Source organism: Drosophila willistoni (genome assembly GCF_018902025.1).
Source record: "Drosophila willistoni isolate 14030-0811.24 chromosome XR unlocalized genomic scaffold, UCI_dwil_1.1 Seg143, whole genome shotgun sequence".
Taxonomy (NCBI): domain Eukaryota; kingdom Metazoa; phylum Arthropoda; class Insecta; order Diptera; family Drosophilidae; genus Drosophila; species Drosophila willistoni.
Genome location: NW_025814056.1, coordinates 1,732,972 through 1,877,150, shown reverse-complemented (window position 1 = coordinate 1,877,150; position 144,179 = coordinate 1,732,972). Strand labels below are relative to the sequence as shown.

At 36.6% G+C, this 144,179-nt stretch overlaps 5 protein-coding genes and 1 long non-coding RNA gene across 6 annotated transcripts; 2 read left to right on the top strand and 4 right to left on the bottom strand.

Moving 5' to 3' along the window:
* Positions 1-46,274: 46,274 nt before the first annotated feature.
* Positions 46,275-49,026, bottom strand: LOC6646521. Its single transcript, XM_002069058.4, has 3 exons — positions 48,770-49,026; positions 48,516-48,697; positions 46,275-47,514 (listed from the first exon to the last, which is right to left on the bottom strand). Exons 1-3 carry the CDS (start codon positions 48,861-48,863, stop codon positions 46,342-46,344), a joined length of 1,449 nt encoding a protein of 482 aa, XP_002069094.1. The 5' UTR covers positions 48,864-49,026; the 3' UTR covers positions 46,275-46,341.
* A 2,329-nt stretch (positions 49,027-51,355) lies between these two features.
* On the bottom strand, positions 51,356-53,633 carry LOC6646520. The gene is made up of 4 exons (XM_002069057.3): positions 53,548-53,633; positions 53,249-53,494; positions 52,830-53,005; positions 51,356-52,766 (listed from the first exon to the last, which is right to left on the bottom strand). Exons 2-4 carry the CDS (start codon positions 53,424-53,426, stop codon positions 51,585-51,587), a joined length of 1,536 nt encoding a protein of 511 aa, XP_002069093.2. The 5' UTR covers positions 53,427-53,494; positions 53,548-53,633; the 3' UTR covers positions 51,356-51,584.
* Positions 53,634-73,977: 20,344 nt separating this feature from the next.
* Positions 73,978-76,338, bottom strand: LOC6646519. Its single transcript, XM_002069056.4, has 3 exons — positions 75,968-76,338; positions 75,595-75,758; positions 73,978-75,168 (listed from the first exon to the last, which is right to left on the bottom strand). Exons 1-3 carry the CDS (start codon positions 76,290-76,292, stop codon positions 74,047-74,049), a joined length of 1,611 nt encoding a protein of 536 aa, XP_002069092.2. The 5' UTR covers positions 76,293-76,338; the 3' UTR covers positions 73,978-74,046.
* A 464-nt stretch (positions 76,339-76,802) lies between these two features.
* On the bottom strand, positions 76,803-81,313 carry LOC6646518. The gene is made up of 3 exons (XM_002069055.3): positions 81,143-81,313; positions 77,999-78,367; positions 76,803-77,934 (listed from the first exon to the last, which is right to left on the bottom strand). Exons 1-3 carry the CDS (start codon positions 81,311-81,313, stop codon positions 76,807-76,809), a joined length of 1,668 nt encoding a protein of 555 aa, XP_002069091.3. The 3' UTR covers positions 76,803-76,806.
* Positions 81,314-84,053: 2,740 nt separating this feature from the next.
* LOC124460645 lies at positions 84,054-84,667 on the top strand. The gene is made up of 2 exons (XR_006954660.1): positions 84,054-84,285; positions 84,342-84,667. It is a non-coding gene; the product is annotated as an uncharacterized LOC124460645 (long non-coding RNA).
* A 1,028-nt stretch (positions 84,668-85,695) lies between these two features.
* Positions 85,696-127,011, top strand: LOC26529044 (mucin-2). The gene is made up of 3 exons (XM_047011896.1): positions 85,696-85,866; positions 120,731-123,547; positions 123,706-127,011. The coding sequence occupies exons 1-3, from the start codon at positions 85,696-85,698 to the stop codon at positions 127,009-127,011; spliced, it is 6,294 nt and encodes a 2,097-aa protein (XP_046867852.1).
* Positions 127,012-144,179: the final 17,168 nt, after the last annotated feature.

Below are 144,179 nucleotides of genomic sequence, written 5' to 3'. Positions count from 1 at the left end.
AAACAAAAATAAAACAAAAAAAGGAAAAGGGGGAATTTGTCGTCTCGTCTCATCTCTTTTGTGCGCAAGTTGTATGCATTTGCCGTCAAACGAAAGTATTTAATTTCAGGTAAATTTGTAAGATAAATAATTGTCGCTTACCTGGCCCTTTTTTTTACTCCTCTTCTTGTCTCTCCCTCTCTTTCATCCCATGCATTGGTACCATCGTTTCGTTGTTCTCGTCCTCTCTTCGCGCTTCAAAGAACTTCATTGTGTTTTGCATATGTTGGCGGCGTGTGTGTTCGACTTCATGGTAGGAACTTTGGCCAAAAGGACCTTCAAACGATACCGCCACGACAGAGAAAGAGAGAGTAGTAGTAGATTATGGGACAACAAGAATTTCTGCTGCTGCTGCTGAGATGCTGCGGCATTTCTATACCATCCTGGCACTACACTGAGGCTAGCTCACATGCTGTGAGCGGATCACAACAGCGGGACACGAACGATCAATAATGCTTACAGTGCCATCAGTTTTACTACTTTAACCCAGCCGCATCGTTTCTTTTTGTTGAAGTTTTAGGTGGAAATTGGTAACTGAAATCTGTAACTGCATCGCTGTCAAAACACTAGCCACACACAGCGCGCAAAAACAGAAACAGAAACCGAAACAGAAAAAAAAAGAAAAACCCATCATAATTCGTCGTCCCCGAAACAACGATACGATTGAAATCTCACCACTCAGCTGGGGGTATGTACATATACATATATGATGACGAATCGGAAATTGACTCTCCTCGGACGCATCGATGATAATCAATAAGCCGATAAATGTGTATGACCAACTTACTTATAAGTGCTGCCTGACATAAGCGACAGTGGGACAAACATCCAAAAAATAAATGTCACGATTGTTATATATAAATGCCATCTCAGCGTCAAACGCTTCTATTTTCGGTGTCAAAAATATTTGACAGAAGAATCTTAAAACGTATATACTGGTTTTCACCTTGTGCCAAGTTAAGAAACAAAACAATGTAGATGTTTCCTTAGTTATATTAATTCTTTAACTACCCTTTCTTTTGATCCATTAATTTATTTTTTCATTATTCCCTTGCAAAAAGGGTATATTAATTTTGGTCAGAAGTGTGCAACGCATAGAAGGAAGCATCTCCGACCATATAAAGTATATATATTCTTGATCAGCACGACGAGACGAGTTCATTTAGCCATGTCCGTCCGTCCGTCCGTCCGTCTGTTCGTCTGTCCGTCCGTCTGGATCAACGCAAACTCCTCTTAGACCGTTAGAGCTACAGAGTTGAAATTGCATGTAGGCTTGTATATACTGCAGGGGTTGTATTTCTCGGATTCAGCCGGATCGGACCACTATATCATATAGCTCCCATACAAATGGCAAAGTCACGAACAGTGACTTTTCTCAATATCTTCGTTATTTTCTGAGCTATTGTCAGAAATTGAATATTGGTAAGTTTATTACACATATAAATGACTATGCCAAATTTGATCAAGATCGGTTGACTATATCATATAGCTCCCATAGGAACGATCGGTCGAAAACAGTGACTTTTGTCAATAACTTCGTTACTTTTAACGCGATTGCTTTCAAATTAAACATTTGTTAGTTTAATATAACTGTTAATGACTGTGCCGAATTTGATCAAGATCGGGTAACTATATCATATAGCTCCCATAGGAACAATCGGCGGAAAACAGTGACTTTGTTCAAAAACTTCGTTATTTTCTATGCTAAAAATGTGGGCCATTCTTTTGCAAACTTTAGACTTACTTTTTTTCGATAAAACGTTTTTCCACGTTGATGGCTTTAGGTAAGGAAAGAGTTACCAAAAAAGTTGCAAGGGTATATAAACTTTGACGCGATCAAAGTTAACCCCGGCCCTCTGGTGTTGATATATTTCACACGTTTCACAGTTGGGAAGTTCTCTTGCTATTTTCTCTATTAAGTATTCAATAACTTTTTTTTTTGTTTTTTTTTTCAAATAGCTTTAATAAAAGTTTGATTACGCTTAGAAATTACTTCAACTATGAATGTTAAAAATGTATTTCTTGAAGGATTTAAGTGATTTTGTTGCCCAACGTAATAAATTAATATTTGTAATATTTCTAGATTTTATCCCAGATAAAAGGAAGACTAAAAGACTCAAGTCTACGACTTAAGCAAATTTCGTGATGATTCAAAGCTAATTTTACCATCGTTTTCATACCACAGTGCAATCAGAAAAGGCAAGAGTGGGAGTAAAAGTCAGATGGAAAAGAGATAGAAAGAGAGAGGAAGAGAGTGAGATAGATACTGAGGTAAAAGAGTCTGTCAGTCTTTGTTCGTATCCCACTGTGCGCTCATCAAATTGTGCCAAGATTTACGAGGCCCTTGATTGAGTTTTCTTGTGCTTTGAATACGGCAAACTTCACACACAAACACACAACACAGAAGACCACCACCGACCATCCCGGCTGACCCCGGGCCATGGACCCCTTCGACCACTATATCACCAAATGCCTTCAGAGTGCCGAACAGATCCGAATCGAGATGCAAGATTTCGGAAAACGGTTTCCTGGTAGTGGTAACCATTGTGAGATGAGTTGCTATTGCGGTGCCGTGGTTGTTGTTGTCGTCGTCGTCGTCGTCGTCATTGCCATCGCCATCGTCGTGTTGCAACAGCCTCCAAGTTTCGGCTCCAGGGAAAAGAGAACACGCGCTGTTGTTTATAAGATGACAAATTGCGCTCTGATATCGCAACATGTTGATTGAGCACACGCGGCAACATTGTTAACTAAGGCTAAGGGCATCTCGTATTGGGCATGGGGGCATGGGTAAACTTTATATAGTCTCCATCTTCCTTTCCCTCTTCCTCTCTCTCTCTCTCTCTCTCACTCTCTCTCTTTCTTGCCTTGACTTTTTGGAGCCTCGTTCTGTGCGCGTGCTCACTCGTTAAGCTTGATTCTTGGCTTCAGAAGGTTTCGGGCGCGTATTTTACACAATGCTGCATCGGGTCTCGCAGCATGAAAACCTAAAGAAATGAAGAAATAAATAAAACAGGCAAAAGCATAAAAAAAAGAATGAAACAAAAAACAAAACAACAACACAGAGAGTGAGTATGAGAGAGACAGAGAGAGAGAGAGAGAGAGCGAGTGAGAGAGAGAGAGAGAGGGAGTAAAAAGAAACCAACACAACACAAAGAAGACTCGAGAGATGCCGACAAAGTAATAAACCAATTAGGACATCAAAGTGTTCAACCGACAGCAGCAGCAGCAGCAACAACAACAACAGCAACAGCAACAGCAACAGTGCGGCACTAGTGGCAGCAGGCAGCCGCCAGAGATCACAGAGATTCGCCTTGATCCGACTGTGATTCTAAGCTACAACCAAACGCAACCTACATACATATGTCGCCAGTTTCGCCTCTCTATAGTCGATTGTAGAATCGTCGTCGTCGTCGGCTTTCTTCTATCCCCATTTTGCCTGTGCTAACCAATCCTAGCCCCAACTCCAACTCCTTCTCACTCCATCTCCATCTCTTTTATACGGAAGTACTTACTAAACTAACTGGCCCCAAAGACTTGAGCTCCAGCTACGCATGTCCCCCCACCTTTAACATTGCAAAACGAAAAGATCCCTTGTTCTAGTTGAAGTTTCTAGAGCCTTTAAAGTTTTTTGTGTTTTTTTTTTAACAACTAACAATAAGTTTTTAAGTGTTGACACATTTAAATTTTGCATATTATTTTCATATATAAACAATTTACATTAACATTTTGCTAAAAATATAAATCAAAGTTGGTTTATGTTATCTCAATAGTTAAGATTTTGAAAAGAAAATAAAGACATCTAAAAATATCATTAAACATCATCCATTAAATTGATTAAGTTAGAGTTGCCTCTCAAAATTTCTTTAACTTCTTAACTATTTTGAAAGATTTAGATATGGATATACATACATACATATGTATCTACATAGGTACATATGTATATTTATACATATTAACCAATTTTTATATTATATTTTTAATTTATAATTTCATTTCAAGAAAGCTGTGTGTGTTTTTTTTTTGTTAAATTTTTTGTAAACTCATTATAGAAAATTTCCAGTGCGTTTGGTCAATAAAGCTTACTCTAAACTTAAATATGAAATGAAAACCAAAAAGTGTTTTTATTGTTTAAGAATTTCTTGGCCCTGAAAATTTGATATTTGAAATTGTTTTTTTTTCCCAAACTAGATATTTATCAAAGACAATTCGTTAAAAATAAATTCATCTTCTTCAATAGAAAATTTGGTTTGACGAAATTAAAACGTCTACTATATCTCTTTTTGGTGAACTCCAAAATTGGCTACTATGGAGGATAATGGAATAGAAATTCATGATTTCATATTGGCAGATCGATGATTATAGGTGCGGGAGATAGCTGAATCAGTAGACAACTTTAAAATACCGCTTAGAAAATAAAGATACGTTGAAGGAGTTTCTAAATCCTTTTGAGACCGATGTCAACGTATCTTTGTTCCACTGATATACAGCAAACCCCAAGAAATAATCGGAATAGAGGACTTTAACCAACTTTCACTCGTTGCAGAGGACGGACGTGTTTTTTTTTGCGCTTATCAACTTTTATTTTTTCTCGCGAATTAATACTTTTATGAAACTCTTAAATTATCGGTTTAATTAATAACAATTACTACATCCGAATTTTATTTTCATTTCGCGAATTCTTGCTGTCGTTTTTGTTTAAATTTAAATAAAATCAAAACTTACAACAATACTTGCATTAGCGGTGTTGTTGTTTTGTTTATCTCTTTTGCTTTTGTGTCTTTACCGTTTTAACTAACTCTCGCGCTCTTGCGTACAAATTGTTGTTGCATGTGTTCAATTTGACGCGCTCTCCCGCTCTTTCCTATTCTTGATTGATTTGCGCTCTCGTCTTTTGCCTACCCGCGACTCTGTGATACGTGTTTTTGTTTTTGTGTTTTTAATTTCTTTTTATTCTTTAGTTGTGAAGGCTTACTCTGCACATTAACCCTTGTGTCAGAACTGGTCAGTATATTCTTATACACAGATTTTTAACCTTTAGAATTTTTATTTTTTTTGTATTTCCTTTTTCAATTAAATTAAACTTTTTGATAAAATGGTTGTCTGCTCAAAAAATAATTGCATAGTTGCCACTAATGCGGTTGATTCCCATGATTATATTCTTTGTTGGTTGTGTGACAATGCTGTTCACGTCAAGTGTGCAGGTTACACAGGCAGAATCAAGGAGTCTATTGCTAAAGGTGGTGGCTTAAAATATGGATGTGATGCTTGCCGGGAGGTCGAGAATGAGATGCGCTCTTTCATGAGGCGGACTAGAGATAGTTTTGACACTTTAAGGGCAGGTTTTAATAAACTCCAAGCGGAGTTTACTGCGGTGGAGACTCAGTTCAGAAGTTTATCGCTTATGAATGAGTCTCCGAAACGTAAAAGGACCAGTCCTTGGGGTGTTTCTGTATCTGTAGATCCGCCAGCGTCTCTTATCGTCCCCGACCGGTCTCATGCACCGTCCACTCCTAATGTACAGCAATTGATATCGTTTAAGAGCCCGGTTGTGAATGCTATTAGTAATGAATTACCGGTATCACCTGGGAATGATCTCTTAAAAACGATGCCTATTGTAGTGTCCGATGTGTCTGGGCAATTACCCATTCCAATGGAAATTGCCGATAGTTCTAAAACTATCGAGGGCCCCGTGAACAAGTTGACTGCTGCAGTGGGTGACTTGTCCAACGTTACTGCTGCGGCTGACGCTTCGGGACCGCGGCCTCTCGTTGGCATACCACCAAAGAAACATATATTTGTTTCTAGGCTAGACCCTGTTGTCACATCTGATGATGTAATAGCCTATATTCGGAAGAAAGTTAACGTCTCGAATATTGCGGTGGAAAAGTTTAAATTTTCTTATTCTCGGGACATTTCGTCCTTTAAAATTAGTGTTTCTGCCAATATCTTCGACACTATATGTCGAGAAGATTTTTGGCCTAAACATATAATAGTTAAGGAATATACTGTAAAAAAGAAAAATCGGCAACCGATTCGCTTGCCTACAACAACAACTAATACTATTCCTGCCACATCAGCATCTGCTGGTGTGTCAAAAAACTAGCTTCGTCCCTTAACCTGGGTTACCAGAACGTTAGAGGACTGAAATCTAAACTTCCTAATCTCTATGTAGATAGTCTTTCTTTTGAGCATAACATTCTAGCTTTCACAGAGACGTGGCTAAAACCTGATATTGCTGATGCATCGGTTTTTTCCACAAACTTTTCTATTTTCAGACGTGACCGGATTTCTCGCATAGGTGGTGGCGTTCTGATAGCTGTGGATGCTGCTTTATCATCTGAAATGATTCAATTTTCTAGTACCCAGGAGATTGAGTTTGTCGGTGTTAAAGTAAATTTTAAATCTTTCAATGCTTTCATTACTTGTTCCTATATTCCACCATTGTCAGACATGGTGGTATATTTAAATCATTTAGAGGCAATTCAGTTTGTCTCCTCTTTAGTTTCGAGCCAAGACATGCTCATAGTTGTAGGTGATTTTAATTTACCCGCTTTAGCATGGTCACTAACAGATGAATCTACCACGTTGCTGCCCTCTTTGTCACATGACTTTATTGATGGCCTTCTAGGCTTATCTTTATCCCAAGTCAATCCTGTCTTAAATTCTAATGGAAAATCGTTAGACCTTATTTTTGTATTGGATTCTTCTTATTGTGAGGTTTCTAGGATCGAACCATTTGTTCTTCCAGAAGACAAATTTCATCCTACATTAAATTTAAAAATTGATTTGCCCTTGCTTTCACCATTACTTGGTTCAAATGAGTCACCACTAACTAGGTGCTTTCGTAAGACTGACTTTGCCAGCCTTAATGAAAACATTGCTACTACCGATTGGTCTTATCTGTACAATTGTAGTGATATGAACTCGGCTGTTCGTTTTTTCTATGATACTCTGAATTCACTCTTTGATATTTGTGTGCCTCTTGGTAGGCTGGAGCGGCTTAACAAACCTCCCTGGTTCTCTCGCGAGCTATCCAATTTGAAAAATGTGAAGACACGATATTATAAGAAATTCCAAAAAACACGTCGTTCATCAGATTATGCTCTGTATACAGTCGCTCGTTCAAAATTCATGATGCTTAATACACAATGCTATAAGAATTATCTTCAGCGGTGTAAGCTTCAGTTTTCTTCTGACCCTAAACAATTTTATAATTTTGTTAATTCTAAACGTAAGACCTCTGTGCACCCATCTTTTTTGTCTTTTCAAAATAAAAAAGCGAGCACTGATCAGGCAATTGCCGATATGTTTGCGAGTTTTTTCAAAACAACTTATTCCTCAACGGAATATCGAGCAAGTCCGTATCCTTATCATTTAAAAAAGGCTAATTGCATTTTCAATCCAGTGATTGATGAAAGTTCTATTCTTACCGAACTTAAATTAGTTAAACCTGTTTATTCTCCGGGGCCAGACGGTATTCCTGGATGTATACTCAGGTTCTGTGCAAACGCATTATGTAAACCCATTTTAAAATTGTTTCTATTGTCTGTAGAATCTTCCTCTTTTCCATCTATTTGGAAGGAGTCATATATTATTCCTCTGCATAAAAATGGCAAAAAGTCCGAAGCCTCTAACTATAGGGGTATCTCAAAATTGTCCGCTATTCCGAAAGCTTTTGAGAAAATTATAACTTCTCAATTGCAACATTTTTGCAGCTCTATTATTTCGCCATCCCAACATGGGTTTGTGAAACGTAGATCTACAACCACTAACCTTTTAGAATTTACATCAATAATTATCAAGGGGTTCAAAAATGGTAAACAAACTGATGTCATATACACTGACTTCAGCAAAGCCTTTGATTCCGTTAATCATACCCTATTACTTTCTAAGCTGAGCGACATTGGGTTTCCACCCCTTTTCCTTTCTTGGGTTCAAGAATATTTAACAAATAGAAAACAGAAGGTACTTTTTAAGTCTTCTTTTTCCGTTTCCATTTCTGTGACTTCTGGTGTACCTCAAGGTAGTCATCTTGGCCCTCTGCTCTTCACACTATTTATTAACGATCTTCCATCAGTCATTGTTCATTCGCGTGTGCTTATGTATGCTGACGATGTCAAGCTTTGTCTTACTTATAAAGATACAGATTCATTTTGTCGGCTACAAGCTGATCTTAAAAACTTTCAATCCTGGTGCCAGTTTAATCTACTAAATCTTAACACTACCAAATGTAAGGTAATGACTTTTTTTCGTAACTCTCCTCAACTGGTCACTTATATTCTAAACAACAGCCATTTAGAACGTCTAAATAATATGAATGATTTGGGCGTACTTATGGACCATAAGTTAAATTTTAACACCCATATTTCCACCACGGTCGCAAAGGCCATGAGTGTCCTGGGTTTCATTAAAAGATGGTCAAAAGAATTTGATGACCCCTATACAACTAAAGTTCTTTTTACTTCGCTTGTCCGTCCTATTTTAGAGTATGGATCTTGCATTTGGTCACCTCAATACGAGTCGCACCAGATTAGACTAGAATCCGTTCAAAAGCAGTTCTTGCTATTTGCTCTTCGTGGCTTAAGCTGGGATCGCAATGTCAATTTGCCTTCGTATTCTAGTAGACTTCTCTTGATTAACCTTCCGTCCCTAACTAACCGTAGAATTATGCTTGGTGTCATTTTTATGCACAAGCTCCTAATTGGTGATATCGACTCGCCTGAGTTATTAGCTCAGGTGAATCTGTCGGTACCATGTAGACGGAGTAGACATCCTTTAATACCTTTATCCCTTAGTCGTTGTTCTTCTAACTATGCTATGCATGAACCTTTTAGGGTCCTCTGCTCTGATTACAATCTTCTATCCCCTGTAATCGGCTCAGAGTTTTCTATTAATATGCTTAAAACATCTATCCTATCCCATTTAGTTAATAGATAGCTATAGTATTATGTGTTTGTCTGTCTTTTCTATTGTGTATTTTGTCCACGCGATTCGTGCCGTGCGTTATACGGCTGCACCCCTCGGTCGGTCGGGTGGGAGGTGGGCAGTTATCTGCTTGGGCTCGCGCGTAACAGGCTTTGTCCTGGTGTCGTAGGGGCCACTTGAACGTACTGCGCATAGTATCGTCAACGTCCGCTAACCGATAAACATTCTTAAAAAACAGAAAAAACTGTCTTATCGTCCACCGTTTTCCAGGATCCATTTCTATTATAGAGAGAAAGGCAAAACTGACAAAGAACTCTTGCACATCAAACAGAAATCAGAAATCAGCGTGCATTCATTATGTCAATGCAACGGCTAATACTGATTGTCAAATTGCACGTCGTCCCAGTATCATTTAGATTTGAAAAGGGAATTTGCTAAAAAGTGAAATAATTATACAATTTTCAAATGTTATTTATTTTTCAATCTTCTTGCAAATTATTATTTTATTCAATTGTGTAAAAAGGTGAAAGAAAAAAGTGGGAATATAATAATGTCAATGTCAAATATTTTGCTGGATCCTCTTATCAAGTTATATGTAGATATGGAGAATACTATTCGTCAGACTGGCGCCTTTGATGCCAAATATAGTAGAATTATTTTCAGATGAGGCTAATTATGCAGATTATTGGGACAGATTCGTTATCATTTAAATCATTGGCACATGTGCGCCTACACGGATAGTCAGCAGGAGGGGGAGGACGGGGAGGTGGAGATGGAGTAGACACCACCCCCGCCCTAGCCAGAGACCACATGTATGTGAAGATGTGATGGTCAGTTCCAAATGCGGCATTCATTAAGAATTTAAATCGCACATAATTAAGGCTCAATAAATAGCTATGACAACTTCAATATGGGGCATATATTAATAACTGAACAAATATCAATATATATAAAAGACGATAAGCAGCAACAACTGCTATATTTAAATTAAAACAAAAACAAAAAGAAAAAAAAAACGGCATAATTAAATCATAAAACGTTGAGCACATCATTAAAATCGTTAAAATTGCTACTCGACTTGAAAGCGACAATAATAACAACAACAAAAGCAACAAGAAATATGCACAAACAGACCGCCGAATCATTTTTTTTTTGTTTCAACAATAACAAAAATATATATATAAACATAGATAAAATATGTATATAAAATATTTATTTATAAACAAATTTTGTTTATTAATTCAAACGGGGCTTTATCGCTGATTTTTGATTTGATTCAATATTCGATATATTGCAGGTAGACGAGGTGTGTTCAAAAAGTAAATCCCCTAATAACTCTTCTTATGAAAGATAAGGAAAAAGTAAGTAATATTGCCTAGTTTTCTTTTTAAAAGCAAGAACTAGTTGTGAATTATAACAAACTCACTTCGCTAAGCTAAGCTAACATTCAAAAGTTTTAAAGAACACAACATCTCAAATATTTTCTTTGTCTGCCTTTAATTGACTATTTTTGCAACCAATTCTTGGTAAATCTTTGAGGCATTTGTAAACCATATGGCTGACGAGTTGGACGGAGAAGTCTCCGAATCTTATCTGGAATTGTAGTCAATATTACTATTTCTGAATGGGTCAAGAATGCTCTATTATTGCCCAATAGCAATGAATGTCTCTCCTTGTTTCACCACAAATACTGGACTTGCTGGCAAAGTCCAGAAGGGACATTATAGGAAATAAAATGTTAACAAAAGGCCTAATGGGACTCCCGCATAACATAAAATTCCTTTGAGGACACCAACTAAAAGATACATTTGTAAGTATAAGGCGGCCATTCTTAACATCTCAAGACAACTTTGCGATTTAGTGTTGTTTTGATTTTTTGTAATTTATTGAATAAAAACGGACCTTAGCTAAACTACACTGTCATTTCGATTGGAATTGTAATAATAAATAAAAATAAACTTATACAAACAGGTAACCTGCCACACAGGTTTCTGCAAAATGATGCATTTTTAGGATTATTTACTATCGACTTACAAGTATCGAAAAAAAATGGCTAACTAGTTAATGCAAATGAAAAATTGTGTGCCTGATTCAATTGTTTCTCCTGCCGAAACCTAATGAAACCTTAATACTTTTGAAGTACACCTCGGTTTTAGAGATATTTAGCGCTGTTGTTTTGTTTTGTAACAAAAAACGCGATTTCATTTCCATATCCATTTCCATTCATTGATCTGTATTTTCAATACTATTTCCATGTTCATCTCTCTCCGGATAAGCTACAGTTTGGAGGTCTGACGTAAAAGTGAGTCTCCAATAGAGGTAAAAAAAAAAAACAATACAACCAAACAAGAAGAAAAGTAAATCCGAGTGAAGCCGCCAAAGATCCACAGGGGCCCGCAGGTTTTTTTTGTGTTTTTTTTTTTTTGTAGTTTTCGAACGGCTTTGGCTTTTGGATTTTAGTTTTTGGCTTAGCACGGCACGGTAAGGCAAGCCACGGCACGGCACGTGGTAAACGAGATGCATCAAAGGCGCCGGCCACGGCCCACCTAAACGTAAAATTGAATACGAAACCAGCGATTGGGGACTGGCGGCGGCATCGGCATCAACAATATATAATCAGTTTGGCCAGTGAGCCGAGCCGAGTCAGACCAGAGCAGAGCAGAGCAGAGCAGGCCAGGCCTCAGTTGGGAGCCGCAGCCGGCGGAGGCGATGTCCATAAAACTGGTTGCAAACGCACATAAACCATTTAAGCCGAAAAGAAATCGGCGCGCAGGCAACTCTAACGATAGCCACTTTGAATGGTATTTTGTATTAAGTTTTGTATATATATTTCTCTTATTTTTTTCTTGTTTTTCTTTCGTTTGCTTCTCGGTTGATGTTGTTGTTGTTTTTTTCCGTTTGTAAGAAATCGATTTGGTTTTTGTGTTTTTGTTTTTTTTCGGAATCGAAGTTGGAATTTCAAAGAGGCCGCATTTCATTTCACAAAGTCAAAACAGTTAATTTATATCATGTCGCGACTACTGGTCTTACTGATTTTGCATTTTCGACAGACCTCTAGCTACCCGTCTTTCGAAATTGAAATATGAAAATGAAATTAATTGTGCGGGGCTCCCCGCTCCCACCAAGCACCCCGGATCCGACCAATTGGATCCGATCATCAAATCCACAAATTAATCCCCCCACCACCTAAACCTGATTAGCTTGGAGAGGAGTGAGTGGTGGTGGTGGTGGTGGTGGAGTGGAGTCGAGTGGTTTAGTTTGCTTTGATTTGATTTGTTTTTTGTTGTTTTTTTTTTTCTTCTTTGAAATGGAATGGATATGGTCATCAAAAAGGCTAAAATCAAGCTCAAGCATTCGCAAATTAGTCACATTATAAATGTACATACAGATACATATGTGCGGCCATAAATTTAGCTTTTGATTGTGCGCTTTTGAATCGGTAACGAATTCATTTACTGAATGAAGTTGAAATCGAAATCATCGTATATACATACATACTTAGATATGTAAATCTATATAACATTGAGGATTATCCGCAAAGAAACCAAAAACAAAAAATCATAAACATTTTCAGTACAGTTGAACTGAAATTTGGAAGTTTTTTTTTATCGGCGTATAATAAGAAACTCTTTGTCCTTAAAAAGACAAAATTGGGTCTTGAGTCCAGTAAATTAACTTTTAGGATTGAAGAAAAGTTACTAATTTCACTTGAATTTAAAGCTATTATTTTGAAGCTTATTTAAAATCTCATCTATCAAGATGTTAATTCACCGAGTCGATGTAAATAAATTTCAGTCTTAATGTTTAACAAATTGTTAGATCTTACTAACACTAATGTTTAATTTCTTCTCAACTGATCACTTAACTTTTTAATAATTGATCTTTAGAACTCTCTAAATCAACTGACTGTAAATAATCTTTTAATTCCGCTATTTTAAGAACTACCAAGTTCAGCAGGCTTTGCTAACCACTCTAGAATTGTAGGACCATACCACTACTTTAACACTAAAACCAGTTGCGAATTGTAGCATGTGTTTTAATAGTCCTAGACGCGTCCACAGATTAGTGGAAGAAGCATCGTTCAAACCGACTAAGCATCCCGCTATAATATTACTTGTGTACAGGATATTGTATTGGAAACTAAACAATAGTAATTTTTTTTGGAAGTTTTAAACGTTTATTTTACAATTAATTTGTAAACGCCGTGCCTTGCAATTGGTATGTGACATTTATATTAGCCACCTATTTATATCAATCGTTCGAATGAGCAGGCTCAAGGTCATTAAAATTCGTCTACCTCATTTAGACCGATCTTTTTTAGGGAATAGATCTTCTATTTGGCAGTCTTAAAATGCTCTAGAATGCTGTAGGAAAGTTCCCTCCACCCCAAAAAGTACTCAGAAAAGAGAAGGGATTCTTTTTTTGTTCAAGGATTCTCGGTATGAGGATGAGGATCGCACGATCACTTCGAAGACTGTAGTTGGGGATATATAAAAAAAGAAAAATGTCAAACAATTATTCGAAATATTGACATTTTTTGGGGGTATCCAGACTCCCTCTGGAGCCGCCCATATTGACTTTGGTTAAAGCTGAGCTATGTAGGCCTATTAAAAGCCCTTATCGGCTACTCCATATACTACTGACTATACAGTTTCTTATTTATTTATACACTTTATTTATAAACTTCCTAATTAATGTGGTAGTCAGATTGACAATAGAGTATTCAGTTCCATTTGACTTAGCATTTTAAAGTCTGTTGGAAAGCTCATACAAGCTACAATACAATCTTTGTCACATGCTAAATTATTTATTCGACTTGAATTTTAAAATAGAATTTGTAAATTGCAATTCTTTTGTGTTTATTAAAGTTTATTATCTGTCTTCCCTTCCTTCTATTATAAACTTTCCATCTACCATCCAATTGAAAGGGCAAGGTTTTTGCGATCAATTGACATCAAAAAGAAACGAACTAAACAATTCGAAATATATTCTTTAGCGATGCGTGTGTAATTAAGTGAAATTATAAAATAAAGAAAGCATTGTTTTATTACAAGGTTTACTGACAAACAGGTCTGCAAACTTGAAATTTTACAATTTTATATGTATTTCATTCCCAAAAGCATATCATGGGCTTCTTTTATGTATTAACCCTGTCAGGACAATTTTTGGCCATGTTCAACATTTTGTGAACACTTTGAATGGACCCATTTTAATTCGGTCCTAAAAGGGTTAATAATATCACAGTATGGTCGGCACGGCCCATTCCCCGGACTAGGGCCTAGCTCTGCCGCAGCGCTGCCGTCTCACATACACTGTAAATGCTCGTGTAGGTTCGGCAACGGCACTTCGGAAACAGTTCGACTCGTGCTTGTCAGAAAACAAATGATTACCTCAAAAAAAAAAAAAAAAAAATTATTCCACATGTCAAAAGTACACTTTAAAAAATGTTTGTTGATAATGAAAAAATGTATATTTTCTTTATTGAAAATTTGGATTTGATGTTTAATTAAATAATAATTTTACATTACCTTTATGACCTAATTATATTGCCTTTACAACTTTTTCGAAACATTTCAATCTAATTATTTTAGCTAAACAGTTTTTTTAGTGCAGAGCAAGAAAACGTTTCGTACTTCGAGTTTGTTGTCGCACGCACAAATGGAAAGTCTCATTTAGTCTTACATAGAGCGATTTTTCTGGACTTTACTTTTCAGTATTGTTATTTTGTTGAGAGTATGGTAAGGGCCGGCCTTCTAAAACGCCTTTTGTCATATTTACAAATACATCTTAAGCTGTGCGTTTTATTACGTGGGTCAGATCGAGTGTGAAAATCTTTTGGACCGGACCACTTTATCATATAGTGACATACAAAAAGTAGGTGATAGCATTGGATATAAAATATCAGATCATTTCAATTCAATTAATTTTAATCTGATCGAATAAATAGAACACAAGTTACAGTCAATATAAATCGGCTCTGCTCAAGCGCTGCCTGTTGCCTACTACGTCATTGGTCGAAATGAATAGAGCAGCAGACCAGACACACACACACAGACGCAACGCTACGTAAACTATATGTGTATGCGTGTTTAGGGAATGAGGGAAGAAGAAGAAAAATTGTAGTAATACGAGTAATAATTTGAATGTTTTGTTTGTGTATTGATGAACATGTACAAGGTCAATGTCAAATCTGTTTTGACATTTGTGGACTAGACAGATACAGAATGCAAGTGAATAAGCCATGGAGCGATACACTCCCCAAGAACGCGGAATAATTCTGAAGGACGCGTTCCCGGGTCGCTTAATTTCGCTTTTTGACGATTTGCACTGGCCCGCCAGATCGCCCGATTTTACGGTCCCGGACTTCTTTTTATGGGGTTTTTTGAAGTCCCGTGTTTACATCAACAAGCCTGAGACCTTGGAAGCCCTCAAGGAAAATATCCGACAAGAATGCGAGAAACGCTCGCCGAAGTGATGGAAAATGCCATAAAACGAGCCTGTAGACTTCTTTTGCGCCACCATGTACAAATATAAGTATATAAACTTTGGCATAGCCGAAGGTAGCTTCTTTGATTGTTAGGCTCAACACAAAGTGTGAAAAACTTTCTAGAAATTTGCGGTTTTTTAAAAGAGATAACTATGATTAACTTATTAAATTGATAATATTAATAAAAACGAATTTTTAAATAAACTTTTGAATTCTGTAGCTTAAATTGAAATTCTTAGATAATACTCTCCAAAAGTACTAGATAGAAAATGATTAACCTACTTAAGCAAAACAAGTTCTATGTAAATGTAAATTAATAGAGCGAAGGAGGGGTGAAAGATAACGAAGGAGAGATGCTTAAGAAATTAGCTGGTGGAAATTTGTAAAACAGTGTCATATATTTATCGTCTGTCGAATGACCCAAATGCTTAAGCGTAACTGAGTAGCCGCCTGAGGACACACTGGACATTGTCAGCAGGTGTACACAGACAAAAGGTGCCGCTGAGCTGGGCTAATTTCAAATTACACACTTCATTCGTTGTTGTTTCGAGACAGGGATTCACTCACTTATTCATTGGCTGACTCGGCAAGGGATATAAAAGAGGATGAGGATGAAGATAACCGAACCGAACCGAACCCAACTGAACTGAACTAAATGCGTCGAAGCGAAGCAGGAGAACTGGCAGCGTAACTAAGCTGCTTTTGAAGCCAACCACAATTGACAAGCGCGCCCCGCTTTGGTCTCTTCCTCCTGATCCTGAAAGTGTACATATATGTATGTATGTATGTTCACATCAAAGTAAAATTGCCGAACGCCCGCACGCTTGTCTAACGGTCGATCGGTTACCAAACTGTCGATCGATGGTCTTTCTATGTATCTCTGTCTTGATCTACCGTTCTTCATTCGTAATGTGCGTGCATGATGATTTTTTTTTAATTTTTGGTTGGTTTTTTTTTTTTGGTACCGGCGTGGGTGTGGCTTATTTTAAAGCAATTAAACCCACAGTGAAGCGTGTCTTTTTAGCGAGACAGACAGACAGACAGATCTCTGGTTGATGTACGAGGACACTTTTGAGACTGCACCAAATGAGAGAGAGAGAGAGAGGAAGAAACAGAGAATGGTTTTGTTTTTTTCATCTATGCCGACAGGCAACAATCTAAGGATGGGCGTAACTAACAGTTCGTTCAGTTACCTATCAATTGGATTAGTTTCAGCCACAAAAAAACTCATAAAAAGGTATTTTTCAATTGTCCTTCAAATCAAGAGGAAATTAATGGTTAATCATCGAAAAGAGTTATTATCCTTCAAAAACGTTTCGTTTGAATTCTATTGAGTAGTTTAAGAAGGTGACGCAATATTTCAAAAGAATAATGGAGTAAGTATTATTGCTATGATCAATCGATTTACTAGAATTTTAACATTTTTATCATGTGAATAACATTTTTTTGAATTGTATGCTACAGAAATTCATTTATGCCATTGAACTTTGTATTTGAAATGTATTTTAAAAAGTTAATTCCAAACTATGAGTAAGCTGCCTTAATTTTTGAAATTACCACTCTTTGACTCCATTGACGCGATATTCGTTTGGCCAAAAGAATACTCAAGAAGCGAGCCCATTTGACGAATTAACGATTCGTTCACATTTGGGAAAGTATCTCACTTTTCTCAATTCCCAACATTACATTGGGCAAAGTTAAAGTAGAGATGATTTTTGTTTGGTTTAACTTCCAAATTTAAGATCTAAGACAATCATTGACTTGCGTGACTAGATTGACGGGATCTAATGGGTGAAAACGCTTCACGCGCCGTGTCTCTGCAGTATCGTGCAGTGGACATCCAACCGTCCATCGAGTGTTGGCAATCTTGAAGGCTCTGAAAGTCTTCAGAAACCGTGGGTATGCTCAAACCTTCGTGAAAGCAAGATTCTCGAATTTCAAATGGTACCTTGGCGATGAGGCGAGGTATGTGTATGAGTACAATATTAGACTGGCTTGCGGAACACCAAAGCTAATAAAGCGAGTATTCGGCTCGCTATTCTGAGACCCAGATATTTGTTAATGGAGATGATGCAGTGCAAGCCTTGTTGGTCACACAGTCTCAGCTTTTAGACCTTGAGCCCTGGCCTTACACATAAATCCCTTAGGATTGGAATATTTCCATAAGTCTGGACAAGAATGTTCACACAACGTTTGATTTCAAAACGGCGATGCAGCCATTATAAATGATTCAATACTCCCACAAAGTAGCGATGATTTTAATATTTATTAATTTAAAAAAAGTTTAATTTAAAACATGCTATCGATTTCCCCATGAAACAAATGAAATTTATTAACCAACGATATTTCTGGCAATTGTAATTAACTTTTCCCAATACTCTGTCTAAATGGATTTGCTGGGATAAATAAAAACATTGGCCAAACAACTTTTCCTACGTTGTAATATATCAATTGATATTTCAAAAATAATTTAGTGTTGCACAATTTATTTTTGTTGATTTTAAAAGCTATAGGAATAACATAACAAAATAGACTGTTAGCTAAAAACACAAATACACAAACCTGAGGTTTTAGAATTGACTAAAATGAAAGAGTTTCCATACACAAAAGTCTCAGAAATTCCTTATTGGCTCGAGGTTCTTGGCACGACTAAAATTTTAAGATAAACAGTTTCTTTTTTATGCCAATGTTGTGGTCAAACTATGTTTCTCACATAGGATATACAAATAAATGAATAGAAAGAAGTGAAGTAGCTTTTGGTATAAGGATAGGTATAATAATTCATTATGAATTTTGGCCGCATAATGAATTTGTAATATAACAGAATTCGAATGGGTATTTAAGTCCTTAGGATATTTTTGTCTAGGTCTTCTGATAAAGCTCAAACAACTTAAATGTAGGTCAAAAATATAGGTATGTTTATGGGCATAAAAATTAACTTTGCTATGCTCCTTACAATAGGATAGTATGAAGTACATACAAGTGGTTAAGGATAGGTATAAGACTTTAATGATGATTAAAGTTTAATCATATAATAAATTTCTTGATAAAATACACTTGGAATAGCCAGAGCATTACGACTTTTTCCTAGTGTCACAGGTTGTCAATCAGGGAACGGTGTCACCAACAAACTACAACGTCATCCATGACAACATGGGACTCAACGCTGACAAGATTCAGATGCTGGCATATAAAATGACCCACATGTACTACAATTGGTCTGGTTCCTGTCGTGTCCCTGCCGTCTGCCAATATGCACACGAATTGGCTTTCCTTCTGGCCGAAAGCATTAATCGAGCCCCATCAGCAGCTTTGGAAAACCAGCTCTACTTCCTATAATGCGTAAAACTCTTGTAATATTTAAAGTTACAAAGATTATGAAAATTTGTATTATTTTATGTCTCCTCATGACACCAAAACAAATATTTGTGAAATCATTCCATGACTACTATTTAAGCAATGACCATCCCTCATTATATATAAATTATTCTCCAAAAGTGCAAGCAGCTCTGCACAATCTGTGTGAAACTTTGCATCTCTTGTACACCTTGAAGTTATCCTTTACGTTTAGTAAAGAAATTTAATTTTTGTATTTTTAAAACTCTAAAAACATAACAAATAAAGTTGTTTACAAAAAAACAAAAAAATAAATAAAAATAAAAATAAAAAAAAAATAGGTAGGTTTGGGTAGGTAAGGTTTTTTGATAAAACAGAAATATATATAATGTGAGTAAAAAATATTTCCTTACGTATAGGTATAAAAATTACTTAACGTTGAACATTTTTAGGTTTCAGGATAAGTTTATTTACACTGAACAATACTAAAATTGTATTCAATTATCTTGGACAGAAAAATTCCTACCAAAATCGATAATAAAAAATCCTTAACATTCCTTAAAAATTCCTTTTAGGTTTCAGGATAAGTTTATTCTGACTGAACATGTTATGTTTGTCCTTTCTAAAAATGGTATAAAATTAACCATTTCAAAAACAAAATCAACATTAATACAAAATAGGCATAAAAGTACATTTGATTCGAAAATGTACCTAATTTTGTGTACTTTTGTAGCAAAAGCAAAAACCAAGGTGTAAATCTTGACTAACATTAAATGTTTTGGTATAAAGAAGGAAATATATTTTTAATTTTTTTAGAAGTTTGGATTTGATTTTTATTGATTAAATTGAAACTAAACATCAATCATCAACCACAGAAACTTAATTGACTTTGAAGCAGTTAAAAATTGTTGCTATGCAGACTTTTTGGAATCTCGATTGTTGTCCATTCATCGTCCACTATGCAGGCCTTTTTTGTTGTTTGATAAGAAACTGAATATTTGATGCTGCCGGTCTGAGTGATTGGTGTCATGACATCATCAGCATGACTGACAACTTCTTGTTTTGCTTGAGAACCAAAAATAAAATGTCGATCAACTTAAGACATGTCCATGGCTATATTAAGCGGAAAGGGCATGGACAAAATCATAGAAACAACAACAACAGCAATGAGGAGCAAAAGGGATGAAAATTAAAATGCAAAACAGCTTCCAATCTGCAAGGCAAAACCTACGACCTTGCCATCACTTTACTTCAAACACTTTAGCCGTATCGGGGTGATGACCGCAAAAACGCATTTGGGCGTTGTAACAATATTATTAAATAACAAATTTTTTTCCCTTGGCCCAGCTCATCTAACTTTGCCTCCCAAGATGAAAAGCTTAAAGAGAATTGTGCAAAGCCAGAAAAATGGATTTTAGTATATACATATGTATATACATAGTTATATATCCATCTGTAACTATTGGCATATTGGAAATGAGCCAAGCAAAAAAAACTTTTGCTGTACCTTTGTTTGTGTTTCCTTTCAAATGAGTAGGAACATTAATATTGTTAGGAATTTCGTTCAATGCCTACTAGATTATTCATCAGAGTTAATCTAGCCGCATTGAACCTCTTGGTATATCGAACCAGCTACTCATAAGATGGTAAACTGTTGTGGTCAGTGTTGCCAGATTTTGGGAGACACCGAAAGCTAGATTGAGGAAAAAATAAGCTAGAATAAGCTAAAGATTAAGAAAAAAGCTCATAATTAAGCTAACCATAAAAACACCAAAATAATTGATTTGTTAATTTTATGAAAGGAACTAATTTCATCAACTTCATTTATTGATTCCGCATACTTAGCGGATGATTTAATTTCTTCTAGGTACTTTTGGCAGATTGTAATTACGACAATATTTGCCACGACGTCACAGTCCTCGGTGTATAGTAAATAATTTAACATTTCAAAAACAAACCACATTTTGTTGCGCAAATTAGTTTTGACGATATTCATTTGGCTGAATACTCTTTCAACCGCAGCATTTGACCATGGCAACGAAAGAATGTGCAGAGCAAATAACGCCACTTGCTCGAAAACTTTGTTTTGGCCAGCATTCTTATAAACTAATATTCTTATAAACTAATACGATGATTTTTGTCCGATTTATCGATAAATATTACCAAAACTTACAACACAATCAAAAACTAAAACATGTTTTGTTATAAATTTTTTTAAGCCGAATTAAGCTAAATGAAATTTATTATTTATTATTTATTTATAAGATTAGAAATAATATACAATATTAAGCAGGGACCGTAAATAATGATTATTATTTTTTTTTTAAATGAAAAAATCATTTACTTATAGAGGACTTAGAAAAGAATAGATTACACGAAAATATTTAATTCGATACCATCTATGCATTTTTGGAAAGATTTTTAAAAATTCAATTTTTTCAATTTTCTTCAAAAAAGATCATTAATTTTGAGTAATTTAATAAGAATTATCCATAAAAATCTTTTTTGATCAAAAAAAATAAAAATCAAAAATAATGATTAAAAATGATTTTTATTTATTTCGCTCAAAATAAAACTCACTTTTGAAAAACGGCTTCCATCTTAAATATTTTCAAAATATTTTTGCACATTCTTAAAAAGGAGTTCAAGGACTACCACTCCATAAATTTTTTTTTTTTTGCATTAGTATTAATACCAATTTTATCATTGTTTTCATTTTTCATACATTTGTCAAAAGCTAAAGCTGATGATTTTTATTTAGCGAAAAAATAAAAAAATAAATTTGTCAAAAGCTAAAGCTGATGATTTTTATTTAGCGAAAAAATAAAAAAATAAAAATCATCAGCTTTAGCTTTTGACAAATTTATTTTTTTATTTTTTCGCTAAATAAAAATCATCAGCTTTAGCTTTTGACAAATGTATGAAAAATGAAAACAATGATAAAATTGGTATTAATACTAATGCAAAAAAAAAAAAATTTATGGAGTGGTAGTCCTTGAACTCCTTTTTAAGAATGTGCAAAAATATTTTGAAAATATTTAAGATGGAAGCCGTTTTTCAAAAGTGAGTTTTATTTTGAGCGAAAAAAATAAAAATCATTTGTAATCATTATTTTTGATTTTTATTTTTTTTGATCAAAAAAGATTTTTATGGATAATTCTTATTAAATTACTCAAAATTAATGATCTTTTTTGAAGAAAATTGAAAAAAAATCGAAATGTAATGATTATCAAATAAGTTTTTTAATATAACTTATAATGATTACGGTCCCTGATATTAAGTCTAAGGGGGGTTTTGTTAGTGGCTGAGAGTGCTAGTGACTATGAAATTTAAAATAAGCCTTATTTCAAGCTATAAGCATTCTAATTATTTTCCAAGCTACTTGATTTTAAAATAAGCAAAATCTAGCTGAAAATAAGCCAATATGGCAACACTGGTTGTGGTTCATAAATTTCAACCAGAACATAGAACTAGTTCAGCCCAAACGGTATGAATTGTTGACGCGTTGCCAAAAAGCCTCATTCGTTTTTAAACGTTTTGTCGTAAACATATTTTTCCTTCCAATTTATATTTCTTCATTTATTAAACGCTTTAATACTTGAACAAGCGGTCATTGCCAAAGGCCCTTCAAAAGTCTGTATTTAAAGTTGGTTTCCTTTAATTATTACTCATGCATTTTTCTTACTGATTTATATTCCTTATTAATTTGAATAAGCGACCCAAGGTGATATCCTGGCCAAGTAGTCAATATCATTCACATGCTTTTTCCTTATTATTAGCTACCATCATATCATATTTAATGCTTTCATACTAATGTAGTGTGCCATATTATCCGTCTCACATACACAACCTTGTGAGAAAATTAAAATGCTAGTCAATGAAATTTTCTTATATAGTTTGTTCCATCTTGCTGAGGTTTCCTAGAGTATTCTGACCAAATAAAAAATTTTCGAGATTTGTTTTGAAAACCTCACCATGGTTTTACATTTTTAGAATTAAAGTTTGGTAACATCGTCATGGTTAAACTTTAGTGCTGTGATTCCAACATGGCACATTTCTGATCTTTTAACTTCCAATGGTGTGGACTATTGACCCCTCGACCCCTCTGTCGATGATGCTGCTCGAATAGCTCATGGTTAAGCTTTGAACCATCTTGGACCACTACATTAATGCTGTCTGTGATCCTAACATGGCAGATTTTTTATTTATAAATTTTGAGTTGTGGGGACTGTTTGGTCGCAGAACTTTACCCTCTCACGGTGAAGCAGCGCGAATAGCGCGTCATGGTTAAGCTTTTATCCATCTTCGACCACTAAATTAATGCTGTGATTCCAAAATAAAATATTTCTGATCTTTGGACTTTAAATGGTGTGAACTATTTGGTCGCGGAACTTAACCCTCTATCTTTTTAGCATAATTTTTATACCATACACCCATAGGGTGAAATGGTATATTAAAGTCGCCAAAATGTATGTAACAGGCAGAAGGAAGCATCTCCGACCCCACAAAGTATATATATTCTTGATCAGGATCAAAAACTGAGTCGATCTAGCCATGTCCGTCTGTCCGTCCGTCCGTCCGTCCGTCCGTCCGTCCGTCCGTCCGTCCGTCCGTATGAACACCTAGATCTCGGAGACTATAAGAGCTAGAGCCACCAAATTTGGTATGCAGTTTCGTGTAGTATGTACGCTTATCGAGTTTATTTCAAATTTTTGCCACGCCCCCTTCCGCCCTCAGAATTTACATAAAACTGTTTTTCTTAAAAAGTATAGCAGATAGAAACATCAAATTTTGTTATATATACTCGTTTAGTTAGCGCGCAGAAAATAATTGTTCCAACTTTTTGCCACGCCCCCTTTCGCCCCCGCAAATTAAATAAAAATGATTTTCTCGAAAACTATGACAGCTACCGACATTAAATTTGGTATGTAAGTTAGCTTAATAGACGCGCAGATATTGACTATTTAAAAATTATGCCACGCCCATTTCCGCCCCCGAAAATTAAACAAAACTGATTTTCTCGAAAACTAACAAAGCTAAAGTCACCAAATTTAGTATGTATATTGGCTTAGTATGCGCGCAGAACACATATATTTTAATATGTTGCCACGCCCACTTTCGCCTCCATAATTTAGAAAAAACCGATTAGCTTTTGCAATTTTTTGACCATCGCGATCAAATTTGGCAGACTAATAAATCTTATCTATTTCTATCAAACTACCAAATTTGATTGAAATCGGACTAGAAACATACAAAATATACGTATGAACGTATTTTGCTACGCGATCCATAAGGGCAGAATTGGCCGTTGGCTAGTGGCGGCGCTAGAGTGCTTGTGTGTTTGTAGAGTGAGCGAGATAGCAAATGGTATGAGGCATGTTAAAACAATTTAGTAGACATACATTTGGTTTTCGAAATTTTAAATATTTGTTTCACCTGGTGTATGGTATACCCAAGTCGGCGAGACGACTTACTTACTTCATTTGTTATCGATTTACGCTTGTCCTCGAAATGTGATATTATCACTAGCGACAAAGAAACCAGAAGAAATATTAATACATTAAAAAAGACTATAAAGAAGTTGTTCAATGAAAGACGTTAATATTTCTTAATTTAAGTTAATATTTACTTATTTTAAGTTAATATTTACTTGTTAATGTACAAGTGCCTATTTGTGGCACATAAACGAGTGACCGATAGTTGTCGCAACCAACACTTAAATCGAATGGACTTCGGAGCGAGAATGAAAGGGTAGAGAAGGAGTGCCGATGTAGCTACACTTGGTATCTGATCTTACTAAGAATTATGTAAAAGTGTTAAACAACAGATTAAGGTCTTTGTATTTTGGTAAATTTATCAATCGTATTTCGATGTCGCTTTTATATCGATACAATGTATTTTCTATACAGAACTTCAAAGAAAACAGTCAACCACTTTCAAAAGGTTTAAGACAGTGCCTACAACACGCTTAGTTTAGGTTATTAGTGTAACCACAATCTCCGTCACCTTTGTTATTGAATTCAAAAATTTGTGATAGTATATTTTTTAAAGCAACCATTCTCTGATGATTTCTGGTGATTTATTTATTTAATGACATATGAGTACTCAAAAAACTGTTCTTTAAATTTTGGATTATTTGATTTTACAGATTCTTTCTTTGGATTTGGTTCATTGAAGGTTTTATATTAAATATTTATTAAAATGAGTACTCGTTCAGATAGTATTTTATTAATTAAATTTTTTGTACTCATGAGTATGAGTTTTTAGAATAACCGGAGTATTGAATAGATTTATGCAGCTCTTTAATATAAAGTGTATTGCCAATATTTTATTGGGAAATTCGATTCCAAGAAATCTCAATTTTAGGTTTCAAAAAGTTAAGAAATTTCATAGAAACTGGCAAATGGCTTGACAAAAGTCTTATTGAAAATTTTTTTATTATATTTTTTAAATAATTGCTTTATTTTTTCCAAAAAAAAAATTCCCAATATATTATTTACATTAAGTTGTTGACTTTAAATCTTAAAATTTACGATGAAATGAAATACTAAAACAAAAATCCCATTTATTTAATTTTATTTTATTTTTAATTTTAACTCTGTTTTCTACGCTTATAAAAATACTGAATATTTTATGGGATTTTTGTTTTACTCTTAGTGAAGAGTTGAAAATTTATTGGAAAGAAAAATAAGCTTATTTCTATTTAGCATTCATATGTACATATATGAAGAATCCAATATGAATAGGGTATAAAAACTTTTCAACGACACAATTAATAATTTTTCTCTTTCTTTTTGTATGAGTGTGTTTTCCTTTTTCCTGTAGACATTTCGCAAGTAATTTTCTTTGCCTATGTTCGGTTTGGTATTTTACATATTTGACCACTATGTGTATATATATGTATATCTGGTCTATGGATAGATATAATCGCACGTGACCATAAATGCGTCGGTTTGTTACCATTCTCTGTTGCTCTATTTTTGGCATGGCATTTCATTTGTATATTTTGTGTATTTCAGTCATGTAACGGTAAAAATTGTTTGCATATTGTTTTGTCCTGCTACCATTGTGATTTCCTTCTCCACGCAACGACATGCCATGCCACGCCCACTCGAACGCCTCGAACGTGTGTCAGATTGAATAAGGCAAATGAAGCGATCGTGATGCTGATGCTACCAGCTACCAGCTCCAACTCGACCAGTGATGATGACGACGATGATGATAATGATGATGATGATGAGACTGGATTGAGGGACCATGAAGAAGTGAAGAAGTGGAAAGAGCTTGTGGGCCAAGTGGGCAAGTAGGAATGAAGAAGCAATGCTTTCGCTTTCGTGTTGGCTTTTGTTAAACAAATTAAAATAAAATATGTGCTAGGATGTTATATATGAATGGATAGGCTCGGTCAAACTACTGCGAACTCTGAGGCTCTGGTCACGCACGTGCGCCTGTGGGTATGCAATGTTCGTTTCTTGTTGCCTGGCTGCCTGCCTGCACACACTCAAATTAATGGCTGCCGTTGCCATAAGTTATGCAGCTGCATATTAAGCATATACATATGTGTGAGCAAGATGAAAGAGACAGACAGAGAGAGAGAGAACCTGATTTTGCTTTGTGGCATTTACACCAATTATCACACACACACACACATTCACACTCGCACACAGTTTGCAACATATGCTCATGAGGTGGCGGCCCGACAAGTTATATCATACCGAGATTGAGAATATATGGCCATTACTAATGGTCAATTTTCACACGCCTGCTTAAGCAAATGTCGGCCAACACAGCCCGGGGAGTCAGCTAGTCAGCTAGGCAGCCAGCCAGCTAACCAGTCAGCCTTAGAGCCAGCTAAAGGGCCATTCCTTACACTAGATGCCATACGTTTCTCTGCTGTTGCTCTCTTTCGGTAGGCCATACGCCTTCGCTTGCCGACACTGGCATCCTTTTGTCCCACTTTCTCTCTTCCTGTGCACTTTGGTATAAACAAACAAATATACAACTCGATAGACAGGCAAATAGATAGTCCAAGCTACACACACACACACACACATATATGTATAAAGCGAACATATTTACATTAAGTGCGGCCATAAATCAGATTCATTCAATTCACTTTGGGACATTTTAGGTGCTAATTTTAGTAGGTACGCTATGTTAGGCATCTATCTATCTATCTATCTATGTATAGATTCTATGTATTTGGTTGTATTTGTGTGTGTGTGTATCTATTTATCTGCCTGCTGCTGTCCTAGTTCATCAATTTGCTTTCTATTTTATGGCCACAAAGTCAATAACAAACAGAGACAAGCCATGTCAATATGGTTCAATAAATTTTGCAAAATTTCAAATTAATTACACTCAAATAATGTCAACATTTTAAAGGGTAGAGAATTTTCTTAAGCATTGCATTACACTGGACACTTTTTGCAATCAATTTGCATTGCAAGCTATATTAACGTTTATATATGTAATTGATATGGTTAGCCGATTAAAATGTTTCTAATTAAGAGTAGGTAGTTTTAAAAATAAATACTAAATGAAGTAGTTATTTAATCTAGGGTTACTTATATAAAAGGCTGTAAAATGGAAAAAAAAACACCTGAAAAGTATGCAATAAAAGTTAGAAGAATACATTTTTAACAACTGATAATATTTTAAAATATTTTTAAGAATTTAAAATAATTAGTTATATTTTTCTCTTACTTTGCTTTTCAATTTACTTTGACTTAAAAGCTCCTTAAACTTACAGAAAAATACTTAACTACAATGAGAATGCTTTACATTTACTTATCATTAATTACAAGTCCTTGAATTGGTATGATGTCTTAAAATTTTCAACCTTTTCCAGTTTAAGGGTCATTACCGATTTAAATTCTTGAAAGAAATTTCCACTTGAAAATGCCTCTAACAAGGCAAATGACATGGGGGTCTACGTGGTAAAGGACATTCACATCTGTTCTTGAGGTTATGCCAAAACAAGATTCTCAACTGAAGAGAGAGAGTGAGAGCAGTCAACTAGGAAAAGCAGCCAAGACACACACACCCAGCAGAACATTTCCTTCATCCCCATCCCCGACCCATTCAACTCACCACGTTCGTTCTGTCTGTCTGTCTGTCAAGCTCTCACTTGCCTATCCACAAAGAGGCCATCATTTTATCTTTTGCCCCCCTTCTGAATGACTGTTGGCACTTCCTTGGTAAAACGTTTTGTTTGTCCTTGATTGCACAAAAATTGAATCTTAAACACATATTTGCATTTGATTATTTGTTGCTTGTAATTTATATGCAAAATTAGACTAGGCATAATAGAAAAATACATACATACAAATCTAGCTCGAGATATACAGAAAAAAGCAAAAAAAAAAAAACATTTGATGTTTGCTATAGCTTTTCGTGGCAAATAATATTTATAAGCGTGCATTGTGTTTGTGTGTGTGACTGTGTGTGTATGTGTGTGTTTGGGGCGTTCCGTGAGACATTTTATTTGATTACATTTTAGCAAGAGCATAAAAAATCACCCAACATATTTGCATAAACTTGCAAAAAACCAAAAAGTATCTACGACCCTTGGCAAATCCCGAAATTCTTCACCAGTTTAAAATAAATTTTTCAATCAGATGAATTTAAAAAAAAGATTACGAAAAAAGTACGTGAAAATTGATAGAATTCAAAAAAATGTATTTATTAATTTAGAATAATTTATTTTTTTAAATTTTTAACCATATGATTCCTCTATTTTGCGGATTCAATTAAGCAGAAAAAATTAAATATAATTTCTATTTCATACAAATTGCATATTTTTATTTTAATAAATATTTCCCGTCATAGGAAATATTTCATCTTTGTTCAATAAATACCATAAAAATGTAGTGCAAAAGTTGTAATTAGCTCTAACAAATTTTTCTGGGCATTATCTTCCGATTTCATTTTACTTATCTATTAAATTTTAATATTAGTTTCCTTTATACATATATCTTTCTATTACTCGTTGGGCTTATATCAGTAATTATAATTATTTATTTTAAAAATTAAAGCAGTGTAAAATAATTTTAACTATACTTTGTACGTATTTTTCTTTGTAAGTATTGAAATTTCATTGTTTTTGGTGTACTTAAAGTAGCTGAAAAATACTTTCAAGTAGAATGGGCATGAAATCTCATCGTTTGTCTACTTGAAAAACAGGATCAATGTCTGTGGTTGCTGCTTCTGTTTCTGCTGCTGCTGCTGAGATGCAGCTACAGATATGTAAATGCCTTAATTTCACAGATGTAACACATAAAAATCGGTCTGTGTCTCTCAGTCAGTCAGTCTGGCTGGCTGGCTGGCTGGTTGGGTGTCCTATTGTCTGGTTGGAGTTTTCCCGCCACTTTTCTTCACGTTTTTTGCCACTTCACCCTGCCAATTTCCACTTCCTCTTGAGTTTGCGGTCGCCAAATGCGCGTTGCATGTTCGTCGAATGGCGACGTGTTGAAAACAAGCCAAGTGATGCGAATGAGGGGGAGAACAAAGGGAATGAAGAGAAAACAAAAGACAAAAACATATTCTGAAAACTTTCTTTAAATATATGCATAATACCCTTTTAAGTTTTGTAACAAAAAACATTGTTAATTGGAAATTTGTATGGCATATATAAGTTACAGAGAGTGGATCGATTAAAAAAACAAAAACAGTTCTAAAGCGGGTCCTTAATGAATTTCAGTTAAAATTTATATGCCTTTGTTTTATGTTTGAATATTCGACACTTCGACTAGAACACTTAACTTTTTTTTTAGCCGAGCTCTTGCGGAGATCCGGATTGCCCCGGTCGTAACTTTTCAAAATAAATCAAACATTTTCGATGTATTGATTTTTTATTTTTATTACAACTCTAAATTAGTGTCAGTTGGAAAAGGAAACAATTTTCTATTTATTCTATGTCTGATTTAACACAGGTTGGATCTAAATATGATATTATTTTAGCTATCTATATGTAAGTATAAGTATATACATATACATATATTTCCGATCAGTCTGAGACGTCAATTTGATTCCTCTATCAGCTTGGGGTCTCCATTTTAAAAGCTATTAAGTTTCTTTATTACTTCTGGCTTCTTTGACATTTCACTTTAATTTTCACCTTAGAATCTTATGAATTCAATTAATAATAACATGCCACACAATTATAGGTAAGGTATAAAAAAACGAAAATGAAACTAATCCTATTCTACACAATTCTTTTTTAACTCTTCAAGATCCTTCTAAATCATTAGGGTGTTAACTTAACTTTTGCAAACTCTCCTAGCCAATTCTGCACAACGTTTACCAGTTACATTATATTAGGTGCTCTATTTGTTTTGGATTTTGCAGTTCTGTTTCATTTAGAAGAGTTCTAGGCCATTGAAGGCTATATTATGCCTCAGGTGGTTTTGCTTCAATGCATTGATGAATTGCCATTGAAAATATAGTTTCATCAAATAATTCCCTTGCATGAAATATAAATCCAACCATACCCACAATTTTCTCAAGCTTCATAGTTGCAAATGTGAAAAAAAATTTTTAAATAAAATCAGTTTTTAGCCTTCAATTAACTATTTGAATATTTTCTTCACTGATGAAAGGAAATTTTATTTGCCTGTAGTTTTGTGGATTTTTTTTTTCTAGAAATGCAATAAAGTATACGTAAAAAGTACATTGAAAAGAGGGCGGCAAAATCGCCACTGAATGTAAGTAAGTTTTGCGTACTTGATTTCAACAACTGGTATACCCTTTGTCTCTGAGAGTATGATAAAAAAAAAGAAGAAAAATCGAAAATGAAGAGAGAAAATAAGAAATGCTATGAACGGTGAGGGGCGGTTGGTGGGCGAGGCGGGTAGAGGCAAAATGAAAAAGGATGCGAAAAACACGTAAACGTAAAGCAAAGTTGCACTTGCGTAAAAGTTTCTTACCCTTTTGTTGCAAATGAATTAAGTGCAGGCGACGTTGAGGCTTATTGGCACAGCTTTCGCTTATTTTGTAAACAGAGAACAGCAGAAACGTTCAGTAGACTTGGAGAGGGGGCTGGCATAAGAGCGGGGGGCGCTGCATTGAGAACACCTCGATTTGTTGTCGAGTCTTGTCACAGGGTATTGCTGAAGGGGTTTGTGGGTGGTTTGGTTGAAAAGTGAAGCTTCCTGCTGTCAGTTAAGTCAAATAACGGTGAGAATACACGAAGCTGTTGTGTTACCGTTAGCTATTTCTGCAGTTGCCTCCAAATCAACCCATCCCATCAGCTAAACCATCTATCGTTCCCTTTACCATTGCACTTTAGATTTTCCTTTGTGGGTAAAAAGTTGTATCAGAGCGGAAGTGAATTGTTTTGTCCACCATTCGAGTGGCGTGTCAAAGCAAAATGAATGCGATAACTACTTTTCCAATGGGCTATCATTCTCTTACGCTCTTGCTCACATTCTTTCTATATATGTCTGTACACATATGTATACCTACCTATCTATATATATATATATGCATGTTAATAAATATTTCACATTGGTATGCAGAATGCATAAATGTATGCCGTAGTTAATTAGCGCACACTGATTTTTAATGGCGTTAATTGCATGGCATAAATGATATTCAGTGCACACAGGACCAGACCCGGACAGACCAAAGAAGTATCAGCTATCAAGAGGACCTCATTTTTTCTGTATGTTAATGAATAACAAAAAGTAAAAAAAAAAAAGAAAAAAGAATTAATTAGCAACAATTGCAAGCATCGCAGAATACATTTCCTTCAATCGGCGATGTTTCTATTCGACTATTGAATACTTGTTGATAATAATTCATCTTAATCAGATAATTTCATGAAATTTTAAAAATATTGAAGATTGAACTAAGCAGTTTACATACATATATATACATTGCAATTATAAATGATTGTCATTATTGTCATATGACAAATTCAACAAAAAAGGGAACATTTATAATGGTCTATTGGAAAAGCTTTTTCTGTCTCTGAAACTAAAGAGTTCTACATTAAATCCCTTTGCTTTTATTAGACTTTATATTCAGGCCTGTTTTCATTCTCAAACACAAATAGGTTAAATATCAATCTTTGAATCGAAATTCAAAGATTTGTCGAAACTACGGCAAACTATTTGATATAGTATCAAGTAAATAAATTTATTTGGAAAAGCAAGCAAGGTCAGACATTAATTCCGACTTTCACTCTAATGCTGTCATTTTAAAGAAAACTTCACAACTTTACTGTGGATTCCCATAGACTCTTTCAATTTTAAGCAACAAGCAACGAGTTCAATATAAAAGCTTCCAAACAAATACATAAACGTTGAGTAAATTGCAAACGCATTTTAAATTTCTACCGTATATAACTTTTTGTTTCTGGTGTTAATATATTTATTTTGCCCAGTTCTTTCTCTCCCTGTCTGATATGGTATCTACTTAATATTTTTGTCATTCATTGGCCGGCTTAAAAATAGCAATGAAAAACAAAGTCCCCTTTTAAATACTGTTAACGGCCAAAATACATTTGTAGATATTGGACCATATAGTTTTGAGTGCGTGGGGGGATTAAATTATTATTTTTTTAAATCATTTTTCTCTTTGCTTTTAAAGTTTATGCTGAGAAATGGAAACGTTCGTTGAGGTCTTTTATTACTTCTACATTCTTCATCACTATTTACATTGCTTTTTTGTCGATTTATTTTTACCTCTTTGGGCTCTGGGTCTGGTTTTGCCGTTGCCTTTTGTTGCATTTTCAGCACAGTTAGCAGTTAAGTAAATTGTTGAAACGCATGAAGCTATCATAACTTGGTGCCTTGCAGGACAAAGTTTGCCAACAGGAAGTGACAGTTGATTTAACACGGAGACACACACACACACACATACAAAGACATACACAAACACCGACACAGATTTACAGACACGTGCACCTGTCGTCAAAAACTTGCATAAGTCATGAAAATGTATGCACTCAGTCGTCCTTTTTTGTCTTTTTCGAAGTAAAAATATCAAAGAGAAGCTAAATTTGTCTATTTCGAAGTTTATATACCCTTGCAGTAAAGCTGGAAGCTCTATAGTGGTTGCAATCCTTATTTTTGTTGTTTTGAGATCAAAAAATCAATAGCGTCGTTTTTTATACTTTATATTTTTTAACAATTAATAATTTGTTAGTAATGAATGTTGTAAGCTAAAATGATGAGGGCAATTTTATTTATAATTCAAATATTAAATTATATCATTTCAGTTGTGTTTTATAAGTTATGATGAAAAATATAAAGGATTTTTTAATGAAATTTATCTTTCAGTAATTGCTGAAAGCTTGTCTATTTATATTATCTCCCTAATAGGTTTGAATTATTTTTTTAAGGATGGAATTTATTGAGCACAGTTCCTGCTTATTCTGAAGTCTGTCTCCATGAACTCAGATCGTCGGAGACTCTTCCCAACGAAAGACCCCGTAAAGTGTTCTAAGTGACCACCAGGTGATGATCCATTTATGGATCAAGTTGATATTGCTTAATAGTTTTAGTAAGCAAATTACTAGGTATATAAATACGGCCAAGTACGGTTCCTGTTCGTCCTGAACTCTGTCTCAATGAATTCAGAACGTCAGATAAATGGCCGCCAGGTGATGATCCGTTTATGGGTCAGGTTGATATTTCTTAATGGTCTTGAGGCTTGTCTATTTATATTATCTCCCTAATAGGTTTGAATTATTTTTTTAGTTCCTGCTTATTCTGAAGTCTGTCTCCATGAAATCAGATCGTCGGAGACTCTTCACAAAGAAAGACCCCGTAAAGTGTTCTAAGTGACCACCAGGTGATGATCCATTTATGGATCAAGTTGATATTGCTTAATAGTTTTAGTAAGCAAATTACTAGGTATATAAATACGGCCAAGTACGGTTCCTGTTCGTCCTGAACTCTGTCTCAATGAATTCAGAACGTCAGATAAATGGCCGCCAGGTGATGATCCGTTTATGGGTCAGGTTGATATTTCTTAATGGTCTTGAGGCTTGTCTATTTATATTATCTCCCTAATAGGTTTGAATTATTTTTTTAGTTCCTGCTTAATCTGAAGTCTGTCTCCATGAACTCAGATCGTCGGAGACTCTTCCCAACGAAAGACCCCGTAAAGTGTTCTAAGTGACCACCAGGTGATGATCCATTTATGGATCAAGTTGATATTGCTTAATAGTTTTAGTAAGCAAATTACTAGGTATATAAATACGGCCAAGTACGGTTCCTGTTCGTCCTGAACTCTGTCTCAATGAATTCAGAACGTCAGATAAATGGCCGCCAGGTGATGATCCGCTTATGGGTCAGGTTGATATTTCTTAATGGTCTTGAGGCTTGTCTATTTATATTATCTCCCTAATAGGTTTGAATTATTTTTTTAGGTAAGAAATTTACTTAGCACAGTTCCTGCTTATTCTGAAGTCTGTCTCCATGAACTCAGATCGTCGGAGACTCTTCCCAACGAAAGACCCCGTAAAGTGTTCTAAGTGACCACCAGGTGATGATCCATTTATGGATCAAGTTGATATTGCTTAATAGTTTTAGTAAGCAAATTACTAGGTATATAAATACGGCCAAGTACGGTTCCTGTTCGTCCTGAACTCTGTCTCAATGAATTCAGAACGTCAGATAAATGGCCGCCAGATGATGATCCGTTTATGGATCAGGTTGATTTTTCTTAATGGTCTTGAGGCTTGTCTATTTATATTTTCTCCCTAATAGGTTTGAATTATTTTTTTAAGGATGGAATTTATTGAGCACAGTTCCTGCTTATTCTGAAGTCTGTCTCCATGAACTCAGATCGTCGGAGACTCTTCCCAACGAAAGACCCCGTAAAGTGTTCTAAGTGACCACCAGGTGATGATCCATTTATGGATCAAGTTGATATTGCTTAATAGTTTTAGTAAGCAAATTACTAGGTATATAAATACGGCCAAGTACGGTTCCTGTTCGTCCTGAACTCTGTCTCAATGAATTCAGAACGTCAGATAAATGGCCGCCAGGTGATGATCCGTTTATGGGTCAGGTTGATATTTCTTAATGGTCTTGAGGCTTGTCTATTTATATTATCTCCCTAATAGGTTTGAATTATTTTTTTAGTTCCTGCTTAATCTGAAGTCTGTCTCCATGAACTCAGATCGTCGGAGACTCTTCCCAACGAAAGACCCCGTAAAGTGTTCTAAGTGACCACCAGGTGATGATCCATTTATGGATCAAGTTGATATTGCTTAATAGTTTTAGTAAGCAAATTACTAGGTATATAAATACGGCCAAGTACGGTTCCTGTTCGTCCTGAACTCTGTCTCAATGAATTCAGAACGTCAGATAAATGGCCGCCAGATGATGATCCGTTTATGGATCAGGTTGATTTTTCTTAATGGTCTTGAGGCTTGTCTATTTATATTTTCTCCCTAATAGGTTTGAATTATTTTTTTAAGGATGGAATTTATTGAGCACAGTTCCTGCTTATTCTGAAGTCTGTCTCCATGAACTCAGATCGTCGGAGACTCTTCCCAAAGAAAGACCCCGTAAAGTGTTCTAAGTGACCACCAGGTGATGATCCATTTATGGATCAAGTTGATATTGCTTAATAGTTTTAGTAAGCAAATTACTAGGTATATAAATACGGCCAAGTACGGTTCCTGTTCGTCCTGAACTCTGTCTCAATGAATTCAGAACGTCAGATAAATGGCCGCCAGATGATGATCCGTTTATGGATCAGGTTGATTTTTCTTAATGGTCTTGAGGCTTGTCTATTTATATTTTCTCCCTAATAGGTTTGAATTATTTTTTTAAGGATGGAATTTATTGAGCACAGTTCCTGCTTATTCTGAAGTCTGTCTCCATGAACTCAGATCGTCGGAGACTCTTCCCAAAGAAAGACCCCGTAAAGTGTTCTAAGTGACCACCAGGTGATGATCCATTTATGGATCAAGTTGATATTGCTTAATAGTTTTAGTAAGCAAATTACTAGGTATATAAATACGGCCAAGTACGGTTCCTGTTCGTCCTGAACTCTGTCTCAATGAATTCAGAACGTCAGATAAATGGCCGCCAGATGATGATCCGTTTATGGATCAGGTTGATTTTTCTTAATGGTCTTGAGGCTTGTCTATTTATATTATCTCCCTAATAGGTTTATATTATTTTTTAAGGTAAGAAATTTACTGAGCACAGTTCTCGCTTGCTCTGAAGTCTGTCTCCATGAATTCTGATCGGAGACTTTGATTCCGAAAGAAAGACCCCGTAAATTGTAGAGACTAAGTGGCCACCAGGTGAGGATCCATTAATGGATCAGGTTGATATTTTTTAATTGTTTTAAGGCTTTCCTATTTGATTATTTTTTAAGAATTAAGCAAATTACTAAGTATATAAATACGGCCGAGTACGGTTCCCGTTCGTTATTTTTGTAAGTATGGAATTTACTGAGCACGGTTCCCTTTGGATCTGAAGTCTGTCTCCATGAATTCAGAAACTGCTTTTCTATTTACATTATCTAAATAAAAGTTCTAAAGTATATTTTAAAACGTTACGCTAAATACGAAGTATATAAATAGAGCCGAAGATGGTTCGCTTTAATATGTGTATATCATTCTATGACTTGGCCTTAAGAGATTCATTCATTCTTATTTAAATGAAAAACGTTTTAATAAAGCATCAAGCTGTAAAATAATTTTAACTTTTGCTTTTCCTTAAGACGCCCGTTCAGTTTGACAGCTTTGCCAATACTAAAATGCTGGTGAAAGTTGTCTACCTATGTGCCGCTTTAAACCGCATGTTATTTCCAGTGATGGGAAAATAATAGTCTAGTGATGGCGATATTTCGTAGATAGCAGCAGCGATGTGTTTAAAAAAATCGATATTAAATCGATGTTATTACCAGCACTAATTTCTGTTAGATATGCCTTTTATAATCTTTAAGGAGATATGTATGTACATATATAAAAGATTAACTCTTTCAAAATTCCCAATTCTGTATTTACCACAGCAGAGAGAAATAACCCATGAATTGCCCAGAATTCTTTTAATTTTCAATCAAATGTCGCTTTAGTTACTTGATAAAAATAATATTTTGAATATGTCGAAATGGCATTGCTATCAATAACAAACTCAGTTTTAACTTGCCGTCTTTAGGTACAATATTTTTAATAGCCAAACTATTTGTGCATCCTAATGCACAAATTATATCACTCTGTTTCTTTCTATTTTGCGTCCGCCACTTTTTGAAAAGCATTAAAGGGTCCGATCCAAAGAGTATACATAAGTTTCTCACAAAGATACATAAAGTTTCATCCCAATGTATTTTAAATTTAGGGCGTGAAGCACCGAGGGACCGACGATAATACATAATTATCTATATATTCACTCAGAAATAATTCGGAAAACCTCTTTTCCTTTGCGTTACAAACGTCTCTGACCAATTTCATAATACTCTCTGCCAGGGTGCACAATGAGAGTTGACAACAAAAAAACCTCATGAAAAAGCAAAGAGAGATTTCTTCTGCCAACAATTTTGTTTGCATTGCGATTTAAAACTGTCAACTGAAATGGTTTGCTCGTGCTTAAGCTTCAGATTCACAGAATTTATGTCAGCTAATTAAATCTAATATGCTCAGGTCAGTCAAGAGTGATGCAACTGCAACTCCATCGGCATGCATGTGCCACAAAAATAAAAAACAACAAATTCTCTTAAATTTTTGATCAACTTCCATTCTCTCTCCATACTTTCCCTTCCCATTTATTTTTTTTTGCTTTCCTATGGTAAAAGTTGCTGCCTCAAATCTGTGGAAAATGGGCACAAACTTTATAGGCTTGTTAGTAAAGTTTATTTTCTTTCTCTACTTTAGTATGGCATGGCTGCTGCCTCTACTGCTATTAACTTGGGCAAGGGACAACGACGGTGACACCAATGGAGAAGCCCATCAGCAGCAACAACAACAATAACAGCAACAATCACTGGCTTCAGGAGTTCCCAAGATGTCCTTAAATAGACACAAACGGCAACAAATGAAATGAAAACGTGTCAATTTACGTGTCACAAAAAAAAAAAACAAAAAAAAAATATCAAAGAAACGAATGTTCTCCATTCTGAAATATGAATACCCTTAGCCGCAACATTTTTAAACATTTCATTTTTTCACATTTCACATTTTTTCTGTCTCAATGCATAGATGTACTTAAGCATAGATCACGCATATAACCATTTAATTCTCACTCCATCCATATCCGGCAACTTACGCCGTTTCCCCTTCCCTGTGTGTTTGCTTGCCTTGCTCTGCTCATTTCGACCAACAACTTAGTAAGATGTTAGCAACGCTGTCGGCAGCATTTAAGCATTGATTATGATTTGTGTTCTATTTATATGATCGTATTGAAATTTTGGAATACAATAATTCACTTAGAAAATTTCTTAATACTAAATTTTTTAAAAATACTTTAACTCGTTTACAAATTTTCAAAGAAGCTGCGAAATCAAATTTCATATCAATAGAATTTAATTTAAATTTGCCCTTATGGACTAAGCTTTTTATGGTTTATAACAGTTTAAAAATTTAACGATTCAGGTGAGCAATGGCTCTGGGGTTATTGATAACTTTGAAGAGTCTTAGGTAAAAGTAGGTTGTAGTAAGAAGGAAAATCTTATTAAAGTGAGAAGTATCTCGCAGTTCAAGAGTATTTAAAGTTAGGCGCAGTCAAAGTTACCTTCTTTGTTTTTAATTTCATGCTTCATTGATTTAAGACAGCATATTTTACAATTTTTTTTTTTTACCAAATAAAATATAAAATGTATTTAATTGAAATTTTGTTTAATTTAAGGCAAGCAAAATAAAAATTATTTATATATTAAATGTTAAACTAGCTTTTTATAAAATTTATGTAAAAATTTGGAAAAATTTAAAGCGGATATACCTAGTGATGGCAAACAAAAGGTCTTTAACGATTATTCAATTAAGTCAAAGGTGCGCGAAAAAATGAAACAAATCGATTAATCAAGAAGTTTTTTTTTGAACATTTTTCAATTTTTATATATAAACATTTATTATGAAATTGCTCAGATGTTTGTAACGCACCGCATAAAGTACATACATTCTTGATCCGCATGAGAAGCTAAGTCGATTTAGCCATGTCCGTCTGTCCGTCGGTGCTTATGGGTTTTACTCCGCCAATTTAAAAGCTGGGATGAAACTTGGTATTTAAGCTGTTGATAACTTGGATGAGATGAGAAGTATAAAAATCATCCGCATCGGACCACTATATTATTCAGTGCTATACGAATAGTTTTGCATGTGACACATTAATTCAATGGAACACAAGTTATAGTCAACATAAATAGGCTCTGCTAAAACGCTGCCGACAGCGCTGCCAGCTACGTCATTGCTCGAAAATAACAAAGCAGACATATCAGAGACGTAACACATACAATTGTCTTGCAAAGGTGAAGGGAAGGGTGGGTATACCGAAATAAAAAAAGACAGAGTGATACTTTATAGGGTTACAGAAAGAGTTAAAAACCTTTAAAAAAATATACTATTGACAAGGACTTTAAGGGTATATTAACTTTGGCATAGCCGATATTAGCTTCTTTAATATTTGTATACCCTTGCATTAAGGGTATATAAATTTTAGTCAGAAGTATGCAGCGCATAGAAGGAAGCATCTCCTACCATATAAAGTATATACATATATTCTTGATCAGCATGACGAGACAAGTATCCATGTCCGTACGTCCGTCTGAAACGACGCGATCTCCTCCTAGACCGTAAGAGCTACAGAGCTGAAATTTTGCATGCATTCATAAAACAGTGACTTTTATGAATAACTTCGTTACTTGTGACGCGATTGCTTTAAAATTAAATATTTGTCAGTTTTTTATATCTGGTAATGACTGTTTCAAAATAATATAGAATAATCGGTGGTAAACAGTGACTTTGATCAATAACCTCGTTGTTTGCTATGCTAAGATTGTAAGCTGTCCGTTTACAAACATTCGACTTTACAGAGGGTATACAAACTTTGACGCGGTCGAATTTAGCCCCGGCCCTCTGGTTATTATTTTTAAATTGATCTGTAAGCAACAGCATTAGGAAAATCATTTACCATCAACAAATTTAAGCAATTATTTTTATGAAAAGTTGTTTTTGCATAGAAAAGGAAATTAATACAAAATCATTTTAAAGCGTCATGTCTCCGACGGATAAATGTGCTGGTCGGAGATATATTGCCTTTTTAGTCAAAAAACCAATCTCTTAAGAATTTAGAAATTTGAAAAAATCTTAAGTAAAGAATATTATATATTGTGTTTTACTTTATTTGGATCTTGTGGGTATGCTTTTATTGATTTTCTCTAATATTATTTCATTACTTAATTATTTTTTTTTATGGATTAATTTATCATAATGACTTCGATCGGAGTATAGCTAAATGAAATTTGAAGTTTATAAATAGACTGATTGAAATAAATAGGCCAGTCCGGAATTTGACCAACGGGTTTACAATTTAATTTAATTTCAATGAGAAGAATATTATTTTAACTTAAAGATTTTTTGGCCACAAAAAAAAAGTTTAAAGTTGGTTATGAATTGCATTTCCGCAAATGTTTGGTCAAGGGAAAAATTTATGAGCCAAATGCCACTCAAATGAACCCTTTTTTGTTTGGTTCTTCGGTTTACGGGCTTATTTATTATTTCACTTTTATATATGTATATCCATACATACATATATGCATTTGCGTAAAAAGAAAGGAGGGGTGACAAGGGGGGACTGGGACACTGGGCCTTTCATTCTTCCTTTTTTTTCCTCTTTTTTTTGTTATGTTATGTTGCGGCTTGGCAACGAATTTTGTGTTAGACTTGGGTTTTTTTGCTTCTTCTCATTCCACTTCTGCTTCATTTTTATGGCAATTTGACGCCATTTTATTGTCACACCGCCGCACACTGGACACTTTAGAGTTGTCTTTCCAGAGTCATAAATTCCGCCACGTCCTGTCATTTGGACGGTTTGGGGCGGAAGGGGGCGTGGGAATGAGCTGAATGGGAGGGGGAGGAAGAGGAGGAGGAATGGTGAGACATTAATTCGATGCTGGTTACCGGGTTTCCGTAAGCATTTCCTTTTGCTAACAGCTTAGCTAGTGCCGTGGTAGAACATAATTTATTTGCTATTATAGAAACTTCATTTCTTGTTGATTGGAAACTTACACGAACGCAAAGCAACACACACCGCACACACACACACACACACACACACACACACACACACACACACACACACACACATACATACAAGCATAAGTGAGGATTTTTCAATTTTGCGTGAAGCAACAACAAAACATAATTCCAAGTGCAGCTAAAGTTATGGCAAGCGACCTTAAGAGCAGCGATAACTAGCGGCAAAAAAAGAAAGTGGGCAGACCAGCAAGAGAAGGAGCAGCTGGTGTGTGTGTGTAGGTGTGTGTGTGTTTGTGTTTGTGTGAAGGACGCAGCAAAAATGCCAAACGCAAATGTCGCCAATATCCCAATGGCAATCGATGAAAATTTATAGAAAATTGCGCACAAATAAAATTTTACGTTTGTTTGCTTTTTTCATTTACGATGTTGGTATGTTCTTTTTTCTCTTTTACACTCATTCCCTTGCTCCTGCTCTCTCTCTCTCTCTCTCTCTCTCTCTCTGTCTGTTTGTATATTGCATGGGATGTATGGTCTCTTTCTTAACCTGTTTTCTTGCCTTATTGAAATAGCTTTTTCTCTTGACTGCTGCTCGTCATGGTGTATTCCTTTTTTGCCTTTTTCTTTTTGTTGTTGTTGTTGTTGTTGGCTTTCGCTCTTATTGTTAGCTGCATCAGAAGGCAAAAGAAAAGCAAAAGAAAAAGCGTTTTTGCATTGCAATTGTTGCCAGTCACAAGCCCAAGGAACAAACCAAACCACTTTCACAATCATATGCACAGCATGTGGGATCCAGGAGTGATAATGGTGGGTCGAAGTGGGGTAAGACGAGAATGGGGCTACTCACACATCTCATAGCTGTTAATGTTTACGATTGTCGTTTTCAATTTCAGTTAATTGAAATGGCTCAAAAGGCAACCAAGAACATTATGCTCCAGGGAATTTTCATTCACTTCCAGAGTTTTGTCCCCTTCAGTACTTCCTTCCCCTTTACACACATGTTCGTATTGGTTCTGCATACTATGTTTGTTTGTCTGTCTCTCTGTGTGGCTATTTGTCCTTTAATCGCGTGAGTGTGTGTGTTGTCAAATTTGCCAAAAATGCGCTGTGTTGCATGTTTTTAGGTTTTCCTTCTTCTGCTCTCTTTTTTATCGTTTTTATCGCAGTTCCTTTAAAATTTGCAACTCAAAGCGATGTTTGGTAGCTTCTGTTTTTTTGTTTTTATTTTGACAGTCTCCCCCTTTTCCCTTTTTAGCTGTCGTTGGCCTTTTTGATGATTTAGGTTATGCCCTTTAATGCCCTGAAAAGTATGCTGCATTTTTGTTTTTCTTTTAGAGAAGCGTAAAAAGTTGTTCCTTCGGTCAAAGTGCAAAATGCATCTAAGGATGCCATGTATGAGTGTGTTAGTTTATGTGTGGTGGCAAGCAGTGCATGTAGCGATAAAACTGATGTGTTATTTATGGAGCTTCACGCAAATAACACGCAACCATACGATGCAAACCATACGATGCAGTTGCAACAATATTTACACCTTTAAGACACAACACAAAAAATTCATTTCATAAAACACAACTCTTTGTTCAAGCTTCAAGATAATCCACTTGACCACATTTCCAATGTAATATGGCTTTAATATTATGTGCTTGATTTTAAAACTATGTGTTGGCAAGTTAAAGAACCAAGCAGTAAGATATTGATTATTTACCTGAACAGATTTTTACGTAATTTCATTTGAAAAGATGACCTAAAACTCTCGAGTTTGTTTTATCCGCTTAGGTTAGATCTTGGAACACACCCCAACCCAATCAAAGCTGCTGTAATTAAAGGATGTCCCCAAAGATTGACAGGCTGACAGACTGATGGCTACACAGACAGGTCAACATGGCTATAAAAACTCCTTGCATGCCTTAATTTTTAAGAAATTTAACTTTTCGTTTGCATATATGTATGTATCTACATATATAGAAAAGTATATAGCACTTTGAGGAAGAAGCTTAAGCAATTTTTGTTGAGAGCTAAAAATTAATCAAATCTTTTATTTTCAGAATTTATGTAGGCGAAGAATTTAAGTGAGGATAACAGGAAACATAAAGTGACAAAAGAAGAAGAATTTTGGGTAATAGATGCAATAGTATGAGGTGTAACCTATCGGTATCGTGTATGAAATGGTCGAGGGCGGCTGAGAAAAGGGTTCTAACTAATATGTATTACATATTCTGTTAAACATAATGTTCTTTAATAATTAAACGATTCTTAATTAGTAATTGCTGCCCATTAGTTTCGCTTAACACTAATTGGAAGGTTCATTTTCATACAAGTTTTGACAGTTATAATAATTTTCGGTTTTTAAAAAAATTATTAAAAATATTGCATTTCCAACTTTAAGAGCTAAGCCAATGGTCGTTTTTCTCCTAGCAGGGAATGCCTATTACAAGGACCGTATCATGTATTGTTATTAGAATTCAAAATTCACCCCTCTCACTCGTCTAAAATATTGAAAGAAAGGAAAGGAGGAAAGTTTCTGTGAAACGAGGGCCGCATAATTAGTTTAAGCTCAAAGTTCGAGGCGGTTGCTTGGCTACATACATAAGCCGCTGGGAAATTCCCTTAGTAGAAGGTTGCTGATGCATATTTCTTGTAATTTTTTTGTATACCCTTGCATAAAGGGTATATTAATTTTGGACAGAAATGCTCAGAGCATAGAAGGAAGCATCTCCAACCATACAAAGTATATACATATATTTTCCTGATTAGCACTTCAAGACGAGTAGATCAACGCAAACTCTTTCTAGACTGTTAGAGCTGCAGAGATGAAATTTTGAATGTAGACTTTGTTACTGCACGGGTTGTATATGTCGAATTCAGCCGGATCAAATCACTATATCATATAGCTCCCAAAAAAAAGGACAAAGTCACGAACAGTGACTTTTCTCAATAACTTAATTATATTCTCTTAGTTTCGTATACCTACAAATGACTGTACCATAGGAACGATCGGTGAAAAAGAATGACTTTTAACAATAACTTATAATAACAATAACATCAAAATTAATATTTCTCAGTTAAACATAACTACATATTAATGAATTTGCTAAATTTAATCACTTTTATCAATAATTTTGTTACTTTTGACCCGATTTTCATAAAAATTAACGCTACTGATAAATTTGATCAAAATCGGATAACTAAAGTATATAGTTGTCATATAAACTAACGATCAAATAACATGCGACATGCCACACCCTAAACTTGTAGGCCGCTTTTTCCCGAACACTCGATTTTTTATACAAAACGTTTTTCCAATTTAAAGGATATAGGTAACGAAAGAGTTACAGAAAAAACCTTCAAGGGTATACAAAATTCGGCGCGGCCGAAGTTAGCCCCGTCCCTCTGGTTTTGTTTTTTTTTTTTTTTTGTTTGTTTACTTTGCTGCATAAACAAACAAATTTTCTACAGTTTTATGTGGACGTTTTGTTGTCGTTGTTGTTTTTTTTTTTGTGTTTTAAAATTTGTACAAGCTGCTTGCAACAACTAGCTAATTAACTCAATTAAAAATTAAAATAACTTTAAACTCAATTCCCGTCGCTTCATTTAGCGTTCAAAAATGAAGAAGGAGAAACATGCCCTCGAGGGTCCATTTGGATCCTTGCTGTATAGTTATTGTTGTTGCTAACCTGAAACACGAGAGAGAGGGAGAGAATTCAAGCCGCAACAGCTAATTGTGGTCCGAATTGGCCAAAGATGGTGCAAGTAGCAACAAACCAACCGCAAACCAAAATGCACAAGTATAGCCAACAAGAAGGTACAAAGACCAACAGAGATCATCTCCTTCCATTTACAGACAACATCCCAAAGTGCTTTGTCTGCTGCTTTAGTTAGAGAAAATATTGCATATCAATAATATGTATATCTACATACATAACTCGAGAATAATTTTCCACATCATTAGATGATAAACTCAGACTAGACCAATCTGCCCGTGCGACCTGCATCAATCTGATACTTTGTATACCCTATAAACAGTGAAGAGTAATGGGTAGTTGAGTTAATTTCAACACTCCTGGTATTTGATAGTGAAACAAATGAGTATATTTAAGGTAACTTGCAGTCGGCTTTCCTCTCTTGAGTTACGCAACTTACAATAAGTGTTTGGACATTTTCTTTGGGCAAATTCATCAGAAACATCAGATTAATCAACTTAGTTTTTTTTTTTGTTTCATTTTGGCCTTAAACGAACTCCCCCCTCTCTCACTCGCTCGCTCTCTCTCTCTCTCTCTCTCTCTCTGTAGTTCTTCCTCGTTGTCAAAAGGCGTGTAAAATTCGCCGCCAATCGCAAGAAAACAAACAAAAAATAAAATAAAAAAAGGCAACCCACACACACATTCACAATCGACAAACTTTATGAATGAGCCAAAGCTTTAACTAGCCGGCTAAGTAATACCTTGTTTACAAATTAAATAGTGGGTTATTTCGGCCTCCGATTTCCCATGAAAGCCCTGGAAAGAAAATAGTGAAAACAGTTTCCATTTGGTTTTATAGCAAATGCCATATCAGAAGCTTTTGTGGTGAAAGCTTTAGTAGGGAAAACCACCAACGAAAAATACGTTCTACATGGTCAAAAGGGTCGAACCGTGTTGTTACTTTTGGTATTAGTATCTGGTCAAAGTTATCCAGAAATTTTAATCGTATGTTGGAAATCAAGAAAAATATCTGTCTTAGAAATTGACTTGAAGTAAGCTTTAAGTTGTAAGTAATTGCATTACTTAAATGTTCACTAGATGCTTTGAATTTTCAGCTTACTTTCATAGTTAGTCAAAAACTTTTTGTTCTTGGCTTGTCGTAGAAATGTTAAGCCACCGAGTGAAACCATGAATGAATACGTCAGAGATTTGTTTGAAGTACATATATTTTCCAATCAATGGTGAAATGAAGTTTTCCTGTTTGGAAAAACCGCTTTTGACATGAAAGTTGATTGTCACTTAAAGATTTTCTACTTATTTTGTTTGTGATCACGTGTTGTGATTGTGTGTTTAACGTTTCCAAAGAGTTTTTGAATTATTTTTATTAAATTGATTAAACACTTGCAAGATTTCTGATTTGAAAAATAAAAACTCATTAATATATATATATATATATATATATATTGTTTTTTTTTTAGATTTGAGACAAGGTCTTCAATTGGTTAACACACAATACGCGTAAGCCGATAACTTTATTGCCTTTGGAGATAAATGCATATAACTTATACAAATAGACACTCATACACACACACACACACACACATACACAAGCATACATACATATACATACATACATACATGTATAGAGAGATAGAGATATATAAATATATAAATATAGAGAACAGATAAGTGCTTAGGCACTACTAACTAGGTGAATCTTAAGGAACTTTCTTGAATTTGATCAGACATTCGAATAGGGTTAACTGCTTTGTTTCTGGCATAAGCATGAAAACAAGCAGTCCGAATGCAAAACTGAGGCCACCGAAGGTAAAAAAGAATATAGAATCGGTGAGAAAATGTTGAAAGGCAGCTACCATTAATCCCAATTGTAGCGTCTGTTCGCATATCAAAATGCCAGCCAAACAACGTGCCTTATGCGATACACTAAATGCCTCCGCTGTATAGATTAATGCCGGCACTGCCACTCCGCCGGCCACAATTAGCTCGAAAAGCAACATCAGTAAAGCAATCGCTTGCAAATTGATGTCATAGTAGGTTTTTTGCACCGATTCCAAATGCTCGAATACACCGCCAACCATGACAATAATAATGCCTGCTAGGAATAGAGAAAGTGAGCATAGTTTGCGGCGTCCATGCCAATCGACAAGGAATGCACCAACCAGACTGCCCAGCAAACCGCAAAACGCCAACCAGTATAGGCAATTCATATCACATTCCAGACCATGCCAACTGACCACCAAGAAGGCACGATTGTACGGCAATGACAATGCCAATGTGGCAAAACATCGTACAAGTAGTACCTTAAGCAGCGGCAACAAGCGACGTGCGCAACGATGCCAACAGCTTAAATCTCGATTTGGTTCCTCAGCAAATTGTTCCCAGTCCCTGGCATTGTGCAATTGCCGACAATCTTCGCGTAGGTGCATCAATTCGGTGGCCGATTGGCCATGCAATTGCTTCAATGTATCACCCACAGCCATATCCCGTTCCTGATGCAACAACAGTAGCGGTGATTCCAAACGATGGGCCAATGCCAGTATAACCGCCGCCACACCAAGGGCAGCCAAAAGTATGCCATGCAACTGATCAATGTGCATGGCATGTCCACGTTCCAAGGGCTCCAAGGCGTACCACAAACGTGTATAGAAGACTTGTATGGAAACGCCCAGCCATAGAAAGATTCGTTCACAGCTCAATAGCATGCCGCGTATGGATTTGTGTGCCACTTCGGAACCAGTGACCAATGCCTGAACCTGTGTTAGTCCATAGGCGGCACCGACACTAACGCTACTGTAGCAGGCGGCACTAAATAATTGTGGCAGGGCAAGATTCAATATGCCAGCCATTAGCAAAAGAAACCCACTTGAGGTCTGCAAAAAGAAAAACAAAATGAAATGCAAGAAATGGATTAAAAATAAACCCTGGTTATATGAGTATATTAAAGAAGCTCAACTTGTCTTAAAATCAAAAAATCCATCAATCGATCTACTTCTATATCTCAAAAAAAAAACCCTTCACAAATGCTCACTACGTTCTTACTCATTCTTGTTTTTCATACAATCTAAACATCATGCCATCAGATTAAACAAACTCTGTGGAGCTACTGCATACTTTATGGAGCAACATTCTTTTAAATTTTTAATCTCTACCTTACACTTTTTAAAAAGTATTACTATTATATTATTATTTGAGAAAGTCGACTTGCTTTTTGTGGAATGTAAGCCAGCAAGGGAGCTGAGACTGAGACATTTAAAAAGTGAATTGCTTGTAATGTGTTGCTTACTAAAGGGTGCAAAATTTCTCTCAATTCTCTAGATTTGTTTACCTGACTTAAAAACTTAGACTGCAAACATACAAATATCATAAAATGTAAGCAGATCTAGGGCTGTGAAGTAGTGGTAAGTTTGCCCCTTAAAATATGCAATGGGCTGCAAAAGGATTCATTGTTTTCAACTATTTTTTCGAAAGCCTTTTCAATTAATAACTAGTGCTTCTAGTGCTTGGTTTGACAATTTGCCTACATTTTTTTTATATACATATAAAATCGTTAGTCATTCAAGCATGCGATTAGAAAAAAAAACATACGGACTTGACTCTTAATTTTGGAAGCAGATTATATGCATACAACAAACTTCTGATAAATTAAGATTACACCATTTTGGTATAGAATATAAAAATGATTTGAAATTAGTTATATTGCTCGATAGCTGATATTGTTAAAGTTAATGGCTAATGCAGGTTGATTTCAATCACTTTATCAGTTCCATCAATTTGATAAGAATGATGATAAATTTATTGATGATGACTGTTATAATGTGCAGTAGTCAGATTAATGGGTGTGTTTATTATAGTTAGTATAGTTAATACATACATATGCCACATTTTTGGTAACACGCTGTACAAACAAAGCCGCCAATAGAGCACCTAAAGCAGCGCCAATGTACCAACTCATCATTAGATTGTGTGTGGTATTATTATTGAGAAATTTACCAGCTGGTGTATCAAATATGGACCAGGCTAATCTCATACCGCTGCCCACAAACACCATGGAGGCTATCACAAAAACAAAAAAAACCATAAGACAAAACATGCATAAAGAAAAAAATCTATTCAAGAAATATATACCCGAGGCCATAGATTGAAATTGCATGCGATAGCGCCACATGAGACGTAGCCAGGGTAGTTTTCCCTCCTCCTCGATGGTTGGCAGCAAAGGCATTTTGAAAGCGACTTTTTGACTAATTACCGCCACCCACCACACACACACGCACACGCACACACGTACGCACACTTCACAATTAAATTGCAATTGCCGATTTAATGATTGCGGGCTTTCTTTATTTTTATTTTTTTTACAATTGATTTGTTTATTTTGTGGTTTGTGTTGTTTTTTTCCCTTTTTCACAAGAATTTTTTAGTCGTCATTGTTTTTTTCTTTCATTTTGTCATTTTGCTGCGGTCCACTCGAACTCTCAAAACGTCTATTTTCTTTTTTGTTTCTATTTTTTGGGGTGGGCTCTGATTTTGGCACTTGCCGATCGTCAACGCGCGACTTACATAGCTGACGGCTCGAATCGGTTTGATAAACACAGAAGGCACAGGGCACTGTCAAAGTTTGACCGAAACACTCGAGGTGCGAGAACACAACGGGTTTTTTTTCGATAAGATAAATACAATAAATACAAACATAGACGTTTCGTTTTCTAATGGCTAATGTTTTTGTTGTTGTTGCTAGATGTGGTATACCTATATTTTTTTCCTTTTTGCGAGCTCTATTATCAATATGCTGATTACTGGATATAAATAAATTAATTAAATTTGAATGCATGGTTAGGCGTCAGTTAAGTGGTGGCCCGGCTTCTAGGGTGGACAGTAAAAAAGAACTACTGAAAGTGATTTAACCAATTACCATTACAATTGCCAACTTTTGTATGATGGGGATAATAATGTAAATTGTTATCAGGACATGTGAATACAAGCGCACCTCTTGGTCAATTTTGGCCTCCTTTTTGGTGAAAGAAGTTTATAATCCAAATTCGGAAGCTTTCTAGTTCCTACAGTTCCTAAGATCTAGGTGTTGTTCTGCGATATGGACGCTGATCAAGAATAAATAAAGTTTACCAATAAAATCGAAATTGCTTCTTTTTGCCTATTGGAAATTATTATATTTAATACTCTTAATCCATTTTGTTTTACTTTATGAAATAATGGGGTAACTTTGCCCCTTAAAGTATGCAATAGGTTAAAAAATGTTTCTTGTTAACCGATTCATCATTTTTCGTGAGCCTTTCAGCTTAAAAAATGTCTAATGAACAATGTTTGCTTCGGAAAAATGTTTTGTATCCACAAAATATTTCAAAACTTCTTCATAAGTTTCAAGAATTGCTGCTAATTGCATACTTTTGGGGGCAAATTTTTCTAACCTTTTTGTCAAATTTATATCCCGTGATTTGCTTACACTTGAAATAAAAAAAAATAATTTTTTCTATAAAAATAAACATTAGCTAATTCATTTCTATAATCGAACTCATTAAACCAAAGCATAGCTTTCCAATTTCACATTCTTTAAAAACTGACAAACATCTTTCTTAAATGCTAATTTGACAGCTGATATATGATATGGTTAAACAATTTTGATAATTTTAATGACAGCATTATGGAAGCAATAATTTTAAATGACAATTTTATTGTGCCAGTATATGACAACTTTTAATAACTTGAATAAACCTATTTTATATATGAAAACATATATCTATATAAAGTACTCACTGCATATATTGTATATACATACATATATATTTGAAGAATTGACTAAATTTGATAATTTTTTCATTTGCTTAAAAATATATCAAGCCATTGATTACATTGAGTTATTTAAACTAGGTAAATGCATTTTCCATTCTTTGTGCTTACAAAAACTGAAATAGAAATAATGGTGTATTAGAGAGCGAGTATAAATTAGCAATTTGACGCAAACGCTTACTACTATTCTCTATGTAGAAACTTTTAGTCGAATCATGAAATACGGTTTTTGCAAGAGTATAAAGATAAGACCTATTATTATTGCAGCCCCAAAACATTTATATATTCTACAGTGGGGCAGTTTTTTTTCAGTACAGACTCAAATTTCAAATTTTAAAACCGCTGGTGACTTAGGGCTGTGAAATAAGTGAATTTTGGCACCTAAAATATGTCATAAGCAGTCTAAAAATTATATAGCAAAATAAACATTCCTCATAGACAATTTTTAAGTCAGGAAAAGATAAAAAAGTTCTTAAATATATTAGATATTTTCCAAGCTATTTCATACTTTACGGGGCAAAGCAATCCTATTTAACAGCTCTAGATCCGCCCATAGTTAAAGGTAGGTCAAATCTTTATGGACAATACGGAGATTGGCCAGTAACCCTAAAAACGGTTGCATTAATAACAAAACTACAATTTTGCAGAATCGGAAACCATTTTCTATTTTTCTTTTATTTGTTCTTAAATTATATATTTTTCAATATAAAAGAAATATAATTGTATAAATCCAACCGTCTACCGTTTATATGTAACTACATATGTTTATACATATATATGTATAAATATATACATTATATCAATAGCTTTTGTTATTTTAATTACTTTAATTGTAAAAGTTTGTTGGGATTCCCCAAAAAAATTAAAATTATCAGACAACACTCAAAGAAAGTAAAGTGGCGGAGAAAATTCGTTGAAGTGTCCATGGTAGGTAGACAAATAATTTGTTATTTCATGATGACTTATTGAATTGTGGCCTGGACTAATAAGGCATACAATTCAATAATTACTATAGTACTACTATATGTATGTCGAGAGGTGTAGATTATTTGTGTAATACAAACAGCTAAAATTGCCTGATAGTCTTTAGTCAGTTTTTGTTTCTCTTTTCTCTTGATATCGATCGCGTTGCATACTTTTAGGCACGACGATTAAGAATTGGTTGTTCGGTTGTTCCTATCACGAAATGGCGAAAAATGTCCTGTGCTTGCCGCAACGTGATCAATTTGGTTTCTGGCATATACCAGACACTCAAAAGGAAACCAATTAACTGCAATGCACCAATACTGAAAAAAAATGCTGAAACATTGTCGGATATCTGAGCACCTAGAACCACAGAATTTATGCCCAAGTGTATAATCATCTCCACTGTATATGCCAAGGCAATACATGGCCGTTTCACAGACAATGGAAAGGCTTCCGATAAGTAAGCTGAGCTTGGTGCAAAGGCAATGCCCGAGAATAGTTGAGAGATCAAAAGAAGCCATAGAGCAGTTCTCATATCACTAGTGCGAACAAATTCGTGAATTGTGAAACGGCTTGCCAATCCAATGGACATGCCGCCGCATACAATGAGGCCCATTAGAAGAGGAATTTTGCGGCCCAACGAGTCCAGCGAGAAGGCACACAAACAACTGCCCACCAGGCGGAAAAATCCAAAGAGCACATGTGGACCCGAGTTATCGCCATAGACAATGGTGCTAGTTAAACTCAATGTATAGGCCACAAGCATGCTATTGCTGCTAGCGTATAGGCCACGTATTAGACAGAGACGGACTAAAGCTGGTAGTGATTGCTGCCACGCTTCTATCTCACTCAATGCTTGATTTTGTGCCAAATACAAGCGATGTTCCGTCAGCTGATGATACGTTTCGGCGGTAACAGCTCGTGGGCACTGTAATTTGGACAAGACATCGATGGCTCCTTGCTCGTCGTTTGCTCTTAGAAGCTCTACCGGTGACTCAATGCTCCACACATATGCTAGGCATATGCCAATGATGCCACAAATTATGCTCACAATCCCCTGCACATGCTCCGGCCGGTAGTCATCTTCTGGATCTCGGCTTACAGCGCAAACAATTTGCACAAATATGCCCAACGTTGTTGGCCATTGTTCTATGGCAGAGGCAATTGAGCCACGCTTATAGCAAACAGATAATTCCCCTGCCATGGCCAATGTTGGGGCAAAGATCAGGCCATTGGCAATCCCATTCATGTAATTTGCGGCAAATATGGGTCCAGCACCAGATTTTGAGTCAAACGTTGAATTTCCAACTGTAGTCACAATGCCTCCAATTAAAACCAGCAAAGAACTAAATTCCTACAAAAATGGGCAAAAATAATGACTGAATTAACAAAGAACACAAAAAAATCCCTCACTTACCACTAACAATTTGTAGGAGCAAAGTTGACTCAACAGGAAACCGAATGCAGCACCAAAAATGGCAGCTATAAACCAACTGATGCGCAGATGTGGGCCGATTATAAATTCGTTATTATAGCTATTGAACCCAATGGACCAGGCCAAAAACATGCCACCAGAGAGAAAAATCAATGCAGCTAAAAACAAAAACAAAACAAATAAAACGCACCTTTAGAAATAAATTTTGTTAAGCATGACGTGCAAGAAAATTGTTTACATGCTATTTATTTTAGTTTTAAACGAAATTAGTCATCATAAACACACACCCACACCCACACCCCACACACACTAAACACAACACATACACAGATACACACATATGTACGTATATGATTCATTTGATGTATTCATTTGCCCTTTGAGATTCACTTTTAACTTACCTGCACCCACTGCATTGACTTGAGGTTGATTACGTAGATCACGATTACAACATGTTTGAGTCGCAGTGCGCGACATTGTATTCTCAAGTCTCATTACTCCATCTGGCTGATGCTGATCTGTTGGCAGTGTTTGAAAATCATTTGTTGATGGCCTATTTGATGCGTTGCTTGATTCCATGGCCACAGTCTACTTGTTCTTCGTCTTCACCGATCCGACTTGGCCGTTAGGTCAGACAGCACTAGAGTCTAAGAAATAAATGGCATAAGCATCAACCTCATGTTATACAGGTGGTACTTACCTGTGTGTTGGTCTATCAATCGGCAAACGTAAGCTAATCTTATCGCATATTGATTGATAAGTAGACACACACAGAATGCTTATTTTGTTTTGTACTATCGCTGGTCTTTTTTGAATTTTATTTTATTTCTCTTTCCTTTTTTCTGCCACAAATGTACACTTTTCTTATCGTGAGTGAATGTTGTTTGCTTTCTAATGCCATGGAATATCGGTAAGCGGAGGAACATATGTTGGGAATTGATTTTTTTTGTTATCATTGTGCATTGAGCCAGGGCAGGTAGAATTTTGTCGATAAACAGTAGTTAGCCCTGAAGGACTGGATTTTTTGAGCACAGTGTAAAGTACTTATGTTTTCGGACATTGCAATTGGAGCGTTTTTAAAATTACTTACAAAACACTGTCAATCAAAACATATTTTAACCACTTGTATACCCTTGCAAACAGGGCATATTCATTTTTGTCAGAAGAGTGCAACGCATAGAAGGAAGCATCTCCGAACATATAACGTATATATATACCTGATCAGCACGTCGAGACGAGTTCAAATAGCCATGTCCGTCTGTCCATCCGTCTGGATCAACGCAAACTTCTCGTAGACCCTTGGAGCGATTTATTTCGTAGTTTTTGTGTAATTAACACAAGAAAAATTATGTTTTTAGCGGGGTTGTAGCTAAGCAAATGAAAATATTGATGAGTTTACAATATTTCTAGAATTTAAAGAACAATTATAGTTTAAAATACAATATTCGGCAACCAGAGCAGCCGAATATTCTTCAATTTTATAATTCAGAGTAAAATATTTGGCTGCCAGGGCTGTCAAACAACGCGCCAAATAAAAAATAGCGCTTGCCAACACTGAAATCTAGCTTTAGCCGCTTTTTTCACTTTTCAACACTGAAACATCGAGTAGCTTAAGTAAATATTTACCTCGATTGTTTTTATTTATCGATTGTTATCAATCGAAGCATTGTCCATATCTAATAGTACACATGGTTCGGAATTATGTGACGCTTTAACAGTTGCTTTTTGGCCCTCGAGATGAGGGCAACAGCAGCTCCGACAATTTTTGGCTTTATATTTTACTTCTCTTATATACCATTTTAAACGAATTACCCGGTAATAAAAGTTGAAGAGCGAATAAGGACTCCGATTTTAAATTTAAGTTACGGTTGCCACCAATGAAAGTTATGACCAACAATCAACTAACTTTAATTTACAAAACAATGTCTTGTTAATTCTAAATAGCCCTTACCCAAACGTTTAATCGAAGGGCCACGTGATCTTACCTTCAAACTCTGAGGCAACATTAATCACGCACTAGCTTTTGGTCACTTATATTTACTGGGAACATTGCCAGAGCCTACGTTAATAATAATTCAAATTTTTTTTTTTATGCTGAGAGCAATTAAAAAAAAAAGTTTATAAATACCATTGCATCTGGTTCCCGTTTACTCTGAAGTCTGTGACCAAAAATTCAATAAATACGCTAGCCTTATTTTCTTTTATTTGCTTTGTTCGCCTCATTTTCAGCGATATTTATTATGGTGCGTCCTCTTTGAATGGCCAACTCTCGGGGATGTTTACTAACGATTTTCTTAAAATTTTTCAGTTTATCGACCTTAGCAGCGGCCTAAAGCCATTCTTTTTTCTTTTTTAAATTTCTAACTGCTTTACCAACAGACTTCAGGCTTTTGCATGCTTCTTTTTTTTTGGGAGTCGGACATCTTGTGAGTGGGAGTAACTTACGGGAAACGTACATATTAGGGGAAAATACCGTCGTCTCTCGAGTTCTGCGGCCTAAGCTTGTACGTCTGGTTGGTGGCATTGTTAAAAGCGAAAATCCAACTGCAAACTCTATAATTTTATGAATAAGTTTCTGTGGATTTCAAATCGGCAAACGTTTGCTTCTGATTCTTTCTGCGAGCCAAATTCGCTTTTTTAGGAGGCATTATTTCGTTAGTAACGCGGTTGACATGTAACTGCCCCCGCCTACAGCGGTCGATACACGGAAAGACGTTATAAAAACTCATTTTATTCGCGCTCGCGAAGATTTTCTTAATATTTTCTTCCGTAAGAACCTTCTCCTAATAATAACAAATACAACAAAAAAAGAATTAGTGAAGAATTAGTGACCAAGGAAAACGGGTTTCATTTTTATATATACATATAGATGTATGTATAATAGAACTAAAGACGTTTCCCGCTTACTCTGAAGTCTGTCACCATGAGCTTAGAATTTCGGAAACTCCGTCTCCGAGAAGAAAGACACTTTTGGCCATCCGTAAACTTACTGAGAGCTTTGCTAGACCCAAATGTTATAAAGACGCTTGTTAACTTATATTTACTTGGAGCGTTGCTGGAGCCAACGGAAGACCTTTCCGCTATGGATAACACCGTTTTTTATTTAAGTTCTTTTTTACTTATTTTAAAGTTGAGATATTTCATTATTCACATTTGATTACCCAACTCCGGGATGTTTACAAATATGGGTCCAAAAAAGTCATTATCGGAATTTTAAGAAATTTATGGAATCGTTGTCATTCCAATGCAAAAAATTCAATAAATACGCTAGCCTTATTTTCTTTTATTTGCTTTGTTCGCCTCATTTCCAGCGATATTTATTATGGTGCGTCCTCTTTGGATGGCCAACTCTCGGGGATGTTTACTAACGATTTTCTTAAAATTTTTCAGTTTATCGACCATAGCAGCGGCCTTAACCCAGTCTTTTTTCTTTTTTAAATTTCTAACTTCTTTACCAACAGACTTCAGCCTTTTGCATGCTTCTTTTTTTTTGGGAGTCCTGGGAAACCTGGCCAAAAGGCTCTAGCACCATTACTTTCGGATTAGGGGAAAAGACCGTCGTCTTCGTTTCGATTCTAGTTTTAATTTTGGCCGCTTGAAAACCTTGGAATTTTGAACGAGCCTTTCATTTAGCACATCTTGGTGTATCCTTCCACTTTGGTTTTGGCTTCATAATTTGGTTGCGCTAATCTATCTTCATATCGATTCCGTTCAAGTTCACTTCGTTCATCCAGTTCATCGACCTTAGCAGCGGCCTAAAACCATTCTCTTTTCTTTTTTAAATTTCTAACTGCTTTACCAAAATACTTCAGGCTTTTGCATGCTTCTGATTTTTTTGGAAGTCGGACATCTTGTGAGTGGAAAAGACCGTCGTCTTCGTTTCGATTTTAGGTTTAATTTTGGCCGCTTGAAAACCTTGGAATTTTGAACGAGACTTTCATTTAGCACATCTTGGTGTATCCTTCCACTTTGGTTTTGGCTTCATAATTTGGTTGCGCTAATCTATCTTCATATCGATTCCGTTCAAGTTCACTTCGTTCATCCAGTTCATCGACCTTAGCAGCGGCCTAAAACCATTCTTTTTTCTTTTTTAAATTTCTAACTGCTTTACCAACATACTTCAGGCTTTTGCATGCTTCTGATTTTTTTGGGAGTCGGACATCTTGTGAGTGGAAAAGACCGTCGTCTTCGTTTCGATTTTAGGTTTAATTTTGGCCGCTTGAAAACCTTGGAATTTTGAACGAGACTTTCATTTAGCACATCTTGGTGTATCCTTCCACTTTGGTTTTGGCTTCATAATTTGGTTGCGCTAATCTATCTTCATATCGATTCCGTTCAAGTTCACTTCGTTCATCCAGTTCATCGACCTTAGCAGCGGCCTAAAACCATTCTTTTTTCTTTTTTAAATTTCTAACTGCTTTACCAAAATACTTCAGGCTTTTGCATGCTTCTGATTTTTTTGGAAGTCGGACATCTTGTGAGTGGAAAAGACCGTCGTCTTCGTTTCGATTTTAGGTTTAATTTTGGCCGCTTGAAAACCTTGGAATTTTGAACGAGACTTTCATTTAGCACATCTTGGTGTATCCTTCCACTTTGGTTTTGGCTTCATAATTTGGTTGCGCTAATCTATCTTCATATCGATTCCGTTCAAGTTCACTTCGTTCATCCAGTTCATCGACCTTAGCAGCGGCCTAAAACCATTCTTTTTTCTTTTTTAAATTTCTAACTGCTTTACCAACATACTTCAGGCTTTTGCATGCTTCTTATTTTTTTGGGAGTCGGACATCTTGTGAGTGGGAGTAACTTACGGGAAACGTGGCTAAAAGGCTCTAGCAGCATTACTTTCAGATTAGGGGAAAAGACCGTCGTCTTGGTTTCGATCTTAAGTTTAACTTTGGCCGCTTGAAAACCTTGGAATTTTGAACGAGCCTTTCATTTAGCACATCTTGGTGTATCCTTCCACTTTGGTTTTGGCTTCATAATTTGGTTGCGCTAATCTATCTTCATATCGATTCCGTTCAAGTTCACTTCGTTCATCCAGTTCATCGACCTTAGCAGCGGCCTAAAACCATTCTTTTTTCTTTTTTAAATTTCTAACTGCTTTACCAACATACTTCAGGCTTTTGCATGCTTCTGATTTTTTTGGGAGTCGGACATCTTGTGAGTGGAAAAGACCGTCGTCTTCGTTTCGATTTTAGGTTTAATTTTGGCCGCTTGAAAACCTTGGAATTTTGAACGAGACTTTCATTTAGCACATCTTGGTGTATCCTTCCACTTTGGTTTTGGCTTCATAATTTGGTTGCGCTAATCTATCTTCATATCGATTCCGTTCAAGTTCACTTCGTTCATCCAGTTCATCGACCTTAGCAGCGGCCTAAAACCATTCTTTTTTCTTTTTTAAATTTCTAACTGCTTTACCAACATACTTCAGGCTTTTGCATGCTTCTGATTTTTTTGGGAGTCGGACATCTTGTGAGTGGAAAAGACCGTCGTCTTCGTTTCGATTTTAGGTTTAATTTTGGCCGCTTGAAAACCTTGGAATTTTGAACGAGACTTTCATTTAGCACATCTTGGTGTATCCTTCCACTTTGGTTTTGGCTTCATAATTTGGTTGCGCTAATCTATCTTCATATCGATTCCGTTCAAGTTCACTTCGTTCATCCAGTTCATCGACCTTAGCAGCGGCCTAAAACCATTCTTTTTTCTTTTTTAAATTTCTAACTGCTTTACCAACATACTTCAGGCTTTTGCATGGTTCTGATTTTTTTGGGAGTCGGACATCTTGTGAGTGGAAAAGACCGTCGTCTTCGTTTCGATTTTAGGTTTAATTTTGGCCGCTTGAAAACCTTGGAATTTTGAACGAGACTTTCATTTAGCACATCTTGGTGTATCCTTCCACTTTGGTTTTGGCTTCATAATTTGGTTGCGCTAATCTATCTTCATATCGATTCCGTTCAAGTTCACTTCGTTCATCCAGTTCATCGACCTTAGCAGCGGCCTAAAACCATTCTCTTTTCTTTTTTAAATTTCTAACTGCTTTACCAAAATACTTCAGGCTTTTGCATGCTTCTGATTTTTTTGGAAGTCGGACATCTTGTGAGTGGAAAAGACCGTCGTCTTCGTTTCGATTCTAGTTTTAATTTTGGCCGCTTGAAAACCTTGGAATTTTGAACGAGCCTTTCATTTAGCACATCTTGGTGTATCCTTCCACTTTGGTTTTGACTTCATAATTTGGTTGCGCTAATCTATCTTCATATCGATTCCGTTCAAGTTCACTTCGTTCATCCAGTTCATCGACCTTAGCAGCGGCCTAAAACCATTCTTTTTTAAATTTCTAACTGCTTTACCAACATACTTCAGGCTTTTGCATGCTTCTGATTTTTTTGGGAGTCGGACATCATGTGAGTAGAAAAGACCGTCGTCTTCGTTTCGATTTTAGGTTTAATTTCGGCCGCTTGAAAACCTTGGAATTTTGAACGAGCCTTTCAATTAGCACATCTTGGTGTATCCTTCCACTTTGGTTTTGACTTCATAATTTGGTTGCGCTAATCTATCTTCATATCGATTCCGTTCAAGTTCACTTCGTTCATCCAGTTCATCGACCTTAGCAGCGGCCTAAAACCATTCTTTTTTCTTTTTTAAATTTCTAACTGCTTTACCAACATACTTCAGGCTTTTGCATGCTTCTTATTTTTTTGGGAGTCGGACATCTTGTGAGTGGGAGTAACTTACGGGAAACGTCGCTAAAACTCTCTAGCACCATTACTTTCAGATTAGGGGAAAAGACCGTCGTCTTGGTTTCGATCTTAAGTTGAACTTTGGCCGCTTGAAAACCTTGGAATTTTGAACGAGCCTTTCATTTAGCACATCTTGGTGTATCCTTCCACTTTGGTTTTGGCTTCATAATTTGGTTGCGCTAATCTATCTTCATATCGATTCCGTTCAAGTTCACTTCGTTCATCCAGTTCATCGACCTTAGCAGCGGTCTTAAGCCATTGTTTTTTCTTTTTTAAAAGCCGTTATAAAAACTCATTTTATTCGCGCTCGCGAAGATTTTCTTAATATTTTCTTCCGTAAGAACCTTCTCCTAATAATAACAAATACAACAAAAAAAGAATTAGTGAAGAATTAGTGACCAAGGAAAACGGGTTTCATTTTTATATATACATATAGATGTATGTATAATAGAACTAAAGACGTTTCCCGCTTACTCTGAAGTCTGTCACCATGAGCTTAGAATTTCGGAAACTCCGTCTCCGAGAAGAAAGACACTTTTGGCCATCCGTAAACTTACTGAGAGCTTTGCTAGACCCAAATGTTATAAAGACGCTTGTTAACTTATATTTACTTGGAGCGTTGCTGGAGCCAACGGAAGACCTTTCCGCTATGGATAACACCGTTTTTTATTTAAGTTCTTTTTTACTTATTTTAAAGTTGAGATATTTCATTATTCACATTTGATTACCCAACTCCGGGATGTTTACAAATATGGGTCCAAAAAAGTCATTATCGGAATTTTAAGAAATTTATGGAATCGTTGTCATTCCAATGCAAAAAATTCAATAAATACGCTAGCCTTATTTTCTTTTATTTGCTTTGTTCGCCTCATTTCCAGCGATATTTATTATGGTGCGTCCTCTTTGGATGGCCAACTCTCGGGGATGTTTACTAACGATTTTCTTAAAATTTTTCAGTTTATCGACCATAGCAGCGGCCTTAACCCAGTCTTTTTTCTTTTTTAAATTTCTAACTTCTTTACCAACAGACTTCAGCCTTTTGCATGCTTCTTTTTTTTGGGAGTCCTGGGAAACCTGGCCAAAAGGCTCTAGCACCATTACTTTCGGATTAGGGGAAAAGACCGTCGTCTTCGTTTCGATTCTAGTTTTAATTTTGGCCGCTTGAAAACCTTGGAATTTTGAACGAGCCTTTCATTTAGCACATCTTGGTGTATCCTTCCACTTTGGTTTTGGCTTCATAATTTGGTTGCGCTAATCTATCTTCATATCGATTCCGTTCAAGTTCACTTCGTTCATCCAGTTTATTGACCTTAGCAGCGGCCTAAAACCACTCTTTTTTCTTTTTTAAATTTCTAACTGCTTTACCAACATACTTCAGGCTTTTGCATGCTTCTGATTTTTTTGGGAGTCGGACATCTTGTGAGTGGAAAAGACCGTCGTCTTCGTTTCGATTCTAGTTTTAATTTTGGCCGCTTGAAAACCTTGGAATTTTGAACGAGCCTTTCATTTAGCACATCTTGGTGTATCCTTCCACTTTGGTTTTGACTTCATAATTTGGTTGCGCTAATCTATCTTCATATCGATTCCGTTCAAGTTCACTTCGTTCATCCAGTTCATCGACCTTAGCAGCGGCCTAAAACCATTCTTTTTTCTTTTTTAAATTTCTAACTGCTTTACCAACATACTTCAGGCTTTTGCATGCTTCTTATTTTTTTGGGAGTCGGACATCTTGTGAGTGGGAGTAACTTACGGGAAACGTGGCTAAAACTCTCTAGCACCATTACTTTCAGATTAGGGGAAAAGACCGTCGTCTTGGTTTCGATCTTAAGTTGAACTTTGGCCGCTTGAAAACCTTGGAATTTTGAACGAGCCTTTCATTTAGCACATCTTGGTGTATCCTTCCACTTTGGTTTTGGCTTCATAATTTGGTTGCGCTAATCTATCTTCATATCGATTCCGTTCAAGTTCACTTCGTTCATCCAGTTCATCGACCTTAGCAGCGGCCTAAAACCATTCTCTTTTCTTTTTTAAATTTCTAACTGCTTTACCAAAATACTTCAGGCTTTTGCATGCTTCTGATTTTTTTGGAAGTCGGACATCTTGTGAGTGGAAAAGACCGTCGTCTTCGTTTCGATTTTAGGTTTAATTTTGGCCGCTTGAAAACCTTGGAATTTTGAACGAGACTTTCATTTAGCACATCTTGGTGTATCCTTCCACTTTGGTTTTGGCTTCATAATTTGGTTGCGCTAATCTATCTTCATATCGATTCCGTTCAAGTTCACTTCGTTCATCCAGTTCATCGACCTTAGCAGCGGCCTAAAACCATTCTTTTTTCTTTTTTAAATTTCTAACTGCTTTACCAACATACTTCAGGCTTTTGCATGCTTCTGATTTTTTTGGGAGTCGGACATCTTGTGAGTGGAAAAGACCGTCGTCTTCGTTTCGATTTTAGGTTTAATTTTGGCCGCTTGAAAACCTTGGAATTTTGAACGAGACTTTCATTTAGCACATCTTGGTGTATCCTTCCACTTTGGTTTTGGCTTCATAATTTGGTTGCGCTAATCTATCTTCATATCGATTCCGTTCAAGTTCACTTCGTTCATCCAGTTCATCGACCTTAGCAGCGGCCTAAAACCATTCTTTTTTCTTTTTTAAATTTCTAACTGCTTTACCAAAATACTTCAGGCTTTTGCATGCTTCTGATTTTTTTGGAAGTCGGACATCTTGTGAGTGGAAAAGACCGTCGTCTTCGTTTCGATTTTAGGTTTAATTTTGGCCGCTTGAAAACCTTGGAATTTTGAACGAGACTTTCATTTAGCACATCTTGGTGTATCCTTCCACTTTGGTTTTGGCTTCATAATTTGGTTGCGCTAATCTATCTTCATATCGATTCCGTTCAAGTTCACTTCGTTCATCCAGTTCATCGACCTTAGCAGCGGCCTAAAACCATTCTTTTTTCTTTTTTAAATTTCTAACTGCTTTACCAACATACTTCAGGCTTTTGCATGCTTCTTATTTTTTTGGGAGTCGGACATCTTGTGAGTGGGAGTAACTTACGGGAAACGTGGCTAAAAGGCTCTAGCAGCATTACTTTCAGATTAGGGGAAAAGACCGTCGTCTTGGTTTCGATCTTAAGTTTAACTTTGGCCGCTTGAAAACCTTGGAATTTTGAACGAGCCTTTCATTTAGCACATCTTGGTGTATCCTTCCACTTTGGTTTTGGCTTCATAATTTGGTTGCGCTAATCTATCTTCATATCGATTCCGTTCAAGTTCACTTCGTTCATCCAGTTCATCGACCTTAGCAGCGGCCTAAAACCATTCTTTTTTCTTTTTTAAATTTCTAACTGCTTTACCAACATACTTCAGGCTTTTGCATGCTTCTGATTTTTTTGGGAGTCGGACATCTTGTGAGTGGAAAAGACCGTCGTCTTCGTTTCGATTTAGGTTTAATTTTGGCCGCTTGAAAACCTTGGAATTTTGAACGAGACTTTCATTTAGCACATCTTGGTGTATCCTTCCACTTTGGTTTTGGCTTCATAATTTGGTTGCGCTAATCTATCTTCATATCGATTCCGTTCAAGTTCACTTCGTTCATCCAGTTCATCGACCTTAGCAGCGGCCTAAAACCATTCTTTTTTCTTTTTTAAATTTCTAACTGCTTTACCAACATACTTCAGGCTTTTGCATGCTTCTGATTTTTTTGGGAGTCGGACATCTTGTGAGTGGAAAAGACCGTCGTCTTCGTTTCGATTTTAGGTTTAATTTTGGCCGCTTGAAAACCTTGGAATTTTGAACGAGACTTTCATTTAGCACATCTTGGTGTATCCTTCCACTTTGGTTTTGGCTTCATAATTTGGTTGCGCTAATCTATCTTCATATCGATTCCGTTCAAGTTCACTTCGTTCATCCAGTTCATCGACCTTAGCAGCGGCCTAAAACCATTCTTTTTTCTTTTTTAAATTTCTAACTGCTTTACCAACATACTTCAGGCTTTTGCATGGTTCTGATTTTTTTGGGAGTCGGACATCTTGTGAGTGGAAAAGACCGTCGTCTTCGTTTCGATTTTAGGTTTAATTTTGGCCGCTTGAAAACCTTGGAATTTTGAACGAGACTTTCATTTAGCACATCTTGGTGTATCCTTCCACTTTGGTTTTGGCTTCATAATTTGGTTGCGCTAATCTATCTTCATATCGATTCCGTTCAAGTTCACTTCGTTCATCCAGTTCATCGACCTTAGCAGCGGCCTAAAACCATTCTTTTTTCTTTTTTAAATTTCTAACTGCTTTACCAACATACTTCAGGCTTTTGCATGCTTCTGATTTTTTTGGGAGTCGGACATCTTGTGAGTGGAAAAGACCGTCGTCTTCGTTTCGATTTTAGGTTTAATTTTGGCCGCTTGAAAACCTTGGAATTTTGAACGAGACTTTCATTTAGCACATCTTGGTGTATCCTTCCACTTTGGTTTTGGCTTCATAATTTGGTTGCGCTAATCTATCTTCATATCGATTCCGTTCAAGTTCACTTCGTTCATCCAGTTCATCGACCTTAGCAGCGGCCTAAAACCATTCTTTTTTAAATTTCTAACTGCTTTACCAAAATACTTCAGGCTTTTGCATGGTTCTGATTTTTTTGGGAGTCGGACATCTTGTGAGTGGAAAAGACCGTCGTCTTCGTTTCGATTTTAGGTTTAATTTTGGCCGCTTGAAAACCTTGGAATTTTGAACGAGCCTTTCAATTAGCACATCTTGGTGTATCCTTCCACTTTGGTTTTGACTTCATAATTTGGTTGCGCTAATCTATCTTCATATCGATTCCGTTCAAGTTCACTTCGTTCATCCAGTTCATCGACCTTAGCAGCGGCCTAAAACCATTCTTTTTTCTTTTTTAAATTTCTAACTGCTTTACCAAAATACTTCAGGCTTTTGCATGCTTCTGATTTTTTTGGAAGTCGGACATCTTGTGAGTGGAAAAGACCGTCGTCTTCGTTTCGATTTTAGGTTTAATTTTGGCCGCTTGAAAACCTTGGAATTTTGAACGAGACTTTCATTTAGCACATCTTGGTGTATCCTTCCACTTTGGTTTTGGCTTCATAATTTGGTTGCGCTAATCTATCTTCATATCGATTCCGTTCAAGTTCACTTCGTTCATCCAGTTCATCGACCTTAGCAGCGGCCTAAAACCATTCTTTTTTCTTTTTTAAATTTCTAACTGCTTTACCAACATACTTCAGGCTTTTGCATGCTTCTTATTTTTTTGGGAGTCGGACATCTTGTGAGTGGGAGTAACTTACGGGAAACGTGGCTAAAAGGCTCTAGCAGCATTACTTTCAGATTAGGGGAAAAGACCGTCGTCTTGGTTTCGATCTTAAGTTTAACTTTGGCCGCTTGAAAACCTTGGAATTTTGAACGAGCCTTTCATTTAGCACATCTTGGTGTATCCTTCCACTTTGGTTTTGGCTTCATAATTTGGTTGCGCTAATCTATCTTCATATCGATTCCGTTCAAGTTCACTTCGTTCATCCAGTTCATCGACCTTAGCAGCGGCCTAAAACCATTCTTTTTTCTTTTTTAAATTTCTAACTGCTTTACCAACATACTTCAGGCTTTTGCATGCTTCTGATTTTTTTGGGAGTCGGACATCTTGTGAGTGGAAAATACCGTCGTCTTCGTTTCGATTTTAGGTTTAATTTTGGCCGCTTGAAAACCTTGGAATTTTGAACGAGACTTTCATTTAGCACATCTTGGTGTATCCTTCCACTTTGGTTTTGGCTTCATAATTTGGTTGCGCTAATCTATCTTCATATCGATTCCGTTCAAGTTCACTTCGTTCATCCAGTTCATCGACCTTAGCAGCGGCCTAAAACCATTCTTTTTTCTTTTTTAAATTTCTAACTGCTTTACCAACATACTTCAGGCTTTTGCATGGTTCTGATTTTTTTGGGAGTCGGACATCTTGTGAGTGGAAAAGACCGTCGTCTTCGTTTCGATTTTAGGTTTAATTTTGGCCGCTTGAAAACCTTGGAATTTTGAACGAGACTTTCATTTAGCACATCTTGGTGTATCCTTCCACTTTGGTTTTGGCTTCATAATTTGGTTGCGCTAATCTATCTTCATATCGATTCCGTTCAAGTTCACTTCGTTCATCCAGTTCATCGACCTTAGCAGCGGCCTAAAACCATTCTTTTTTCTTTTTTAAATTTCTAACTGCTTTACCAACATACTTCAGGCTTTTGCATGCTTCTGATTTTTTTGGGAGTCGGACATCTTGTGAGTGGAAAAGACCGTCGTCTTCGTTTCGATTTTAGGTTTAATTTTGGCCGCTTGAAAACCTTGGAATTTTGAACGAGACTTTCATTTAGCACATCTTGGTGTATCCTTCCACTTTGGTTTTGGCTTCATAATTTGGTTGCGCTAATCTATCTTCATATCGATTCCGTTCAAGTTCACTTCGTTCATCCAGTTCATCGACCTTAGCAGCGGCCTAAAACCATTCTTTTTTAAATTTCTAACTGCTTTACCAAAATACTTCAGGCTTTTGCATGGTTCTGATTTTTTTGGGAGTCGGACATCTTGTGAGTGGAAAAGACCGTCGTCTTCGTTTCGATTTTAGGTTTAATTTTGGCCGCTTGAAAACCTTGGAATTTTGAACGAGACTTTCATTTAGCACATCTTGGTGTATCCTTCCACTTTGGTTTTGGCTTCATAATTTGGTTGCGCTAATCTATCTTCATATCGATTCCGTTCAAGTTCACTTCGTTCATCCAGTTCATCGACCTTAGCAGCGGCCTAAAACCATTCTTTTTTCTTTTTTAAATTTCTAACTGCTTTACCAACATACTTCAGGCTTTTGCATGCTTCTTATTTTTTTGGGAGTCGGACATCTTGTGAGTGGGAGTAACTTACGGGAAACGTGGCTAAAAGGCTCTAGCAGCATTACTTTCAGATTAGGGGAAAAGACCGTCGTCTTGGTTTCGATCTTAAGTTTAACTTTGGCCGCTTGAAAACCTTGGAATTTTGAACGAGCCTTTCATTTAGCACATCTTGGTGTATCCTTCCACTTTGGTTTTGGCTTCATAATTTGGTTGCGCTAATCTATCTTCATATCGATTCCGTTCAAGTTCACTTCGTTCATCCAGTTCATCGACCTTAGCAGCGGCCTAAAACCATTCTTTTTTCTTTTTTAAATTTCTAACTGCTTTACCAACATACTTCAGGCTTTTGCATGCTTCTGATTTTTTTGGGAGTCGGACATCTTGTGAGTGGAAAATACCGTCGTCTTCGTTTCGATTTTAGGTTTAATTTTGGCCGCTTGAAAACCTTGGAATTTTGAACGAGACTTTCATTTAGCACATCTTGGTGTATCCTTCCACTTTGGTTTTGGCTTCATAATTTGGTTGCGCTAATCTATCTTCATATCGATTCCGTTCAAGTTCACTTCGTTCATCCAGTTCATCGACCTTAGCAGCGGCCTAAAACCATTCTTTTTTCTTTTTTAAATTTCTAACTGCTTTACCAACATACTTCAGGCTTTTGCATGGTTCTGATTTTTTTGGGAGTCGGACATCTTGTGAGTGGAAAAGACCGTCGTCTTCGTTTCGATTTTAGGTTTAATTTTGGCCGCTTGAAAACCTTGGAATTTTGAACGAGACTTTCATTTAGCACATCTTGGTGTATCCTTCCACTTTGGTTTTGGCTTCATAATTTGGTTGCGCTAATCTATCTTCATATCGATTCCGTTCAAGTTCACTTCGTTCATCCAGTTCATCGACCTTAGCAGCGGCCTAAAACCATTCTTTTTTCTTTTTTAAATTTCTAACTGCTTTACCAACATACTTCAGGCTTTTGCATGCTTCTGATTTTTTTGGGAGTCGGACATCTTGTGAGTGGAAAAGACCGTCGTCTTCGTTTCGATTTTAGGTTTAATTTTGGCCGCTTGAAAACCTTGGAATTTTGAACGAGACTTTCATTTAGCACATCTTGGTGTATCCTTCCACTTTGGTTTTGGCTTCATAATTTGGTTGCGCTAATCTATCTTCATATCGATTCCGTTCAAGTTCACTTCGTTCATCCAGTTCATCGACCTTAGCAGCGGCCTAAAACCATTCTTTTTTAAATTTCTAACTGCTTTACCAAAATACTTCAGGCTTTTGCATGGTTCTGATTTTTTTGGGAGTCGGACATCTTGTGAGTGGAAAAGACCGTCGTCTTCGTTTCGATTTTAGGTTTAATTTTGGCCGCTTGAAAACCTTGGAATTTTGAACGAGCCTTTCAATTAGCACATCTTGGTGTATCCTTCCACTTTGGTTTTGACTTCATAATTTGGTTGCGCTAATCTATCTTCATATCGATTCCGTTCAAGTTCACTTCGTTCATCCAGTTCATCGACCTTAGCAGCGGCCTAAAACCATTCTTTTTTCTTTTTTAAATTTCTAACTGCTTTACCAAAATACTTCAGGCTTTTGCATGCTTCTGATTTTTTTGGAAGTCGGACATCTTGTGAGTGGAAAAGACCGTCGTCTTCGTTTCGATTTTAGGTTTAATTTTGGCCGCTTGAAAACCTTGGAATTTTGAACGAGACTTTCATTTAGCACATCTTGGTGTATCCTTCCACTTTGGTTTTGGCTTCATAATTTGGTTGCGCTAATCTATCTTCATATCGATTCCGTTCAAGTTCACTTCGTTCATCCAGTTCATCGACCTTAGCAGCGGCCTAAAACCATTCTTTTTTCTTTTTTAAATTTCTAACTGCTTTACCAACATACTTCAGGCTTTTGCATGCTTCTGATTTTTTTGGGAGTCGGACATCTTGTGAGTGGAAAAGACCGTCGTCTTCGTTTCGATTTTAGGTTTAATTTTGGCCGCTTGAAAACCTTGGAATTTTGAACGAGACTTTCATTTAGCACATCTTGGTGTATCCTTCCACTTTGGTTTTGGCTTCATAATTTGGTTGCGCTAATCTATCTTCATATCGATTCCGTTCAAGTTCACTTCGTTCATCCAGTTCATCGACCTTAGCAGCGGCCTAAAACCATTCTTTTTTCTTTTTTAAATTTCTAACTGCTTTACCAACATACTTCAGGCTTTTGCATGGTTCTGATTTTTTTGGGAGTCGGACATCTTGTGAGTGGAAAAGACCGTCGTCTTCGTTTCGATTTTAGGTTTAATTTTGGCCGCTTGAAAACCTTGGAATTTTGAACGAGACTTTCATTTAGCACATCTTGGTGTATCCTTCCACTTTGGTTTTGGCTTCATAATTTGGTTGCGCTAATCTATCTTCATATCGATTCCGTTCAAGTTCACTTCGTTCATCCAGTTCATCGACCTTAGCAGCGGCCTAAAACCATTCTTTTTTCTTTTTTAAATTTCTAACTGCTTTACCAACATACTTCAGGCTTTTGCATGCTTCTGATTTTTTTGGGAGTCGGACATCTTGTGAGTGGAAAAGACCGTCGTCTTCGTTTCGATTTTAGGTTTAATTTTGGCCGCTTGAAAACCTTGGAATTTTGAACGAGACTTTCATTTAGCACATCTTGGTGTATCCTTCCACTTTGGTTTTGGCTTCATAATTTGGTTGCGCTAATCTATCTTCATATCGATTCCGTTCAAGTTCACTTCGTTCATCCAGTTCATCGACCTTAGCAGCGGCCTAAAACCATTCTTTTTTAAATTTCTAACTGCTTTACCAAAATACTTCAGGCTTTTGCATGGTTCTGATTTTTTTGGGAGTCGGACATCTTGTGAGTGGAAAAGACCGTCGTCTTCGTTTCGATTTTAGGTTTAATTTTGGCCGCTTGAAAACCTTGGAATTTTGAACGAGCCTTTCAATTAGCACATCTTGGTGTATCCTTCCACTTTGGTTTTGACTTCATAATTTGGTTGCGCTAATCTATCTTCATATCGATTCCGTTCAAGTTCACTTCGTTCATCCAGTTCATCGACCTTAGCAGCGGCCTAAAACCATTCTTTTTTCTTTTTTAAATTTCTAACTGCTTTACCAAAATACTTCAGGCTTTTGCATGCTTCTGATTTTTTTGGAAGTCGGACATCTTGTGAGTGGAAAAGACCGTCGTCTTCGTTTCGATTTTAGGTTTAATTTTGGCCGCTTGAAAACCTTGGAATTTTGAACGAGACTTTCATTTAGCACATCTTGGTGTATCCTTCCACTTTGGTTTTGGCTTCATAATTTGGTTGCGCTAATCTATCTTCATATCGATTCCGTTCAAGTTCACTTCGTTCATCCAGTTCATCGACCTTAGCAGCGGCCTAAAACCATTCTTTTTTCTTTTTTAAATTTCTAACTGCTTTACCAACATACTTCAGGCTTTTGCATGCTTCTTATTTTTTTGGGAGTCGGACATCTTGTGAGTGGGAGTAACTTACGGGAAACGTGGCTAAAAGGCTCTAGCAGCATTACTTTCAGATTAGGGGAAAAGACCGTCGTCTTGGTTTCGATCTTAAGTTTAACTTTGGCCGCTTGAAAACCTTGGAATTTTGAACGAGCCTTTCATTTAGCACATCTTGGTGTATCCTTCCACTTTGGTTTTGGCTTCATAATTTGGTTGCGCTAATCTATCTTCATATCGATTCCGTTCAAGTTCACTTCGTTCATCCAGTTCATCGACCTTAGCAGCGGCCTAAAACCATTCTTTTTTCTTTTTTAAATTTCTAACTGCTTTACCAACATACTTCAGGCTTTTGCATGCTTCTGATTTTTTTGGGAGTCGGACATCTTGTGAGTGGAAAATACCGTCGTCTTCGTTTCGATTTTAGGTTTAATTTTGGCCGCTTGAAAACCTTGGAATTTTGAACGAGACTTTCATTTAGCACATCTTGGTGTATCCTTCCACTTTGGTTTTGGCTTCATAATTTGGTTGCGCTAATCTATCTTCATATCGATTCCGTTCAAGTTCACTTCGTTCATCCAGTTCATCGACCTTAGCAGCGGCCTAAAACCATTCTTTTTTCTTTTTTAAATTTCTAACTGCTTTACCAACATACTTCAGGCTTTTGCATGCTTCTGATTTTTTTGGGAGTCGGACATCTTGTGAGTGGAAAATACCGTCGTCTTCGTTTCGATTTTAGGTTTAATTTTGGCCGCTTGAAAACCTTGGAATTTTGAACGAGACTTTCATTTAGCACATCTTGGTGTATCCTTCCACTTTGGTTTTGGCTTCATAATTTGGTTGCGCTAATCTATCTTCATATCGATTCCGTTCAAGTTCACTTCGTTCATCCAGTTCATCGACCTTAGCAGCGGCCTAAAACCATTCTTTTTTCTTTTTTAAATTTCTAACTGCTTTACCAACATACTTCAGGCTTTTGCATGCTTCTTATTTTTTTGGGAGTCGGACATCTTGTGAGTGGGAGTAACTTACGGGAAACGTGGCTAAAAGGCTCTAGCAGCATTACTTTCAGATTAGGGGAAAAGACCGTCGTCTTGGTTTCGATCTTAAGTTTAACTTTGGCCGCTTGAAAACCTTGGAATTTTGAACGAGCCTTTCATTTAGCACATCTTGGTGTATCCTTCCACTTTGGTTTTGGCTTCATAATTTGGTTGCGCTAATCTATCTTCATATCGATTCCGTTCAAGTTCACTTCGTTCATCCAGTTCATCGACCTTAGCAGCGGCCTAAAACCATTCTTTTTTCTTTTTTAAATTTCTAACTGCTTTACCAACATACTTCAGGCTTTTGCATGCTTCTGATTTTTTTGGGAGTCGGACATCTTGTGAGTGGAAAATACCGTCGTCTTCGTTTCGATTTTAGGTTTAATTTTGGCCGCTTGAAAACCTTGGAATTTTGAACGAGACTTTCATTTAGCACATCTTGGTGTATCCTTCCACTTTGGTTTTGGCTTCATAATTTGGTTGCGCTAATCTATCTTCATATCGATTCCGTTCAAGTTCACTTCGTTCATCCAGTTCATCGACCTTAGCAGCGGCCTAAAACCATTCTTTTTTCTTTTTTAAATTTCTAACTGCTTTACCAACATACTTCAGGCTTTTGCATGCTTCTGATTTTTTTGGGAGTCGGACATCTTGTGAGTGGAAAAGACCGTCGTCTTCGTTTCGATTTTAGGTTTAATTTTGGCCGCTTGAAAACCTTGGAATTTTGAACGAGACTTTCATTTAGCACATCTTGGTGTATCCTTCCACTTTGGTTTTGGCTTCATAATTTGGTTGCGCTAATCTATCTTCATATCGATTCCGTTCAAGTTCACTTCGTTCATCCAGTTCATCGACCTTAGCAGCGGCCTAAAACCATTCTTTTTTAAATTTCTAACTGCTTTACCAAAATACTTCAGGCTTTTGCATGGTTCTGATTTTTTTGGGAGTCGGACATCTTGTGAGTGGAAAAGACCGTCGTCTTCGTTTCGATTTTAGGTTTAATTTTGGCCGCTTGAAAACCTTGGAATTTTGAACGAGCCTTTCAATTAGCACATCTTGGTGTATCCTTCCACTTTGGTTTTGACTTCATAATTTGGTTGCGCTAATCTATCTTCATATCGATTCCGTTCAAGTTCACTTCGTTCATCCAGTTCATCGACCTTAGCAGCGGCCTAAAACCATTCTTTTTTCTTTTTTAAATTTCTAACTGCTTTACCAAAATACTTCAGGCTTTTGCATGCTTCTGATTTTTTTGGAAGTCGGACATCTTGTGAGTGGAAAAGACCGTCGTCTTCGTTTCGATTTTAGGTTTAATTTTGGCCGCTTGAAAACCTTGGAATTTTGAACGAGCCTTTCAATTAGCACATCTTGGTGTATCCTTCCACTTTGGTTTTGACTTCATAATTTGGTTGCGCTAATCTATCTTCATATCGATTCCGTTCAAGTACACTTCGTTCATCCAGTTCATCGACCTTAGCAGCGGCCTAAAACCATTCTTTTTTAAATTTCTAACTGCTTTACCAAAATACTTCAGGCTTTTGCATGGTTCTGATTTTGTTGGGAGTCGGACATCTTGTGAGTGGAAAAGACCGTCGTCTTCGTTTCGATTTTAGGTTTAATTTTGGCCGCTTGAAAACCTTGGAATTTTGAACGAGCCTTTCAATTAGCACATCTTGGTGTATCCTTCCACTTTGGTTTTGACTTCATAATTTGGTTGCGCTAATCTATCTTCATATCGATTCCGTTCAAGTTCACTTCGTTCATCCAGTTCATCGACCTTAGCAGCGGCCTAAAACCATTCTTTTTTCTTTTTTAAATTTCTAACTGCTTTACCAACATACTTCAGGCTTTTGCATGCTTCTGATTTTTTTGGGAGTCGGACATCTTGTGAGTGGGAGTAACTTACGGGAAACGTGGCCAAAAGGCTCTAGCACCATTACTTTCGGATTAGGGGAAAATACCGTCGTCATCGGGATTTCTTGAGCTGACACGAATTTGATATAACATGTTGTCTGACATTAACTTTGTATTTGTGGTCACGTGGATTAGATAGGAAGCATGTCGAAAAAATGATAGGAAAACTAATGTGCGTATCTGACTTAGAGATGCAGAAATAATTGCTATAGCGATTGTCGTGTCCCAATGAGTGTCATTTTCCAGCAAATTCAGCTCTTCACATGCTGCACGAAATGTGGGGCACAATATTCCATTAACAGTTCGTAGTGATTCAAGTGATGTTGGGCCACGAACATTTATCAGTAACATTAAAACAACAGTGGACTTTTTTAAAATTGATGACTGTTAGCTCCCATACAAACGACAAAGTCACAAACAGGGACTTTTCTCAATAACTTCGTTATAGGAACGATTGGTGAAAAACAGAGACTTTTATGAATAACTTCGTCACTTTTGACGCTATTTTAGTATATCTGTTAATGACTGTGCCGAATTTGATCGGCTAACTATATCATATAGCTCCCATAGGAACGATCGGTCGAAAACAGTGACCTTGATCATTATCTTATTTATTTCCTATGATAAGAATGTAGGCCGTTCCTTCGCAAACATTGGACTTTTTAGATAAAACGTTTTTCCACTTTGACGGCTATAGGTAAGGAAAGAGTAACAAAAATCTTGCAAGGGTATACAAACTTTGACGCGGTCGAAGTTAGCCCCGGCCCTCTGGTTTTTTATTAAGACCTCCAAATTCTTGGCGAATTGTAAAAAACGCAATATCCACAAGTCAATATAAAGTTTTGTTCATGGAATTTTGAGAATTGGCCAATAAATTGCCTAGGTTGGGGAATATTGCGTTTTATTTTGATTTCTTTAAACTATTTGTCAATTTTCAAAGTATTTGCAATCTTAATACCTACAATATGATGCGCATTGTCAATAACAATTCTTTTTTGCCCGAACCGTCATCATAAAGTTTCTTATCAGTTCTTTGACAGCTAAACAAATGTGATAGATTACAATTTGATAGGAAAAACAAAAATAACCACATTTGACGCAATTAGAAATTCGTTTTTATTATTTCTTTGTATGTTTTTACGTTTACAATATATATAACCTCTAAAAGCCCCTGCTAGAGATCCCTTTGAATTTATCCTGTGCCTGCCGCAATGTTGTTCCCTTTGTCTCTGGTAGACAAAAGATTCCAGCTATGAAACCAATAAGATACAGTACACCGATAATGTAGAAATAGTTTGTGCCTCCAGTGAAGCTCCAAGTACAAGCTCCGATTATGAGAAACACAAGCATTTCCACAATAAAAGTAAATGCAATAAAATGCTGTTTAACGCCCAATGGATAACCCTCCGTTAGATATGGTGAGGTGGCCGTAAAGGCAACACCTGCGAAAAACTGGAAAACTAGCATCATGGTGCGTATGCCAGAGAATGGCCACGATAACTGGCTAGCCATGCCAAAGGATATACCACCGCATACGAGCAGTCCGATAAGAATCGGCTTCTTGCGGCCCACTGATTCCATACAGAAAGTGGTTATAAAGTTGCCAAACCAACGACAGAGGCCAAAGCCAACGTACCATCCTAGACTTGAGGAGTGGAAGTTGGCTATGTTGGCGACTATCATTGCATATGTTATGTAAGAGGCCAGAGACATGGCATTCAAGGCTCGTAGGAAGCATAAACGCAAAAATGCTGGTATGGCTCGCACGATACTTTGGCCCACAGTGAGATCCTTATTTTGGGCCAAATAACGTTTGTGCTCTGCCAATTGTTCGTAGGTCTCATTAGTCACTGTATAGGGTCTCTGCAAGCGACGCAATATATCAATTGCCTTTTGCTCCTCACCATTGGCCAATTCTATCACTGGTGACTCAATGCACAGAAGGGCACCAAAAATTATGCCAAGAATTCCATAAACGGCACTTAGAACTCCCTTCATATTATCGGGCGTGAAGCTATTATTATAATAGGAACTACTAGACCAAGAACAAGTATATATAACTTGCACCATATAGCCAGTTATAAAGCATAATTGATCAACGGTGGCAGCGTTCAGTCCACGCATATAGAAAACTGTAACTTCACCCACCAAGGCGATAAAGGGAGCAAATACCAATCCATTCGCAATGCCATCGAGATAAAGACCCGCCGTTATGGCATCTTCATTGTAAGTTGTAGCAGCAACCACAATGCCAGCAATGGTAACTAACACAGCACTGAATAGCTAGAAAAAACAAAAATAACAAAAATTAGATTTCACTTAAACCTTGTGTTAATATAGCACCAAACTTGTGTCGTGTGTCTTTCCAAAGGATCATAAAGACTTTCATTTTGAAAATATATGATATCCATGTATCCCTGTATATTCAACTCTCTTTTGTCGCTTGAGAGTCTATAAACTAAATTTTCTTATCGTTTTACCTGGACCTTCTGTTGTTTCTTTGTCCCTCACTTTAACCAATGTCCTTTAGTCAATTGTGTGCGCGTGTTTTTACTGCTTCTATTTGTTCCGCAGTGTGTCCTTATTTCTGTCTCTCACTTAGTTGATTTTTTGTTGTGTTTCAATTTTAAATTGTTTCAATTCAATTTTATTATGCCTCACTCAGATGATCTTACCCCTTGCCTCATTAGAATAAAGTTGATTACTTACCCCCACAATTTTTTTGGGCACCTTATTGGCAAGAAATGCACTGATAACTGCTCCAATTATTGCTCCAATGAACCAAGCAATTCGAATATGAGTTGAACTATAAGCTGAACGAAAACCGCTGCTCCAGGCAATGTTCATGCCGCCAGAGATGAAGATGAGAGCAGCTAATTTTATTGAGATAAAATATGTATACAGTAAGGTCGTAATAATTGTTGATTTGCCAGGATCACGTCGCGATTGATAAGGGGCGATATGATTAGCGAGAAGCCTATCTAATATCCCAGCGATTGTGACGGGTGGCAACAAGGGGGTATGTATACACAGTTATCTATCTATAACAGATGACTAACTAAAATGCTGTTGTGGGACTTACCAACGCTAGCGGAGTTTGATTGTGGTTTATTTTTTTGATTACGGCTATACCAGCCACCGGCGGGAACCACCAAAACAGCTTCGGGATGGGGTTGTGGTTGTTGAAAATTTGGAGGTGGTTGAGGTGGTGCATAGGCTTGTGGTGGATATCCTGCTGCTGGCGGATAGCCTTGTCCTGGTGGTGGTTGCGGAGGATAACCGTACTGTGGTGGTGGTGGTGCATATCCTTCATATTGCGGAGGAGGATATACCATGGGTTGTGGTGGTGGAGCCGATGTGAAACCATATGATGGCGGCTGAGGCGGCATTTGCTTGTCGTTCATCATATTTTCGATTTACTATGATTATTTTTGTTATTAGCTGCACAACCGTTTCGTTTCGTATTTAGCACAAAACTGGATGTGGGTCTGCTTTGACTTGATGACCACCTCAATTTTTGAATCGAAAGAGTTAGCTTGCTTATCTACACACACTTTTTGTGATAATGAAAGACTAGACAAACGTTGGCCATGTGTGTGTTTATGTGTGGCCAATCGGCATGTTAAGGGCCTTTATTTATTATTATTATTATACATTTTGTTTGCTCATGTGACGCAACTATCCCGTTACATCTGATTTATTTCAAATGGCAACAGTTTGAGGAGGATTGTGATTCCCCGCCCTCTCATTATTTTCCTGCAACTATTGTTATTCCTAGATAATGATTAATCTTCCAAAGGTCAACAAAAAAAAAAAAAAAAAAACAAACATAAAGAAAAACAAATCAAATCAAAAAAAAAAAAATAGAGAATGATTCAGATTATAAAAATATATTTATATAGTTTATCTGGGGGCTTTTTCTTAAAAATCTTTATTGAACCATCTGCGCATTTTTTCTTGTGCCTCTGTCAGAGTAGTTAGGCGTGTCTCGGGCAATGAGAAGATGCCCAATAGAAATAAAATCATCGATAGACCACCCATGGCGTAAAAATATGTTGCTATGCCTGTTAGTGTCGGTGTATAACTGCAAAAGATAAGTCTTGTCAGCAGCTCCATCACATACACCAAGGCAATAAAATATGGTTTAATCGACAAAGGAAAGGCTTCTGTCATATAGACAGCTGAAGCAGTGTTTGCCATGCCAGTGAAAAATTGAAAGCTAAATAGCATGGCCAAGGCCGAGATCATATGGGGCATTCTCTCGAACAATGTGGCAAAGGCCACAGCAAATGCCCCGGCGGCAAAGGTTCCAAATAGTGTTGGTTTCTTGCGACCCGTTGTGTCCATCAATGGGACAACACATAGGCAACCGCTCCAGCGTAAAATGCCCAGCATCATATAGGGCCAACACTGACGAATATGCGGCGATGTGCGTGCAATTGTCTCGGTTAGGGCTGTCCAGAAGACCAGTGTCATGCCCAGGGCACTGAGGCAACGTTGCACCAATAGTTTTAGCAATGGCGGCAAGCCCCTTTGAATGCAACCCTCGCATAATTTTAATTCCCGATTGGCGGCCACATAACGTTTATGTTCGTCCAGCTGTAGAAACGTTTCACTTGTCACCATGTAGGGTCTCTGCAGATGGCGCAAAGCGGCCACTGCCCTCTGTTCGTTGCTTCGAAGTAATAGATAGACCGGTGACTCCACACACAAGGTGGCTGCCAAGGCTAAAGCAATCACACCATAGACTATGCTTAGAACACCATGAACCTGATCGGCCACAATGGTAACATTCCAGTCGATATGCCAAATGGATGTATAGAGTAACTGCATCATTATGCCCGTATTGCAGCTCAATTGATCCACACTGGAGGACAATAGACCCCGCATACTATCGACAGATATCTCACCAACTGTACTGAGAGCAGGCACAAAGACAAGACCATTGGCCAGGCCATCGAGATAGCGGGCGGCAATAATAACGCTTGAACGTTCGGGCCAGGCCAAAAAGAGTACGCCACAGGCCAAGACCAGGCAGGAGCCAATGATCTTAAAAAGAGAAAGAGAATAGAGTTATTTTCGTGATGATCTCTTTCTCTCTCATTCTACTCACATAAATTGGCTGTTGGGGTATCCGATGTGTTAGCAAGGCTCCAAGTATGGCACCAATTGTGGCCGCTGCATACCAACTAATCTGCATATGAACTGTCATCAACAATTGATCCCGATGACCTGAGTGTATGGCAAAACCGGCACCCCATGCCTGGCTCATGCCTCCCGATATCATTACAAATGAAGCTGATCCCAAGGCATTCCATTGCGGTTGATTCTTACGTCCACGGCTAAGCCACGAATTGTGCTCATCCTCGGGCTCATCCTGGCCAAAAGAATCGGCACACGATGAGCTCGATGTTGCCGTTGCAAACTTATTTACTCTCATTGCATGCAGTTTAGCAATAAGGTGCCGCCGGCCAACACTCATCTATTTATAATATATCTCCAACTATAGGCCATAGTATTATCACATCCAAATTGCTTATCATATCCCGGGCTTGGGCCATAAAAACCAACGGGCCAATGCTCCTGCCATAACCAACTCTAGCTTCCCCTGGCACACAAAATCCACCAACACTAAGCACCAAAAATCAATATACCAAATTAAGAGTTTTAATTAATACGATTCTTTGTGGAGCAATAAATTAGCATTAATATGCAAATCAAATTTATCCAAAAAAAAAAAAACAAAAAATTTTGCGTGGTTTATGACCAAATGGCATGGGAAAACGAGAGAGAGAGAGAGAAAGCGAGTTAGACAGGGGCAGAGGGAAAAAAGGGGAACAGTAGCATTACTGATAAACTTCCACATGATTATAGCTACATAAAATCGAGGGCCGATCAATAAAACTACTTTTTGTCATATATTTTTTTGTTAGCTCTTTTGCTAATAAAATCTTATTATCGTAATTTAGAAAAACTTAAACGTTTTATTTTGAAATGAAAATGTAAATCTTTATCTGTAAAAACCGATGTGCTTTAAAGAACTTAAACGTCCGACTCTGAATAATCAGTTGTTATTGCCAAAATTTAAAATTTCCGGAAGCTATGTAAGCTAAAAGCTAAAATCTTAAAGAAATATGCTAAAAACAATAAACTAAACCCGAACACAGTATATAAATATGAATTTTATTTATTAATAGGTATAATAATACAGATGATAAATAAGCAACTTTAATGCAATTTAAAATAAGTTAGATTTAAATTTATTAATACTTCTAAAGTTTCTCAAGTGTTTCCGTTCTGAAATATGGCTAGAAGTTGCCTTAAATACGCTAAAATGGCAACACTGTGCTTGTGGAGATGACAGTATTTTGGACAAAGTTGTTTTCGTTTAATCGATTAATTCATAAATTAATAACGAGCTTAGGCCCGATTTCTCGTTTAGGATTAACGATGGATGTAAAATAGTGATTTCCATCATCTCTTAACAGCTGATTTTACAGCTGTTATAGGCAGACCATGATGAAATATCATAAGGTATTCCCGTCGGCAAGAGACATACACTTAACGTATGCTTGCAATAAGTGCGAGTGAAAGGAATAGTATTCCGAGTGTCTATTGAGGGTGAGCGAGACAGCGATGTGAGTGAGCGAACGTGCACTATAGTGAAGTGTACACTTCGGTAAGCTTCGGCTTTCGACGAGACCACCTTATGTTATTTCATCATGATTCGACCAATGACGTTGGCTGCGGAGCCAATTTATTTTGCCTGTAATTTGTGTTCTATTAAAATTTCGGAACCGGTAAAGGTAAATATTTACTTACGTTACTCGGGCCCAAAACGCGCTTAAACTACATAAATTTGGTATCAAACGAAAGAGAAAAATTCCACGAAAAATACCTCAAAATGCCTTGGCGATTTATTATGTAGTTTTTGTGCAATTAACAAAAGAAAAATCATGTTTTTAGCGGAAATGTAGCAAAAAGTAGCAGTTTCCGGCTAAAAGAAGCTGTCAAATTTTGAGATAGCGTTGCCAGATGCCAAATGTCGGATACTCGAATACGCGCGCTTTTTGAAACTTTTGTTCGCACTATTCTCAACAATAGAAAATATTGTTGAGTTTACAATATTTCTAGAATTTAAAGAACAATTATAGTTTTAAATACAATATTCGGCTACCAAAACAGCCGAATATTCTTAAATATTATAATTCAGAGTAAAATATTTGGCTGCCAGGGCTGTCAAACAACGCGCCAAATAAAAAATAGCGCTTGCCAACACTGAAATCTAGCTGTAGCCGATTTTTTCACTTTTCAGCACTGAAATATCGAGTAGCTTAAGTAAATATTTACCTCGATTGTTTTTATTTATCGATTGTTATCAATCGAAGCATTGTCCATATCTAATAGTACACATGGTTCGGAATTATGTGACGCTTTAACAGTTGCTTTTTGGCCCTCGAGATGAGGGCAACAGCAGCTCCGATCTTTGGCTTTATCTTTTACTTCTCTTATATACCATTTTAAACGAATTACCCGGTAATAAAAGTTAAAGAGCAAACGAAGACTTCGTTTTTAAATTTAAGTTATTGTTGCCACCAATAAAAGTTATGACCAACAATCAACTAACTTTAATTTACAAAACAATGTCTTGTTAATTCTAAATAACCCTTACCCAAACGTTTAATCGAAGGGCCAAGTGATCTTACCTTCAAACTCTGAGGCAACATTAATCACGCACTAGCTTTTGGTCACTTATATTTACTGGGAGCATTGCCAGAGCCTACGTTAATAATAATTCTAATATTTTTTTTATGCTGAGAGCAATTAAAAAAAAAGTTTATAAATACCATTGCATCTGGTTCCCGCTTACTCTGAAGTCTGCCCCGTGAATTTCGATTTTCGGAAACTCCGTCTCCGGGAAAAACGACGCTTTTGGCCATCCGTAAACTTACTGGGAGCGTAGCTAGGCCTAGCAAGATGCTTTCAAACATTTTCAGTCCAGTTTTGAATGAGGATTATTGAAAAGTCTTCTTTCATGTGAAATTCATACAATTATTACAGCCAATTCCGCTATGTGTTAATATAGAAAATTTTTTTCTTCACATCTATGCAATTTTGATTGGTAATGGAAACGTCTGTTTTGATATCAATTTACGAAATTAATGTTGAAAGTTAGAATAGAATTGACGTGGAATGTGCATCTGAAATATGAAGTAAATAATATGTTGCTTCTATATTGAGCAATATGATTTATCACCTTGGCTTTGGAATTATCCAACTTTGCCAACTCTCGGGCAGCAATCAATCCTTGACGTGGTTCATCCTTCATCTTGGTCGAACTTCCCCGCTGACGCAGGGCACATCCGATCATTGGGACCACGGTGCGCATCAAGATCGGCATAAATCTCCGAAGTGGAGCAGAAGCCATTGTGTAGATAGAAAATTTGGTTGTTTTTGTTTTTAATGTAATCCAAAGGATCTTAATAATTTCACTAACAAAAAAATATCTCTAAAAAATAAAATACATTTTGTAGTCAATTGGACAGTAGGGAAATTTTTGGGTGTGCACGAATTGAAACTATAAAATATACTGAGCAGGTAGCGTGTAGCTCCAGTGGGTCGAATGAGAACTTCAAGCAACGGTTGCATAGATTAAAAAAAATTTGGTAATTTTCGTGAATTTTCAACTTTTTTGACGTTAATCAAAACTGGGAATTAGCCTATTTGAGGCGAAGCCCTTTGCCGTAATTCTGATGGCGCCCAAGGGCACTTTTTCTTTTATTTAAACTTTATATAAAATGATTCAATAGTTTCTTGGCAGATCATTTGCTTCTTATTCATCTTTAATATATTTAAATTCAATTGTACTACAGCGTTGAAATTCATTGTAGACATATATATATATATATAAGTGACTAGAAACCCTGCCACGCTTCGCTTCGCTTAGCGCAACCAAGTTATGAAGCCGAAGCCAAAGTGGAAGGATGCACCAAGATGTGCTAAATGGAAGCCTCGTCCAAAATTCCAAGGTTTTCAAGCGGCCAAAATAAAACCTAAGATCGAAACGAAGACGACGGTCTTTTCCACTCACAAGATGTCCGACTCCCAAAAAAAAAAGCATGCAAAAGCCTGATGTCTGTTGGTAAAGAAGATAGAAATTTAATAAAGAAAAAAGAATGGCTTTAGGCCGCTGCTATGGTCGATGAAGTGGAAATTATACATATATACATCTATAATGAATTTCTCCGCTGTAGTACAATTGAATTTAAATACATTAAAGATGAACAAGAAGCAAATGATCTGCCAAGAAACTATTGAATCATTTTATATAAAGTTTAAATAAAAGAAAAAGTGCCCTTGGGCGCCATCAGAATTACGGCAAAGGGCTTCGCCTCAAATAGGCTAATTCCCAGTTTTGATTAACGTCAAAAAAGTTGAAAATTCACGAAAATTACCAAATTTTTTTTAATCTATGCAACCGTTGCTTGAAGTTCTCATTCGACCCACTGGAGCTACACGCTACCTGCTCAGTATATTTTATAGTTTCAATTCGTGCACACCCAAAAATTTCCCTACTGTCCAATTGACTACAAAATGTATTTTATTTTTTAGAGATATTTTTTTGTTAGTGAAATTATTAAGATCCTTTGGATTACATTAAAAACAAAAACAACCAAATTTTCTATCTACACAATGGCTTCTGCTCCACTTCGGGGATTTATGCCGATCTTGATACGCACCGTGGTCCCAAATTTCGGACGTGCCCTGCGCCAGCGGGGAAGTTCGACCAAGATGAAGGATGAACCACGTCAAGGATTGATTGCTGCCCGAGAGTTGGCAAAGTTGGATAATTCCAAAGCCAAGGTGATAAATCATATTGCTCAATATAGAAGCAACATATTATTTACTTCATATTTTAAATGCACATTCCACATCAATTCTATTCTAACTTTCAACATTAATTTCGTAAATTGATATCAAAACAGACGTTTCCATTACCAATCAAAATTGCATAGATGTAAAGAAAAAAATTTTCTATATTAACATATCGCGGAATTGGCTGTAATAATTGTATGAATTTCACATGAAAGAAGACTTTTTAAGAATCCTCATTCAAAACTGGACTGAAAATGTTTCAAAGCATCTTTTCCATAAACTTATCTTCTATATATAAAAATTAATTGCTGTTCATTAGTCTCGCTAAAACTCGAGAACGGCTGACCCGATTTATCTTAGCTTGGTCTTGAATTATTCGTGGAGGTCTAGGGAAGGTTTAAAAGGTGAAAAAAATTCGAATAATTGCCGAGAAAATCCTCAAAACAGCCAATTTCTTTTCCCTATACAAACGTTTTCTAACAGTCAATTTAAATTCAACTGTTGTTTTAATGCCATTGTGATGCTCTGTAATATACAATGTGAAAACTAAACGAAAAATTGGTCTTTCTTTATGATTGCACCTTCGACTACAGCTTGCATCGATTAGTTTGTGGCATTGTGGCTCATTGAAGTTTGCTGGTAAAACGACTGGTTTGTGCCGCCTTAGTGGTAAAGTAAAATTGTTATTATTGGTCCCGCCAACAGAGCCATTGTGTTTCCTGCTTTATGGCGAAACACTAGAAATATGACATTTTCTAGCGAACACTTAAAAATACAATGTCTGCTTCCAAGTGACTTCATTTGGTGCTATGGACAAGGAATGTCCGCATTGTCATGCTCTGAAATTCTAGTCACTTATCTATATATATAAAATTCTCGAGTGTGTGGTGTTTGTTACCAAACTACTCCGAAACGGCTCGACCGATTCTCACGAAATTTTTTATGCAGATCGTGTAGGACTGAGAATCGGCCAACATCTATTTTTTATACCCAAATGTATATATATGTATAAGTTCGGATATAAATTGTAATTTTTTATCGACTCTCAAAGCTGAAAATCTACATACTAATCCAAAAATTAAATCTAAGTAGTCCATGGCCAATGAAATGTCAAATTTCCGGTCACTTGGAAAATTCAAACACAAAGTATTTTAGTACAACACAAGCATTCCAACCATTCGGACCTAAAAAAAAAAAAACAAAAGTCGAAAACACAAAATTTAGTTTTAAGGATAATGTGAAAATTTTCTAAAACTCCGAAAAACTAAAAAAAATTTTTAAAATTCCCAAAAATTAAAAAAAATAGTAAAAAATCAAAAACCTAAAAAAAAATCTCTGCAACATCAATCGACGCTGCTCAACTTCAAGGAACGGTCTATTCTCTTTATAGCAAGTTTCTTCATATCGATTTTCATTATCCAACCCAAAAATGTTAATCTGCTCAACTTCGAGGAACGGTCTATTCTCTTTATAGCAAGTTTCTTCATATCTATTCTCATTATCCAACCCAAAAATGTTGATCCTGTAAGTAAATAAAGATTCGAAAAGTAAGCCAAACCTAATTGAATCTACGCCCACAGCACAAAGAATTGTTAGGACAAAACACACATACGATCTATTTTGACTTGACAGTAAATTATATTTTGATACTAACTCATTTGATCCTTATTTTTCTTTTAACTATTGACTTTATTCTTACAATAAGAAGCTGAGGGAATATCATATCATCGTCGCAACCGAACTCGCTGCGCTAATTATTGATCAAGAAAATACTACACGTTATACACCAATCAGTTTTCCAACTTGATTTATTACAACAATGCCACGAACACGCAGGGGGGCTAATTTGAGTCGTCAAACAAACAGATCTAGAGGCATGCAAGATAGAAGAGCAATAAGATCAGATGCAGAAAGGCAACAAAGTAATGCAGATGTCCGTGTAAGAATGGCGCAGTTACGTGCATCACAATTACAAGAGATACGAGATGAGCGAAACCAACAAAGACAATTGGAACGAAGAGAAGCGCGCAGATTCGTAGCCAACAGACGTAGAGGGATTGACCAACATCAACAAGTACTTCGAGCATTTACATCACATTCATTTCTTCGACTAGCATTTCAGTATGAGCCTGATGTTGAATATTACGCTGGAGTTTTATATTTTTCTGCCGTTCAAATTTCGTGTCTTCGCTTTTATCCAGGTGAATGGTTGCTGCCCTGGCTAAATTGAGATTTTATGACGTGTATCCCAACCTGAACAGCATAGTTTTCAATGATTTTTTTTTGACATGTGTTTGGAAAACTTAATTATTTCTGTTTTTTAAATTTTTACTCTCTGTATGTTTTTATGATCATTATAATAAAATACTTTTATATTTCTATCTATATTATTATTGTTTTGTATTATTATATTATGTTCATCAAAGCATAAATTAGTTCAGCTGAAAGGTAACACGAAATTCTTTGACTGTTAGGCGTTACGAAGTTCGCCGGGTTTGCTAGTATATATATATATCTATAATGAATTTCTCCGCTGTAGTACGATTGAATTTAAATATATTAAAGATCAATAAGAAGCAAATGATCTGCCAAGAAACTATTGAATCATTTTATATAAAGTTTAAATAAAAGAAAAAGTGCCCTTGGGCGCCATCAGAATTACGGCAATTACGGAATTGAAAATTCACGAAAATTACCAAATTTTTTTTAATCTATGCAACCGTTGCTTGAAGTTCTCATTCGACCCACTGGAGCTACACGCTACCTGCTCAGTATATTTTATAGTTTCAATTCGTGCACACCCAAAAATTTCTCTACTGTCCAATTGACTACAAAATTTATTTTATTTTTTAGAGATATTTTTTTGTTAGTGAAATTATTAAGATCCTTTGGATTACATTAAAAACAAAAACAACCAAATTATCTATCTACGCAATGGTTTCTGCTCCACTTCGGAGATTTATGCCGATCTTGATGCGCACCGTGGACCCAATGATCGGATGTGCCCTGCGCCAGCGGGGAAGTTCGACCAAGATGAAGGATGAACCACGTCAAGGATTGATTGCTGCCCGAGAGTTGGCAAAGTTGGATAATTCCAAAGCCAAGGTGATAAATCATATTGCTCAATATAGAAGCAACATATTATTTACTTCATATTTCAGATGCACATTCCACGTCAATTCTATTCTAACTTTCAACATTAATTTCGTAAATTGATATCAAAACAGACGTTTCCATTACCAATCAAAATTGCATAGATGTGAAGAAAAAAATTTTCTATATTAACACATAGCGGAATTGGCTGTAATAATTGTATGAATTTCACATGAAAGAAGACTTTTCAATAATCCTCATTCAAAACTGGACTGAAAATGTTTGAAAGCATCTTGCTAGGCCTAGCTACGCTCCCAGTAAGTTAACGGATGGCCAAAAGCGTCGTTTTTCCCGGAGACGGAGTTTCCGAAAATCGAAATTCACGGGGCAGACTTCAGAGTAAGCGGGAACCAGATGCAATGGTATTTATAAACTTTTTTTTTAATTGCTCCCAGCATAAAAAAAAATATTAGAATTATTATTAACGTAGGCTCTGGCAATGCTCCCAGTAAATATAAGTGACCAAAAGCTAGTGCGTGATTAATGTTGCCTCAGAGTTTGAAGGTAAGATCACGTGGCCCTTCGATTAAACGTTTGGGTAAGGGTTATTTAGAATTAACAAGACATTGTTTTGTAAATTAAAGTTAGTTGATTGTTGGTCATAACTTTCATTGGTGGCAACCGTAACTTAAATTTAAAATCGGAGTCCTTATTCGCTCTTCAACTTTTATTACCGGGTAATTCGTTTAAAATGGTATATAAGAGAAGTAAAAGATAAAGCCAAAAATTGTCGGAGCTGCTGTTGCCCTCATCTCGAGAGCCAAAAAGCAACTGTTAAAGCGTCACATAATTCCGAACCATGTGTACTATTAGATATGGACAATGCTTCGATTGATAACAATCGATAAATAAAAACAATCGAGGTAAATATTTACTTAAGCTACTCGATATTTCAGTGCTGAAAAGTGAAAAAATCGGCTACAGCTAGATTTCAGTGTTGGCAAGCGCTATTTTTTATTTGGCGCGTTGTTTGACAGCCCTGGCAGCCAAATATTTTACTCTGAATTATAATATTTAAGAATATTCGGCTGTTTTGGTAGCCGAATATTGTATTTAAAACTATAATTGTTCTTTAAATTCTAGAAATATTGTAAACTCAACAATATTTTCTATTGTTGAGAATAGTGCGAACAAAAGTTTCAAAAAGCGCGCGTATTCGAGTATCCGACATTTGGCATCTGGCAACGCTATCTCAAAATTTGACAGCTTCTTTTAGCCGGAAACTGCTACTTTTTCCTACATTTCCGCTAAAAACATGATTTTTCTTTTGTTAATTGCACAAAAACTACATAATAAATCGCCAAGGCATTTTGAGGTATTTTTCGTGGAATTTTTCTCTTTCGTTTGATACCAAATTTATGTAGTTTAAGCGCGTTTTGGGCCCGAGTAACGTAAGTAAATATTTACCTTTACCGGTTCCGAAATTTTAATAGAACACAAATTACAGGCAAAATAAATTGGCTCCGCAGCCAACGTCATTGGTCGAATCATGATGAAATAACATAAGGTGGTCTCGTCGAAAGCCGAAGCTTACCGAAGTGTACACTTCACTATAGTGCACGTTCGCTCACTCACATCGCTGTCTCGCTCACCCTCAATAGACACTCGGAATACTATTCCTTTCACTCGCACTTATTGCAAGCATACGTTAAGTGTATGTCTCTTGCCGACGGGACCACCTTATGTTATTTCATCATGAGGCAGACTGGTTGTAAAGTGCATCGAGACAAATAAAAATTTATAATTTCCGATACGTTTATCTGGTGGGCCGTTCCCCAAGTTATGTATGTATGTCTATGGATATGTACATATGTCTTATAAGCATCCCTTCAGTAGCATTTCAACTAAATTGAAATTGAATTAATACATATATTATATGTATTTACAAATATAAGTATGTAACTATATATATGTATATACATACATATATGAACCCATTAGCAATATTTTCTACAATGAAATAAAAGACAATTGAATGTGTAAACAATTCAGATAATTTGTTGTTTTCGAACGTAAAGCAAATACATATGTACATGCAGTTTTATGTTCGAAAGTTCAACGCCGTCGAAAATATCATACAAAATTGATTTTTAATAAATTAAAACTAACCCGTTGCAAAATTTATTCAAATTTTGTTTCTGTGTTTTTTTGCCATTCATTGTTAACATTTTCGCTGTGAATGGCACATGTTTTCCAGTGAATGACAAATTTTTAATGTTGCATTCGCAAAATATCGATAATAAGGCCAATCGAGCCGCCTGAGATAGGAACGTCTCTTTTAGATGGTAAAATTTCGGCACGGCAAAACCTTCTGTACCAGTGGGAATCGGGCTTTAATTAGGCATCAAAGAGTAAAGTCGATATATATTTCATTCATTTCTCTTTGACGGTATAAATGAATTAATAATTGGGCAACGCTAAATACAAATGATCCAATCAAACGTACATATGTATTTAGGTATACAAAAAGGTCGTTCGAACTTCAAAATAGATTCAGTGCCGGATTAAACCAGCCAGGGGCCTCTAGCAATCAAAGAACGAAAATATAAGTTTTCGGGGTTTTAATGCAAATTTAAAGATATGTAAGTTTTCAATCTACCCATTTTTATACCACATAGTGATATACGAAAAATAGTTGCAGGAGTTTAAGTATCCCTATGAAATTTACTAAAGTGATAGTTTAAATAGAAATAAAACATAAGATCCCAAAATTTCAATTCGATCGGACGAATAGAATGCAAGTTACAGTCAATATAAATCGGTTCTGCTCTAACGCTGCCGGCAGCGCTGCCAGCAGCCTACTACTTCATTGGTCGGAACACCTATACAGCGTACACACACACAGACGCAACGCTACATAACGCTGTGTATGCGTGCCGAATGCTGACGTACATACATATATGTACATATATGCACGCACACATACAATGTGATTTGCAAAGAGTATGGGAGAAGAAGAAAAAAAATTGCGATTGTAGCGAATGAGGGAACTTCGAAGGTTTTGTTGTTGTATTGATGAATTGATTTACAGAAAATAATTTTGAGCATGTAAAAATATATTTGCCAAGGACTACAAGACTTCGGCATAGCGCAAGTTAGCTTCTTTGATATTTTAGATTTTATTTTACCAAATTTTTAGTAAAAGGCAAGACGCATAAACTGAATAATTATTGAAAACATAAATTTTAGAATTTTTGTGCGAACCGATTTACTGAAAAACAAGTTGTTTAAAATGTATGTAGCTTTATCTTAATCAATTTAGCACTTGGGGGCTTAAGTTGAAAAGTGTGAAAATCTCTCGTGTTTAAAAGACAAATCGCAACCTATTTTTTTTTTTTTTTTTTGCTGTTGTAAATGGCACAAATGAGTGAGAGGTAGTAAAATGGAGTCTGCTATCAGGCAGAGGGCATCCATTTCGGTTAATGGGCAAACTAAACGAAATTTTGCTTAGTGGCAACAAATGGCGGCGGGCTCAGGTTCAGGCCCGAGACCGAGGCGATTTTTCGTATCAGTTTGTCGCCGTCTGCAACTGCATTGCGGCAACATATTAACTCGCTTTACAGATTAAACTGAGGATGTGTGTGTGTGACGCCCACTTTTGGTGTTGGTGCCGCCGCCATTGAGTAACATTGGCAATTGCAATGCATTTGTCGGCTTGTTTATGGGCTGCATTAGTCGTCGCGACGGCCAAAAGAGTTGAATTCGAGCTGGTGCGTATGCCCAAAATAACACACACACACACAGAGAGAGAGAGAGAGACAAAGCCAGAGGATATGTTTGCTTGCCTGTGTGTGAAATAAAGAAAGTGGAAAATGGCGCAGAAACTTTTATCGCCCAGGTATCTTGTTTCCATTCCTACTCTTGTTTCTCTTTCATATATACATATGTATGTATGTATTTCTCACACTCACTCTCAGGCGATTTCCTGTGCACGGAAGGATAGACAAACGCTGGTCGGCATTGAAGTTTTCAACCAACTTGCAACCAAGTTGGCGATAATGTTTGACTATGTGCGCACATGCCATGCCTACTATCTGGCGCCCTCCCCTCTATGCCCCCTTACTATGTTCCTTTCCTTGCTGGTCTCCTGTTTTCCGCCTTCTGCTTGGCTAACATTTGGCTGGCGTTAAAATAAATTTAATTTTATCGCTACATAAATACGATGAAGTTTAAGGAGGATTCTTTGTTTCTTTTTTTTTGGTTTTGGAGTTTTGTATGCCCGCCTTTGGGCATTCAAGCAGGCTGGCTGGCAGCTTTCAAGTTGCTGCCAAGTGACACTTCCGGTTTTTGGCATTTCTTTACTTTTATTTACTAACACTGCCAGCTGCAGGCCATAAATACTATCACCGAGGTTGTTTTGTGAATAAATTCTACAGCATAAATTCATATTCTCTCTCTCTCAATCTTATAATTTTAATGGTTTTTTAATAATAATTAGGTAGATCATGAATGAAGCTGAATGATAGAAACCAAGGAAAAGAAAATTCTAACCTTTTTGGCTTGTTGAACGAGGCAAAATGGCAGCAGACAACAGCCAACAGAATCATCATTCAAATGCGCAACATTTTTATGGCCACTCAAGCGAAAATATGTATAAATAAATGTTATATTGATCTGTTGCCATTTTATGAGCACACAAAAATGGGCAATTTTCCATTTTTCTCTCGATTTTGTTTCTCCCCTTACCCATTTTTCTCGCACATTTCTCAAAGATTTACGAGCTTTGGCCAAAAGGAAAAAAAAATTGTATATGCATGTACATATGTATGTATCTAAATATGTATGTGTATGTGTATCATCATAAACTTGGCAGCAAAAGCGACGACCAAAACGACAACGATTCTACTTTTCCTTTAATTTTGGTCTGTCAATAAAAAATGTAAAGAGACAGAGAGAGAGAGAGAGGGAAAAACGAGTCTATTTGTATGTGCGTGTGTGTGTATGCGTGTGTGGCATGTTGTTGGTCTTAAAGTGGCACATATGTGGCAGGAAAATTGCGGTTGCCTCATTATAAAGCTTGCATACGTTGTGTGTGCATAATTTAAAATGCATATTATGGTAACACAATGCCATCTCATACCAGCTTCCGACAACGACCGTCAATGTTGGAAAGAAACTCGTTGTCTTTTCTAAAGCGCAAAATACACACTCTCTCACACACACACACGCAAACACTTATTCGCAAACCCACATGCACGCACTGGCGATCCCAGTTGGAAGTAGAATATTACATAGCCGAGAGTTGAAGTTGCCTTTTTAAATTTTTTCATTTTTATACCCTTGCAAAAAGGGTATTAATTTTGGTCAGAAGTGTGCAACGCATAGAAGGAAGCATCTCCGACTATATAAAGTATATATATTCTTGATCAGCATGACGAGACGAGTTCATATAGCCATGTCCGTCCGTCCGTCTGTCCGTCCGTCTGGATCAACGCAAACTCCTCCTAGACCGTAACAGCTACAGAGCTGAAATTTTGCATGTAGGCTTGTATATACTGCAGGGGTTGTATATCTCGGATTCAGCCGGATCGGACCACTATATCATATAGCTCCCATACAAACGACAAAGTCACGAACATTGACTTTTCTCAATGACTTCGTTATTTTCTTAGCTATTGTCGAAATTGAAATTTAATATTGGTGAGTTTATTGCGCCTTTAAACGGCTGTGCCAAATTTGATCAAGATCGGGTGACTATATCATATAGCTGCCGTAGGAACGATCGGTCGAAAACAGTGACTTTGATCAATATCTTATTTATTTTCTATGCTAAGATTGTAGGCCGTTCTTTCGCAAACTTTAGCCTTTTTAAATAAAACGTTGATTGCTATAGGTAAGACAGGAGTTACCAAAAAAGTTGCAAGGGTATACAAACTTTGACGCGGTCGAAGTTAGCCCCGGCCCTCTGGTGTCGATTGTTTTCTCTTGAAGCTGACAATATTTATATGTACATACATACTTACGTATACATGAAGAGAGTCTTTAAGAACTATTCGCGGGATTCTCGTTACTTTCAAATGAGAAATCCCGGAAAACACGTCGTTTATATACAAAAAGCAGATGCTGCGATTTGGAATATTTCCGTAGTTAAGCCCAGAGCTTTAAAGTTAAAAAGTTTTTTCCTAAAACCACATTTTTTTATGTCGATAATAATAATTATTTTTTAGTAATAAAGTAAAAGTTACTAGTTAATTGATATTATTAATTTGTTTTAAATAAACTTTATTACTGGCTTTTTACGAATTTTTATGACGCTCAAAGTTATAAACAAAAATATCAAAGAAGCTAACATCTGCTATGCCGAAGTTTATATACCCTTGCAGTTCTTGGCAATAATAATTTTACATGTTCAAAATTTGTTTTCTGCAACTCAATTCATCAATATACAAACAAAACAATTTTACTCTCTATACTACAATTTGTTCTTCTTTTTCCCCCATTCCCACAGCTAAGCAACGCACGCAAACACATTCAATTTATGTAGCGTTGCGTCTGTGTGTGTATGCATGTACTCTGTTGATGACAAGAGACGTAGTAGACAGCAAGCAGCGCTGCCGGCACAGCTGGGAGCAGAGCCGATTATTATATTGACTGTAACTTGTGTTATATTTATCCGATCTGGGATCTGGGGTTTTATATCCAATATTATCACATACATATGTAAATTTCATAGCGATCTCCATTCATTCTCCAGATAATAAAAAACACAGAAACAAAATTTCAGCCCTTGCAGAGGTATTATAAAATTGGTCAGATGTTTGTAACGCACAAAAGGAGACGTTTCCGATCCATAACGTATGTATGTATATATATTCTTGATCAGCATGAGAAGCTCAGTCGATATAGCCATGTCCGTCTGTCCGTCCGTCGGTGGGTACGTTTTACTCAGCCATCTTAAGAGCTATTGGAATGAAACTTGGTATTAGAGCTACTTATAACCCGGGTAAGATAAAGTATGAAAATCATCAGGATTGGACCAACTATATCATATAGTTCTAGAAGAAACATAGGTAAAGAAATTGGAGTATCCCCATGAAATTAATCAATACGGTAGTATTATAATAGAATACAAATTACAGTCAATATAAATCGGTTCAAGCGCTGCTTGCTGCCTTCTACGTTATCAAAATCAGCAGAGCACATGCATACACACAGACGCAACGCTATATGAACTGTATGTGTATGCGTGCGGTGCTTTGCTTAGGGAATGGTGGAAGAAAAAATGTAGTAAAAAGAGTAATAAAGAGTAAATGCAAGGCTACACAAACTTTGACGCGGTCGAAGTTAGCCCCGGCCCTCTGGTTATACAAAACATTTCTATCAGGCGGACAACGATTTGTCGCGAAGCTGCAAAATGAACAACGATTTCGATGCGATGATCTATCGACACACATTTCACATTCCACATTTTTGAACAAAACTTTTATTTGAAATTTTGGGAAAGACAATCTTGAATATTTTTTAATGTTGATACCTTCACCCCAGAAGACGACAATATTGAAATTAATAGATCGAAGTGAAGTTGATTATAGCGATTCAGATGATGAGATTATTGTTAAAAGTCGCATTTAATATTGAGCATAAGCAAGAGAAGTCTAAGCTGTCTACAATTGACCAATTTTTTAAAACACAAAAATAAAAATATGTACAACGTACTTATGTATATTAATAATACAATATCAAAAAAGCTAACTTCGGCTATGCTGAAGCTTTTATACTCTTGCAGTCCTTGGCGATAATGTTTTAACATGTTCAAAATTCTTTTCCTGCAACTCAATTCATCAATACACAAAACATTCAAATTATCACTCTTTACTACTACTATATTTTCTTCTTCTTTTCTCATTGCCTAAGCGTCTGTGTGTGTGACCAATGACGTAGTAGGCAGCAAGCAGCGCTGATTTATATTGAATGTAACTTGTGTGCTATTTATTCGATCAGATTAAAATTTTGGGATCTGATGTTTTGTATAAAAAACTATCATATTAGGGATACTCCAATTTCTTCACCAATGTTTCTTTTATAACTATATGATATAGTGGTCCGATCTTGATAATTTTCATACTTCATCTCAGCCAGGTCATAAATTGCTTAAATACCACGTTTCATCGTTATAGCTTTGAAGACGGCTGAGTAAAACGCGTACGCGCCGACGGACGGACGGACATGGCTACATCGACAAACATCTGACCAATTTATAATACACTCTGCAAGGGTATAAAAAGAATTTAAAATAAATATTTATTTTGTTTACATATGTATACATTTTGTTCGAAATTATCAATAGCCAAAAAAATGTTTAATTTCTTTCACATCTCCCTTTGGCGGACAAAAATACCATCGCTGTTCGGCCAAGGGAGCTTTCACTGTATAGTTTATATGTAATAGTGTTGGGTAAACATAGCTCAATTTGGTGAACATGTTCACTTGTTCTTTTTTTCGAAGTGAGTCGACTCGCTCACTTTGCTCAGTTGCTCATTCACAATGCTCACTCACATTGCTCAGTTGCTCACTGTTCATGAACAGCTCAAAGCTAGTGAGTGTTGTAAAACAGCTGAGCAAAAGAGCATGTGAGCAAAAAGAGCAAGTGAACAATAGTGAGCAAGTGAGCAAAAAAGAACAAGTGAGCAATAAAGAACAAGTGAGCAAAAAAGAGCAAGTGAGTAATAAAGAACAATTCGAGAGGAACATGTTCAGTTGCTCAGTTTAGTGAACAACTCTTTTTTGTTCACTCACTCATGAGCAACCCAACACTAATATGTAATCAGCGGATACGACGCTGTTGTATGTATTTTACGCGACCGGTCACTGCATGGGATACATGCTGACTCGGCTTGTCTGTTGTTCGGGGTGCTCGTGGCCGATTATATTTCGAAGTACCTCAGCTCCCTTGGATATGAAACATAAACTTAAATATGTTTATTTGTATATACATATGTACTATAAGTATATACTGGACATAGTGCTGAGCACAGTGGGCTCTCAATATGTGCATATTACACAACTATCTACATAAAACAGTGGTCGGCACGGCCCATTCCCTCGACTAGTGCCTAGCTCTGCCGCAGCGCTGCCGTCTCACATACACTGTAAAGGCTCGTGTAGGTTCGGCAACGGCACTTCGGAAACAATTCGCCTCGTGCTTGTCAGAAAAAAATGAATATAAAAAAAAAAATGAATTCACATGTCAAAAGTACACTTAAAAAATCTTTGTTGACAACTAAAAAAATTAATTTGTTTTTTATTGAAAATTTGGATTTGATGTGCAATGCGTTATTTGCTATCAAATTCTTTAAAGCTCGTTATAATGCATTAAATTATAATTTTACATTAGCTTTATTACATAATTATAATGCATTTAACATTTTTCCCAAACATTTTATTCTAATTATTTTAGCTAAACAGTTTTTTTTAGTGTAAAGCATGAAAACGTTTCGTGCTTCGTGTTTGTTGTCACACACACATTCTCATTTTTGATTGTATGCGTGCCTACCCCAGATCTAAAACGTATTATATAATTGGAAATAACAGATAATTAATAACCAAATACAAATTTCGAGTGAAGAGAGCTAAAACGAGAGTTTCTTTTTATTTGGTAAATTTCGTAACATTTTTAAAGGTGGAATTTGGCAACTGATTTCCTACTGGGTTTGTTGTTGCAGCTTTGAGGGCTCCTGCTGCATTCCCAATTAGTGGTTTAAACTTCCCGCGCCAGGTTAGGAAATCTTTTACCATGGTTTTTTTTTTGGGGTGGAACAGTGTTGGAAGAAATAATAGAAACGGCAACCTACTTTGATATTAAAATCATTTTTTTTAACGTTGGACAAATTGTCCGACCTAAAAATCAGTGTTCAAGAATGAGGGATAGTAGTTCTATTATTTTTATTCATTTCGACACCTATTTTCGCGAAACTTTTTCTTCTATATACGCTTGGAACTACCACCTGTTTCGGTTGGAAAAAATAATAGAAACGCTCAGTATTTTTCACGTCAAAAACCTTTTAGATCTCATAAAAGTTAATTTTTGGGTTTATTTTAATATTCTAAATCAAGGTATTTAATATCCATTAAAATTGGTTGTGATTTCTGTTTTAATTTACTAACATTATATGCAGTATGGGTCGTGGCACGCACTCCTCAGAGAAAGAAAGGGAAATCATGAAAAAACTAAACAACTCTGGTCGTTCAATGGCAGAAATCGCAGAATTAATGAATTGCTCAAAAAAAAAAAAGTGTTTTCAGCTATTCATTATAAATATAAACAAGAAAATCGAGGTCGAAAACGTGCCACAACATCAAAATTTGACCAGGTCATTTTGCGAGAAGCGAAAAAAAACCCATTCCTTTCATCGGAAAAGTTCAAAAACAAGCTAGATGCATCAATAACGAGTAGAACTATCCGGACAAGATTGGTATCATTTGGGTTAAAGGCACATAGTGCTAGAAAAGTACCGTGCTTGAGCAAGCCAAATATAAAACGGAGAATAGATTTTGCTACTCAACATGTGCTTCGGGCCAATTGGAAAAACGTCCTATGGGCGGATTAAAAAAAGGTCAATTTGCTTGGATCTGATGGCAAGGAGTCTGTAAGACGACAAAAAAGTACTGGTTATGATCCAAAACACACTTTAAAGACCGTTAGGCACTAAGGTGGAAATATTATGTTTTGGGGATGCTTTTCTTTTTCAAGTGTCGGTCCGTAATTTTGGATAAAGGATAAAATGTGCGAAATCAACAAAGTAAATATCCTTAGCAATACTATGCTTTCTTATTCCGAAGAAGAATTGCCTTTGAAGTGATAATATCAGCCGGAAAACGATCCCAAACACTCGTCCAAGCTGGCAAACACATCGCTCAGGGAAAATAAAGTTAATATTTTAGAGCCGCCGTCTCAGTCCCCGGACTTAAACCCAATAGAACAGCTTAGGGGAATATTAAAGAAGAGGATTGCTGGTTATAAGTCAAAAAATAAGCAAGATTTATGGGAAAAGGTCCAGGATGAATGGTATTCTATAGACCCAGCAATCTGTGCTAAGTAAGTTGATACCATGGGACGTCCTAGCCGCGAAGTGTTGAAAAATAAGGGTGGTACGACTAAATATTAATTTAAATATTTGTTTAAAACTAAAATAAATATGTGTCTGGAACAACAACATTATATTTTGTATTTTTAAAACTATCGTTTCTATTTTATCTTCCAAGGGGGGGAAAATAAATGCCTTTGTTTTTGTATTAAATTTAATTCAAAAAACCTAAAACATTATTTTTTTTATTGCTTGCAACAGTGTCTTTAAAAAAAAACATTCAGCTTAAAAAAAAGTTGTGTTTTGCCAAAGATAGACTCAAAAAAAAGGAAATTGTATGCCGTTTCTATTATTTCTTCCAACACTGTACATATGTAGTTGTCATAAAGCATAGAGTGATGATGATTGAGGTTGGGATAATGTGATGTGAAGCGTTCACTTTTCAGTCCTGAATAGACTTTTTACAAAATTTTTCTGATTAATATTGGGTTTCAATCAATTTGTTTTTACTTGGTGTTATGTTGCCCCTCGCCCTCCTTTTATTGTTTATTTCAAAATTATGTTGCACAAAAATCTCATCCAAAATTATAAGCCATTTCGAAAGTCTCTCACGTTCATGTCGCCAATTGCCATAAACAATAAATCCAAAGTTAATGTACTGAAATAATAGAGTTTTGCTTTTGCTATACTTTTCGTATACTATACACAATGTACATACATATACATACATACATGTATATACTTACGTATATGTATATGTATATGTATGTATGTATATATTGCAATGGCCAGTCAGGCTTATCGAGTGAGCATGGCTTGTATGTATGTATGTATGTTTGGGCTATTGGCCAAGATTTACGGGCAACATTTAGGAAATTATGTTTATGCAAATCTCAATAAAGTAGCAAGGAAGTCAAGGCATAAATTAATTTATCTGAAAAATAGAAGAAACAGCTGAAATCATATATGTATGTATGAATGTATGGTAGGTATAGAGAGAGGAAAAGGCAAGAGAAAGCACAAATCCTGATTAACTTCGCTTGGCATATAAAGAAAGGCAACAAATGTGCACTTTAGCCCAGCCAGGAAGACAAAACAATTGTGAAGACTCGCACACATACACACTCACACACACACATATAATGGCCACATATCCTTATTCTTTTGGCTCGCGTGTATGCCAGTCCTTGTGTGGGTTAATGCACGTTAATAAATTTTGGTGACATTTGTACCTTTTTTTCTTTGGTATATGTATGTGTGTGTGCGTGTGTTGGTTGTTCCTTCTATTGAGGGGAGGATTTCACTTTTATTGTTAACACAAGGCACAGAAGGCGTCACAAGTTTCCGTCTTTTTTTTCGGTGGCCTTGCTTTTTGATTTTTTTTTTTTTTTTGAGTTTTCCGTTTCTGTCTTTATTGCTGAAGGGCACCCATAGACCGTCACGAGCTTGCCATTTTGCCAGAGTCAGAAAGATGCCTGAAAAATGGCAACAATTCATTCGCAGCCAAAAGCGAAGTAGCGCAAAATCTCGTCAAAGGCAACGTTGTTGCAGCAGCTTCAAGGCAATGTAGTTGTAAGTTTTGCTACTTAGAAGAAGGAACAGCGGCAGCAGCAGAAGCGGCAACCGTTCGAGCAAGTGATTTGTTTTGGTTCGTTTGGCAACAAATCAGAAGATAAACGACATCGATTGTGGCAAACGACATGGTTTCCAGACCCACACACACACACACACACGCCGAAAAAAAAAAATAACAGTAGACGCCAGACATTCTCTTTAGAGAGAGAATAACCAAGAACAATAATACAAACATGCAATAAAACAGAAGTTAACAAAAAGGGCTAAAAGATTCTTCTTGTTCTCTCTCTCTCTCTCTCTCTGGCCCGTTAATGTCATAGCATTAAACCAAAAAAAAAAAATAGCTAGCATTAAATTTATAACCATATATCAACAACTAATTCCTTCAACTATTTATGGTAAATGTGCGTAGAGAGTACAATTAAAATTGCATTATGTGAATTGAAGCAACTGTTGGTTGTCGGTTTGCTCCTTTAGCCAGTTTCGTGTTTGTGTTGAATGTCCTTTTTTGCACCTGACTTGAAAATAGCATAAGCATTTTATTAATCCCTTGCTAACATTGTTGTTGGCATTTAATTATGCATAACGAGCCAAACCACCAGCCAGTCGGCCAACCCTTTTGCTATTGCCGTTCAGGGGGTCAGAATTAGATATAAATAATTGAAAACAATTATATTAAAATATTCACAGCAGTTGACAACAATCGAGCTGGCTAAAAGTTTATGTACACAGCATGAAAGCAGGCAGCAAGTGAAAATGTATACCAACCGAAAATATAGTTGCCCAACACTGAGGTCAGTGTGCGTTAGAATGAGGGTCAATGGTCGGTCCATAGTGTACAGATGAGGACACTAAATCACCACAAAACGAGGAAACCCGTGAACCGCATAGGTTAATAGGTTTGCATATTGCAGAGAAATTCAGGTGGAAACATTTTCAATGGGATTAAAATCGAAAGACCCCCTATAACCTTATAAATTTCACTAATTTCTTCTCTTTTCTTGTCAATTGAGCAAAGTAAATTTGTCCTTTTGTTGGCCAATAACAAACAATTGCATTTGTTTATTTTTAGTTGTCTTTAACAATTGATAGTTAAAAAGTAATCAATAGAGTTATGCGATAACAAATCGATATTTCTATCGCACAACGTTCTTGGCAACCCTAGAACCGATAAAAATAAATACATTTCGAAATATTGTAAGGCTGCCATCACTGGAAGCATTAACCACATCAACTAGTTGGCTTGCAAGGCCTCATCAGTTGCTTATTGGCTCTCGAGATGACAGCAACAGCAACTCAAGCTTTTTTCCTTATTTCTTTTTTGCCTGAAACAAAATTTTCCAATGTTTCTACTTTTTAAAACGCTTTAACCAATGAACGCTTTAATCGGCTTGGTAAACCTCAAAACTTATTTCTCACACGTTTCCATTACAAGTGCTTATTTATATTATCACTTTAATGATTCTAAAATATTTTCCTTACACAGAGCAATATGAAAAGTATTTAAATAAGACTGCAGACGGTTTCCGCTTACTCTGAAGACCATCACAATGCATTTGGATGGTCGGAAATTCCGTTTCCGAGAAAAACGATACTTTACCACATAGTCTCCACGAGGTCATGTTGCTAATGGACATTAGGATTTTGTATTTATTTTTTTTATTTTAAATTACCTGTGGGTCCTAAAGCGTCTCAGGTTTTGCTTTTTTTATGGTTCCCATGCAGTTATTGGACCGGTATGCCTGACTTTTCCTTTAAGATAATGCCATTTCAACAAACGATCTCTGAATTTTAGGTAGGCGAGCCAACTAATCTTCAAATCCGTTACATATGGCCCGGAACTGCGAATAAATTCGCGACACTCCCAAAGTGTCAAATCATACAATTTTTTCCAATCGACCGACTTATGTATGGATCTTGGCTGACGTATTACAGTATAATAGATAGGTCAAGTGGCACTTTGTCCAGATTGTGATCGTGATTGTGTATTTTCAGTTTGGTTCTCTCGATTTCCGGTGTGTAAATAGTTGCCCACTGCCTAGTCAAAAATGCAATTCATGGATCACCACACAGAACTTCTATTCATTTTGTCATTTAATCTGTGGGTCCTTAAGCGTCTCTGGTTTTGCTTTTTTTATGGTTCCCATGCAGTTATTGGACCGGTATGCCTGACTTTTCCTTTAAGATAATGCCATTTCAACAAACGATCTCTGAATTTTAGGTAGGCGAGCCAACTAATCTTCAAATCCGTTACATATGGCCCGGAACTGCGAATAAATTCGCGACACTCCCAAAGTGTCAAATCATACAATTTTTTTCTAATCGACCGACTTATGTATGGATCTTGGCTGACGTATTACAGTATAATAGATAGGTCAAGTGGCACTTTGTCCAGATTGTGATCGTGATTGTGTATTTTCAGTTTGGTTCTCTCGATTTCCGGTATGTAAATAGTTGCCCACTGCATAGTCAAAAATGCCATTCATGGATCACCACAAAGAACTTCTATTCATTTTGTCATTTAATCTGTGGGTCCTTAAGCGTCTCTGGTTTTGCTTTTTTTATGGTTCCCATGCAGTTATTGGACCGGTATGCCTGACTTTTCCTTTAAGATAATGCCATAGATTAATACTTGGCTGACGTATTACAGTATAAGAGATAGGTCAAGTAGCACATTGTTCAGATTGTGTATTTTCAGTTTGGTTCTCTCGATTTCCGGTGTGTAAATAGTTGCCCACTGCATAGTCAAAAATGCCATTCATGGATCACCACAAAGAACTTCTATTCATTTTGTCATTTAATCTGTGGGTCCTTAAGCGTCTCTGGTTTTGCTTTTTTTATGGTTCCCATGCAGTTATTGGACCGGTATGCCTGACTTTTCCTTTAAGATAATGCCATAGATTAATACTTGGCTGACGTATTACAGTATAAGAGATAGGTCAAGTAGCACATTGTTCAGATTGTGTATTTTCAGTTTGGTTCTCTCGATTTCCGGTGTGTAAATAGTTGCCCACTGCATAGTCAAAAATGCCATTCATGGATCACCATAAAGAACTTCTATTCATTTTGTCATTTAGTCTGTGGTCCTAATGGCTCCAAGGTTTTGCTTCTTTTATACAACCCATGCATCTTGCTCTTTGGTGTGTAAATAGTTGCACACTGCCTCAGTCAGAAAAGCCAATCTGTTGCAATTGGTGCATGCGCTTGAATTTGGCCACAACAAAGGGTATCATTTGTGTGGAGTGAGTCGTATAATTGTTTATGAAATGAAAGTCCACACACGATTTTTGTCGTTTTCATTTTCGATTAGCTTTTGTGTCCTCATAAATATATTCTGACCCACCGTTTTTTACCCAGAAATGGGGCCCTTTCAAAATACTAAAAATACGATAACCAGCAACTGTAAAGTGGCAATTTTCAAAAAAGTGCTGTGTCAAATAAGTTGTAAGTAATAACTGTAGACTTATAAACATATCTAAAATATTGATTATTAAAATTAAAATTATTTATTTTACGCGCTGCACTTTGCAACAAGGCAAATGTAAAACAGTGGTCGGCACGGCCCATTCCCCGGACTAGGGCCTGGCTCTGGCGCACCGTTGCCGTCTCACACTCCTCGCACTTCGACTCGTGCTTGTCAGAAAAAAACAAGCAGTAATACGCTTGCAGTTCTTGGATATACTATTTTTACATGTTCAAAGTTCTTTTTCTCTAACCCATTTCATCAATACATAATACATTTTTCTTCTTTCCCCATGCCCGTTGCAAACCAACTGTATGTCTGCATGCATATACATACATACATACATACATACATACATACATATGTACGTCAGCGTTCTGTATGCGTGCCGACAGCTGCTATAAAATCAGCTGTTAGGAAATGGGGGCTTTATTGATAGACGCTGTTCACAAATACTATTTTTTGTTTGTTTTTATACCACGCACCCATAGGGTGAAATGGTATATTAAAGTCACCAAAATGTATGGAAGCTTTTCCGACCCCACACACATGCCCCATAGTATATATATTCTTGATCAAGCATCAAGAGCTGAATCGATCTAGCCATGTCGGTATGTCCGTATGAACACCTAGATCGCGTAGACTATAAGAAATAGAAGCACCAAATTTATTTTCTAGACTCGTAATATGTACAGTGATCAAGTTCGTTTCAAATATTTTCCACGCCCTCTTCCGCCCCTGCAATTTATGCAATAGTGTTTTTCTCAAAGACTATTCTAACTAGAGACATCATATTTGGTATGCTTACTCGATTAGTAGAGGCGCAGATTTTGTTTGTGCTAAAATTTCGGGGCTTTTTATTACCCGGGTAAGATAAAGTATGAAAATCATCAGGATTGGACCAACTATATCATATAGTTCTTGAAGAAACATAGGTAAAGAAATTGGAGTATCCCCATGAAATTAATCAATACGATAGAATTGGACATAAAACTTCAAATTCCAAAATTTCAATCTGATCGGATAAATAGAACACAAGTTACAGTCAATATAAATCGATTCAAGCGCTGCTTGCTGCCTTCTACGTCATCAAAATCAGCAGAGCACATGCACACACACAGAGACACAACGCTACATGAACTGTATGTGTATACGTGCCGTGCTTTGCTTAGGGAATGATGGAAGAAGAAGAAAAACTTGTTGTTTGTGTATTAATGAATTGAGTTGCAGGGAAACAAATTTCAAAATGTAAAAATATGATTGCCAAGGACTGCAAGGGTATAAAAACATCGGCATTGCCGAAGTTAGCTTTTTTGGTATTTTTTTTTTTTTTAAATGTCGTTTTGGAAAGACACTTTACACCTTGAATCCGCACTTAACTTAAACTAATTTGCATAAACAACAACCGAACGTTATTATAATAAATGCTTATAAGTTAACACTTTTTTGCCATGAAGAGGGGATCAAAATAAGCCAGACAGACACTTGGGAGAATGTGAACGAATAATAGTTAAACTAATGTACATAATGTAAATGAGTTTTCATTTGCCTTTTGATTTACCCGCGGCATTTTACGCGCCTCCCAAAGCCATGTATGTATGCGTAATCTAATTAAATGTTATGTTTCTCCTATAAAATGCCACTTACAATGTTAATATAGTGCGTCTAAGTTTTTGGGGGGCAACATTTAACGAGCCAAACAACAAAACACACACTCACACACATGCCCAAAGTTTTATGCAAAAGGCAAAGTCATAATTTTAATGACTGTTCATTTTAATGGTCGATGGGAAACTTTAAGCTTAAGTTACCTGCTATAAACCCCACAGACGCACACACACATACACACACAAGGTGAAGGATAAACTCATGCGCACATAACCTTACATCTTACTCATACTCATACACACACACACACACACACACACACACACATAAACATAAATCAATCATAATTGTCCTTGTTAACTACAATCATGAATATTTCCTTCTCAGCAGGCATAACACAAATGACAGTCGTGCCACATGCCTCGTGCCCTAAATGCCCCAAATCAAATCCTAGAAACCCACTTTAAGTTTCTCAAACCGCCCATTCGACAACACACTGTGTTTGCCTGTGGATTTGTAATTGCTACATACGCGTTTTCGACCCCAAATGAAATTACCAAAATTCGAACTGTCGAAAGATTTCAACCAAATGATCTTTAATTAATTTTCAACCCCCCACCCCCCATAGAGTGATTCAAAAGATCCCCTTCCAACCAATCAGCTCGCCATCTGCCCCATGCCCCGTTTGCATCTAGCCATCATGTATTGTCCATTGTTGTTATACGGTTAGCCTGTGTGTGTTTACTTTAGTTAATTGATTTTCTTTCATTGGGTTGATTTGCATAACAATTTGGGTTGCCTTTCACTCTCTCTCACTCTCTCTCACTCTCTCTCACTCTCTGTCGTGTTTTTTCTGACCAAAAACGCAATGCAAAATCTAAAGCGAAAGTAGTGAAAAACCACAAAAACCAAACTAAACTGAAACCTGAAGCCCCAAAACCCAAACAGTTAACAATTTTGGCCTTTTTATTTGACAGTTACATTTGTATTGAGGTCCGCAAAAAAGGGCAAATAAAAACAAAACTAAAAGTAAAACTAACTAACCAAAACCGTTGGCAATTTGTAACTAAATTTAGAAAAAATGATTTAATTTTGGTTTAGGTTTTCTGGTTTTTTTTTTTTCTGACCAATAAAAATCTCATAAAAAACTTGTCAAGTCTAGACATATAGTTGAAAAGGTCAGTAGAATAATTGCTTAATACATGGAAATGAAAACTTACACATGGACAGAGAGCAAAAGTTAAAAAAAGCTTTTTATGCAGTTCCTTTTTTTTTCAATAGTTCAGACAGTAATGGACAGTTAAACCATTGTAGTCAATGACATTTAAGACCCATGACGTTGGCCTTTGTCTCCTGTTATCGTTATCATTGTTGTTGCTGTTGTCCTTGTCGCTGTGTGTCAAAAGGGATTTTTGCACGTACACAAGGCGGCACGATTTGCAGCTCATTAGCAACCACAGACACGACACATGTCCAAACTGCTAAGCGCGCTCTAAATCACTGACACGACTTGACTGAACCTGAACTGGACGAATGTTCCTGGCAGCTACTACAACAACAAGGCTAACAAGCTACAGCTATTTCCTGCCCCTGCTGTGGGCCCCCAGAGTCTCCTTGGCCGCCTATTCGCAGACATTGCCGAAGCTTTACCCATTGCCTGCTTCAATTAGTCAACAATTACCAGCGACAATCCAAACTGGTCTGGTCACCGCTGCTGCTGCAAGGAATGACAACGAGAACAAGAACAGAATCAAATAGAACGCACACGGTGAGGCACCAGTTGTGACTAAAAACGGCTCTTAACCAGGTCCGGACTATGATGGGAATTCAATTAAACAAAAGTTTTCTTATATTTGTTTAGTAAGAATTTCCGACAATTTTACAAGCTTTCTCTGCCAACTTTTTCTACCATGAGTTTTATGAAAGAAGACAAATAGAGATTTTAAGTTTTTGAGAATTTAATTTTGATTAATTTCTACTGTTCCTGTAAGATTTATTTCTGCAAAAATAATCAAAATAATCCGTTAATCCAAAATGCTTTCTATCATCTCTGATGAAACTAGAAACAGCAGTTTAGTAATTTCTAATTGTTTCTAAATGTTGATAGAAAATATGTATCAGAACATTTTTGACCACTGTATCCGATTGTATATGAATGGCCATTCTAACCACATACTCAACATTGGGCGGCCCTGATATTATACTTGCATAGGCGGGGCGAAACGGGGGTGGGATCTCACTGTCTAATGGCTTATGAGTAGTCACGTGCCATGGATGCTAACGTTGCGGCTGGGGAGCATCACTCTTATCTCGCTTTCGGGTAATGAAGTAAGCCGAAGTAACTAAAACAACAACTTTTTGAAAAGTCAGTGAAGTTTTCAACGTGGAAATTTCGTTATTTTTTTTTCCTCCATTTTTGGAATAATTACACAAAATGAAAAGTGTTGTAGAGCTTGACTAGTTGCCTAGATGCTAAATGAAAATGCCTGGTACAGAAACTGAATCCACCTACCAACGAGGCGGATGACTGTTTAAACTTTTGACTCACAGACTAAGACTCAACCCCCATCTCTTTCTCTTACTCTCTATTCATCATCATCATCATCTCTGGCTCCAGGTCGGGTACGAGTCGTTAATAAAGTCAAGTGAATGCGCTTAATCAACACGTATGGGCGTGCCTTGGGCTGGAGAAGGAGTTGAAAAGGCTGAAATATCCCATTGCCAGCAGCCGCCTGTAAAAGAGCAAAAATGAGGCTGCTTCCTGCTTCCTGTTGAAATTTTTCACCTACATAATTCTTTTGCTTGCTTTCTTGCTTGGCCCTTTTAAATTTTTTCTCCACCGTTGAAGAAAAAAATTAATTAAACAATTTTTTTTCTTCAATCCCAGCTTGTGTGCTTTTGTTTTTTTTTCTTGGTCGGTTGCAAACATTTCAAAAACAAATTTTGCTGTTTTATTTTTAAACATTTTTATCTGTTTTTATATTTTCAGTGTGTGTAAGGCAAATAAACACGAGCCAAAAAATACAGAATAACCAACCGAAAAAAATAAATAAATTTTTGTAAATCAACAGAGCAGACTGTCACATACCCTATGCAGATAGAGTAGAAGGAGAAATTGAATACAAGGAATTAAAAAATAGATGTAAAATAAAAGAAATAAAAAATCTATTGGCGAACTATTTCATAGCCTTTGATTAGGGTTAGTATGTATACCCTACAGGCATACCTTGTAGGTACTGGGTACTAAAAAACACAAAGTTAGCCTGGCCAAAAAGCCAAAAAGGCGCCGAGCTCTGGTACAAAAGCCAAACTCATTGCCATTAAAAACGCATTATCCTTTGTGCTTTTTTATTACTTTTTATTTGAAGAGGCATATGGAAAGCGAATTTTTTTTTTTGGGGGAATGAGCATAGCTGAAGACTGACAGAGAGGGAGCGGGAGAGAGAAAGGGAGAGAGAGAGAGAGAGAGTGGTGAAGAGTTCAGAGATAGAGACACTTAGTAGGGGTTTGCGTGTTTATGTGCTGATGAGTTGTAAAATAAAGGAAACTCGATATGAAAATGCAAAGGAATGATATTCATTTGCAGCAGCAGGAACCTGAATTCACCTTTTAGCAGACTTGTTCTTAACCATAAAAAAAATCTGGATATCATGTCCTGGCTATGGCAGAAAAAAGAAAAATTTTGACCAGCACCAAATCCAAATCAATTGTCTTTCAAAAACGAATACAAAGTTAGATGCGAGAGAGAGAGTGAGACAGAAAGATGAAAGAGATAGATAAAGGAAAATATGCCAAAGGGAATGAATTTGATTTTTATTACTTTTTATTTTTGTTAAACACTCTTTTTTGGAAATGGCATGTATTAACTTGGTTTAAGGTTTCGCTACTCTTACCCTTTTTGATAAGAACATTTTTTTGATTTGTGTCTGTTTTTTGTTATGGTAAGCCAGAGTCTTAGAAATTATTTTGATGGTGAAGTAAGGATCACGGATTATCAATTGCCGTGGGTGACATCTGCAGCTTAGGCAATGTGTCACACCATACTAAGACCCAGATATAGGTACATACATAATATGTTGCAAACAACAGAAATCTATAAATATATTTTGTAAGAAAATATGCACTTTTCTTTTTTATTATTTAAGAATACACAAGTTACTAGGGTATTAAAGTATCGGCATCATGGATTTATTGTTGTTCCATATTTCTTTTTTTTTTTTTGCTGGCAATGCCATTTTTGGGTGCCCTTTTTTGTTTGCCAATTGCCTGGCAAAAGGCTTACATAGGATTTTCATTTGATTGTTTGAATGAAAACGAAATGGCAATGGAAAATGGTTTTTCCCTTAGGGTGAAAATGTAACTATGTTAGAATATAATGAATCAAAATGTTGCCGAAATAGAATTTAATCTTGAAACTTCTTCCATTAACTTAGCTTTTATCAATGCCAATCAACAACAACTTGCATTCGAAATAGTAAATAATGATGTAATATTGATTAAATCTAACTTGCACCGTATCACTCTTTGCGTTTTTGTGTGTTTGTGTTAATCATTTTTAACAACTTTAATTTCTGTTTCTTTTCTAATAACCTTTGTAGGTTTTTTTGTCTTTTCTTCCTCTCTCTCCCACCATAATCTCATTTTTATACCCTTGCAAAAAGGGTATATTAATTTTGGTCAGAAGTGTGCAACGCATAGAAGGAAGCATCTCCGACCATATAAAGTATATATATGCTTCATCAGCACGACGAGACGAGTTCAAATAGCCATGTCCGTCCGTCCGTCTGTCCGTCCGTCTGGATCAACGCAAACTCCTCCTAGACCGTTGGAGCTACAGAGCTGAAATTTGCATGTAGGCTTGTATATACTGCAGGCGTTGTATATCTCGGATTCAGCCGGATCGGACCACTATATCATATAGCTCCCATACAAACCGCAGAGTCACGAACAGTGACTTTTCTCAATAACTTCGATATTTTCTGAGCTATTGTCGTGAAATTTAATATTGGTGAGTTAATTACACATATAAACGACTATGCCAAATTTGATCAAGATCGGGTGACTATATCATATAGCTCCCATAGGAACGATCGGTCGAAAACAGTGACTTTCTTCAATAACTTCGTTACTTTTGACGCGATTGCTTTCAAATTAAATATTTGTTAGTTTAGTATATCTGTTAATGACTGTGCCGAATTTGATAAATATCGGGTTACTATATAATATAGCTCCCGTAGGAACGATCGGTGGAAAACAGTGACTTTGGTCAATATCTTCGTTATTTCCTATGCTAAGATTGTAGGCCGTTCTTTCGGACACATTAGCCTTTTTAGCTTAAACGTTTTTCCATTTTGATGGCTATAGGTAAGGACAAAGTTACCAAAAAAGTTGCAAGGGTATACAAACTTTGCCGCGGTCGAAGTTAGCCCCGGCCCTCTGGTTAAGTATCGATTGTTAGTATTAAGTCAGTATGTGGAAAATATGGAGATGTGGCCTAATGCCACACTGGAAGTAAGCTCTCTCTTCTTCCGGTGACGCAGAATCAAGTTAGACGCACTAGCTGCGAAAAATATAAAATCTTTTGACATCCGCGAATCGTTTAACATAAGAAATTCGCATTTTATAAAAGTAAACATCGGTTTTTTATTAACACTTGGACACTTGGAATAGCAATTGTCCCCCTCAAAATCAAAGCGTGTGAACTCTAACTCATAATTAAAACACAGCCCAATAGAATCCGTTTTATTCATAAACAATTGAACACTTGCAATAAGAATTGTCCCCCTCAAAATCAACGCTAATTCAACATTAAAATTCGGGCTGATCAAATCGCATCAATATCCATCACACCACTGAAGGGCTCACAAATTTAGCGTATAAATATTACTATAAGACATTTTTTACTTCAGTTTTAAGTATTCATTCAACGAATAAAGTCCCCGCTTTTAACTCAAACAAACCATAATTTTTTTTCCCTTTGGAACGACTAGATATTTAATTATATATACTTTATATGTTCGGAGAAGTGGTGCCCGATAATGTAAAAGAAGAAGCATGCAGAAGCCTGAAGTATGTTGGTAAAGCAGTTAGAAATTTAAAAAAGAAAGAAGACTGGGTTAAGGCCGCTGCTATGGTCGATAAACTGAAAAATTTTAAGAAAATCGTTAGTAAACATCCCCGAGAGATGGCCATCCAAAGAGGACGCACCATAATAAATATCGCTGGAAATGAGGCGAACAAAGCAAATAAAAGAAAATAAGGCTAGCGTATTTTTTGAATTTTTTGCATTGGAATGACAACGATTCCATAAATTTCTTAAAATTCCGATAATGACTTTTTTGGACCCATATTTGTAAACATCCCGGAGTTGGGTAATCAAATGTGAATAATGAAATATCTCAACTTTTAAATAAGTAAAAAAGAACTTAAATAAAAAACGATGTTATCCATAACGGAAAGGTCTTCTGTTGGCTCCAGCAACGCTCCCAGTAAATATAAGTTAACAAGCGTCTTTATAACATTTGGGTCTAGCAAAGCTCTCAGTAAGTTTACGGATGGCCAAAAGTGTCTTTCTTCTCGGAGACGGAGTTTGCGAAAATCTGAATTCATGGGGACAGACTTCAGAGTAAGCGGGAAACGTCTTTAGTTCTATTATACATACATCTATATGTATATATAAAAATGAAACCCGTTTTCCTTGGTCACTAATTCTTCACTAATTCTTTTTTTGTTGTATTTGTTATTATTAGGAGAAGGTTCTTACGGAAGAAAATAATTAAGAAAATCTTCCCGAGCGCGAATAAAATGAGTTTTTATAACGGCTTTCCGTGTATCGACCGCTGTAGGCGGGGGCAGTTACATGTCAACCGCGTTACTAACGAAATAATGCCTCCTAAAAAAGCGAATTTGGGTCGCAGAAAGAATCAGAAGCAAACGTTTGCCGATTTGAAATCCACAGACACTTATTAATAAATTATAGTGTTTGCTGGATTTTCATTTTTAACAATGCCACCAACCAGACGTACAAGCTTAGGCCGCAGAACTCGAAATACGGCAAGTCAAAGAAATATAAGAGCAAATCAAACTGATGAGCAACGCGAAGCGTGAAATGAACTTGAACGGAATCGATATGAAGATAGATTAGCGCAACCAAATTATGAAGCCGAGACCAAAGTGGAAGGATACACCAAAATGTGCTAAATGGAAGGCTCGTTCAAAATTTCAAGGTTTTCAAGCGGCCAAAGTTAAACATAAGATCGAAACCAAGACGACGGTATTTTCCCCTAATACGTTTCCCGTAAGTTACTCCCACTCACAAGATGTCCGACTCCCAAAAAAAAAAGAAGCATGCAAAAGCCTGAAGTCTGTTGGTAAAGAAGTTAGAAATTTAAAAAAGAAAAAAGACTGGATTAAGGCCACTGCTATGGTCGATAAACTGAAAAATTTTAAGAAAATCGTTAGTAAACATCCCCGAGAGTTGGCCATCCAAAGAGGACGCACCATAATAAATATCGCTGAAAATGAGGCGAACAAAGCAAATAAAAGAAAATAAGGCTAGCGTATTTATTGAATTTTTGGTGACAGACTTCAGAGTAAGCGGGAACCAGATGCAATGGTATTTATAAACTTTTTTTTGATTGCTCTCAGCATAAAAAAAATATTAGAATTATTATTAACGTAGGCTCTGGCAATGCTCCCAGTAAATATAAGTGACCAAAAGCTAGGGCGTGATTAATGTTGCCTCAGAGTTTGAAGGCAAGATCACATGGCCCTTCAATAAAACGTTTGGGCAAGGGTTATTTAGAATTAACAAGACATTGTTTTGTAATGTAAAGTTAGTTGATTATTGGTCATAACTTTTATTGGTGGCAACAATAACTTAAATTTAAAAACGAAGTCTTCGTTTGCTCTTTAACTTTTATTACCGGGTAATTCGTTTAAAATGGTATATAAGAGTAAAATATAAAGCCAAAAATTGTCGGAGCTGCTGTTGCCCTCATCTCGAGAGCCAAAAAGCAACTGTTGAAGCGTCACATAATTCCGAACCATGTGTACTATTAGATATGGACAAAGCTTCGATTGATAACAATCGATAAATAAAAACAATCGAGGTAAATATTTACTTAAGCTACTCGATGTTTCAGTGTTGAAAAGTGAAAAAAGCGGCTAAAGCTAGATTTCAGTGTTGGCAAGCGCTATTTTTTATTTGGCGCGTTGTTTGACAGTCCTGGCAGCCAAATATTTTACTCTGAATTATAAAATTGAAGAATATTTGGCTGCTCTGGTAGCCGAATATTGTATTTTAAACTATAATTGTTCTTTAAATTCTAGAAATATTGTAAACTCAACAATATTTTCGTTTGTTTAGCTATAACCCCTAAAAACATAATTTTTCTTGTGTTAATTACACAAAAACTACGAAATAAATCGCTCCAACGGTCGTCTCGTCGTGCTGATCAAGAATATAGATACTTTATATGGTCGGAGATGCTTCCTTCTATGCGTTGCACACTTCTGACTAAAATTAATATACCCTTTTTGCAAGGGTATAATAACACCTTTTGTAATAGAAACGCTTTATAGATCAACTTAAATTGGTGTGGGTGGCTCTAGCATGGAGAAATACATGAAGAATCTGAAACGAAAGGGTAAGTGTGAAAATAATGTGGAATATGGCAGCTGATATTTAAATTTCTGCTACATACCGTCATGTGAACGGGTAGAAAATGAAGCGGCTTCATTCGCACAATCCAAAAAAGATGGCAGCTCAGATAAAGAAAACAACGGAATTAAGAGAGCCGGAGTTGGATAATCAAATATGAATAATCAAATATCTCAACTTTAAAATAAGTAAAAAAGAACTTAAATAAAAAACGATGTTATCCATAACGGAAAGGTCTTCTGTTGGCTCCAGCAACGCTCCCAGTAAATATAAGTTAACAAGCGTCTTTATAACATTTGGGTCTAGCAAAGCTCTCAGTAAGTTTACGGATGGCCAAAAGTGTCTTTCTTCTCGGAGACGGAGTTTGCGAAAATCTGAATTCATGGGGACTGACTTCAGAGTAAGCGGGAACCAGATGCAATGGTATTTATAATCTTTTTTTTTGATTGCTCTCAGCAATTATATAATGTTCTAAATTATAGAACATTATATAATGCCCTCTAACGTAGGCTCGGGCAATGCTCCCAGTAAATACATATAAGTGACCAAAAGCTAGGGCGTGATTAATGTTGCCTCAGAGTTTGAAGGCAAGATCACATGGCCCTTCAATAAAACGTTTGGGCAAGGGTTATTTAGAATTAACAAGACATTGTTTTGTAATGTAAAGTTAGTTGATTATTGGTCATAACTTTTATTGGTGGCAACAATAACTTAAATTTAAAAACGAAGTCTTCGTTTGCTCTTTAACTTTTATTACCGGGTAATTCGTTTAAAATGGTATATAAGAGTAAAATATAAAGCCAAAAATTGTCGGAGCTGCTGTTGCCCTCATCTCGAGAGCCAAAAAGCAACTGTTGAAGCGTCACATAATTCCGCAGCATGTGTACCATGATGAAATAACATAAGGTGGTCTCGTCGGAAGCCGAAGCTTACCGAAGTGTACACTTCACTATAGTGTTCGTTTGCTCACTCACATCACCGTCTCGCTCACCCTCAATAGGCACTCAGAATACTATTCCTTTCACTCGCACTTATTGCAAGCATACGTTAAGTGTATGTCTCTTGCCGACGGGACCACCTTATTTTATTTCATCATGATGTGTACTATTAAGTATGGACAAAGCTTCGATTGATAACAATCGATAAATAAAAACAATCGATATTGTAAAGGTTGTCAAATATGTGCCAAAGTTAGATATTTCATAGAGTTGGAAGCAATTTATTTGGGTTATAGAAGAAACACAATGACATTTATTTAAATTGAAAGTGAAGCCATTTAATAATAGTTTTTGTTTTATTTGCTTAAATGAGTTTACTCATTAAATACGCTAGACAGAGGGTATAAAAGCAGCACATAGTCCCTTCGTACCAACCTTTTTGACTTAGTGCTGCAGCTAAAAAAAATCGAGGAGGAAGGGAATAAAGCTTTGATACCCCAAAAGGTTTATTGTTTCATTGTTCTCTTTTATGCGTGTGTCTGTGTTTGATTGTGTGTGCCATAGTGGAAGAAAGAAAGCGGATTCGTTTGGGTTTGTGGCACGTGCATTGAACCTAGCAAATTAAAAACAGAATAAGTAATGGGCCATTGAATGTGGAAGAGTTTCAGGCGAAAGAGTAGGAGTAGAAAAAACAAAAAATAAATGTGGAAGCTTACAAAAAATGAGGGGAAAATTGAAATTAATCGGCGACGCATATGAATTTATAATACATTAAAACACATGCCCGAACATTTTCTGCAGCTGACTTTCAAATAAATTCACGGAAAAAAAGATGACTTGTCTCTCTCACTCTCTCTTTCTCTGTCAGTGCGCTCGGCGTATGTGTGTTTAGCTAAGGGTGTGCATACAAACATAGGTGTGTGTGTGTGTGTTTGCACCAAGACGCCATTGCCATTCATAATTCACAAACATAAATTCTGGCTGAGGTAGAGTTGGAGTGAACGAGAGAGGAGAGACTGTGGGTTCCATGTACGTCCCTAGCTTGTTTTTGGCAGTCTGGTGTTAACGTGGCACGTAAATTTTCGGCTAACGATGCACTTTTCTATGGCAACTCACCTACGTTTTGCGTTCCTGCGTGTTCTCTAGCGTTCCGCCACAATCAAGTGCAATTCATTTTCTGCGACGTCAGCATGGTCTGCAATTTGAGCTAAAACCTTAAAGCCTTGGCGACAATTGTTTGGGCTTTAGACTTCCTTTAAATAGACTTCAAACTACTTTCTATCTCTGTCTCCTTCTGCATTTCCCCTCTTTATGCATAGTCATTCTACTGTGTGACCATTCTTCATCGACTCTTTCTTTTGCTAGTCTTTGGCAATTTTTCATTTCCCATGCCCATGAGCTTCATTTTTCTTTTTCTTTGCTGGTGCTGCTGCTGCTTTGTTGCTCGTCAAGTAAATAATTTATTTTATAAATTCCAAAGTGGGATTAACACTGAAATATGCAGATTTACCAGGCCAAGACCCTGGCCGACAAGCACTCAACTATAGAACGAATAAAAGGGTCAACAGCAAAGCAAATAGAGATCCAACTGGAATCAAAAAAAAAATAAAAAAAGGTCGACTGTCCGTCCGAGTAAACGACCGACAGACCGACCTGTTCGTCAGCCAGATTAGCAGCCTTGCAGTGTTAAGCTTATTTATATTTATATATGTAGTTCAAATGGCAGCAAAGTTTTGCCCATTCTTCTCAATGGTCGCTCTCCTCCTCTTGCTCCTTTAGCCTGCGCTTTTGCCTGCCTGTCAACTTTTCGGCAAATTAAATTGAGTTTGTTTTCTTATAAATGGCAAAACATTTCCAAGCACTTGGTAGAACAATTCAGGGAAATTTGTTTATTTGCATGTTGACAATTATTGAGTTGATGACAAATGTTAGCCAATTGTTGATGATGTATGACCGGTATATGTACATACATATGTATGTAGAAGGGGAGCAAAGACTAGAAAAATTAAAGAATTGTCTATAAATAATTGGTAGCAAATTTAACCAACGAAACTTTGAATATGAAATTAAAAGTTTGACAGAAGAGCATGAAGGGCAGAAGTAATACTAATAAAAGTTAAACTAATAAAAAAAAAAATAATTTTTTCCACAAAGTCGAACGACATTTGAAATAAGACCTCGTCGTGAGCAGCGCTGCTGCCGATTGGACCACCTTATACTTATTTCATCATGATTCGACTCATGATGAAATAACATAAGGTGGTCCCGTCGGCAAGAAACATACACTTAACGTATGCTTGCAATAAGTGCGAGTGAAAGGAATAGTATTCTGAGTGTCTATTGAGGGTGAGCGAGACAGTGATGTGAGTGAGCGAACGTGCACTATAGTGAAGTGTACACTTCGGTAAGGTTCGGCTTCCGATGAGACCACCTTATGTTATTTCATCATGATTCGACCAATGACGTTGGCTGCGGAGCCGATTTATATTGCCTGTAATTTGTGTTCTATTAAAATTTCGGAACCGGTAAATATTTACTTAAGCTACTGGGGCCCAAAACGCACTTAACTACATAAATTTGTTATCAAACGAAAGAGAACAATTTTATTAGTACTACCTCAAGTGCGCCTTTGCGATTTATTTCGTAGTTTTTGTGTAATTAACAAAGTAAAACTTTCTATAGCTAAATATAGCTGTTTCCGAATAAAATATTGTGGCCAAATTTGACGGTAATGATGGAAAGCACGGCAAATGGCGTTGCCAGATACCAAATTTTCTGGAAAAAAATTGGCGCCATATTTAAATTATTGCGGGAAATTCAAATAGATTCAAATTTTTTTCATTTTTTCGAAAGAAGATTCGCCGAAATTTAATAAGGTGTTTTTCTACATACATATGTATTTACCTTAATAAAATATTGAACCCAATTTCAAATTGGGTCACCGAATATCTAATTGGGATGGAACAACGGATAATACTTCTTTTTTTTTTTTTTGTTTTTTAGTACAGTGAAACCTCGATATAACGAATCTGAGGGGGATCGCAAAATTATTCGTTATATCTATTGATTCGCTATAGGTACTGAAATGTAAAACCTTAGTCCTTTCAAGGGACTTAACAAAAAATTCGTTATATTGGGTTTTTCGTTATAACGAAGTTCGTTATATCGAGGTTTCACTGTATATTTAAAATCAATCCAGTCTTGGACAATGATTAAACTCGAGGAAAAACATATAAAACGGGGCATTGGCAAAAGTACACTCAAAAAGCGAAGCAGCAGAAGATTCATCGGGTGGGTCTTCAATACTTTAAAATTTAAAGTTTAAATTTTAAAGTTTAAAAGAAAATATATTGGACAACAAGGGAAAGGCGACTCTATCTATCAAACATGTTCCAATTTCTGCAGATAAAGCTTTATTATTTCTTTTTGAGAATTCCCTAACCAAAAAGCAGTACAACGCCATCCGAATATTAAACCAGAAGCATGGGTGATAAAGTTTACAAAGCGAAGTTTGAATGTAGACCCATCGGAATTTAAGTCACAGAGACTTCAGCACAAGTTCCATTATAAAATATGCTGAACCGTTCTGCAAAAAGGATTACTATCGCCATACATAAAAAAAGGTGCACATTTACAGAGCAAATATACATACCAAATTTGGTGTATCTAGTTAGTATAGTGTTTGAGAAAATCGGTTTTATTTAATTTGTAGGGGCGTGGCAAAAATTTGAAACAAACTCAATAACTGTACATACTACACGAGACTACATACCAAGTTTGGTGGCCTAGCTCTTACAGTCTCCTAGATCTATGTGTTCATACGGACGGACGGACGGGCGGACATGGCCAGATCGTCTCGGCTGTTGATGCTGATCAAGAATATTTATACTTTATGGGGTCGGAAAAGCTTCCTTCTGCCTGTTACATACATGTTAGCGGCTTTAATATCCCATTTCACCCTATGGATGTATGGTATAATCGTAAGCGGTGGAATCGATGGATCGACTGGACATAGCTTATACAAGCAACGATTTCAGGAAAATGTGCCGGATACGCTTGACCAATCGTTATTTGTCACATCAATGATTCCTATAAAATTGTGTTTTAGAATTGATCGGTGAGATTCTGTAGAAAATTAAAAATGGAGTCTGTCAAGGAGACCAAAGAACACATTTTAACGGAACACAATGAATTAAAGGAAGAAATCGAAAATTTAAAATCGCTTAAATTTAATGAATGGGTAGGCAGAAGTATTACTGCTTCATTTGATACGAATACGACGCTAATCGACAGAGAAGTTTTAAATGTGTTAACAGTCACAAACTCGACCCAATCTTGCCCAATATGTGGTGCGACTCCCAAAACTGTTTTAATGACAAGGGATATAAAGGATGAAATATTTAAGCCACTGTACGTACTTACTTGTATTTATCCTCACCAACAATTAAATAGCCAATTAAAACACACAATGGCAATCCATCTTTCTGTTTATCTCCCTTTTCCTTATACAGTATGTCAAGAAACAGTTTACACACATGGAAAAAAATAATTTTTTCACTTTAAATACAAAAATAACTGGGTTTTATTCATTTTAACAAGTTTTTTTGATTGATTATAGCTTAATACTAAATACTTAATTTAATTATGGAAAAACGAAACGAAAATGATTAATACAACTCAAAAGAAACAACAATGTTTGATAGGAAATGATTCGATTCATGTGTTCTAGCAGGTCTTTTATCTGCTCTGATGACGACTGCAGATCTTGGATCTTACAAACTCTTTTTTATATCCTTGCAAAAAGGGTATATTCATTTTGGTCAGAAGTGTGCAACGCATTGAAGGAAGCATATTCGACCATATAAAGTATATATATTCTTGATCGGCACGACGAGACGAGCTCAAATAGCCATGTCCGTACGTCTGAAGCTGAAATTTTGCATGTAGGCTTGTATATACTGCAGGGGTTGTATATCTCGGATTCAGCCGGATCGGATCACTATATCATATAGCTCCCATACAAACGCCAAAGTCACGAACAGTGACTTTTCTCAATAACTTCGTTATTTTCTGAGCTATTATCGTGAAATTAAATATTGGTCAGTTTATTACACATATAAACAACTGTGCCAAATTTGATCAAGATCGGGTGACTATATCATATAGCTCCCATTGGAACAATCGCTCGAAAACAGTGACTTTTGTCAATAACTTCGTTACTTTTAACGCCATTGCTTTCAAATTAAATATATGTTAGTATAATATATCCGTTAATGGCTGTGCCGAATTTGATAAAGATCGGGTGACTATATCATACAGCTCCCATAGGAACGATCGGTGGAAATCAGTGACTTTGATCAATATCTTCGTTATTTCCTATGCTAAGATTGTAGGCCGTTCTTTCGCAAATATTAGCCTTTTTAGATAAAACGTTTTTCCATTTTGATGGCTATAGGTAAGGACAAAGTTACCAAAAAAGTTGCAAGGGTATACAAACTTTGCCGCGGTCGAAGTTAGTCCCGGCCCTCTGGTTTTAACGTAAATTACCTTAAACGTTGGATTATATCGTGTTCTTCGATAATTTCAGCCCCAAATGAAGTCACTTGGAAGCAGACATTGTACTTTTAAGTGTTCGCTAGAAAATGTCATATTTCTAGTGTTTCGCCATTAAGCAGGAAACACAATGGCTCTGTTGGCGGGACCAATAATTACAATTTTACTTTACCACTAAGGCGGCACAAACCAGTCGTTTTACCAGCAAACTTCAATGAGCCACAATGCCACAAACTAATCGATGCAAGCTGTAGTCGATGGTGCAATCATATAGAAAGGCTGCTTGATTCAAATCAATTCTTCCATTTCTTCTTGCACTTTGAAGATTATTCCTATGTTCATCTGTACGATAGGCTCGACGATTTCTCGCTTCTAACCTAACCGTTTCATAGGCTGTGATCTGTGCTCTTGTGTTTGAGAAGCACGAATTAATGCCCTTACTCGTTGAATACTAAAGCGCCGCTCTTCTCGTATAATTTCTCCTTGTTCATCGGATAATCTAGGACGTCGCATAATGATTAGATTGCTAATTGGTTTGGTTTGATAATATGGGTTACTAAACACTGCACAAAACACGATATTCGAATTTCTATTATGTTACTACACAAAACACAGTATACCAATTTTTCCTTTAATTTTTACATTGTATATTACAGAGCACTACAAAGACATTAAAACAACATTTGACTTTATTTAAATTGACTGTTAGAAAACGTTTGTATAGGGAAAAGAAATTCGCTGTTTTAAGGGGTTTTCCGGCAATTATTTATGGTTTTTAAGATGTATTCTCCTATTCGGGGTGGAGACAAATACAACAAATCAAAAACCATGAAAATTGGTTTAGCAGATCTCGAGTTATAAGTGTTGTAACTAACACGACTTTCTTTTATATATATACATAGATTAAAGGGCATCTATGAATTTTAGGTATTCAAATTGCAATTGATGCATTCCCATTGCGGGACGCTACCTATGTACTATGTCTCCTTCCAATTATATATCAAGCAGTTTAGGTTTTCGGACGATGTTTATATGTTATAATTCTCCGATCCAATTTCAACAAATATGCTGCGTTCGGTTAATGGAATACTCAAAGACTAGTTTGCACAGAAGCAGACAAACTTTGACCTATATAATTATAATTGCCTGTCTTAATAAAAACAAAGATTAGAAGGCTAAAAAAATGCGCACTTTTAAATTATTTGGTATTCACATTTATTAGACATTCTTTAGAAATTATTAGATTGCATATTTCTGCTTAAAAAAATCAATAAATAAAAAACCCATTAAATAAAGGTTAGCAACTGAAACCTTGGGTAAAACGACCGATGGTAGTATGTAATGTTAACATCTAACTTGGTGATAATAACACGAAAAGCCACAAAAATTAAAATTCGAGTGAATTCATCCTGAAACAGTAGTTATATGCTAGGAAAATAATACAACTTATGTATAAACATTTTACTGATAGCCTTTCAGCGTTAAGTTGAGGTTAAAGGTCGTGAAAGGTTAACGACATGCAAATATCAACTATCCATTATCTTCCGAAAAATTTGTACATTTCTTTAAAACGTGTAGGTGGGGAAAGACAATTATAATCAACGTAAAAGTTTTTATCATGTTCGGCAGGAAGCATTCACATCACTCTTATGCGAACATCAAAATATCATGTTACTCATTGTTTATCGACATCCATTAGGTTTCTAATGCTTCACAAGAATTCTCATGGAATTGAAAATATTAGACATCAAATTTTGCTTGTCCAAAATCAATTCCTAAAGTTGGAGATATCTTAATTACATTCAGGTACTTTGAAGGTTTTGAATATTTCACATAATATGACCTTCTTTGAACTCTCTTTGAACTATCGCACTTCGCTTTTGCCATATAAATACTTCTTAAGTTAGAAAAAGATTCAGTTCCTTGCTTGGCTCATCATGGTAAGTAACAAAATTTAACCGCAAGAGCAATTATCATGAGAATTCGATTGCAGAAACTTCTTAGGTATTATTGGATATTTGCACTGTGCCTGGCTGTTTTTGCCATCCAGGTAACAAATGCGGATGACGAAAATCCGCAGGAGACTGAAATCGTTGGACTTCAGCAAAGCACAACAACGGAAAGCCTTTGCAATTTATTTCCCCACCTTAATCTAAACTGTAATAAAACTACAACAACTAATACATCAACAACTACGAAGACGACAAATCCTGAAGATAATACATCAACCACAAATAATGCAAAGACCACAACAACCGAAAAGTCTGTAACTACTGATCGTCCCACAACAACAACGAAAACTACTAAATCGACTACCACAAAGAAGCCAAAAACAACGAAATCTACTACAACTAAAAAGCCGAAAACAACAAAATCTACTACAACTAAAAAGCCAAAAACAACGAAATCGACAACCACTAAGAAGCCAACGACAACAGAAACGACAATCACCACAGGAGAAACAACGGAGACAACGCCTACTACTGAAGAGACAACTACGATAACTTCTACATCAGAAACAACAACTCCTGAGGAGTCGACATCAACAACAAATAATGCGGAGACCACAACAACCGAAAAGTCTGTAACTACTGATCGTCCCACAACAACAACGAAAACTACTAAATCGACTACCACAAAGAAGCCAAAAACAACGAAATCTACTACAACTAAAAAGCCGAAAACAACAAAATCTACTACAACTAAAAAGCCAAAAACAACGAAATCGACAACCACTAAGAAGCCAACGACAACAGAAACGACAATCACCACAGGAGAAACAACGGAGACAACGCCTACTACTGAAGAGACAACTACGATAACTTCTACATCAGAAACAACAACTCCTGAGGAGTCGACATCAACAACAAATAATGCGGAGACCACAACAACCGAAAAGTCTGTAACTACTGATCGTCCCACAACAACAACGAAAACTACTAAATCGACTACCACAAAGAAGCCAAAAACAACGAAATCTACTACAACTAAAAAGCCGAAAACAACAAAATCTACTACAACTAAAAAGCCAAAAACAACGAAATCGACAACCACTAAGAAGCCAACGACAACAGAAACGACAATCACCACAGGAGAAACAACGGAGACAACGCCTACTACTGAAGAGACAACTACGATAACTTCTACATCAGAAACAACAACTCCTGAGGAGTCGACATCAACAACAAATAATGCGGAGACCACAACAACCGAAAAGTCTGTAACTACTGATCGTCCCACAACAACAACGAAAACTACTAAATCGACTACCACAAAGAAGCCAAAAACAACGAAATCTACTACAACTAAAAAGCCGAAAACAACGAAATCGACAACCACTAAGAAGCCAACGACAACAGAAACGACAATCACCACAGGAGAAACAACGGAGACAACGCCTACTACTGAAGAGACAACTACGATAACTTCTACATCAGAAACAACAACTCCTGAGGAGTCGACATCAACAACAAATAATGCGGAGACCACAACAACCGAAAAGTCTGTAACTACTGATCGTCCCACAACAACAACGAAAACTACTAAATCGACTACCACAAAGAAGCCAAAAACAACGAAATCTACTACAACTAAAAAGCCGAAAACAACGAAATCGACAACCACTAAGAAGCCAACGACAACAGAAACGACAATCACCACAGGAGAAACAACGGAGACAACGCCTACTACTGAAGAGACAACTACGATAACTTCTACATCAGAAACAACAACTCCTGAGGAGTCGACATCAACAACAAATAATGCGGAGACCACAACAACCGAAAAGTCTGTAACTACTGATCGTCCCACAACAACAACGAAAACTACTAAATCGACTACCACAAAGAAGCCAAAAACAACGAAATCTACTACAACTAAAAAGCCCAAAACAACGAAATCTACTACAACTAAAAAGCCGAAAACAACAAAATCTACTACAACTAAAAAGCCAAAAACAACGAAATCGACAACCACTAAGAAGCCAACGACAACAGAAACGACAATCACCACAGGAGAAACAACGGAGACAACGCCTACTACTGAAGAGACAACTACGATAACTTCTACATCAGAAACAACAACTCCTGAGGAGTCGACATCAACAACAAATAATGCGGAGACCACAACAACCGAAAAGTCTGTAACTACTGATCGTCCCACAACAACAACGAAAACTACTAAATCGACTACCACAAAGAAGCCAAAAACAACGAAATCTACTACAACTAAAAAGCCGAAAACAACAAAATCTACTACAACTAAAAAGCCAAAAACAACGAAATCGACAACCACTAAGAAGCCAACGACAACAGAAACGACAATCACCACAGGAGAAACAACGGAGACAACGCCTACTACTGAAGAGACAACTACGATAACTTCTACATCAGAAACAACAACTCCTGAGGAGTCGACATCAACAACAAATAATGCGGAGACCACAACAACCGAAAAGTCTGTAACTACTGATCGTCCCACAACAACAACGAAAACTACTAAATCGACTACCACAAAGAAGCCAAAAACAACGAAATCTACTACAACTAAAAAGCCGAAAACAACAAAATCTACTACAACTAAAAAGCCAAAAACAACGAAATCTACTACAACTAAAAAGCCGAAAACAACGAAATCGACAACCACTAAGAAGCCAACGACAACAGAAACGACAATCACCACAGGAGAAACAACGGAGACAACGCCTACTACTGAAGAGACAACTACGATAACTTCTACATCAGAAACAACAACTCCTGAGGAGTCGACATCAACAACAAATAATGCGGAGACCACAACAACCGAAAAGTCTGTAACTACTGATCGTCCACAACAACAACGAAAACTACTAAATCGACTACCACAAAGAAGCCAAAAACAACGAAATCTACTACAACTAAAAAGCCGAAAACAACAAAATCTACTACAACTAAAAAGCCAAAAACAACGAAATCTACTACAACTAAAAAGCCGAAAACAACGAAATCGACAACCACTAAGAAGCCAACGACAACAGAAACGACAATCACCACAGGAGAAACAACGGAGACAACGCCTACTACTGAAGAGACAACTACGATATCCTCTACATCAGAAACAACAACTCCTGAGGAGTCGACATCAACAACAAATAATGCGGAGACCACAACAACCGAAAAGTCTGTAACTACTGATCGTCCCACAACAACAACGAAAACTACTAAATCGACTACCACAAAGAAGCCAAAAACAACGAAATCTACTACAACTAAAAAGCCGAAAACAACAAAATCTACTACAACTAAAAAGCCAAAAACAACGAAATCGACAACCACTAAGAAGCCAACGACAACAGAAACGACAATCACCACAGGAGAAACAACGGAGACAACGCCTACTACTGAAGAGACAACTACGATAACTTCTACATCAGAAACAACAACTCCTGAGGAGTCGACATCAACAACAAATAATGCGGAGACCACAACAACCGAAAAGTCTGTAACTACTGATCGTCCCACAACAACAACGAAAACTACTAAATCGACTACCACAAAGAAGCCAAAAACAACGAAATCTACTACAACTAAAAAGCCGAAAACAACAAAATCTACTACAACTAAAAAGCCAAAAACAACGAAATCGACAACCACTAAGAAGCCAACGACAACAGAAACGACAATCACCACAGGAGAAACAACGGAGACAACGCCTACTACTGAAGAGACAACTACGATATCCTCTACATCAGAAACAACAACTCCTGAGGAGTCGACATCAACAACAAATAATGCGGAGACCACAACAACCGAAAAGTCTGTAACTACTGATCGTCCCACAACAACAACGAAAACTACTAAATCGACTACCACAAAGAAGCCAAAAACAACGAAATCTACTACAACTAAAAAGCCGAAAACAACGAAATCTACTACAACTAAAAAGCCGAAAACAACAAAATCTACTACAACTAAAAAGCCAAAAACAACGAAATCGACAACCACTAAGAAGCCAACGACAACAGAAACGACAATCACTACAGGAGAAACAACGGAGACAACGCCTACTACTGAAGAGACAACTACGATAACTTCTACATCAGAAACAACAACTCCTGAGGAGTCGACATCAACAACAAATAATGCGGAGACCACAACAACCGAAAAGTCTGTAACTACTGATCGTCCCACAACAACAACGAAAACTACTAAATCGACTACCACAAAGAAGCCAAAAACAACGAAATCTACTACAACTAAAAAGCCGAAAACAACGAAATCGACAACCACTAAGAAGCCAACGACAACAGAAACGACAATCACCACAGGAGAAACAACGGAGACAACGCCTACTACTGAAGAGACAACTACGATATCCTCTACATCAGAAACAACAACTCCTGAGGAGTCGACATCAACAACAAATAATGCGGAGACCACAACAACCGAAAAGTCTGTAACTACTGATCGTCCCACAACAACAACGAAAACTACTAAATCGACTACCACAAAGAAGCCAAAAACAACGAAATCTACTACAACTAAAAAGCCGAAAACAACGAAATCGACAACCACTAAGAAGCCAACGACAACAGAAACGACAATCACCACAGGAGAAACAACGGAGACAACGCCTACTACTGAAGAGACAACTACGATATCCTCTACATCAGAAACAACAACTCCTGAGGAGTCGACATCAACAACAAATAATGCGGAGACCACAACAACCGAAAAGTCTGTAACTACTGATCGTCCCACAACAACAACGAAAACTACTAAATCGACTACCACAAAGAAGCCAAAAACAACGAAATCTACTACAACTAAAAAGCCGAAAACAACGAAATCGACAACCACTAAGAAGCCAACGACAACAGAAACGACAATCACCACAGGAGAAACAACGGAGACAACGCCTACTACTGAAGAGACAACTACGATATCCTCTACATCAGAAACAACAACTCCTGAGGAGTCGACATCAACAACAAATAATGCGGAGACCACAACAACCGAAAAGTCTGTAACTACTGATCGTCCCACAACAACAACGAAAACTACTAAATCGACTACCACAAAGAAGCCAAAAACAACGAAATCTACTACAACTAAAAAGCCGAAAACAACAAAATCTACTACAACTAAAAAGCCAAAAACAACGAAATCGACAACCACTAAGAAGCCAACGACAACAGAAACGACAATCACCACAGGAGAAACAACGGAGACAACGCCTACTACTGAAGAGACAACTACGATATCCTCTACATCAGAAACAACAACTCCTGAGGAGTCGACATCAACAACAAATAATGCGGAGACCACAACAACCGAAAAGTCTGTAACTACTGATCGTCCCACAACAACAACGAAAACTACTAAATCGACTACCACAAAGAAGCCAAAAACAACGAAATCTACTACAACTAAAAAGCCGAAAACAACAAAATCTACTACAACTAAAAAGCCAAAAACAACGAAATCGACAACCACTAAGAAGCCAACGACAACAGAAACGACAATCACCACAGGAGAAACAACGGAGACAACGCCTACTACTGAAGAGACAACTACGATATCCTCTACATCAGAAACAACAACTCCTGAGGAGTCGACATCAACAACAAATAATGCGGAGACCACAACAACCGAAAAGTCTGTAACTACTGATCGTCCCACAACAACAACGAAAACTACTAAATCGACTACCACAAAGAAGCCAAAAACAACGAAATCTACTACAACTAAAAAGCCGAAAACAACAAAATCTACTACAACTAAAAAGCCAAAAACAACGAAATCTACGACAACGAAAGTGCCGAAAACAACGAAATCTACCACAACCAAAAAGCCAAAAACGACGAAATCAACAACCACTCAGAAGCCAACGAAAACAGAATCGACAACCACGCCCCTAGAAACAACGGAGACAACGACAACAACCAAAGAGCAAACCACAAAATACATAACCACAGAGACAACTTCTAAAGAATCTACAACATCCTCTACAACGGTGACATCTACCACAGAAGAACCAACAACAACACCGGCAACTACTCAGCCAACGAAAACAGCGGAGACGACAACTAAATCTATCCCAACCCAACCGCAGCACTTTCATCATCATCATCATCATCACTATAATCCTGGCGGCCCCTTTTTCCCATTTCCAGATCTTCTTCCTTTGCCACCGCTTCCTGTCATTGATATCCCAACTATTGAAATCGAATTGCCACCACCGCCTCCACCGCCACCTCTACCACCATTTTTCCCCTTTCTGAAAAAATTGGAATAATACAATTTGCTTCTTAAACGTTATAGATTATTAAAAAACAGCATACAACGAAAATATCACTTGACTAGTACTGTTTTCTTGTACATATAAAGATGGATCTCGGTATTACAATAAAGATCTTTTCTTCCGATACTGATTAATAAATGCATGGATTGTATGATTGTATTAACATTCAGTAAAACTACTAAAGTATGAAAAAAATGTGCTAAATAAATGACCATTCATTTTGGTAAATATTTACTTAAGCTTCTCGGGCCCAAAACGCGCTCAAACTAAATATATTTGTTTCCACTTTTTGTCAGAGCAGTCGAATATTCCCTAATGCAATAATTCAGAGTAAAATATTTGGCTGCCAGGGCGGTCAAACAACGCGCCAAATAAAAAATAGCATTTGCCAACACTGAAATCTAGCGTTAGCCGATTTTTTCACTTTTCAACACTGAAATCTCGAGTAGCTTAAGTAAATATTTACCCTCGATTCTATCTCTTTAACTTCACTTTTTGGTAATGTGTCTTTTAATTATGATTCGCAAGCAAAACTCGTGCGTACTTCTGGAAGAGTAGTGGTACTTTGCAGGCAGATGATAGGAATAAAAACCAACGGCACTTACTCTGAAGTTGTTGCTTTGATCTTTTATTTGGTAAATTGCTTTTTGCAAAATTCTTAAAAATAACTGTTTGACAAGAAAAACAAAACAAAAGTTTAATGTGTCTTATCATTATGATAAGCACTGTATTTCAGTAAATTCAATGTAGAATCCCTATATATGAAAAATCGGCAATCGTTTTTGCCAAACCTTGCAACCTTGTCATTCTGATCAAGTTTCAAAGTCAGGTGATTAGTCAGCTGATGCCAGCGACAAAATTCGCGGAAAATTTTTATTCATTTTGAGCGCTTGGCAAACTCACACACAAAAAATAAGTATTGTAAGAAATGGATTTCGGAGACCAGGGTATGTTTGTACATATGTAGAATGAATAAATTGTTAAATTTATTATATGTTATACATGTACATAAACAGACGGATGAGTGGGATATGCATGCGTACCTAAAGTTACTTACATTTTGACAACGTCACAGATCAGTCGCATTTATTGTTAATTAGCTATGTATAAGTACACTCTAACCGAATAAAGATTTATACAGTCCACTCATTTCGAAACAGTTCGTCTTAAGTGAAGTAAAAACTAAGCTTCAGCGTGTTTCTGCGATGTAAAATGTATGTGAAACTAAAGTTATTAAATGTTAGTAATAATCCTGTTAGCGCTTGTTGCGGTATTTTAAACATGTAGATCACATTGAGTTCCGTCATCCAATACTGCTGGACTTATGGATTGACATGAGCCGCAACTCTGCCGTTCTTTCAAACTGGATATATGGCCAATTCAGGGAATGTTCGCTAACCAATGAAAAGCTTCCTTCTACCTGTTACATACATTTTGGCGACTTTAATATACCATTTCACCCTATGGGTGTATGGTATAATAATGAAACAGGGCACCGTTTTTAAAGAAAACTAGCTGCCGATGTTGCAATGAACACTAAGAACAATACCAAACTTGCAATTCGTGCTGCAACAAAGTCAGCCAGAAATTCAAATGCAATATCGTTCATTCGTACTTAAAAATTTTAGCATTTCTGAATGCGAGGCTACTAAAGCTAAAAGAAAGCTCGGTATTGTAGAATGGAATGCTTTGGAATTGTTGCTGGGCAATTCTATAAGCAAGCGATTATATATGCAATTCGTCAAATAAGCGTACAGAATAATTGTGACATATGTATACCCAAGCTACCAAAATGACCAGGAAGCCAAATTTCACTTGAGACCTACGGGAAAAACTGTTGCAGAAACTATGACAAAGGTTGCCTTGCAAGATTCGTTAAACCAGACTGAAATCAAAATGGAATTCTTGAATGAAACAAAAGATAATATTCTTGCAGAAACAAAAGATTTGGACACTGAAATAAAAAACTTGACTCCTTGTGTAGTAACAACTTCAAATGAAATGAAGATCATTGTCTCATATGGCCTTCACATAACTCTGATAGATGGGAACGTTTTAACGGTCACAAAATCTAGCCAATTGTGTTCAATATGTGGTGCAGGCCCAAAACAAAATTTTCTTAAGCCAAACCCTCGGCATCTTCAATATGGAATAAGTCGACTTTTCGCTTGAGTAAGCATTTTTCAATTCCTGCTTAAAATATCAAACAGATTGGGGTTAGATGCGAAAATAACAAATTATAAATGAATGAAAAACCAGAGGGCCGGAACTAACTTCGACCGCGTCAAAGTTTGTATACCCTTGCAACTTTTTTGGTAACTCTTTCCTTACCTATAGCCATCAAAGTGGAAAAACGTTTTATCGAAAAAGGCGAAAGAACGGCCTACAATCTTAGCATAGCTTAATAAGATATTGATCAAAGTCACTGTTTTCGACCGATCGTTCCTATGGGAGCTATATGATATAGTCACCCGATCTTTATCAAATTTGGCACTGTTATTAACAGATATATAAAACTGACATTTAATTTGAAAATAATAGCGTCAAAAGTGACGAAGTTATTTTTAAAAGTCTCTGTTTTTCACCAATCGTTCCTATAACGAAGTTATTGAGACGGGTACATGTCATAACGCCCAGTGTCATAAGGCCCATGGGCTTTATGTCGCAAAAATGTGTGTCTTAGCGCCCATGGGCGCTAAGACACTTTTAAATGTGAACTAGCGCCCACTCCAAAAACGAAATAGCGCCCGAGGGCGCTACGACACAATTGAAGAATATTCAATAAAATATTTAAAAAATGTAATTGTTTGCCCTTTAATCGTGTCATAACGCCCATAAAAAAGTGAAATAAAGCCCGGCGTGCTTTATGTCACATTTAAAAGTGTCATTGCGCCCGTGGGCTTTATGTCGCAAAATGTGTGTCATAAGGCCCAAGGGCCTTATGACACTGGGCGTTATGACATGTACCCTATTGAGACAACTCCTTGTTCGTGACTTTGTCGTTTGTATCGGAGCTAATAGTCATCAATTTTAAAAACGTCCACTGTTGTTTTTATGTTACTGATAAATGTTCGTGGGCCAACATCATTTGAATCACTACAAACTGTTAATGGAATAGTGTTCCCCCCCATTTCGTGCAGCATGTGAAGAGCTGAATTTGCTGGAAAATGACACTCATTGGGACACGACAATCGCTAAATCAATTATTTCTGCATCTCCAAGTCAGATACGCACATTAGTTTTGCTATCATTATTTCGACATGCTTCCTATCGAACCCACACGACTATAAATACAAAGATAATGTCAGAAGACATTTTACATCAAATTCCTGTCAGCTCAAGAAATCCCGATTTTAGGCTTTGCTCTTGATCGCAGAATTGTGTTACCTTACGTGCGGCAGTTTGTTAGTTTGGTTAGGATTGTCAGCGCCGGATCGCGGAATGAATGACGACTGTGTAACAAACGAAGAAGAAGCCACTTATTACCCAACCAAATTTTTAAACTCCCTGGATGTTCCGGATTTACCACAGCACAATTTATAACCGAAGGTTGGCTCGGTAGTCATAATCCTTAGAAATTTAAGCCAACCAAAATTGTGCGATGGAACGCGTTTGGTGATAAGAAATCTGATGACCAATGTGATTCACGCGGCAATAAGGAAAATAAAGGAAAATTTAAAGATAGGAAGTTCTTATTCCAAGGATTCCGATGATCCCAACGGATATGCCCTTTGAGTTAAAACGAATTCAATTTCCGATTCGTCAACAAATCACAGGGCCAATCCTTGACTATTTGTGGCCTCAATCTAGAAAATTCATGTATTTCTCATGGTCAATTGTATCCGCTTTATTTGTTCTTGCGCCTGACCAAAAAACAAAGAATGTCGATTACCACAAGGTGCTTGAGTATATAAAAAAAATATATACAAATTTTTCTTCACTGTTTAATCCTAAAACGAAATGTTACAAAAAACGAAGCCATTAGTGGCGTAACGAAGTTTGCCGGTTTTGCTAGTAACATATAAATAGGAAACTTTAAATCACTTGCATCCAGCTGTTCTAGAGTAAGATAGTGCGCCGGCCTATAAGCTCTCAAAATGGGCGATTAGCTCGTCGCGTCTTTCGCTTCGGTTGGCTCTTGCAATGCTCTCAGTAAATATAAGTTAAGGAGAAGCTTCTTTTTTCTCGGAGAAGAAGTTTCCAAAATTCTAAATTCATGGTTACAGACTTCAGAGTAAGCGGGAACCGTCTTTAGTTATATTATACATACATCTATACCTATGTATATAAAAAAATGAAACACGTTTTTATTGGTCACGGCATCACGCCTGAATGTCTGGACCGAATTCACTAATTCTTTTTTTGTTGTATTTGTTATTATTAGGAGAAGGTTCTTTCGGAAGAAAATAGTAGGAAAATCTTCTGGATTTTCGTTTTTAACAATGCCACCAACCAGACGTACAAGCTTAGGCCGCAGAACTCGAAATACGGCAAGTCAAAGAAATATAAGAGCAAATCAAACTGATGAGCAACGCGAAGCGCGAAATGAACTTGAACGGAATCGATATGAAGATAGATTAGCGCAACCAAATTATGAAGCCGAAGCCAAAGTGGATGGATGCACCATCATGTGCTAATTGGAAGGCTCGTTCAAAATTCCAAGGTTTTCAAGCGGCCAAAGTTAAACCTAAGATCGAAACCAAGACGACTGTCTTTTCTCCTAGTCCGAAAGTAATAGTGCTAGAGCCTTTTGGCTAACGTATTTATTGAATTTTTTGCATTGGAACGACAACGATTCCATCAATTTCTTAAAATTTCGATAATAACTTTTTTGGACCCATACATATTTGTATTTAACAGGTTCCTTATTGCCAGTGCCTGATCAAGACTATAACTTTTTGCAAATATATTTTATGGGCAATTCAGCAAGAGAAGTCGTTCAGCGTTGCGCACACAACAACTCAGTGAAAAGATACATTGTGGAACAACTTCAAACATTTTTCCATCAACACAATGAATTATATTATTATAGTATTATAGTCTCGCTCAAACTCGAGAACGGCTGACCGGATTTATCTTAGCTTGGTCTTGAATTATTCGTGGAGGTCTAGGGAAGGCTTAAAAGGTGAAAAAAATTCGAATAATTGTCGGAAAACCCCTTAAACAGCGAATTTCTTTTCCCTTCACAAACGTTTTCTAACAGTCAATTTAAATAAAGTCAAATGTTGTTTTAATGTCATTGTAGTGCTCTTTAATATGCAATGTGAAAACTAAAAGAAAAATTGGTATACTGTGTTTTGTGTAGTAACATAATAGAAATTCGAATATCGTGTTTTGTGCAGTGTTTAGTAACCCATATTATCAAACCAAACCAATCAGCAATCTTGTAAGGGCCACTTGAACGTACTGCGCATAGTATCGTCAACGTCCGCTAATAATAAGATAATCATTATGCCACGTCCTAGATTATCCGATGAACAAGGAGAAATTATACGAGAAGAGCGGCGCTTTAGTATTCAACGAGTAAGGGCATTAATTCGTGCTTCTCAAACACAAGAGCACAGAGCACAGCCTATGAAACGGTTAGGTTAGAAACGAGAAATCGTCGAGCCTATCGTACAGATGAACATAGGAATAATCTTCAAAGTGCAAGAAGAAATGGTTCAAGAATTGATTTGAATCGAGCAGCCTTTCTATATGATTGCACCATCGACTACAGCTTGCATCGATTAGTTTGTGGCATTGTGGCTCATTGAAGTTTGCTGGTAAAACGACTGGTTTGTGCCGCCTTAGTGGTAAAGTAAAATTGTAATTATTGGTCCCGCCAACAGAGCCATTGTGTTTCCTGCTTTATGGCGAAACACTAGAAATATGACATTTTCTAGCGAACACTGAAAAATACAATGTCTGCTTCCAAGTGACTTCATTTGGTGCTATGGACAAGAAATGTCCGCATTGTCATGCTCTGGTCACTTATATATGTATATATATATATATCTATAATGAATTTCCGCTGTAGTACAATTGAATTTAAATATATTAAAGATGAATAAGAAGCAAATGATCTGGCAAGAAACTATTGAATCATTTTATATAAAGTTTAATTAAAAGAAAAAGTGCCCTTGGGCGCCATCAGAATTACGGAAAAGGGCTTCGCCTCAAATAGGCTAATTCCCAGTTTTGACTAACGTCAAAAAGGTTGAAAATTCACGAAAATTACCAAATTTTTTTTAATCTATGCAACCGTTGCTTGAAGTTCTCATTCGACCCACTGGAGCTACACGCTACCTCGTCAGTATATTTTATAGTTTCAATTCGTGCACACCCAAAAATTTCCCTACTGTCCAATTGACTACAAAATTTATTTTATTTTTTAAAGATATTTTTCTGTTAGTGAAATTATTAAGATCCTTTGGATTACATTAAAAACAAAAACAACCAAATTTTCTATCTACACAATGGCTTCTGCTCCACTTCGGAGATTTATGCCGATCTTGATGCGCACCGTGGTCCCAATGATCGGATGTGCCCTGCGCCAGCGGGGAAGTTCGACCAAGGTGAAGGATGAACCACGTCAAGGATTGATTGCTGCCCGACAGTTGGCAAAGTTGGATAATTCCAAAGCCAAGGTGATAAATCATATTGCTCAATATAGAAGCAACATATTATTTACTTCATATTTCAGATGCACATTCCACGTCAATTCTATTCTAACTTTCAACATTAATTTCGTAAATTGATATCAAAACAGACGTTTCCATTACCAATCAAAATTGCATAGATGTGAAGAAAAAAATTTTCTATATTAACACATCGCGGAATTGGCTGTAATAATTGTATGAATTTCACATAAAAGAAGACTTTTCAATAATCCTCATTCAAAACTGGACTGAAAATGTTTGAAAGCATCTTGCTAGGCCCAAGCCTAGCAACGCTCCCAGTAAGTTTACGGATGGCCAAAAGCGTCGTTTTTCCCGGAGACGGAGTTTCCGAAAATCGAAATTCACGGGGACAGACTTCAGAGTAAGCGGGAACCAGATGCAATGGTATTTAAAAAAGTTTTTTTGATTGCTCTCAGCATAAAAAAAATATTAGAATTATTATTAACGTAGGCTCGGGCAATGCTCCCAGTAAATATAAGTGACCAAAAGCTAGGGCGTGATTAATGTTGCCTCAGAGTTTGAAGGCAAGATCACATGGCCCTTCAATAAAACGTTTGGGCAAGGGTTATTTAGAATTAACAAGACATTGTTTTGTAATGTAAAGTTAGTTGATTATTGGTCATAATTTTTATTGGTGGCAACAGTAACTTAAATTTAAAATTCGTTTAAAATGGTATATAAGAGAAGTAAAATATAAAGCCAAAAATTGTCGGAGCTGCTGTTGCCCTCATCTCGAGGGCCAAAAAGCAACTGTTAAAGCGTCACATAATTCCGAACCATGTGTACTATTAGATATGGTCAATGCTTCGATTGATAACAATCGATAAATAAAAACAATCGAGGTAAATATTTACTTAAGCTACTCGATACTTCAGTGCTGAAAAGTGAAAAAATCGGCTAAAGCTAGATTTCAGTGTTGGCAAGCGCTATTTTTTATTTGGCGCGTTGTTTGACAGCCCTGGCAGCCAAATATTTTACTTTGAATTATAAAATTGAAGAATATTCGGCTGCTCTTGATATTCCAAAATATCAAGTGTTGAGTATTGCAATTCGGTCAAGTTAAATAAATACATTTGCAAATATATCCCGAAAGGGAGCGTCATGACGGTTTTTGGTATCCATACATCCAATATCAACAATGAACTGCAATTAGACAATTTAGCGTATATTCTCATTCCCTATTCACGAACGTCATCCCACTGTTTTACATTTGGGGGTGCCTGTAGAGAACGGTTATAGAGTATATTTCAGAGCTTCGAATGCTGCTCAACGTGCCGAAACACCTCCAGCGACAATTTCTTTGCGATTTGTCAAAACGATTCGTTCGCACGGAATTTGCTACAGTGAAGAAATTTCTACGTCGGAAGCAAAGCAATGCAATACTGATGCTTGGTCGTATTTACACAATTCATCCGAAGAATGATGAATGGGTCTATTTGCGGTTGTTTGTGGGCCAACATCATTTGAATCACTACAAACTGTTAATCGAATAGTGTGCCCCCCATTTCGTGCAGCATGTGAAGAGCTGAATTTGCTGAAAAATTACACTCATTGGGACACGACAATCGCTAAATCAATTATTTCTGCATCTCCAAGTCAGATACGCACATTAGTTTTGCTATCATTATTTCGACATGCTTCCTATCGAACCCACGCGACTATAAATACAAAGATAATGTCAGAAGACATTTTACATCAAATTCGTGTCAGCTCAAGAAATCCCGATTTTAGGCTTTGCTCTTGATCGCAGAATTGTGTTACCTTACGTGCGGCAGTTTGTTAGTTTGGTTAGGATTGTCAGCGCCGGATCGCGGAATGAATGACGACTGTGTAACAAACGAAGAAGAAGCCACTTATTACCCAACCAAATTTTTAAACTCCCTGGATGTTCCGGATTTACCACAGCACAATTTATAACCGAAGGTTGGCTCGGTAGTCATAATCCTTAGAAATTTAAGCCAACCAAAATTGTGCGATGGAACGCGTTTGGTGATAAGAAATCTGATGACCAATGTGATTCACGCGGCAATAAGGAAAATAAAGGAAAATTTAAAGATAGGAAGTTCTTATTCCAAGGATTCCGATGATCCCAACGGATATGCCCTTTGAGTTAAAACGAATTCAATTTCCGATTCGTCAACAAATCACAGGGCCAATCCTTGACTATTTGTGGCCTCAATCTAGAAAATTCATGTATTTCTCATGGTCAATTGTATCCGCTTTATTTGTTCTTGCGCCTGACCAAAAAACAAAGAATGTCGATTACCACAAGGTGCTTGAGTATATAAAAAAAATATATACAAATTTTTCTTCACTGTTTAATCCTAAAACGAAATGTTACAAAAAACGAAGCCATTAGTGGCGTAACGAAGTTTGCCGGTTTTGCTAGTAACATATAAATAGGAAACTTTAAATCACTTGCATCCAGCTGTTCTAGAGTAAGATAGTGCGCCGGCCTATAAGCTCTCAAAATGGGCGATTAGCTCGTCGCGTCTTTCGCTTCGGTTGGCTCTTGCAATGCTCTCAGTAAATATAAGTTAAGGAGAAGCTTCTTTTTTCTCGGAGAAGAAGTTTCCAAAATTCTAAATTCATGGTTACAGACTTCAGAGTAAGCGGGAACCGTCTTTAGTTATATTATACATACATCTATACCTATGTATATAAAAAAATGAAACACGTTTTTATTGGTCACGGCATCACGCCTGAATGTCTGGACCGAATTCACTAATTCTTTTTTTGTTGTATTTGTTATTATTAGGAGAAGGTTCTTTCGGAAGAAAATATTAGGAAAATCTTCTGGATTTTCGTTTTTAACAATGCCACCAACCAGACGTACAAGCTTAGGCCGCAGAACTCGAAATACGGCAAGTCAAAGAAATATAAGAGCAAATCAAACTGATGAGCAACGCGAAGCGCGAAATGAACTTGAACGGAATCGATATGAAGATAGATTAGCGCAACCAAATTATGAAGCCGAAGCCAAAGTGGATGGATGCACCATCATGTGCTAATTGGAAGGCTCGTTCAAAATTCCAAGGTTTTCAAGCGGCCAAAGTTAAACCTAAGATCGAAACCAAGACGACGGTCTTTTCTCCTAGTCCGAAAGTAATAGTGCTAGAGCCTTTTGGCTAACGTATTTATTGAATTTTTTGCATTGGAACGACAACGATTCCATCAATTTCTTAAAATTTCGATAATGACTCTTTTGGACCCATACATATTTGTATTTAACAGGTTCCTTATTGCCAGTGCCTGATCAAGACTATAACTTTTTGCAAATATATTTTATGGGCAATTCAGCAAGAGAAGTCGTTCAGCGTTGCGCACACAACAACTCAGTGAAAAGATACATTGTGGAACAACTTCAAACATTTTTCCATCAACACAATGAATTATATAGTTGCATTATTGACATTATTAACAATATGTATACATCTATATATATGAAAATGAATTGCTGTTCGTTAGTCTCGCTCAAACTCGAGAACGGCTGACCGGATTTATCTTAGCTTGGTCTTGAATTATTCGTGGAGGTCTAGGGAAGGCTTAAAAGGTGAAAAAAAAAATAATTGTCGGAAAACCCCTTAAACAGCGAATTTCTTTTCCCTATACAAACTTTTTCTAACAGTCAATTTAAATAAAGTCAAATGTTGTTTTAATGTCATTGTAGTGCTCTTTAATATGCAATGTGAAAACTAAAAGAAAAATTGGTATACTGTGTTTTGTGTAGTAACATAATAGAAATTCGAATATCGTGTTTTGTGCAGTGTTTAGTAACCCATATTATCAAACCAAACCAATCAGCAATCTTGTAGGGGCCACTTGAACGTACTGCGCATAGTACCGTCAACGTCCGCTAATAATAAGATAATCATTATGCCACGTCCTAGATTATCCGATGAACAAGGAGAAATTATACGAGAAGAGCGGCGCTTTAGTATTCAACGAGTAAGGGCATTAATTCGTGCTTCTCAAACACAAGAGCACAGAGCACAGCCTATGAAACGGTTAGGTTAGAAACGAGAAATCGTCGAGCCTATCGTACAGATGAACATAGGAATAATCTTCAAAGTGCAAGAAGAAATGGTTCAAGAATTCGAGCAGCCTTTCTATATGATTGCACCATCGACTACAGCTTGCATCGATTAGTTTGTGGCATTGTGGCTCATTGAAGTTTGCTGGTAAAACGACTGGTTTGTGCCGCCTTAGTGGTAAAGTAAAATTGTAATTATTGGTCCCGCCAACAGAGCCATTGTGTTTCCTGCTTTATGGCGAAACACTAGAAATATGACATTTTCTAGCGAACACTGAAAAATACAATGTCTGCTTCCAAGTGACTTCATTTGGTGCTATGGACAAGAAATGTCCGCATTGTCATGCTCTGGTCACTTATATATGTATATATATATATATCTATAATGAATTTCCGCTGTAGTACAATTGAATTTAAATATATTAAAGATGAATAAGAAGCAAATGATCTGGCAAGAAACTATTGAATCATTTTATATAAAGTTTAATTAAAAGAAAAAGTGCCCTTGGGCGCCATCAGAATTACGGAAAAGGGCTTCGCCTCAAATAGGCTAATTCCCAGTTTTGACTAACGTCAAAAAGGTTGAAAATTCACGAAAATTACCAAATTTTTTTTAATCTATGCAACCGTTGCTTGAAGTTCTCATTCGACCCACTGGAGCTACACGCTACCTCGTCAGTATATTTTATAGTTTCAATTCGTGCACACCCAAAAATTTCCCTACTGTCCAATTGACTACAAAATTTATTTTATTTTTTAAAGATATTTTTCTGTTAGTGAAATTATTAAGATCCTTTGGATTACATTAAAAACAAAAACAACCAAATTTTCTATCTACACAATGGCTTCTGCTCCACTTCGGAGATTTATGCCGATCTTGATGCGCACCGTGGTCCCAATGATCGGATGTGCCCTGCGCCAGCGGGGAAGTTCGACCAAGGTGAAGGATGAACCACGTCAAGGATTGATTGCTGCCCGACAGTTGGCAAAGTTGGATAATTCCAAAGCCAAGGTGATAAATCATATTGCTCAATATAGAAGCAACATATTATTTACTTCATATTTCAGATGCACATTCCACGTCAATTCTATTCTAACTTTCAACATTCATTTCGTAAATTGATATCAAAACAGACGTTTCCATTACCAATCAAAATTGCATAGATGTGAAGAAAAAATATTCTATATTAACATATCGCGGAATTGACTGTAATAATTGTATGAATTTCACATGGAAGAAGACTTTTCAATAATCCTCATTCAAAACTGGACTGAAAATGTTTCAGAGCATCTTTTCCATAATCTTATCTTCTTCTATATATAAAAATGAATTGCTGTTCGTTAGTCCCGCTAAAACTCGAGAACGGCTGACCGGATTTATCTTAGCTTGGTCTTGAATTATTCGTGGAGGTCTAGGGAAGGTTTAATAGGTGAAAAAAATTTGAATAATTGACGGGAAAATCCTCAAAACAGCCAACTTCTTTTCCCTATACAAACGTTTTCTAACAGTCATGTTGGTGTTTAGATTATATAAAATAAGCTAACATTAAGCCAATTATAATATAGAACGAATGGAAATGTATGTCAATGTTAAGTATGTAATCCGATTATAGATATCGATGGCTCATCAGTCATAAGTAGATCTGATATGGCCAGCAGTAAACAATAAAGACCTAGTTAATCAATAAAAACGTACTTTGCTGACCTAACACTATGCACTGGTGAGCTCGCTATTTTGTACTATAAAAGAAATGCATTATTCTTAGTAAGATCAGATACCAATTGTAGCTACATCGGGTGTGCATCGCTGTGTCTTTGGCCCCCATCTCTACCTTTGTAATCTCACTCCGAGGTCCACCCAATTTATGTGTTGGTTGCGACAACCTTTAGTCACTGGTTTATGTGCTAGTGCCTAGATATATATATAAATAAATAAACATTTAATAACTTCAAGAAACACTAACGTCTTTCATTGAACATTTTGGTGACCCCGACATTGGCGGCTCCAAGTTAAAAGAATAACAGACTTGGTGAAACCGTCATCAAGCGAGAACATTTGGTCAACTCAGGCGACCAATCTCTCAACAAAAAGGAAACTGGTCAACTAGGCGACTACTTTCTTTGCACGCTTTGGACACGACAATCCTAAGCGAGGGCACAAATTGATGAACATCTCACATCAATCTGGGGTCCCGACTAAAAACATCGCAATTGATTAACTTGGCAATCATTGCGTAGCCACCTTGGCGAATAAAAAAGATTTATTGGAAAACTAGGAGTTGGTTTTCCGCAACGGGGTAGCAGTGCATACCCATTGAATAAAAGTTGATCAACTAGGCGATCACTTTATAAAAAACATTTAACAACGATTTGTGTCAACGAGGCGACCAAATCATAAAAAGTTATTTTTATATAAAAAATAAAGTTTGATCAACTCAACTCTGTTGCATTCCCTGGCGTCAGCAATATCTGACCTAGTTAACTCGGTCAGTAACCCAGGTAGTACGCACGAGTATAGATTTTGGCATTGATCAGCAATTTTTTAAACAAAGAAAAGAAACACAAAAAATTGGTTTCACTGTCGTGGCAGTTATCAGTGTAAAAGAATAGGTATATTGGAAATAAAAATAAAAAATAAATAAAAATAAAACTATTTAAATTATTTAAATAAAGTCTACTGTTGTTTTAATGTCTTTGTAGTGCTCTGTAATATGCAATGTGAAAACTAAAGGAAAAATTGGTATATTGTGTTTTGTGTAGTAACATAATAGAAATTCGAATCCAAGATCTGCAGTTGTCATCAGAGCAGATAAAAGACCTGCTAGAACACATGAATCGAATCATTTCCTATCAAACATTAGGAAATATAATTCCGCTTCCAAATGACGTCATTTGGTGCGAAAATTGTGGCTGCCCAATTCATGCCCACTTTCAAAGTCAAAGGGCAAATCTATCACAAAGCTGTCGCCCTGCTCACCTTCCCAGATAGTGAACATAAATTTCTTCAAATGTACTTCATCGGTGATCATAGAGACGAAGCCAATGCACGATCTACAATATATACCTCCGTAAGCAGGTCCATCATTTCGCAGCTACACGAGCTTCTCCACAATCGAAACAATTCAATGCGTTTGGTTAAAATGGTGGAGGTGGGGCAAACTGGGAAAAGATTTCTAATAAGGCGGGGGCACAGCGAAGCGTGGCATGGTTTCTAGTATATACATATATGAAAATGAAACCCGTTTTCCTTGGTCACGGCATCACGCGTGAATGTCTGGACCGATTTTACTAATTCTTTTTTTGTTGTATTTGTTATCATTAGGAGAAGGTTCTTACGGAAGAAAATATTAAGAAAATCTTCGCGAGCGCGAATAAAATGAGTTTTATAACGGCTTTTAAAAAAGAAAAAACAATGGCTTAAGACCGCTGCTAAGGTCGATGAACTGGATGAACGAAGTGAACTTGAACGGAATCGATATGAAGATAGATTAGCGCAACCAAATTATGAAGCCGAGACCAAAGTGGAAGGATACACCAAGATGTGCTAAATGGAAGGCTCGTTCAAAATTCCAAGGTTTTCAAGCGGCCAAAGTTAAACATAAGATCGAAACCAAGACGACGGTATTTTCCCCTAATACGTTTCCCGTAAGTTACTCCCACTCACAAGATGTCCGACTCCCAAAAAAAAAGAAGCATGCAAAAGCCTGAAGTCTGTTGGTAAAGAAGTTAGAAATTTAAAAAAGAAAAAAGACTGGGTTAAGGCCGCTGCTATGGTCGATAAACTGAAAAATTTTAAGAAAATCGTTAGTAAACATCCCCGAGAGTTGGCCATCCAAAGAGGACGCACCATAATAAATATCGCTGAAAATGAGGCGAACAAAGCAAATAAAAGAAAATAAGGCTAGCGTATTTATTGAATTTTTGGTGACAGACTTCAGAGTAAGCGGGAACCAGATGCAATGGTATTTATAAACTTTTTTTTGATTGCTCTGAGCATAAAAAAAATATTAGAATTATCATATATGTAATTACAGAACATTATATAATGCCCTCTAACGTAGGCTCGGGCAATGCTCCCAGTAAATATAAGTGACCAAAAGCTAGGGCGTGATTAATGTTGCCTCAGAGTTTGAAGGCAAGATCACATGGCCCTTCAATAAAACGTTTGGGCAAGGGTTATTTAGAATTAACAAGACATTGTTTTGTAATGTAAAGTTAGTTGATTATTGGTCATAACTTTTATTGGTGGCAACAGTAACTTAAATTTAAAATTCGTTTAAAATGGTATATAAGAGAAGTAAAATATAAAGCCAAAAATTGTCGGAGCTGCTGTTGCCCTCATCTCGAGGGCCAAAAAGCAACTGTTAAAGCGTCACATAATTCCGAACCATGTGTACTATTAGATATGGTCAATGCTTCGATTGATAACAATCGATAAATAAAAACCATCGAGGTAAATATTTACTTAAGCTACTCGATATTTCAGTGTTGAAAAGTGAAAAAATCGGCTAAAGCTAGATTTCAGTGTTGGCAAGCGCTATTTTTTATTTGGCGCGTTGTTTGACAGCCCTGGCAGCCAAATATTTTACTTTGAATTATAAAATTGAAGAATATTTGGCTGCTCTTGATATTCCAAAATATCAAGTGTTGAGTATTGCAATTCGGTCAAGTTAAATAAATACATTTGCAAATATATCCCGAAAGGGAGCGTCATGACGGTTTTTGGTATCCATACATCCAATATCAACAATGAACTGCAATTAGACAATTTAGCGTATATTCTCATTCCCTATTCACGAACGTCATCCCACTGTTTTACATTTGGGGGTGAAGAACGTAGAGAACGGTTATAGAGTATATTTCAGAGCTTCGAATGCTGCTCAACGTGCCGAAACACCTCCAGCGACAATTTCTTTGCGATTTGTCAAAACGATTCGTTCGCACGGAATTTGCTACAGTGAAGAAATTTCTACGTCGGAAGCAAAGCAATGCAATACTGATGCTTGGTCGTATTTACACAATTCATCCGAAGAATGATGAATGGGTCTATTTGCGGTTGTTTGTGGGCCAACATCATTTGAATCACTACAAACTGTTAATCGAATAGTGTGCCCCCCATTTCGTGCAGCATGTGAAGAGCTGAATTTGCTGAAAAATTACACTCATTGGGACACGACAATCGCTAAATCAATTATTTCTGCATCTCCAAGTCAGATACGCACATTAGTTTTGCTATCATTATTTCGACATGCTTCCTATCGAACCCACGCGACTATAAATACAAAGATAATGTCAGAAGACATTTTACATCAAATTCGTGTCAGCTCAAGAAATCCCGATTTTAGGCTTTGCTCTTGATCGCAGAATTGTGTTACCTTACGTGCGGCAGTTTGTTAGTTTGGTTAGGATTGTCAGCGCCGGATCGCGGAATGAATGACGACTGTGTAACAAACGAAGAAGAAGCCACTTATTACCCAACCAAATTTTTAAACTCCCTGGATGTTCCGGATTTACCACAGCACAATTTATAACCGAAGGTTGGCTCGGTAGTCATAATCCTTAGAAATTTAAGCCAACCAAAATTGTGCGATGGAACGCGTTTGGTGATAAGAAATCTGATGACCAATGTGATTCACGCGGCAATAAGGAAAATAAAGGAAAATTTAAAGATAGGAAGTTCTTATTCCAAGGATTCCGATGATCCCAACGGATATGCCCTTTGAGTTAAAACGAATTCAATTTCCGATTCGTCAACAAATCACAGGGCCAATCCTTGACTATTTGTGGCCTCAATCTAGAAAATTCATGTATTTCTCATGGTCAATTGTATCCGCTTTATTTGTTCATGCGCCTGACCAAAAAACAAAGAATGTCGATTACCACAAGGTGCTTGAGTATATAAAAAAATGAAGTGAGTAAGTCGTCTCGCCGACTTGGGTATACCACACACCAGTAAAGCAAATATTTCAACTTTATTAAATTAATGCATTTTCACATGCATTTTACAAGCATATCTTAGTATCTCGCTCACTCAATCATACGAGCACCCTAGCGCCCCCATCAGCCAACGGCCAACTCCGGCCTTATGGAAAAACGTTTATATGCATAACTCGACTGTTTTTTTTTCGATTTCAAATTTGAAATGATCAAATTTGGTACTTTGCTAGATATTAGTATCAAATTTAGGTGTGCCAAATTTGATTGCATAAGGTAAAAAAATACGGGAGATAATCAAGTTTCAAATTACGGGGGCGGAAAAGGGCGTGGCAAAATTTGTACACATACAAAATGTGCGTGTTTACTAAACAAATATACATACCAAATATGGTGTCTCTAGCTGGAATAGTTTTTGAGATAAACGCTTTTTTTAAATTGCGGGGGCGGAAAGGGGCGTGGAAAAAATTTGAAATAAACTTGATCACTCTACATACTACACGAGTCTACATACCAAATTTGGTGGCTCTAGC

What these genes read in the sequence shown, in the direction of transcription:
- LOC6646521 (XM_002069058.4), bottom strand. Translation starts at nt 48,863, where the DNA reads ATGCCTTTGCTGCCAACCATCGAGGAGGAGGGAAAACTACCCTGGCTA. An exon ending in ATTTCAATCTATGGCCTCGG is followed by an intron (nt 48,698 to 48,769) that starts GTATATATTTCT and finishes TTTTTGTGATAG; the next exon opens with CCTCCATGGTGTTTGTGGGC. An exon ending in TTACCAAAAATGTGGCATAT is followed by an intron (nt 47,515 to 48,515) that starts GTATGTATTAAC and finishes TTCTTTTTGCAG; the next exon opens with ACCTCAAGTGGGTTTCTTTT.
- LOC26529044 (XM_047011896.1), top strand. Translation starts at nt 85,696, where the DNA reads ATGGTTTCTGCTCCACTTCGGAGATTTATGCCGATCTTGATGCGCACC. An exon ending in TGGATAATTCCAAAGCCAAG is followed by an intron (nt 85,867 to 120,730) that starts GTGATAAATCAT and finishes ATTCGATTGCAG; the next exon opens with AAACTTCTTAGGTATTATTG. An exon ending in CCACAACAACCGAAAAGTCT is followed by an intron (nt 123,548 to 123,705) that starts GTAACTACTGAT and finishes ACAACTAAAAAG; the next exon opens with CCGAAAACAACGAAATCGAC.
- LOC6646518 (XM_002069055.3), bottom strand. Translation starts at nt 81,313, where the DNA reads ATGGCTTCTGCTCCACTTCGGAGATTTATGCCGATCTTGATGCGCACC. An exon ending in TGGATAATTCCAAAGCCAAG is followed by an intron (nt 78,368 to 81,142) that starts GTGATAAATCAT and finishes TATTATAAATAG; the next exon opens with ATGAGTGTTGGCCGGCGGCA. An exon ending in TACCCCAACAGCCAATTTAT is followed by an intron (nt 77,935 to 77,998) that starts GTGAGTAGAATG and finishes TCTCTTTTTAAG; the next exon opens with ATCATTGGCTCCTGCCTGGT.
- LOC6646520 (XM_002069057.3), bottom strand. Translation starts at nt 53,426, where the DNA reads ATGGAATCAAGCAACGCATCAAATAGGCCATCAACAAATGATTTTCAA. An exon ending in AGTCAATGCAGTGGGTGCAG is followed by an intron (nt 53,006 to 53,248) that starts GTAAGTTAAAAG and finishes TTTTGTTTTTAG; the next exon opens with CTGCATTGATTTTTCTCTCT. An exon ending in GCTCCTACAAATTGTTAGTG is followed by an intron (nt 52,767 to 52,829) that starts GTAAGTGAGGGA and finishes CCATTTTTGTAG; the next exon opens with GAATTTAGTTCTTTGCTGGT.
- LOC6646519 (XM_002069056.4), bottom strand. Translation starts at nt 76,292, where the DNA reads ATGATGAACGACAAGCAAATGCCGCCTCAGCCGCCATCATATGGTTTC. An exon ending in ATCAAACTCCGCTAGCGTTG is followed by an intron (nt 75,759 to 75,967) that starts GTAAGTCCCACA and finishes CAATAAAATTAG; the next exon opens with CTGCTCTCATCTTCATCTCT. An exon ending in TGCCCAAAAAAATTGTGGGG is followed by an intron (nt 75,169 to 75,594) that starts GTAAGTAATCAA and finishes TGTTTTTTCTAG; the next exon opens with CTATTCAGTGCTGTGTTAGT.